The sequence below is a fragment of the Odocoileus virginianus genome, chromosome 2 (genome assembly GCF_023699985.2).
Source record: "Odocoileus virginianus isolate 20LAN1187 ecotype Illinois chromosome 2, Ovbor_1.2, whole genome shotgun sequence".
NCBI classification, from domain to species: domain Eukaryota; kingdom Metazoa; phylum Chordata; class Mammalia; order Artiodactyla; family Cervidae; genus Odocoileus; species Odocoileus virginianus.
Genome location: NC_069675.1, coordinates 59,693,558 through 59,807,677, shown reverse-complemented (window position 1 = coordinate 59,807,677; position 114,120 = coordinate 59,693,558). Strand labels below are relative to the sequence as shown.

The 114,120-nt window shown below is 40.3% G+C and overlaps 1 protein-coding gene across 4 annotated transcripts; it reads right to left on the bottom strand.

Annotated features, from left to right (window-relative positions):
• Positions 1 to 29,633: 29,633 nt before the first annotated feature.
• Positions 29,634 to 100,191, bottom strand: AFTPH (aftiphilin). 4 transcript variants are annotated; one of them, XM_020916207.2, is made up of 10 exons: positions 99,929 to 100,189; positions 66,161 to 68,121; positions 53,737 to 53,888; positions 51,764 to 51,890; positions 51,293 to 51,349; positions 48,314 to 48,436; positions 43,016 to 43,076; positions 41,410 to 41,493; positions 37,272 to 37,395; positions 29,634 to 30,112 (listed from the first exon to the last, which is right to left on the bottom strand). In XM_020916207.2, exons 2-10 carry the CDS (start codon positions 68,087 to 68,089, stop codon positions 29,965 to 29,967), a joined length of 2,805 nt encoding a protein of 934 aa, XP_020771866.2. In that variant the 5' UTR covers positions 68,090 to 68,121; positions 99,929 to 100,189; the 3' UTR covers positions 29,634 to 29,964. The 4 variants fall into 4 exon arrangements, with proteins under 4 accessions (XP_020771866.2, XP_070336275.1, XP_020771870.2 ...); XM_070480174.1 differs by lacking the exon at positions 99,929 to 100,189 and adding an exon at positions 70,832 to 70,893; XM_020916211.2 differs by lacking the exon at positions 41,410 to 41,493 and having other exon boundaries at positions 99,929 to 100,188.
• Positions 100,192 to 114,120: the final 13,929 nt, after the last annotated feature.

The window sequence follows — 114,120 nt, the reverse complement described above, 5'->3', positions numbered from 1 at the left end:
AGGTTGGCCTGAGCAGCTCTGACTGGCCTGAGTCCAGCTGGGCTGTGGGTGTGGAGGGAGTCTCTAGGCAGAGAGGAAGGGCTCCCTGAGCTGGCTGAGCTGGTAGGGTGTGGGGGCAGGGGGCTGGCAGAGGGGGGCTGTGAGGAAGGGGTTGGGGGCTGTGCCATCAGGGAGTGGGCAGTGGAAGAGGCTTGGGTCATTTTTCTAAGGGGCCCTCAAACCAACTGTGCAGCGTGGGCAGGGGCTGCTTGGGACCCTGTGTGGGGGGTCAACAGGTAGGGGGAAAAGCCTGCGCCCACAGGGAGATGGAGGTGGGGCTGCTTTCTTCTGTAAAACACCTTCTCTCTGCTGGCCACTGGACTAGGTCTTCTCTTGGCCACCCACTCACAAACTCGGGCAGGGAAACTGAGGCCCAGGAAAGTTAAGCAAGTTGTCCAAGGCAGCACAGTTGGTATTCATATTTGGGGTCTGCGTGTGCCTACAGGTCTCTGTTCAGTAAGACACGGACACGTCACACTGCCACCGGGGGCCTGGGCCAGGCTGTGGGTCACAGTGGAGACAGTGCCACGCAAAAGATTGTCCATGATCTCTAGCTGTCTTGGGGCTGGTTCAGAGGGGCATGATCTGTCTCCTAAATCCTAGCAGTCTGCATCCCCAGCCTGCCAGACCCCTCAGTTTGGCTACAGGGAAGAATCAAATGGGCAAGAGAGCCTTTGGAGGCCAGAAGAACTCTTGCTCACTGATATTGCTCCTTGTGGGTCATGGCAGATAGAGGAGAGAGCCCTTTCCACCTAGAAAGGTGATCTGCAAGCTTGTCTGATGGTGGAGGCTGCAGGAAGACAAGGCTGGGGCAATTGCAGGTTAGGGAGCCCTTGGGTTTTCATTCAATTTACCTTTGCCGCTGGTCCCTCGGTATCCCCATCACAGCAGATGGTGCCTGCATTCCTAACAAGCTTCCAGGAGATGCTGGTTCATGGACCACACATTGAGTAGCCAAGTGTGCAATTATGTCACTCTTGCACTCCGTCAACTTTCTTAGAATAAAATCCAAAGTTCTTATCATGACTTTTGTAGCCCCTGCTACTTCTCCAACCTTATATCTCCCCTCTCTCTGTTCACTTTGCTCCCATTGGCCTTCTGCTCCTACAGCATCTGAATAGTTAATCTGAACAGTTAATCAAGGGAGGAGCAGCCAAGAAACCACCTGAGACAAGATTACAGGGACCAGAGAGCTCATCAAGACTAGGGGGGACCATCTGAGACCATGCATATACCCTAATCTTGTCAGCACCCCACGCTTGAACTATTTGCTATAAAAATTCCTCAACAAATCCTCCCAGGTTGGCATACATACTTTTTCCAGGCAGAAATCTGCTGTGTCCCCCTCTGCCTGGCAAAGCCATAAGGCTATCTTTTCTGCTTCACCCAAAACTCTGTCTCTGAGATTTGATTCAGCACTGAGTTACAGAGAGGCTGAACTTCTGGCATCAATATATGATGTTTTGTGTATCCATTCACCTATTGAAGGACATCTTGGTTGCTTCTGGTTTCTGGTGGTTACGAATAAAGCTACTATAAACATTTGTGTGCAGCATTTTTGTGCGGGCATAATATTTGAATTTGTTTGGATAAATGTTGAGCATGATTGCTGGATCATGTGGAATCACCGACTCAATGGACATGAATTTCAGCAAACTGGGATATAGGGAAGGACAGAGGACTGGCGTGCTGCAGTCCGTGGGGTTGCTGAGTTGGAAACGACTTAGCGAATGAACGTGCATGCGTGCTAAGTCGCTTCAGTCAAGCCTGACTCTTTGCAACCCCATGGATTGTAGCCCACCAGGGTCCTCTGTCTACGGGGATTCTCCAGACAAGAATACTGGAGTGGGTTGCCATACCCTCCTCCGGGGGATCTTCCCAACCCAGGGGTCAAACCCAGGTCTCTTACGTCTCCTGCAGTGGTAGGCAGGTTCTTTACCACTAGCGCCACCTGACTGAACAACAACCAATTCTTAGTTTTGTAAGAAATTTCCACCCCTTCAAGCTCGTCTCCCTTCCCCTCTATTTCTTTTTTAATTTTATTTATTTCTTTGACTGTGCTGGGTTTTTGTTGCTGCAAGCGCTTTCTCTAGTTGTGGCGCATGGAGGCTATTCTCGTTGCAGTGGCAGCCTCTCTTGTTTCAGAGCACAGGCACTAGAGCGTTTGGGCTTCAGCAGCTGTGCCCCTGTTCAGTAGCTGTGGCTCCTGGGCTCTAGAGCTCTCTTGTTGTGGGGCACGGGCTTAGTGGTCCTTTGGCATGTGGGGTCTTCCCAGACCAGGGATTCAACCTGTGTCTCTTGCATTGCCAGTTGGATACTTTACCAGTGAGCCATCAGGGAAACCCTATCTTGGTATTTCATTGAATCCTAGGAAATGATTATTTTTTGTGAATTTTTTAAAAAAGTTAAAATCAGAGATCACACAGGATTCTACCTAATGTATTCTGTTCCCTCTCATCCTTCAAATCTCAGCTCAGATGCCACCTACTCAGAGTGACCTTCCCTGAGCACTCCACTCTCAAGCAGGCATATCACTCTCTTTTATTTTCTTCATAGCTTTTTATTATCATGTGAAGTTATCTGTTTGCTTCCCTCTTCTCCTCTTCTTCCTTCTTCTTTTTCTCTCCTATAACACACAAACCTCCTGACAATAGGGACCTGAAGACAGGTCAATATTGACCAAGAGGTCAATAAACTCCTCAGACACCAGATGGTCCGGGGACCCCAGATACTTGTACCACCCTGGGGAGGGGGACGCTCACCAGCAGCCCCTGAAACTTGACTGATGTCATGTTTCCAAGCAGCTCCCTGGTTGGGGACAGGACCTGATTGACCTGACAGAACAATAGAGAAATATGATATTTCCCCCTATGTGCTGAGGGCCAAGTTCACAGCCTCCCAGGTGGCATGGAACAGCAGTATGGGTTGTCAGAATAGGGATTCTATCGGAGGCAGAGAAAACTGGGGGGGAACCGGCTTTGCCTCAGTTTACCACCTCCTCCAACCTGGCCCCCCTCAAGAATAGAACAGCTTTCCTTACACTCACCGTTGCCCCTCAACTCCTACTCAGCTGCACAACATTAGTGGCTCCCTATTGCCATGAGGAAATACCTTAAAAACAAAACAAAACCCTTTTCAGGCTTTGCAGCCCTGCGTTCTCCCAGCCCACTGACTCTTCCCGGGACGCCCTCTTCCCCGCCCCCGCCAGGCCCCGCCCACCCTCCGGAGCTCCGCCCCCGCTCACCTCCTCTGGGAAACTTCCCTGACTGCCTGCGCGCACGGGCTCCTGTGGGCCTCCTGTCAGCCCCCGCCCCCGTTTAGTTGCTCAGCTCGCGGGGTTTTGGAGGATTGCTGGGGCCTGTTTCAGAGCTCGGACTCCAGAGGAACAGGGACCGAGTCCAGGGCCTGTGAGCGCCAGCTGGCTGTGGAGTGTGATTTGTTGGAAGGGGAAGGAGGGGAGACTGAGCCACCTTGGTGGGGCCTGACCCCTAAGAGTGCACCAGCTCAGAGAGGTGGGGTGCGGCGCCCTGGAGAGAGGTCCGTGCAGCCGACCCTCCTTCCCTCCGTCTCCCTCCCCCACTGCGGAGCCAGGCGAGTTGACTCAAGTGGCAGGAAAAATGCTCCCCCCACCCTTCCAAGCTGCTGCACATCTGTGCCCAGACAAAGCCAGCTATTAATCCTAGCTTTTGTGTGAGTGTTTGGGTGTTGAATTCCACTTGGATCTGCCAGCTTTTGGAAGGGGAGATTGGAGGGGATTTAATGACAACAAAAGGAACCCACTGAGGGGAATGGGAGGGGGCCGGGGGGCGGCGGGGGGTGGGGGGTGGGGGGGGAGCCAAGAAACCCAAGTGCATTCACTCTGAGCCTGGTGAGGGCTCCTGGGAGCTCAACTTCGGCCAGAGGCTAGCAGCCTAGCAGGGCTCCCAAATTCCCAGCGTTTGAGTCACAAAAAGAGGCCACGCCCCAGGAGAAAAACCCCAGCTTCACCAGCCTGCTATCTGCTCCAGATACTGCCTGACAGGGCCTGGGCACTGCCCCAGTACTGTCCCTTTCAGACCGGGGCAACCCCTTGCCCCTAGGGACCAAGCCCAGGTCAGGGAGAGCCTTCAAGGCACCAGGAGTCCCCAGCACAGTCCTGAGGGCAGAGGGCCTGAGCAGTGGGCTGCCCGATGGCCTCGACCCGCCTCTCCCGAGAATTCACTGAGCACCTGGTCCCGGCCAGAAGTTCCACTTCCAGGAAATCCAGTCCCCACCAACCCTAACTCAGCTGAGACGTTAGAATAGCCCAGGACACAGTCCCAGTGTGTGTGTGTATCTAAGAATGTTGGGTAATTCTGAGGCGGGAGGGCCTGCCGCCCCAGGCAGGTGTTATTTGTGTAGCAGAAGCTCTGCTCTCATTACTAGATTAATAAGCGGCCTGAGGTGTGAACTGAAACCCCCTGATCTGCCCCTGCCCCTCCTGCTTTGTTAATTTCACTTTTTAAATGCATTTCCCATCTGTGGCTGTTTGACTCCCAAAGCTGGCCGAGCTGTCAGGTCACACAGTGAAGTACAAGTGGTTTTAACTCTGTGTGGTGCGGACACAGACCCAGAGCTTCCTCCCCGTTTTTCTGCCTTAGCTGAGACGTCTGGTAATATTTATTCATTCATTCGATAGCTGACCAAAGTATTGCTCTGCAGGCCAAGTTCTGCTTTTAGCTGCTGGGCAGGAAACGCACAATGTGGCTGCCTGCTACAACTACGCTTCCGGGCTTAATGAACTGTTTTCTAGTGGCTGTTAGCACAACCACAGATGTTTTATTCTACCTTAATTAATTCTAGGGCTTCCTAGGTGGCGCTAGTGGTAAAAAACAAAAACCAAAAAACAAAAACCCACCTGCCAGTGCAGGAGATATAAGAGACATAGGTTCAATCCTTGGGTTGGGAAGATCCTCTAAAGAAGATCATGGCAACCCACTCTAGTATTCTTGCCTGGAGAATCCCATGGACAGGGATTGGGCTGGCTACAGTCCATAGGGTCACAAAAGAGTCAGACATGACTGAAGTGCCTTAGCATGGCACAATTAACTCTGGAAGTAAAAAAGTAAGCTTGAATCATTCATTCACTCATTCATCTCTTCACTCATTCAGGCCCACCAGGTCCTCTGTACTAAAAACCTGAAATGTTCTCCCAACACTTTTGTGCTGTTTGTGGAAGAGGAATGCATGGGTGCTATAAAGGCTCTCTCCTCCCAGCACTGTTTCCCTGGACCTGGTCTCTGACAGCCCACAACCCCAACTGCCCCGGAGGTGGGTGGAGAATAGGGGGGGCCACTTGCTGCCTCCATGATGATGGCTTCCTCTGTGTCAGGGAGGATGCACAACCCCTGCAACTCTCATACGGAAGCTCTGGAAATCATAAAGCCACTTTATTCCCGAGAGCATAGAGCCCATTTTGTCAGAGGGCACGTGCACCAGTTGTTGAGGAGCCTCAACAAACCCATTTTGTAGCTGTATACACTGAGACTTAGAGAAGTTAAGGGCCTGATGCCAGGTCACATGGCTAAATGGAGGTGAGGCAGGACTTCAAAACTTGGACGCTTCTCTACTCTGCTGGGGATCCCTCAGACCTCTGGATCTTTTTCTTTTTCCCCAGGGCCACCTCTCTCAGCCATTTTGCAGTCCAGCAATGTGGAAAAGGCCTGGAAGACAAGGAAAAATCCAATTTGAGCCTCGAGTTTGTCTTCTTGGTCAAAGGTGAGATGCAATGAAGAAGATGAGTGGTCAGAAGATTACCTGGAGGTTTTATTGCCCCATGATGTTGACCTTTCCCCTCTCATAATAAAACAGCTTAGCAAATTTTGCTCTAGAAAGTAAACTTCTAAAGTGAAAATAAGTTTTTGTTTTTTTTTCCTTTTGACAAAAACAAGTACGTCCTTTCTAGGGCAAAACTAGAAAATACAGAGACAAAAATAAAAATGTAAAATACTCCCTTTGTGTTACATAGAGGTGATGCCTGCTAAAACCTTGCAGATATTTTTGTCAATATGCAAATATTTTGTCAATATGCACTTTCTAAGTGCAGATACATACATGCACATACCCCTTTTCAGATTCCATTTTCCTAACAGAGCAAAAATTTTATTATTATTATTTGGAAACTGCATTTTTTTTTAACTCAATAATTTATCTAAACACCTTTCCAAGTAGGGACATATTTATTCACCTACTCTAATCGTATTCAACGGCTGTGTGGTATTCTGTTTTATGGCTGTACCATAATGATTCATAGAACTAATCTCCTAATGTTAAATAATTAGGAATTTCTACTTTTTGCTCCTCTTGTGATCAGCAACTCTAGTTAAAAATCTCCTTGCATCTTTATCTAGAATCTTGAAGTAAAACTAATGAATCAAAAGGTGCAAGTGTGTGTCCAGTAGCCCTCAGGAAAGATTGTAGGCAGGTATCCTCATAAACAGAGACTCCTGCTCCAGTCACACCACAACACACATACACACACACACACACAATTGCTATTCCTAGAATATTCTTTCATTAGAAAAAAAAAGGTTGACAATTTGATACATGAAACACTATCTCATTATTGTTTTATTTAGCATTTCTTTCATTATTAATTGGGGTCAACAGCTTTTCATGTGCCATTTTTATTTCCTCTCTCAATTGCCCGTTCATGTCCTTTATCTATTTTTCTATCGGATAATCTTTCTAACACGGTTATCTTCTTTAGGTGAGTAGTTCTCAACCCTGGCATGTTAGAATCACCCGGAAGACTTTTTAAACAAAGAAAGAATAAAAGTGAGGGAGGGAGGAGGGGGGGAGGAAGAATGACAAGGGAAGGAAGGAAGAAAGCAAAAAGGCTTCATCCCAGAGTAAACATTTGGTGGAGCCTGAGTTTCAATATTTTTTAAAGTGTCCTCGTGCTTCTAATTTGCAGTCATGGCTGAGAACCCTTGTTATAAATTAGATTTCTCCCACTGTCTGGCTCCAAATGCTTTCATCGCTGAATCTATTTTCATTTCTTTGACACTCAGTTTTCTCTGGTGAAAAATGGGCAGCAGAACTGGGAAGCAACACAGCACCCTGCTCCCAAATTCTATAAATCCCATCGAGGAGGCTGGAGTTTCAGGAAAGAGGGTGAGGCAGACGCTGTGGTCAGGCTCTCTGCCAGGTGGATTGGAAAAAATTAAAAACGCTCACTCAGGCAATTAGACTTTCCCTGAAGACAGCCTGAGCTCAAAGCGGAGGGGACGAGGCTGGGGTTTTTTGGAAACTTGTCTCTCTATTGCACCTACCTTCAGATGCACAGTAATCTTGCCCTTTCTGGGACTTCAGGGTTTAGAGTTGAAGGCTTATCTGAGACATTTCCTCTCCTTTCAGAGGTCAGCATGAGACAGGAGGGGTATAGCTAAGGTACCAGGAGGGCACCAACCCCCTGGCTTCCAGGCTTGCCCTGGGCATGGGAGGGCTCCCTGGGGCTGCCAGCACCACCTCTAATCCTCCTGAAGGGCTTATGGCAGTCTCCAAACAAAGTTGAGTACCGTTAAAACTCAAAGGCTCCATCCCTTTCCCCTACGAGAGTGCAGGCCATGCAGGTCCCACCTGGGGGACAGGATGAGATGAAAGGGTCTTTCTGGTGATTCAGGCCGGAAGGTCTCTGGAAAGCCCCAGGTTGGCTCAGAACCTCTCCAGGTCAGGCACATGCAGGACGGCAAACTCAGCCTTGCCACCAAACGTGGTAGAACAGGTTCCTCAGCTTGAACCCTGGCCCACTTGGTGCAAGTGTGTGAACCAGAACCTCAGTTTTTTCATGTGTGAAACGCTAATGTTCAGGCTGCTGAGAAGACTTTTAAAAAAGCAGTGTATGCACACTGCAGATCCCCAGAAGATGCCTGGGGCGCTCTGTGCCTGTCTTTCCCTACCCTCACGTGTCAGAGCTGAGGGCAATCTGAGTCCAGCCTGGGAATGGCCATCTCCCTTTCCATCCCCACGGCCCCCACTTATTCCATTTCTCAGGACACAGGAAGCAGCCCTGCCCACATGGTCTCCAGGCCCCGAGTGCTGAGTGGAACGGGGCCTCCAAAGCTGTGTCCCTGCACCCAACCTCCCTGCCTTCTCTCCTACCCTCTCCTCTCAAACCCAACAGCCTTTACGCTTTCCCACTCAGACTAAACTAAACCATGCATTTATACTGTAAACCTGATTTTTATCGAGCACTTTGCCCCAGGGACTAAGCTTCATTTCCAATACCTTATTGTTTACAGGAAGATTTTTGTTACCCCATCTTACAGATGAGTAAAGTCAGACTAGTTCTTCATAACTTGCCTAAACCCACAGGGCATTAAGGAGCAGAACTGGATTCTCACACTACCATGCTCTATGTTTGGTGTCTATGTTTGCCTGTCTGTGGGCTTGCCCATGTGTGGGTACTAAGTTGTTTCAGTCATGTCCGACACCCTGCAACTATGAACTGTATGAACTATGAACTGTAGCCTGCCAGACTTCTCTGTCCATAGAGTTCTCCAGATAAGAATAGGTTGTCATGCCCTCCACCCAGGGATCTTCCTGACCCAAAGATTGAACCTGTGTCTCCTGCATTGGGGGATTCCCTGGTGGCTCAGACGGTAGAGCATCTGCCCACCATGCGGGAGACCCGGGTTCGATCCCTGGGTTGGGAAGATCCCCTGGAGAGAAACGGCAACCCACTCCAGTATTCTCGCCTACAAAATTCCATGGATGGAGGAGCCTGGTGGGCTACAGTCCATGGGGTCGCAAAGAGTCGGACACGACTGAGCGACTTCACTTCACTCCCGCATTGGCAAGTGGGTTCTTTACCACTAGCACCACCTGGAAAGCCCTGTGCTTGTCGCAAGGAGCTAAAATTCCAGTAGGAGTTTTCTCTCCCGGACCTGGGCTCCCACTACATCTTGCTCAGCTCGCTCTTCACCATTGATCCCACCCTGCCCAGCATTGGTATTCTCTGGATACCTCTCATTTCCTTTGACCTTAGGGCAGAAAATGTGTCTTTGTATCTTCTTCATCTTTGAGTCTGGCAGGAAGCTTAGAGAACTGTAGGTTCTTAAATAATGTTTCTAATTCTAAAGTAATGTGTTCATTATAGGAAAAAAAGGAAAACACAAAAAGTAAGCAGAAAACAAATATCACCTATCATCCCACTACCCAGAGAAAACCATTGCTAATATCTAGGCAAATTTCTTTCCAGTCTCTCTCTATGTATATATAAGATTTGTAGATATATAGTTTTTATATTATATATATTGTATGTATCCTGGAGAAGGAAATGGCAAACCACTCCAGTATTCTTGCCTGGAAAATTCCATGGACAAAGAAAGGAACCTGGCAGGCTACAGTACATGGGTCGCAAAGATTTGGACATGACTAAGTGACTAAACACACACACACACACACACACATATTTTAACTTGGGCTTCTCTGGTAGCTCAGACAGTAAAGAATCTGACTGCAATGCAGGAGACCCAGGGTCGATCCCTGGGTAGGGAAGATCCCCTGGAGAAGGGCATGGCAACCTACTCCAGCATTCTTGCCTGGAGACAGGAGGAACCTGGCGGGCTACAGTCTGTGGGGTTGCAAAGAGTCAGACACAACTAAGCAACTAACACCTTCACTTTCATATTTTTACTCAAATAATACACATTTTGCATGAAGTGGACATCTTACAATACCATTTTCTATGCTGCTTTTTTTTTTTTTTACCTTATGAACAGTTCCCATGATGTTAGAAATTCTTTGAAAATGGCATTTTTGATGGCTGTAGATTGTTCTCGCATGTGATTGTGCCCTTCCTGTTTAAACCACTCCCGTATTGTTGTAATTAATTTATAGCCTATTTGATTGTTCCTATAGGAGAAATGCCTGAAATGGAATTGTTGGGACAAAGAGAAAGGATATTTCCAAGGCTCCTGACACATCACAGTTAGCTCTGAACAAACCCTTGCTCTATCAAACCCTCTCCCATCCCCACCCACCCAGATGTACTTAACTACCCCCTAAAGGGCCCAGTCCTCCAGGGTCCACCTTCTTAATTTCCACTCCCCTTGCTTTTTCAAATGGTCAGAAGCAGGGGGGAGGGTCCTGAGAGATGGGACCTGAGAGAACTGGCCAACCTATGCACAGGTTTCCCCCCATTCTTACCTGTACTCCATCATCAGAATTACTCCTTTGGGTTAAGGGCTCAAAAGTCGATGACTGCAAATGGATTTGTAGCTGGAGACAGTCCCACTAAGCCATGGCCACTAGGCTAAACTTCTTTGTCACTAGATTAACAGCTGAGACTTGGGCCTCAGGGATTGGGACATATTACAAAGGTATGCATGTTTTTAATTTTATTGAAGACATTATGTAAACATATTAAAGAATATTCTGGGGGGAACAGACAAAATATGGCTACAGCTTTTTCCTTTTTTCCACATTTTTCAAGGTCAGAAATTAGTCTCTCTTTATGAAATGAGACTCTTTAGATCAGTATCTTCAAAAGTGTCCCACAATTTCTTGGATGGATTTTCATTCAGTTTATAAATGACATTCATTAAGCAATGGTCCTGGTTCTCTAGCACAGGGCTGAATATATGAGCCTCCAGGGGCTGTGAGCGTCTCAGAGGCCGTGGACAATACAGTCAGAGTGCTTTTTCCACCTCCATTGTAAACAATTTGGGATTTAATCTAAAAAGACGCCAAGGGGATCAATTCTTTGAAGTAATTTGTTTCAATTTCCAAGTCACTCCGGGTCATCATCCAGGAAAGGCCATTTTTAGTACGGAAACCCAGGCCTGCCTATGGGAACAGGTCTCCCCCTCCCTCACCAGTCACTACTCAGCAGAGGCCGATGGCTGCGGGAAACAGCGGGCCACCTGAGGGCTCCGAGACCGGGAGACAGGATCCCTCCCTCCGCGCTGGACGGGGCGGTGTCCCTGCTCCAGAGCCGCGGGTCTCCGGCAGGGCCCATGAACACAGCGCGCGGGGTCCAGAGGCCAGTGCTGGCGCGGGAGTCTGCCCTTGCAAGTTCAAGCTCCGGGGGTGGGGGAAGCCGATGCTGCTGGTCCCGGGGCCACACTTAAAAGAGGACGGCCGCCCGGCAGCTCGGAGGGAGGGACTCAGGGGCGCGCCCCAGGGAGGCGGGCCAGGCTCACACCCCAGGGCCCCGGGGAAGGGAAGCGGCGGAGGAGGCCGGAACCGCGGGCGGCGGCGCGGCGACTTGGGCCGGGTGACACGGGGGCGGCGGGCGCCTCGGCGGCGGGAGGCCCCTCCGGCCACCCAGGGCGCAGCGGCCGGGCCTCCCTCCCCGGGCCCCGGGGCAGCTCCGGGGCGCCCCGCGCGGCTTCCCCGGCCTCCGCGCCCACCGCGCCTCAGGAAGACAAAGGCGCCACGGGGGGCGGAACTGGAGCGTCCCTCCTGACTGCCCAGACTGCCTGGGCCCCTGCCTCTCAAACCCGTCCACCTCCGTGGCTGCCTGTCACTCGTGCTGGGCTCCGCTCCAGCTCACGGAGGGAGGGAAAGAGAGACCGCTCCACGTCCTGCCCCCACGGCTCTCTTTCCCCGCCCTCGAGAACCGAGAACCGCAGTCTAAAGCCCCAGGTTCTAAAGCCGGAGCGCCTTCTCATAGCCATGCGGCCTTTAACAGCTCCCCTCACTTCCCCTGGTCCCAGTTTCTCCTTGTGTAAAGCAACTGGGTTGGAAGGGGTAGTTTTTGAACTTCCTTACCCCTCTAGAGAGCTACCTCGTCCACCTGTGAGTGGCAGGTGGTGGGCTGGGGTGGGTGTAGGGAGAAGAGGCTTGAGGCCCTGGGGAGCTAGGAGGTGGTGGAGGAGAGGAGGCCCAAGGGGGCCTCCTAGGAGCCTTCGGCCGGCTCTCCCACCCTCCACCCCCCACTCTTCCTGGCCTCCAAGAGTAGGCTGGCAGAGCCGGCGAATCCCCTGGCTCTCTGGGTGCTGGTTTGCAGCCACTGTTTGCCAGAGGATGAGGGAAGGAACAGGAAGGAACGTGCAGGCTGAACTGGAAAAGACAGCTGGGCCAGAGGCAGTCCTTGCTGTATCTCACACCTGAGGCTGAAGCTTTGCTTGGCCATGTCCCCTGCACCTGCCCTGCTGGACCATGGGGAGCCCTGGTCTGGGCACACCGCTGTCACCAGGCTGAGAGTTCTGGAGCAAAAAGTCGAGTAGCTTTTAGCTTTGAGGCTGCACACATATGCTCCTCAGACTGTGTGGAAATGACATTATTTTTGGCTTAAATCTATCTTCCTGTAGATTTACTCAGTGAGTTCAAAGATGCTAGTTCTTAATTTATAAGCTTGGAGGCAGCTTCCAGCACATTAACCCCAAGGCCTTCACGTCCTCCCCAACCCACTCCTGCTCCCCTCTGCAGGAAGGAAAGCTCCCACAAAATGTCCAGATGGTTCAGAGCAGTATATAAGACAGTCTGGTTTCAAGTGGCAGAAGTGCCTCTTAAAGATGTATGTACCTATGAAATATATATATCTAGACAGTATTTCATATGCATATTTTTCTTCAGTTCAGTTCAGTCACTCAGTCTTATCCAACTCTTTGCGACCCCATGGACTATAACATGCCAGGCATCCTTGTCCATCACCAATTCCTGGAGCTTGCTCAAACTCATGTCCATCAAGTCAGTGATGCCATCCAACCGTCCTATCCTCTGTCATCACCTTCTCCGCCTCCCTTCAGTCTTTCCCAGATCAGGGTCTTTTCTAATGAGTCATTTCTTCACATCAGGTGGCCAAAGTATTGGAGTTTCAGCTTCAGCATCAGTCCTTCCAATGAATATTCAGGACTGATTTCCTTTAGGCTACAGGGTCTAAATATTTGGCTTACAGAATCTAAATAAAGGTTAAAAACGAATAGGAAGGACAAGGATGTTGTTGGGCCCCCCAAGTGATAGGACTTTCTCATGACCACTTCCAAGCTTGATAACTTAAAGTCTCAGCTCGACTTGTCTTCAAAAATCTTGCGTGCACGCTAAGTCACTTGAGTCATGTTTGACTTTTTGCAACCCTATGGACTCCAGGCTCTTCTGTCCATGGGATTCTCCAGGCAAGAGTACTGCAGTGGGTTGCCATGCCCTCTTCCAGCGGATCTTCCCGACCCAGGGATCAAACCTACATCTCTTAGGTCTACCTGCATTGGCAGGTGGGTTCTTCACCACTAGTGTCACCCGGGAAGCAAGGGAATCTTTAGCAAACCTATTTGAGAAGGGTTCTGCTGCAGGCCCAGACTGCTTCACCAGTCTTTGGGTCTGGGAGAGGCTCCTTTGGATCTGAGTCTGTGCAGGACATGGGAAGTCTTATTTCCTGGTAATGGCTCCAGCATGCAAAGACTCCCACTGCCCAGGACTGATGAAGCCCACGTGATTCTCAGGCTGAGGCCCACCAAACAGTTCTGCCAGAGGGGTGGGGCCAATCTCCCTGAAGCGCTGGTGACCTGGGACTTTGACCTGCTCAGTGGAAGTGGTCACAGTTACCCTGTGCACTGGTGCGGGTTGTGTACCACAGCTCCAGAGGTGCTGTTTGTGCTGTTGACTCTGTGAAGGCACCCCCTGGAGTTGTGCAGTGCACAGTGCGTGTGGTCCTGGAAGCATTCCTGTCATTTAGGACAACCGGGTAATCTTTAGAAAGAGATTAGAAACTGAGCTTCCTGAGGTACCTCATAAAGAGATGCCACGCAGTGGTATGATGACTTGATTCCTCTGGGGGGGTCACACTGCATTCTCAGGGTGGGGTGCACTGGCCATGGTGGTAAACACAGATGGAAGCCTTCCTTTGAGCTCCTCCTGCCCTGTGAACCACCGGGGCCTGACTTGCAGCATCAGGGAACATCCCAAGAGTGTACCAAGCACCAGATTTGTAGTTAGAAGCCCCAGACGCATGTGACCTTGGTCAAGTGTCATTCTATGTAGTAGTTTCCTAGGACTGAGAAACAAATTACCACAAACTGAGGGGCTGAAAACAACAGAAATTTATCCCCTTACAGTTCTGGAGCTCAGGAGTCCAAATCAGGGAGTCAGCAAGGTTGGTTCCTTCTATAGTCTCGGGAGAAACCGTCCTGTGCCTTTCTCCTGGCCTCTGCTAGCGATCCTGCGTTCTTTGGCTTAAAGACACATCCCTGCGATCTCTGTCTCCATCTTCCCATCACCTTCTCCTCAGTGTCTCTTTTCCCATCCTCTTCACCCTCTTAAAAAAAATGAGTTAAATTTTTATTGTGGTAAAATATGCGTAGCATAAAATTGATCATTTTAACCATTTTAAAGTATATGTTTCAATAGCATTAAGTACTTTCACACCCATCCCTCTCTTACAAAGGCACTTTTCGTTAGACTTAGAACCTACCCTGATCCAGAATGTTTCGTTCTGAGATTCTTAATTATATCTGCAAAGACTATTTTTTCCAAATAAGATCATAGTCACAAATTTAGGGGAGACATCTCTTTTGAGGGGGCTGGCAGTCAATAGTGGAGCCTCCAAGCCTTGCTTTTCTCATCTGTGAAATAGGACTCCTCATGCTGCCATCTCCACCTCTTTGTAGGTTGGTTGTGGGCACTTAGGTGTTGTCTGTGCTGGGGGATCGGCAGGGGGAGGGGGAAGCAGTGGGCCTGTCCTCCCTTGTAGTTGCCCCATGTGTGGCCTTAATGAGCTAGTCTCCATGTGGCCTGAGCTTCGGCACCATGCAAGCTCCCCATGAGGTGGGGTGGGAGCTCTTCTGCAGAACTGCAAACAGGCATCTGGTCAAGATCCAAGGAGGTGGTTGGGGTAAGGGAGGGCTGGCCAGGTTGCTTCGTTCATCTCTCTCTACCCACAGAGCACACTCCATAGAGGGCCCCTGTGACTCTGATGCTGAGTGGAAAATGAGGGTGAATATTAACCTTGAGACCATCCCCTCCTCCAGAATCCATCTCTCCCGGCTGGGGCTCTAGAGGGAGGCAGACCGATGAGGGGCTGGGCCGCGATCTGGCTTGTTGGCCCCCAGAAGCTGAACCTCAAGAATACGTTTCTGAGCTGTGCAGCCTTCTGGATTTCCACTGCCCCGGCCCAGGGTGATCTCTTGCCCTTCTCGATTCCTCTGACTTCCTTGGCTCTGGCCTTCACTGCGGGACAACCTTGGCCCATTTGCCCAACATCAGTGTCCTCACCTGTGGAACAGTGGTAGCATAGGAGATCTTTCAAGGGCTGGTTGGGAGGCTCAAAGATGATGGCAGAGCTTGGAGGCGATACATGGACACATGGACGGGCAGCCAAATCCTCCGGGTGTAAATGTGGTTTGCTGTGTGCTTTGGGGCAACTTATTTAACCTCTCTGGGCCTAGGTTTTATCATGGTATGTGTAAGATGAGATGAGAATAGTGTATATTTCATAGGGCTCATAGAGAGATACCAGATATGCAACTCCAGAGGTACCATTTGTGCTGTTCACTCTGTGAGGGCACCCCCTGGAGTTGTGCAGTGCATAGCTAGGGGTTTCTGGATGAAAAAATTTTTTCCCCTGCTCTCTGCAGGAACCTTTCCTAGGGCACATAGGTCCTTCCTGGCTATGGCTTGAGGCCTTCCTGTCATGGCAACAGCACCTCCAGGGCTGTTTCTTTCTCATCCTTACCCCTCCCTACTGTACCTGTGCCTTGCAGAGCCCAAAAACTTCTGCTGAAAGCTGGATGAAGTTGGCAATATTTCAAGATATTGACCTTTAGGAAGTCTATTGCAATAGATGAAATGTTTGTATTCCCCTAAATTCATACGTTGAAATCTTTTTTTTTTTTTTTTTATACGTTGAAATCTTAACACCCAGTGTGATGGTATTAGAAGGTGGGCCCTTTGGGAAGTAAACAGATCATGAGGGTAGAGCCTTAATGAATGGGATTAGTGCCGTTAGAAGAGACACAGAGAGCTCCCTTCTCTTCTGCCATGTGTGTTGTCTATGAACCAGCAAGCAGGCTCTCACCAGGAGGAAATAATCAGATAAATCCAGAATGTGGGACATTCTACAACTGGCTTGGTCTCTTTAAAAAAAAAAAAAATCAATGCAATGAAAATAAAAGGATGGGAGAACTGTTCTAGGTCAAAAGGAACATACAGTCAAGTGCACGTGTACTCCATGAGCAGACTCTGACTTGAACAGATGAGCTACAAAAGATACTTTAGAAACCTTTGGGGGAATTTTAATAGACTGGGTTTCAGATGGCATTCAGAAATTATTACTAGTTTTCTTAGGTGTGATCTTGGTATTTGCAGTTAGGAGAATATTCCTTTATATTGGATATGCTGTTGGCATGTGGAGATGACGGGGGACAATGTCCATGATTTATTCTGAAATTCTTCACACAGTAAATGAGTAAATAAAATCTAAGCATTCTAAGGTTCAGGATGGCCCAAGGGAGGAGAGTGAGATGCCCCAGGGGACAGAACTCACCTTTCTGGGCTTGGCTGGGCCCCCAGTGCTTGACAAACCCAGGGGTGTGCACTTTCTGTGTGTTTGGAAGGAAATGTGCAACAGCACTTGGCGCACAGTAGGTGCTTAACCAAACTTGAATAAATGAAAGAATGGACAGACAGGCTTTGTGGGATTCACCTTCTGGGATGGGTTCTGGCTGAACAACCCCCAACCCTGTTTACATTCCACCTGTGCTCCAAACTCATCACAAGACAGTTAAAAACACTGGCACGGTATCAAGGGTCACCTTTGCGGGAAGTGCCGGGGAGGGTTCTCTGAGGTCTCACCGGATGATTCCAGACACCACCGCCATGGCCTCTCTCTAAGCCCCTTCAGCATCTCCGGGCGGCCCCCTCGTGGAGCTCAGCTACTTCTGCAGCCCCGCCATTCAGGTCGAGAGTCAATTGTTCGTAATCCTTCTGTCCTGAGCAGCTGGCCTGCTGGTCCTTATTCATTTCATTGAATCAGGTGTAGCGTCAGAAGCAGTCCTGTTCCCTGTAAGGCTCCCAAGTCAGGTGAGACACATTGTGGGTACCCACTAAGAACCTGGGGTCCTAAACAATAATAACAATGATAATGATTAATGAAAATAATAATATGTTACATCACTCAGTATTTACTGTTTCCGAGTTTGTGCGAATTTGTTTAACAAAAGTTCTTTCTTTAATTCTCCCAAGAGGACTGTTTTCATTGTTTTTTTCTTTTTTTTTTTTAACTTTAATGCTGATCCCCATTTGGCAGACTGGTTCCTAGTCTCTCAGTTAGGAAGTGGCATAGCAGGATTCAAACTCCAGTCGCCTCATTCCTGCTTCTTTCCCAGGAGCAGCGTCCAGGCCGCATTTCAGGGTTCCTTAGCCGTGGGGCTGGTGAGCGCCTGAGGACAGCTGAGAAGTCCTGGAGCTGCCAGGGCCCCAGAGCCCGTGGGGAGTTTTGTTCCCTACCAAGTTCCACGTTGAAATGATTATCCTTAGTAACGGCTCCTGCCCCTTCTTTCACAACCTTCAGAAGCACACCACAGGACGGTTTAAAGTCGAGCAGGCTGATGCGTCACCTTTGATGGAATTGCCTGGAAGGATCCTGTCCAAGAGGCCAGCCCGCGGAGCTAAGTAACCTGGTGGCGAACGCTCCCCTCCCGTCAGGAAGATGTTCAGGTTGTGTGGCTTTCTTGTCATCCCTTAGGGAAAGGGCTTCCTGGTCGGTCCCCACTAGCATCTGAGCTAGGCTGGATGTTTCTTATCTTTGTTCCTCTCTCAGGGCCGATAGCTCACCCAGCTTCCTGTCGGCAGAGGGTGATATTCAATAAAGACCAGTTGTCACTGGTGGGCTCTGCCCACATTTTCTACCCCGAATGCATCCTTTCAATAGGTATCTGGTGACATAGGGCCAGTGAGGTCCTGTCTGCCTCACAGATGTTAGGTTCCAGCCACAAGCCCCAGAATAAAACCTGGGAAAGAAGGGTCCAGTTTTCACTGAAAATGAAGCTTTCCAGGGCTGCTGACTAAGGAGTTTTCTTTCCAAACATCTGAGACAGCAAACAGATTGTAAATTACGAGGGAGTTACAAGATAGTAACTGAAGGGAAACCAAGCCACCCAGCTTTCTGGTTGTGGCTGGTGTGGCACTGATGGGACCCAGGCGGCCAAGAAAGGTGACTAAGCAGGCGGGTGAATGGGTGGGAGGGGACCAGGGTGCTGGGGACTGCATTCAGGCTTCTTCCTTGAGCCAAGGGGCACTGGTTTCTTCTGACAGGAGGTGGAACACTGGTCTATGTCTTCCTGTGAGCCAATGAATTAGTGATTCCCACCCAGATCAGTCTCCCAAGGCAACTCAGCAAAAATAAAGTGAAACAAATTCTCACCCACTCAAACCGGTCTTCCCATGACCAAGGCATTAAGCCTGGAGTTGGACGGGCCTTGAGTCACACTTCGCTACTCCTTCAGAGTAAAAATACTGGTTTCAGTCAAATGTCTCCATTCAGCTGAAGCTTGGATTTATTAATGGGAGGAGGGCCCCTGGCATAGTTGTCTCTGGCAGTCATCCTGTGGATTTGGGGTGCTGGGGCCGTGCTGGGGAGCCTGCCTCAGAACAGAAAAGTCAGGAGCAACTCCCTCTGCCATGAACACACCACCTCCAGCCCTAACTCAGAAGCCCTGCTTTGGAGACCAGAAGAGAAAGGAGGGGTGGATATTGGAAGCAGATAGCTGGCTGGGCAAGTTTCAACATGGGCATGCCTTCAGTTTTCCTTGTTGTGTCCCTGAGTTCAGTGACTGTCAGTGTGACCCTGTCGTTCAGGGATATCAGGCTCTGTCTGAGGACCCCCAAGCCCGAGCGCACCCAGGCCTTGCCCAGGAACTTACTGCCCATCACCACCCACTGAGGGCCCCTCTGGGGAAAGGTCAGGATTCCGGGTTTGGGAATCTCCTTACAGAGCCATGAGCTTTCCAAACAGGACCCGCCATGCAGTGTGGGCTATGGAGCCATGCCCCTGGAGCACCTGAAATCTCCCCATGTCCAGTCCCTAATTCCTGCTCAAGGCAGGAATTGAGGCCAAACCATCCCAAACAAATAGCTTTCGGCAAAACTGAAATCCCACGGGGTTAGTGTTGGTGTTAGTTTCAGAGTTTGGAGGCTTGAGTCAGTGATCAATCGAATAGGGTATCTGGAGAAAAATCAGACAGAATATGAGGCAAGGCTCTCATATTTGCAGGCCAAGGCACAGGACAGATGCTGGAAGGATCCCCCCGTTTCGCCAACAGGCTCAGTTCTAACTTGTTCAGGAAGCAAACAAGGTGAATGTCTGCCAGGGACCACAGGCCGATCAGAGCCAGACAGGGTCCCGCCCGCGAGGAGCTCACAGCCTGAGGGAGCGAGGAGCAGGGCCACAGGTGACTTGACAGCCCTCAGCATGCCGTGAAGCCTCTGGGATCAGACAGACCTGGCTTCTAGACTCTTCTGCTTCCTGGCTGAGTGATCTTGGGGACATTACACAGTGTTCCAAGTCGTGGTTTTATCCCCAGCAAACGGGTGAGTAGCGTTCAGGGACCTCTTAAGAGTTCCAGGGAGGATTCTGAGGGCGCGTGTGTGCAAAGCGCATGCCTGGCACCCAGTGGCACTGCTAGTAATGCAGGCTGGTTGGATGACAATAGTGTAAACCTCTTAGTATCAGAGAACTCTGCCAAGCACCCAGGGTGGCAGGAGACCAACCAGCTGGTTTGGGGGACAGATGGGGCAGGGGAGGGGCGTCCAGAAAGGCTTCCGGGGTGACACTGGCCCCCTGGTAAGGAAGAGCGGACCTGGGAGGGGGCGTTCGGGTCCTGGAGAGCAGCCAGCCATCCTGGCAGAGCCTGCCACATGTGGGTGCGGCCCCAGATGCTTTGTGATACGCCGAGGAGTTAAGACTTTGTCAGGAGGGCGAAGGAGCACCGGGAAGGCTTTCTGATAGGAGAAGAGCACTCTGCCCTCGGCCAAAGGTTAGATGGGAAGGGAGGCGAGGCGGGGTGAGTCAGCGTGGGCTGTCACCGTGGTCACGCAAGAGACTCGGGGGGCCTGAAGATGGAGGAGATGGGGGTGTAGGAAGCATCCCCGGTAGGAACTCCAGGACTGAGAGGATTAGGCATGAGGCAGGGGAGCAGGCCCTGAGCGAACGTGGGGTTTGGATGGTTAGTGGGGACGGGCCACCAGGGCCAGGGGTGAGGGTGTGCGGGCAGGGCAGAGTGTGGCTCTGTGGCGCACACACTGCGATGCAGGAGTCTGTGGGGTCCTGGGTGGGGGTGGCGGGTTTCAGAAGCCTGGGGCAGGGCTGGGGGAGGGGCAAGGATGAGGAGCTCCGTCAGGACCGTGTGTTACCTGTTTGGGCTGAGGAGCCATTGGGAAACACTCCGTCGGCAACCAGGGAGCACTTTTCCTGAGGCAGACATAGCACCCCCTGACCTTCGTGATTTTCTGTGACTCTAGTCGCTGACCCCCAGGAGAGAGATGACCACATGGGCAGAGGAGCATGAGCATGGTCCAAAGGTGAGTCAAAAGGTGGAAGCCGAAGGAGCCGATGTCGGCATTCACAGTCTTGGTCAGGGTGGCTAAGTTGTCTAGTCCTTAAATCCTAGTTTTGGAAAACTGAAGGAAGGGAGCAGTTCTTGAAAGTGGTAAATCTAAAACAAAATACGTGAAGTGATATGAATTCTATCTTCAGAGATAGTCCTGTTGAAAAGATGAGGTGACATGATGGACAACAGAAGCATTAGACATGGAGGTCATCCAGTGACTGTGGATGTGGGCAGACTTTCTGACCTATTGTCAGGAGGATGATGGTTGCTCCTGGCATCAGCCTTTTCTCTATATCATCAGTGATGGAGTGCTGACCTGGATGAAGGATATTAATACAAAATTATTTACTGAGTGCTTCTTATGTGCCACTGACTCTAAGGATTATCCTCATTTAATCTCCCATCCTGAGTAGATGTTTTTATCTCTTAACTTGTTTTATCACCCTTACACTTTGGGAGCACTAGGGCACAACATCAAGCTGAATGAGAGGTTGGAGATCATGTGTGGAAATGCTCAGGATGTCCATGAAGTGCCAGAGGCAGAGTGAGAGGTGATTTGGCAAAGTTTTGCCTGCTCTTAGGATCCGTGGGCAAGAAGGAGAAACCTGAGTGTCCCTGTGCTGGGAAGATATGTCCAAGTCTTCCTGGCGCTCTGCAAGGGGACTTGTGGGAATTTGTACAGCTCAATATCTGGGTAAGTGATTGGATCACACAGGTTATTTGTCAATCTGTGGATGACAAAGCTGAGGAAGGATGGGGAGACTACATGCTAGATGGTACTATTAAGATTTGATGAGATGGACAGGCTGAAATAGTCATCCAAAGCTCACAAAGTAATGTTGTAAAAGGACAAATGAAGAACTGTTTTTGGTTCTTAGAAATTCAAGGACTCAAGAAGATGATAGAGAAAATCTGGCTTGATGGCAATTATGGGGAAAAGACTGTTTACACAATCTAAAGAGACAACATTGTTGCCATAGACATTATGGCAACATTACAGTCAGTTCAGTTCAGTTCAGTCGCTCAGTCCTGTCAGACTCTTTGTGACCCCATGAACTGCAGCACCCCAGGCCTCCCTGTCCATCACCAACTGCCAGAGTCCACCCAAACCCATGTCCATTGTGTCGGTGATGCCATCCAACCATCTCATCCTCTGTCATCCCCTTCTCCTCCTGCCCTCAATCTTTCCCAGCATCAGGGTCTTTTCAAATGAGTCAGCTCTCCACATCAGGTGGCCAAAGTATTGGAGTTTCAGCTTCAACATCAGTCCCTCCAGTGAACACCCAGGAGTGATCTCCTTTAGGAGGGACTGGTTGGATCTCCTTGCCGTCCAAGGGACTCTCAAGAGTCTTCTCCAACACCACAGTTCAAAAGCATCAATTCTTCGGTGCTCAGCTTTCTTTATAGTGCAACTCTCACATCCATACATGACCACTGGAAAAACCATAGCCTTGACTAGACAGACCTTTGTTGGCAAAGTAATGTCTCTGCTTTTTAACATGCTGTCTAGGTCGGTCATAACTTTCCTTCCAAGGAGTAAGCGTCTTTTAATTTCATGGCTGCAATCATCATCTGCAGTGATTTTGCAGCCCAGAAAAGTAAAGTCAGCCACTGATTCCACTGTTTCCCCATCTATTTGCCATGAAGTGATGGGACCGGATGCCATGATCTTAGTTTTCTGAATGTTGAGCTTTAAGCCAACTTTTTCACTCTCCTCTTTCAGTTTCATCAAGAGGCTCTTTAGTTCTTCTTCACTTTCTGCCATAAGGGTGGTGTCATCTGCATATCTGAGGTTATTGATATCTCTCCCAGCAATCTTGATTCCAGCTTGTGCTTCCTCCAGCCCAGCGTTTCTCATGATGTACTCTGCATGTAAGTTAAATAAGCAGGGTGACAGTATACAGCCTTGACGTACTCCTTTCCCTATTTGGAATCAGTCTGTTGTTCCATGTCCAGTTCTAACTGTTGCTTCCTGACCTGCATACTGGTTTCTCAAGAGGCAGGTCAGGTGGTCTGGTATTCCTACCTCTTTCAGAATTTTCCACAGTTTGTTGTGAGCCACACAGTCAAAGGCTTTGGTAGAGTCAATAAAGCAGAAATAGATGTTTTTCTGGAACTCTCTTGCTTTTTCAGCGATCCAGCCGATGTTGGCAATCTGATCTCAGGTTCCTCTGCCTTTTCTAAAACCAGCTTGAACATCTGGTAGTTCATGGTTCACATATTGCTGAAGTCTGGCTTGGAGAATTTTGAGCATTACTTTACTAGCGTGTGGGATGAGTGCAATTGTGTGGTAGTTTGAGCATTCTTTGGCATTGCCTTTCTTTGGGATTGGAATGAAAACTGACCTTTTCCAGTCCTGTGGCCACTGCTGAGTTTTCCAGATGTGCTGGCATATTTTCTGTAGCACTTTCACAGCATCATCTTTTAGGATTTGAAATAGTTCAGCTGGAATTCCATCACCTCCACTAGCTTTGTTCGTAGTGATGCTTCCTAAGGCCCACCTGACTTCACATTCCAGGATGTCTGGCTCTAGGTGAGTGATCACACCTTCATGATTATCTGGGTTGTGAAGATCTTTTTTGTTTTGTTTTGTTTTGGGAAGATCTTTTTTGTACAGTTCTTCTGTGTATTCTTGCTACCTCTTCTTAATATCTTCTGCTTCTGTTAGGTCTGTACCATTTCTGTCCTTTATTGAGCCCATCTTTGCATGAAATGTTCCCTTGGTATCTCTAATTTTCTTGTAATTACATTACAATAATCTAATTGCAGGCTACATTTGAAAGAAGTGTCTTAAATGAAATAAATATGAGCCCTCGTGCCAGTGATGAAGCAACATCTGGTCCAGTCTCAGGAGCACATTTTAAAAAATTAATTTTATTTATTATTATTTATTTGGGGCTGTGCTGGGTCTTTGTTGCTGTACAGGCTTCTTCTCTAGTTGTGTCTAGTTGTGTCTACTCTCCAGTTGCGGTGGGCAGACTTATCGCGTGGCTTCTCTTGTTGATGAGCTCGGGCTCTAGGTGCATGGGATTCAATAGTTGTGGCCCATGGGCTTAGTTGCTCCAAGGCATGTGGAATCTTCCCGACCCAGGGATCAAACCTGTGTCTCTGGCTTTGAAGCCAGATTCTTTACCACTGAGCCACCAGGGAAGCCCTCGAGAGCACATTTTAAGAGGAATTATGGTAAACTGGAATAATATGCAGGAAAGGATGACATGTTTAGGAAAGACCTGGCAGCCGTGTTATCATGGGTGACCTGGTAGAAGGAGGGGACAGGGATCATGAGACTGGTCTTCAGTATTTACGGTAAAGGGATTAGGTTTCTCCCTTGAATCAACCTTAACCTGGTGCCCCTTCTACCTAACCGTCAGTTCTGGCCTGCAAAGCAGGTGCGTGTGGGGGGCATACAACCTGTGAAAGTCTGAGCTCACATGAGGGCCTGCAGTTGTTCAGGCAAAGGCTAAACTGGCTGCCTATTCAGAGGGGAGATGCAAGAGGATGCAAAGGAAAAGACCAAGAATTAGGAAACTGGATTCAGGTCTGGCCTCTGGTTATAGATGAGTAACGTTGTGAATGCCAATTTCCTTTTCCAGACTTCAATTTCTTCAGCTCTGGGAATGTAATCATCATTGGCTCCCAACGTTTGATAGCAATGGGACCCTTTGCTCCAATGAATCTTCTGCAAATCTCCCTGTTCCCTGTATAAGCCCAGTGCGTTACTATGGACACCCCCATCGCTGCAGGGCCCAGCCCTCCTGCAACACTGCTTCTGGGAGTGACTTGCAGAGCCCTGGGCCAGCTGAACTTTCAGCTCTAAAATTCTGATTCTCTAAGGTTTCTCCAAATTAGCTTTAAAAAAGTTTTTTTTTTTTTTTTAAATTTATGTTTTTTTCATTTGGCTGCTCAGGTCTTAGTTGTGGCACTTGGGATCTTCAATCTTTGTTGTGGTATATAGGAGCTTTGGTTATGGCATGTAGGATCTAGGGGGCTTCCCTGGTGGTTCGGTGGTAAGAACTAGCCGGTCAATGCAGAAGACAGGCTCGATCCATGGGTGAGGAAGATCCCCTGGAGTAGGAACTGGCAACCCTCTCCAGTATTCTTGCCTGGAGAATCCCATGGACAGAGGAGCCTGGCGGGCTATAATGCATGGGGTCGCAAAGAGTTGGAAGCGACTTAGTGACTGAGAACACACACAGGATCTAGTTCCCTACCAGGGATCAAACCCAGGCCCCTTGTATCGGGAATGCAGAACCTTACTCAATGGACACCAGGGAGGTCCTCCTACTTTAGCTTTTGATTCTGTAGATTCCGACCCCTCGTTTTATGCATCAAGTACCTGTGCCTTAGAAAGGGATTTATCAAAGATCTTAACAGCTGATTAGTGGCAGAGCTAAACTTAGAACACACAACTCCTAGCTTAATCCGGTGTCCCTTCTACCTCCCCAGACTGCTCCCTACTTCCACCTATGATTTATCTCAGCGTTTGTGTCTCTGAAAGGTGCTGGTAAACCTGAGCTACCCTCTATTGATCTTCCCCCCTTGGAAAAGCAACAGAAAGGTGACATAACCCATTTAAGGCATTGCTACAGCCTGAGACAATGATCCCAGAATTCATTTCTCTAGGTACTACTTTAGCTTCATGACATACTGTTTGTAAGGACCGAGAAGTGAAAAACAGGAGTGACTCAAACTTCTGGTTGTCCTACATCATCTGTTCTCTCTTTCCTCACTACTAGACTCCCTTTAAGTTGGCCCCCCAGGATAAAGGTATTTCCCAGTCTCTTTTGCAGTTAGATATGGCACTGTATGAATCACAACAGTGTGGAAAATTGTTAAAGAGATGGGAATCCCGGGCCACCTGACCTGCCTCCTGAGAAATCTGTATGCAGATCAAGAAGCAACACAACTGGACATGGGACAACAGACTGATTCCAAATCAGGAAAGGAGTATGTCAAGGCTGTATGTTATCACCCCCCTTATTTAACTTGTATGCAGAGGACATCATGAGACATGCTGGGCTGGATGAAGCACAAGCTGGAATCAAGATTGCCGGGAGAAATATCAATAACCTCAGATACGCAGATGACACCACTCTTATGGCAGAAAGTGAAGAGGAAGTGAAGAGCCTCTTGATGAAAGTGAAAGAGGAGAGTGAAAAAGCTGGCTTAAAACGCATCATTCAGAAAACTAAGATCATGGCATCTGGTCCTATCACTTCATGGCAAATAGATGCAGAAATAATGGAAACAGTGACAGACTTTATTTTTGGTGGCTCTAAAATCATTGCAGATGGTGACTGCAGCCATGAAATTAAAAGACGCTTACTTCTTGAAAGAAAAGCTATGATCAACTCAGAAAATATATTAAAAAGCAGAGACATTACTTTACCAACTAAAGTCCATCTAGTCAAAGCTATGGTTTTCCAGTAGTCATGTATGGATGTGAGAGTTGGACTATAAAGAAAGCTAAGTGCTGAAAAATTGATGCTTTTGAACTGTGGTACTGAAGACTCTTGAGAGTCCCTTGGACTGCAAGGAGATCCAACCAGTCCATCCTAAAGGAGATCAGTCCTGAATATTCATTGTAAGGACTGATGCTGAAGCTGAAACTCCAATACTTTGGCCACCATGTGAAGAAATGACTTGTTTGAAAAGACCCTGATTCTGGGAAAGATTGAAAGTAGGAGGAGAAGGGGACCAGAGGACAGGATGGTTGGATGGCATCACCGACCCGATGGACATGAGTCTGAATAAGCTCCGTGAGTTGGTGATGGACAGAGAAGCCTAGCGTGCTGCAGTCCATGGGGTCGCAGAGTCGGACACGACTGAGCAACTGACCTGAACTGATAGCACTGCAACTAAGTTCTGGTCAATGGGCTGGAATTAGAAATACTGTCTATACCTTATGGAAAGTGTCCTTAGCGGAAAGGAGTATGCCCTTCTCCCACAATGACTGGAATGCAGACTTGGCGGCTGAATCCCCAACAGAATACTTGGACCATAAGAGAGACCACGTGTTGAGAATCACAGGACAGGATGCTAAGTTTCCATTTCTGATGAGCTTATGAAGCCTCTTTACTAGCCCCAGACTGTTTTCTGATGTTTTACAGGCAAGAGAAATAAACTCCTAATGTTGAAGACATCATTACCATTTCCCACCAACTCTGTCATTGAATGTAAGACAGCATTATTTTATATATCACTAAGAAAAAGAAACTGCTGGCAATTAAACAGCTACCCCATTCAATTGTATGACACACTCCAATTTCAGAGAAGTTCAAATGTGACAAAAGTATGAGTCTTATTATATGTAGTATTTTTGGTTTTTGTTACTCACAGCCAAGTCTAATCCTGATTCAAGAAACATGAGGGAGCAAAAAGACAACAAGTTCTAAATAAAGAGCATGACAATCATGTAGAGGGAAGAACAAGTCTCTCTATAAAAGAATGACTCACAAAAACAGTAGTGACACATGACTCAATTTAGGGAAGTTTCTCCTATAACTTTGTAGTTTGACTTGAATTAACTGGGGGATTAGGTATGGCTATTTGGATTTGACCATCAAGTAAGATGAGATTCTAGGGCATAAGTGTGCTGGTTTTAAGATGTGGAAGACACAAAGTGTGTTAGTCACTCAGTCGTATCTGACTCTTTGTGACTCCACGATCTATAGCCTACCAGGTTCCTCTGGTAGCTATCTGTGGGATTTCCCAGGCAAGAACACTGGAGTGGGATGCCATTCCCTTCTCCAGGGGAATCTTCCTAATCCACAGATTGAAGCCAAGTCTCCTGCACTGCAGGCATCCGGATTCTTTACTGTCTAAGCCAAGGCTAAATCAAGTCTCCACTGTGTGTGACTTGGCTTTTAGGGTGTCTGACTTCTTGGTTTCTTCTCCCCACCTCTGCAGGGTCCTTCTGGCTGACTTTGAGAAGGACAAATGAGCAGCTGCTCCCAGAAGCAGCTGACGATCAGGACAAACTTGCAGCCAATAAGCTCTACCGTAGCTGAGATTCACATGGAGATGCGCAAGGCTTTTCCCGCACCAGCCCTACTATTTATTGCTTTCCAGTGTAATTCAAGCCTTGATCTGGTGCAAAGCTGAGCTGAAAAGCTGGAAAACAGAAAGCTGAAAGCAAGCTAAGACTTTTGGTCCTCAGGACTAGGCCCCTGACCTTAACCTATGACAACCAAGTGTTAATGTACCTGTTGTGACTAAAACATCAAAGGCCAATATGGCACACGAGAAGGAAATGTGGCTTATTGAAAAGTTGAGTTTAAGACTGATTATTTACTTCATGTGTCATTAAAGCAGGGGCACTTTCTTGAGAAATGTCCACTTGATCACTTTTAAATTACAGCACAGAAACTTAAGTGATCCTGTTTCCTGTGACTGCTTCTTGAATCTACTGGGACTCCAGGGGCCTTTATAGATTTTGTGAACTATGCGCTATCATTTATTGATGGTTTCCTCATGTGATAGATGTTTTACATTTATTATTTAATACATCAACCCCACAGGTAGGTGGTATCATTCCCATTTTTAAAGATAGTGGAACTGTGGCTCTGAGAAGTTGATTAACTTTCTCATGGTATCACAGCTAATCAATAGGCTCTGAACTTAGGCTGATGAAGGCTACCATTATACTTTAGTTGTAATGGACTGTACAAGCAGCCCTTCAGCTTCAGTTTACTGAAACAAGTAAAGGTCTGCTGAGGAATACGTTTATCTTTCCATTCAGAAGGTCCACTGGGCACTGATGACTTGTGATTATTCTGAAGGAAAGCTTTCTCTGAAAAAAAAAAAAAAAAAAGTTTGGGGAAATGGCAGGAGATGGACTGGATAAGCATTGTTGCTTCAGGCCTTACTTAAATTACACTCCAGCAACTGTTGCAATGGCCCGTGTAATAACCTGGCAACACAGGACTCTCTGTCAGTGAGAGGTACAGAAGAGCTCCAACAGAACATTCCCATAGCCGATGAGGTGGACTACTGTTGGGCTGATTGCCTGCTTCTAATGAAATGGGTCATGTGACTTTGCTAAAGCAACATCTAATCTAGTAACAATATTTTAAAAGTGCTTTTAATAAATTTTCTGCTCACCTTAGTTTCATGCATATATTTTCTTGGGAAGAAAAAAAATTCCCTATACATCCCTATTTGACGTCACCAATTCTGACAAAGATACATTATAATGAATCATGGAAATTTCTTGCATGATCTCATGTTCTACATAAAAACAGATCAGCTATTTAAAGGGTTGTTTCAAATTCTGATGGGTGAGAATCTAATTCTTCTTGGTTTTAATAAAGTGAAAGCCCTACCAAATGATTTTCTCTGGATTGAAACACATTAATATGAAATAAAACTTGATGTCCAAATTCATTACATTTTCCCTCAGATACCAAAGTACAGACACCAAACTAAATTTCTTTTAAATTATTTTATTTTTGTGTAAGCTAAAAGGAAATTTACACACTGAAATCTCAAAAGACCTTAGGCATGCATGTTAACCTTGTTAGAGGTTCTTCTACATGTCTTTCTTTTTTCCATAGGAATTTCCCCAAACATTTAAAACCCATAGTTTTTACTGTATATACAGCCTAAACCATAGCAATCTATGATTATGTCATTTTACACTGTGCAAAATCCTCAAAAAATAGTGGTACAATAGAACAAAAAGATCAGTAACAAGTAAATTTCATTGTAAGACATTCATATAATTTGGTCCTTCTCCAAACCAAACTGATTTAAAACAGACACAATCTCTTTAAACCCCTTCAATCAAGTTCTGACACTGATCCATACCCTATAACAAAAGACCAATCAATGCAAGTACCTTGCAAAAGGTCAAACAGCAATAGGCCAGACTGAAAAGATTAAAAAAGAGCACAAAGATGGTAACAAAAGCCAGACCTGAAACAAACCCACCACACATAAAATTAAAAAAAAAAAAAAAATTAAACAGGGACTTGGAGCTTATTTATGATAGCAAAAGTAATTAAATATACAATATGAAAAATTAATGGGACATTCAATGAAATCTGAAAAGAATGAAGGGGATTTCATAGACAGTGGAGATGTGAGTTTTTAATTTTCATTTTTTATTTCAAAAGTTGTGTAAGAAGGACACCACCAGTGTATTTCACAAAGACATAAATGTATACACCCCAGCAACACAAAAAGAATAAATCTTCAAAAATGTTCACCCCCGAGTATTTACATTTGTTTCTAATATAAATTTATGACTTCAGTATGTAAATAAATATACATTACTATGTATACCTTTCTAGTGCGGCTTACCAACGAATCAGCTGAACTTTTAAATTTTTTTTTTTAATTAGAGCAGGTATGCTTTTGATGGTAGGGAAGGGCTGGAAGGAAGGAAAAGCAATTGAAACTGTCCAATTCACATCAGTTATTCATCTGCCTTCTCTTGGGAGCTTGTGGAAGGTGTCAAGGTGGTCGGGAACATCAACACCTTGGCATGCATGAACGTTAGGTCAGGAAGGCTGGCGATCACCTTGATGGCTTCTTCACTCAGGTGCTCTTCTCTTTTTGGTTTCCTGTTGACAAATGAAAAAAAACAAGTGTCTTAAAGTGACTCTAGCTATAGGCCAAATGGGAGAAAATCCACTCTCAAAGCAGACAGCAACCTGTGGGGACCTGAGTACCTTTTCCTCTGCCAGTCCCTGAACCTTGTCATACCTTGGGGTTAAGTGCTTTCTGTGCCTGAGGTGAAATCTCTTCTGAAAACACACACCGAATTTATGTATGTTCATTACAGTTAGGCATGTCCATGGAGACATTCACATGTACCCGTGTACAGCTCACAGCTCTATTTAAGGTTAGAGGAATCTACCCAAGCGTACTTTTAAATTTTACTTAGGGACTTCCCTGGTGGCCCAGTGGTTAGGGACTCCAAGCGTCCACTGCGGGGGGTGGGGTGGGGGCCGGGCACAGGTTTGCTCCTGGCTGGGGAACTAATATCCTGCATGCTGTGCAGTGCAGCCAAAAAAAAAAAAAAAGTTACCAAGCAGAAATATAACGCTGAAGCCCTAGTAAAACTCTGCCAGCTTAGATTTCCCCCTCCCCGCCGAGAAACTACCAGTTACCTCAACATAAAGTATGTCTGGCACAAGCCCTCATTAAGTAATTTTCACCTTGGGCTTTCTTCAACCCCAAAGGGGAATTCCAGGACAGAAAGCCCTCAGCTCAAAAACACCCAGCCTCTGCCCCACTGGGATACAGATGGTTGGTCCAAAGCCTGCAGCAGTAGGACCAGTTGCTGAGGCCAAGAATGCACCCAGGCAGGAAGGACTCAGGGAGAGGGGAGTCTCGAAATCTGATGGGTCCTGCAGATGAAATGCCCCTAATATAAGAGATGAGCCCTGTGGAACCCAGGACAGAGAGGAAGAGCTCCTGCTGACCTGGGTCCCTCAGTGCACTACAGAAAATGCCAACCGAGTCTCAACTGTGGCTCACATTGAGCACAGGACTGTAATTCAACCTTAATATTTTCTAGGATGTTAAATACACTGAAAGAATAGCTGTAGTCATAGTGATATTAATTTTTGATCAAAGTTCATTTAAAACTGTTGACTCTACAAGGCTCAATTCTCTTTTATGGTACTCTACTAGGTGGGACACAAGTTATTTCTTCCACCTAAAATTTTTCTTTGTCCTTAGGATGAGGTGAAGGAAGTCAGGAGATGAAACAAGAAAGGAAGATAGATGCAGGCCTTTATTTAATACCTGGACTTTTCTGTTGTAATCACATTTGAGTTCAGGCTGAAATAAAAATAGTTTACAGAACTGAAAAAGCCAAACATCAGACTTTTAAGACTGAAGTCCTCCAATATAAAGGTCAGCTTAAGGCACACTGAAACCATCAGATCAATCTCAGTTCTAGGGTTTCTCAGAAGAAGAGAATCACACTCCAAAATTCTTCTGATTAAAGTCTACATTTTTAATGGCACTTAAATCACAGAAAAACTATGAGGTGGATGGGAAACTGACTATCTGCATTATTCCAAAATAAAACCAGAGAGTCTGGGGCACTTTTTAGTCTCAGAGTGAACAGCTGGAAGGCTCCACAGGAAAGGGCAGCCTCTCACCAGTAGTCAATCTCAGCATCACTCACGATGGGGTCAAAATGACATTGTGTCTTCTGATGTGACACAGCACCTATGATGTCTTCCAGCCAAAATGTTTTACCTGAATCCATCAAACCTTTAGATAGAATATTTAGCTGATAGGAAATAAGGGAAACGGAGAAACATTTGAAAACTACTTGAAGGAAGCAAATAGACAAATCCAGAGGTTGGGATGTTCTGTAGGACACATGGACTGACCTTTTCAACCAGCGAGTGTTGTTACACTGAGAAGCCAACAGAAGGGATGGAGGTAGATATACTAGGTTAAAAGTGACCTAGTCCTAACAGTTAAGTACAAATGTCCTAGACTAGATATTGATCTGGAGAAAGCAGAGATAAAGGACACTGTTGGGAATTTGAATACATACAGCCCTAGTGTTAGATGAAATGAAAATTTACTGAAATCGACAGATGGAGACCACTGACTACAAGAGTAGGCTCAATTTGCATAGACTATAAAATCTCATTTTTGGTTAAAACAACAACTATATGTGTATATTTGCAAAAATAAAGATCTCAAAGAATTGAACTAGGGAGTTACAGTGATCTGACTGGTAAGAATGTGATACTTTAATTAAAAACATTTTGTCTGTATTTTCTTTCTATTCTTACTGCTTTTGTAAAGATAAAAAGTTATTAAAAACAGTAACAAGTAAAATCCCACCTAAATGCACTTCCTCATTTGTGGAGTGCAGATGGGGTGTGGGGAAGGAGAGCAAAGAAGTCTTCACCCAAGGAATGGTTGGTAAAGACCATTCTAGAGTTTCTACCAACTGCCTTCTTTCAGAGGCACCACGTGAAGGCCACCTGAAGCTGAATTTAAACTGAGAGAAGCTTACATGGCTCGTATTTTGTGCACTTGGCCGTAGTCACTGAGGAGCTGATGGGCTCTAGTTTTCTTACGATGTGAGAAAGGAGAAAACGCTTGGGAATTTGAAAATAAAACGTTACATCATGGCCTTTCCCCAAGAGGCAAAGGCAATGACCTCTTTTTGATTTATACTCTCCCAAGTTAAGATTTATCTTTTTGGCCAATACAATACAATTAAGAGTCTAGAAATAAACCCATACAATTATGGTTAAACTGATTTTCAACAAGAGAGAAACTGGGAAAGAACAGTCTTTTCAACAACTATCACTGGTAGAACTGCATATCCATGTGCAAAAGAATGAAGTTGGATCCCTATCTTACATCATATTTAAAAATTAATTCAAAATGGATCAAAGAACTAAATTTAAGAGTTGAAATTATGAAACACTTATGAGAAAACTTAGTGCAACACTTCCTGACCTTGAGGTAGGCAATGGTTTCTTAGATATGGCATCTAAGGTATAAGCAATGAAACATACATATATGTATATATGTATGTATATAAATATATATATAGGGCTTCCTCAAATTAAGAAACTTTTGTGTTTCACAGGATACTAACCAAGGAAGTGAAAAAACAGCCTATGGAATGAGATAAAACATTTGCAAATCATATCTGATAAAGGTCAAGTATCCAGAAGAAATCTTACAACAAGAAAAATATTCTTAAAGAAGAGATACAACTATTCAACAAACACCTAAAAAAATTTCACTGGCCATCAGGGAAATGTGAATCAAAATGACAATGAGATGTCGCTTCATACCCACTGGCAGGGTTATAACCAAAAAGTCAGATAATAACAAGCCTTGTGAGAATGTAGAGACATTGGAACTCTCAGACATTATTAGTGGGAATGTAAAACGGGGCCACTGCTTTGGAAAACAGTTTGGTAGTTCTTCAAAAAATTAAGTGTAGCATAACCATGTAACACTGCAGTTCCACCCACAAGAAAACTGAAAGCATTTGTCCACACAAAAACTTGTACATGAATGTTCATGGCAGCACTACTTAAAATAATCGAAAAGTGGACACAATTCAAATGCACATTAATTGATTAATGGATAAGCAAAATGTGGTACAGCCACACAATGGACTACTAGGCAGCCATAAAAAGGAATGGAAAGTACCAAAACACGCAACAATATGGCTAGCTTGAAAATATTATGCTAACTGAAAGAAGTCACACACAAAAGGCTATATAATGTATTATTCCATTAGTATGAAATAACCAGAATATGAAAATCCATAGACATAGAAGGCATAATGCTGCCAGGAGCTAGAAAAAGTAGAATATAGGGAGTGACTGTTAATGGGGATGGGGTTTCTTTTAGGGATGATATACATGTTCTGGAATTAGATGGTGGTAATGGTTGCACAGTGACAGACTTAATTTTCTTGGGCTCCAGAATCACTGCAGATGGTGACTGGTCATGAAATTAAAAGATGCTTGCTCTTTGGAAGAAAAGCTATGACAAACCTAGACAATGTATTAAAAACCAGAGATATTACTATGCTGACCATCTGTCTAGTCAAAGCTACGGTTTTTCCAGGAGTCATGTATGGATGTGAGAGTTGGACCATAAAGAAGGCTGAGCACTGAAGAATTGATGCTTTTAAACTGTGGCACTGGAGAGGACTCTTAAGAGTCCCTTGGTCTACATACAAGGATATCAAACCAGTCAATCCGAATGGAAATCAACCCTGAATATTCACTGGAAGGACTGATACTGAGGCTGAAGCTGCAGTACTTTGGCCACCTGATGTGAAGAGCCGACTCACTGGAAAAGACCTTGATGCTGGGAAAGATTGACGTCGGAAGGAGAAGGGGATGATAGAGGACGGGATGGTTGGATGGCATCACTGACTCAATGGACACGAGTTTCAGCAAACTCCATGAGACAGTGAAGTATAGGAAAGCCTGGTGTATGCAGTCCATGGGGTTGCAAAGAGTTGGACATGATTGAGCGACTCAACAACAAAAATGGTTGCACAACGTTGCAAATACACTAAAAGCTACTGAATCGTATACTTGAGACGGGTGAATTTCATGGTATGTGAATATATGTCAATTAAAAGGTAAAAAAAAAAAAGAACAAAAAAACCACGTATGCCTTTTGAAAACTAGTCCTTTGGCTTATATAAGCTTCAGCTAAAAGTCTGTGGCTATTAACTAGCTGCTACACACTGATTAGGATTAGGAAGTAATTTTTCTCTGTATTAGAAAAGGTAAGCTAGAAGATGGAACTATTTTAAAACTGAGAACTTGCATTTCTTTAAAAACTAAGTCATTTTCACAATCTATGTCTAGAAAGAGAAGAGCACATGTATTTTCTCTTACATATGCAAAGGCATTTGGAAAAGAGTATGGAATGTTGTTTGCTATATGGCAAATTTCCTCTACCTAGACCACTGTTTCTTAACCCTTCCTCACACTACAGTTCCTCAATGCTTTTTCACTGTGTCTTCTGTGTACTGACAAAAGCCAAGATTTGGTTGGGGTGTACACTTCAAATTTTGTTTTAATCAAAAACAAAAAATGAAACAAAACCTAAAAATAACAAAGACACTTTAAAAATTCTGTTGAAACTATGTCACCACCCTCTCTCTTCCCTGTACAACTGAGATTCACTCATGGGGACATTTTACAGTATTAACTTCTAATTGTAAGACCTGTGAATATTTGCACTTCTCACCATTTTCGAATAGTTAATTCCTCAAAACAGAAAATTCAAAGGTGGCAACTTGTTTTCCTTCCATTTCATTGTGTTTTAAATGTGAAGCTGGACAGGTATTAGTGACCAATTCAGTTACAACACTAACCCCAAGATGCACACTACAGTTTCAGTTCATCCCATAACAGTACAGAATAAGAGAAAAAAATGAAAATAAGTTAAAAGTTATTTAAGTTGGAAGAGTGGAAGAGTGCCTCAGTGTACAGAATGTTTCAAGGGTGAGTTGCAAAGTTAGGAGAGCAAGCAAGTTAACTACGTGGCTTAGAGCTCCTCCTAATGGCAGAAACAATGAATTCTCACCACAGAGACTTGCAACATTCCTACAGTTCCCTCAGTGAGACTGCCCAGGGAAAAAGGTGAGGAAACACTAGGACTGCCCTTAGAAAAGGCTGTACAATAAACAGCAGGAGAAAGCCCAAATGATAAAAAAAAAAAAAAAAGCATCACTTTTTTGCTTGTTTTTAAAGTCATTAGCCTTTAGTTAACATATATAGAAAAAATGGATGAGAAATTTGAGTAAGAAGAACATTAAGTTGAAAATACAATTTATTTGGAAAGAGAAAAAATTAGAAAGCAAGCAAAAAATCTACACTAGCTTGATAGGAGGCTTAACTGTGCCAGGTAATATTACAACAAAGAAATGGGCGACGAGAATGAGGGAGAGAATCTGCGGCTAAGCAAGAATGGGCAGACTACAAACCCATTCCTGATTAGAGTTCAGGGCAGCCTTGCTTATAAAACATATAATAAGGGATTTTCTTAATTATGAACATTAAGTGTATTAATAATAATAGCTATTGAATGGATACTTCAGCACACAATACAGTTTAAAAGGCCATGTGAAAAATTCAAGCCAAAGTTTTAAGACAGGTAAGCATTTATTATTCACAAAGAAAAAAGTTAGTTTTTAAATGGATGTTTTTCTACAGAAGAATTGATTTAAAAGATAAATCTGAATTTGACATGTGAATGGAATGTATTTACCCAGGAGAAAGCGCTATAATATCTCTGCCTAACTGGGCAAAGGTCAGTATTTCCACTTTTTTTTCTTGGCCACACCATGCAGCATGTGGGATCTTAGATCCCCAAACAGGGACTGAACCCACACCCCACCCCCTCACCTTGGAAGTGTGGAGTCTCAATTACTGGACTGCAAGAAGAGTCAAAATATTTTCATTTTAAACTGCCAGTGAATCACAGATTTGGGACAGCAGAGTTGGTACCCCAGGCAACACTGGTATCTGCTCTCGAAGCAGAGGTTTCCTTCACAACGACCACCTTCTTATTAGAGACTGCCTTACTTTACGGCTAGCGCGTCAGAGCAGTGGGTTATTCCAGAGCTAATTATGTAAAACTAAAGGTTTTTTGAATCCTACACACAAGCCCACATGACATTCCTGGTATCTGAGAAAACTGCTTTTCTAAAGGTCATGAACCTAAGGGGATCCCAGAAGGCTTGTTAAAAACAAGGCTTCAGGACCTAAATAAAAGGTGCCACACATCAGCAAATATTCAGAAAACAAAACAGTGGCTGTGCCCATCTCTCTTAGCCTGGAGGTGAAAGGATTAGCTTACATGACTCTGGGATTGTCAAACTGGGACCCCAAAGATGATCACCTCAGTAGTCAGGAAGGAAAAGGGGGAGCATTTTTGCAGTGGTTTTATGATCTCAATTCTTTAATCAGACTCTTCTGTTACAAAGTTGGGTATAGGCGTAGGGAAAGAGAAAAAGACCACATGTCAGCCCTTTCCAGTCTCTCATGAAATAGCTCTGCTCCAGTAAATTCATAATTAAACATAACTTGATACTATTTTCTGGAATTGGGCATCCATTGCATTTATATAAATATAAAGTGAATTTTAGTACAATATATTGAAATACTACCAACTTACATGCTTTCCCATCTGGGCACTTTGTTCAAACGCAGAATTCAAAATTAGGGTGTAATGAACACTAGCTTTTACCTGGTAGATGTGCTTGTCTTCTCTACTGTGGACATGAGTCTCGCGAATGCATCAGTCACTTTGAGGCTTGAGGTGGAGACTTCCAGCTTAGAAGTTGTTAATTCATACAACTCTGGATCCACACCTTATAGTATAAAATGACAGTCAGTGACGGCGTGCTGCAATGGCTTACTCGATTAGCCACAATCCAAGATGCAAAAGGCAATTATTCTGTAAACATCTGAGTCTTTATAAGTAAACACATCTTTAGAACACTGTAACATTGTATTTACTTTTTAAATTATAAATTCCACTTTTCAGAGTTTTTATAAAGTAGGAAAATACTTTTTAAAATTCCACTTTGGTATAAATATAGCCTTAATTAATCTAACATTTATGTAGCAGATATCATTCAAATACTTATAAAAAAAAAACCTGCCTGCTATAGGAAACTCCCTAAACGCTGGATTTGTCTGTGATATGAAAGTTAACAATGTTTTACAAATAGAATGCACAATGATTTGTTACACAATATGACACCTCAATTTTTAAAGGGACTGATTTAACCTCAGTTTTTGAACCTCTATTTTCCCTTATCTCCATGACCATTTTTCCTCCGTATTTTCACTCATACCCCCAAATTTGGAAGTTAATGTAAAGTCTCACATACACTAAATGATTTGGTTAATTTAAATACATTCTGACTATCTGAGGACATGAAATATTATCCAAAAAATTAAATTATTATAAAGAAAAGTTATATACCACAATGTTCTTTAGTTAAGAAGTGGGGAGGTAAAATATTTTCAGAAAAAGTGAATAAAAGTGCTACTTTTGAACAAAATGAACATTGTCTCAAGGGTTAATTACACTCCTAGAGTTTCACGGCTGAATCTAGTGGCTAACAGTTCAAATATCTTCTTGGAAAAATTCAAAATGAAGCTGAGTTCATTAGGATTAGATTTATTGTAGAAGTCTAGTAAAATCCTTCCTGTCTGACTTCATTAAAATACACATACATATTTTTAAACTTCCTTGAATATTAATTTATATAAAATATGATGACTACAAAAAACAAGTAACAAGTATTTTCAACTTGTTAAAATTTTCAACTAGGAAAATAAAGACAATCAGACAAAAATTTTTTAATTCTACCCTTTCTTTGGTTTCAGCAAATTCAGTAGTTTTGAATAGAAAAGCAGATTTTAAGTACAAATGTCTTATAGTTCCATCAAATTCTACTTATCATTTTTTAAAAAAGTCTTTAAGATCAGCAGATAAAGTTATATATAAAAGAGTCATATATTGATGCTTACAAGTTATCTCCTTTTAGGGTATTTCAAGGTTAAGAAGAAAATCAGGAACTGCTTTCTATGAACCAACTTTGTAGCTGACTAGCAGATGTAAACACAGATCTCAGATGTTTACAGAAATTATACCAGCAAAAGCGGCTTTCACAGTTACCATGTCCAACAAGGCAGGAAGGCTATAGAAAATGTTGACTCTCCCAAGTTCTTAATAGTTCATTAAGGTACAGTTTCAAAATATAATTTAAAAGCCCCTTTCTATTTCTATAATAAGCATAAATATGCAGCTAAAATGCAAAAATTTACAGATGCTTGTAAAGCAGGACCAGATGAACCCAAAGCACCTCCTTCCTCTACTGTGAAAGGTTCTATTCCAAGTAACCACAAAATTTAGGTAGATGGTGAATGCATAATGCAGAATAAACAACTGCAATCTGACTGGCAACAGGAAAGTGCTAGTGAAAATTTAGTTGGGTTTGTAAAATACTGGCCACTTGGCTGTCAAACAGGAAAGTGGGAGATTGAAAACAACAACAACAACAACAACAAAACCCAAATCAACCTCCCCCAGCCCTCTAAAACCATTATCACCAAAAAAAAGTACTATGGCTTTATTTTATATTTTTCAAAACCAAGATAACTACTCTACACAAAAAACTGGAGAGTAAATTTTTTTTTAATGGAAAAGATTTTTTTTTTTTAAACAGAACCTTAATGAGGCATAGTTCAGTTACAGAAATAAAACTAGCCAACCAAGTTCTATGCCAACCTCCTAAGTCTCAAACACAAAATAAATAACTGCAAGCTAAGACAAAATGACTTTCCCAGAAACAAGTCAGAAAAAGTGCAAGCAAGTGGTGAAATGGAATACTCAGGGAAGTGTTTACACCTACAGCTTGATGGTAAGTTTTAACAAAACCCAGTAGCAATAAAGCAAGTCAAAGCATCTTTATAGTAATCAGGTTTACACAGAGGCTAGAGCATAATCATGAAAAAATGGAACAAAAATATTTAAGAGGTTCTGAAGTAAGGATCACAATCGACCATGCTAATTTCACTTCCATTATAGCTATAAACCTCAGAAACTGCTTGCTCTTCTCCAAGCTATGTATACTGAACCTGGTTATCAGGTCATTTCTGTACTTCTTTATTTGGTCAGATTATTTGTGCTCTTATGGATGACTTCTAACTGAGTTTGACATGTAACCAAAAGTTAAATTTAAACCAGGTTTTTAGGCATCCAAAAATAGTGACCTCATTTAAGTTACCATACAGTTCATGACAAAACAAAGCTGAGAGCAAATTAAAAATAGGAGCTTGGTTGGTGATGGACAGGGAGGCCTGGCATGCTGCGGTTCATGGGGTCACAAAGAGTCAGGACACGACTGAGCAACTGAACTGAACTGACCTCATTCTTGGGATTATAGTAATAAGGAAACCGATACATAAGTTTTTTGGTTCCCCCACCCCCCATTAAGTATTAAAAACTACTCATCCAGGTCATTCCATAGCTCACATGTATTTAGAAGTAATTTAAATAGTGAAATACCATATTGAAGTTAAAACCAGACACAGATTAGTTTCTTATATGCTTGTTAAATCTTGGAAACAATGAAAATGATAACCAAGGGATTAGATTTGAGGAATCCAGTCACTCTACAAAACGGCCTTGGAACGTCCTTATAATACAATCAGATTTCCATAAACCAGGCTTGGAGATGGGTATCCTGGGACCCAGCCTCACCCTTAGCTGATTATTCTCTTAGCCTCCCCCATTTTCCATTATAGCTCCTGAACTGCTAGAAGTGGGTGGCAGGGTTATCTAGTTGAATAGAATAAAACCAGCAAATTCTCAGGAACCAGGCTGGCTATCTACCTGATCCTAGTAGGGTCTGACAGGGACCGTGACTACGCATTCTGGGCATCAGCATCTACAGGGCACTGTAATAGCCATCTGGTGATCAAAAGGCGTGATTACCAGAGCACAAGCAGGGATGACAGAGAGTCATTAAAATTATATTAAATAAAATATAAACATAAAAATGCCATTATATTTTAATTTTTTATTCAGTTAGAAAATGACAAAGTACATTAGTCCTTGGGTCAATGAACTGAACTTTTGCCAGGCTGAACATTAACAGGCACTCCAATAAGTTTTAATTTCTAGCTTTTAGTATCTCACAGCAATTATTTTCTGCTATCACCTTTAACATTTTTTTTTCCCTCCATGAAAAACTAACAGTAAGCTTTCTATTCAAGAGCTACATAAAAACAGTAATAATTCTATGTGGGAATATATAACTAAGTGCTAGACTCTAACATTTTGGAACCTAATTATACATTTAGCAGCACTAATAAATAACTAATTGAACACTAGAATCTGTAAAGGTTCTATTATCACAGACACTATAATGTCACCGTGTACTAAAATATTCTTATATATCTAAATTTGCATTTTTTCAAATGGTTCTGTAGAATATGCTTTAAAAAAAAGCATATAAAAGATCACATTTTCTAAAAAAAAAACAAAAAAAATCACATTTTCTATTTACAGGGGGGGAAAAAACCCTGCCTTTAACTATGTAAAGGACATTAGGGCTGTTTTGTATCTAGAAACTACTTTCAGCTCTGACTATTACACTCTGACAAACCTTTCCTTAAAATACATTTTTCACATAAGTCACTTGTTATAGTCAGATACTAGAAAATAACAGTAGATAGAGGAAAGAAAAGTATTAGAAAGACACCACAGATAATATAATCTATTTGTTTCCTTGTTTATAGGAAAGTCAAGTGATGTGGTCATGCTTTTAGTAAATATACTAGAATTGTGGTTTTAACACTCTGCTGACCTGGGATTGTGGTGCTGCTGCTAGAGCTACTGTCATCCACGGGCCCAAAGAAATCAAGGTTCAGAAGAGTGGAACCTCCACTAGCTTGAAATTCAGTGACCGTGTTGGTAGGCAGCCACACAGAAGGTAAGCCAAGGGAGGAGGGGTTATGTGTAAAAAGGGGTAAGACACACACTTGAACATGCAGGTTATAATTAGTAGTCATTACACATTTTAAAATCAACATTAAAACAATGTGTACAGTATTAGTTTTTCATTGCTAAGGACATTTCTAAAGTAACAGTTTAATTTAATGTACATTTTCTCATGTACAATGTAAATAATTCAACACTTTGTAAGGTTTTAGTTAGGAGTTCAGTTTTTTCAATCGAAACTTGAAGCCATACCAGAAAGACCAAGGGGGAAAGTGTACCCGTTAAAGGGAAACAATACTTTAATCTCAACCCAATATTAAATCACTGTACATGCCCAAATCAATCTTTTATGTTAGTAGTGTTGGTTTCTAATGAATGATTTTAAAAGTGACAAAGTTGTCAGTTTCAGGACACGCACCAATACATTAACTTAGTTTAAAATAAAATAAGGTAATAGAAATGTCATAACTGCCCTACCCTGATGTGCAACCTCAAGCTGTACTGTTCCCCTTTAACTCTGAAACAGTAATCAGAAATAGTATACATTTTTAAAGAAGTTTTTTGTTAATAAAAAGCATGATGATTTGACTGAATAGGACACCAGACAACAGCAAAAGGTGCATCCAGGCTTTCCTTCAGCACTGTTATTCAATTGGATGCTTTCCAGGTACCCTAGGATCCCCCACTCTAAGGCAGAGCTGGTAAGAGTAACAGGTGTTTCAGACCATGGCTCAAACAACTTATGAAGTATAAGCAGTAAGAATAATTGTACTTTAGAGTCCGATTAAAACTTGTGATATCAACACACAGGAAACCTAGTATTTTGTGTTATTAAAAGACCCCACCTTATTAGAATAAGTTAATCCTTTCTCAGGATTTTCTTTTAAAGCCATAGGAGAAACCAATTATTTCTGGAACTACCTACTAGTATTTTGAGATAAGTTTTAGAAAAGGAGCATGAAAATCATTCATTTTTCATTTGCATACAAGTGCTCTATAAAATATTATTAAGTCTGAAAACTACTTTGAGTCAATAAATATGGATCTATTTGCACATTGTTTTTGGTTAAATAATTGTGCTTTGTGCTTTAAAGCAGCCTCTAGACACAAGACTTGGCATCCAAGAAAATTCCATAAACTAAAACTACAGAAAAAAATTTCAAATAAATTGGTCTACCTAAAATGTTATTTAAACTACCTAAATATTTGTGAGAAATAAAGAAGCTTATCTTTGACTTAAGAAGAAACTAAAGTTTTATTTGGTTACTACTACTTAGATATGGACATTAATACTGTTAATAATAGTAACAGCTGGTTTCATGAGCAATTACTATTCAGAAAGAAAGCCTGAATTTCCAAAGATAAGAAGTTATGTTCAAACAAAAATGGAAATCAGCAGAGAGAAGTCTGTCTGAACTTTGTAGCTTTCTTAACTCTAGCTCTGGCGCTAGAGGCTCTACGGAGAGACGTACCATCTAAAGGGTTAGTAAGGCCACTGCTACTCCAGTCAAACTGGACGGGTGGTAGAGACTCCTAGAGTTGAAAACCAAAAAATCAAAATTAATCAGTATAGGCTGTAGCAACATAAAGAATCCTTAAAAACAGAACAAAACACTATTATAGCAAGATCATTAGGCAATAAAATACCTAAAGACAAAGTTGGGATAATTTACAATTTCAGGAGGTTATCTACAAATATTAACACAAACTGAAATTGCAAAATTTATAAACAGTACAGCTTGTTGACATTAAAAATGGTGTATCTGAGAAATGGAATTCTCTTACATTTTCAAACAGAAGTTTATAGACTGATTCTATATCAAGATTTCAATCTATTGTCCATTCACAATTTAAACTACTGGCTTGAAAACCTCACTGATCTTTTTTCACTAAAGAGTGATCTATTTTATTTTAAATGATTAGCCACTTACAATTTCTTAATAGAGAATACAAGGCAAGAGAGAAGGCAGCATACTGAATTGGAGGCAAGCTGGGTTATTAAGGACTAAGAAACTAGCTGTATAAACATGGATGTTAATTTATTTGGTTTCCTTATATATATACATTTTTTTTAAAAAAACTTATAACCTTCTCTAATTTAGAAATTACTTATAATCAGTATTAGAATTTTTAAAATAATGTACTGAAAAGTATACTCAGAACTCATTTGAATATTCTATGTTTAAAAACTCTGTTAACTGCCAAACACATAAGGATAAAATAAGCAAATGATAAATATAAGATGGAAGGTAGTACAAAACATTTTGAAAATGATCCATGCTTTATTTTAAGAATATTCCTGACAGGGGGGAAAAAATACATTTTCTTCATTTTCTTCTTTTATTTTGGGAGTGGTGTTGGCAACACTTATTGAAATAACCTTTTACTAGACTCTTACTATCATCTTTTTTTTCTGTTTTGCTCACTGTAAGGTAGGCACTTATTAAAATTTTAATCATTTTTTCTCTGTAGACAAAGACACTGTTCCCTGTAGGAAAAGAACGTGAATTGGCTAATTTATTATAATACAACTGCTTTGATAACCAGTGATGGGCATGTTGCTATCAGCATTTGGTCTCCCCCATATCAAGTCAGGCCTGGAGATATAAACAAAATAAAATACCGCTAATAGTGGCAGCCAGGATTAGAGAGAGGTGGAATGGGGGGTTGGTGAGGGAGATGGAATGCTGTATCTTGACTGTGGTGGTGGTCACATGAAAAAATAGCACAGAACTATACACGCATATTGAGCAAATGTCATATTCTTGGTTTTGATATTATTCTGTAACTATGTAAAATGTGACTGTGGGGAAAATTGGTGAAGATACAAGGCACCTCTTCTGTATGATCTTTGCAATTTCCTGTAAATCTATAATTGTTTCAAATAAAAGTTCTAAAAATCCTGGTGAAAATCTAGTTCATAACCTACCTGCAAGACTGATAAATAATATTTATAAAAGATCTTCTTTAGCTGATCTCAAAAACAAACAAAAAGCTCTAGGTATTCCAACAGATTCAACTTGTTCTACTTCTCAATCAGGAAAACCTTTAGAACTAGGATGGATAAAACTCAGATATATGTAATAACAAAATTTCTGGGTAAAGCGAAGCAAAGCTCTTTCATTAACATGTTTTATCTAAATGATGTCAAGTACCTGGATGTTTTGAAATATTTCAATGATTTTCTGGAATTTTACTTTTCACAGACATGTATGGCATTTTGAAGACACAACCAATATTATAATAATGAGGTGCTAAATCATGAATCAAAATTTAGTGGAATTGAGACAGATGAAAAACAGATACCTAATTAATTACAGGTTAACTACTGGCACTGACAAGCAGGCAACTCAAAGAGAAACACTGGAATGGAACATTTAAAAACAACTTCATGTGGCATGAATGATTACCACAGAGACCAAAGGAGACAAGTTCATAATAAAAAGAGGGGGAAAGAAAAGGTTAGAGACAGGAGACTTTGGTTCTAGTCCTAAGTACAGCACTGACATGTGATTTTAGGTAAATTACTTAGTCTTTGGAAATAGGTTTTCTAATTGTAAAACGAGTACAGAGCTAGACTGCCATTTTTTTCTTTTTTCTAAGATTCTGATTCACAACTGAAATAGCAACATTAAGTAGCCTGAGAGAGGAAATTTGCTGGTGGTAACCAGGTGGATAACTGCTAGCCAGAGAGCTAACTCCACGTGGCAGTGAATAAAGCATGGTTAACATCCTAACCTTACCAAGAGGGAATCAGTATGGCACTGTGATTGGTGTGACCTTGAAATTCAGTGAAAAAAGATGTCAACAACAACAAAAAGTATCACTACCTGCTTTTTATCTGTAAACTGTTATTTTTTTTTCCAGGTAAAATTATCTTTTTTAAAAAAAACCCTTATTAACAGATATCAGTAAAATACTGAATTTCTAAACAAGAGTTATAATGGCAACAAGACTGATGAGTACAAACTCATTTGAAAGAAAAGATAAAAATTTAGTGGGTACCAAACTGAAATAGAAAAGAGAGATCAAAAAGCATGCAGTCATAGTCAGAATTATGCCACTATGCTAAGTTTGAAAGTCACTGTTCAAGGATGCCAAAACATAAAAGGAAGGTTTGCTTTTTTGGGAAAAAAATTCAGGTATTGAACAGGTCTTTGCTGACACATTTTGCTAAGCTTCTAGCACTAACGTTTATCGTTGTTTCACCTGAAAATTATCATTAGGAGGAAGACTGAACAGCCAAAATGTTATGTGAAAAATAATAAATACACTGTGTGCCAAGGAAGAGTGGTAAGAAATACACTTTATATGGAGAACCTTTAGAATGCATTTCAGGTGTTTGCTGAGTATTTTAACCTTAATCAAAAGTATGGAGCCAAGCAAAGATCATGCAATTTAGTGATGGAGGTCAGGCATCTTAGCACAAAATTCTGATATGCATGCTGAAATCTTCAGTTTGAATGTTAGAAAGCAGACCTACATAGGCTCAAGTCAATTCAGAAATAACTTTGAACTTCCATTGGGAAATACTGTTTTCATTGGTTTTCCAAAGCCTAAAAACTAAAGCCAATGAGGATCACAAAAATATCATAAAAAGTATAGAATAAACTTGTTAATTCAATATTGATATGTATTTTTAAAAAAGAGAAATGTGTATGTGAAACAGAATAAAAGGCAGTACTTGATTAAAAAGAGCTTTTAAAAAATATAAATAACAAGAGACCAAGTTCCATCTTCTAGCAAAAAAGTTAGATATGCTTCAATGTCGCTGAAAATTCCCATACTTGCCTATAACTAGGGAGACAGTCCTTTGATTACAAGTACATAGGGGTCTATATGTTTGTACAGAGATGGCAGCAGCTGAATCCTTGTGCAGCTACAACTAACCGCCATCAAATTAATACACGTTGATTTCTACTAAAAATGTTCCATTAAATTAACACACATGCTTTTTATTAGGTTATCAAGACTTTTAATCAAGTCTATAATTAAATTATATAGAGGTATGACTAGGCAAAAATGACAGGTGATAGCTAATTAATAAAATAAGTAATAGCTTATGGGGTTGTGATACATGGAAGTGGCTGGATGGAGGAGAAGAGGAGGAGGCAGCAAGGAAAAGTAACAAGTGGCTCAAATTAAGAACAGCTCCATTTCCAGAAAACATACCAGGCAGTACTCAAATTACTTTCCTAACACCTAGCACTGTAGGAATAAGAATGCTGACTGAGGCAGAAGTGAGAAGGTGCTGTAATTCTGGAATCTGCACAGACAAGGCAGGCCTCGAGAACAGCTGATAGCCAGAGGGCAATAAACATCCAATGAAAGGAAGAGAGCTAAGGACAGACTCGGCCTACTGAGACATTTTGCCCAAGGCACCTTGCCTGTTGCCCAATCAATAAGGCCAGGCATTTTATGCATTAGGTCTCCAAGCCCATGAATTCAGTGACAGTAATAAACTGGTTTCAGAGGGACAATGAAACTAAGCTCAAGTATAAACCACAGTGGTACACAGCAATAATATTACATGTTTCTTGAAACACACCTGAAAAGACAGGACCCTGCTTTACAAAATCATTTGCCAAAGTATGTTCTTCAAAACACTAGTTCTACAGGTGTTATAAATTCTTCTTCCCTGATCCCTACAGAAAAGGGTTCTATGGCCAAGTAAATTTGAGAAATGAAATAAAATTAAATAGGGTTATTCACTGCAGGATTTTTCAGAGTCCTTAATGTATGTGTTGTGAACCTCCAAGGGTTGTTTAGGGTTTGATATGAAATATTTCCCGAACTCACTTCACTATGGAACCCTTCTTTAGTGAAGAGTGTTCAGTGGAACACATGGTGGGAAAGGGTGTCCAAACATGCATTTTTGTGTTAGACATAATTAGTGATGATATTTAAGGTTAAGAAATGACAAAGACAGCAAGAATAGATTTTAGAGATGGTAATGTTCATTAAAAATATTAATATTTTAAAAAACAATTTTAACCTGCACTGAGTCAGTTGCTAACTTGATGTCAAAAAAGCAAGCAAACCAAAGTAGCTATGTTCTCCCAGGAAAAAAGTGAGAGGAAAGGCTTTAATATTAAATATATTTTTAATATTAAATATATTTGACTGAAATATGATTTGTGCTTAAATGTACCAGAGTAGCAAAGGATAAGAAGGGTAAGAAAGCCTTCTTTTTTTCTTAATCCATACAATATTTTGTTAAAGGCTGTATCATTTTCAACTTAACAGCTTTATTCAAACTCTTAAAACAATAGTTATTGATGTAATTACACACCTAAATTTTATAACTTTATAAAATTTTTGCAAGCTTCAGGAAAAACACATAATGGCAGACTTGAAGAGCTGGTATAAATGCTATGTTTTCTTTTTTTGAAAATTCAGCACTTACCAGATTTATGTGTCAGTAATAGTGATCACACAATGTACTAGCTGTAAGCAACTTTTTGCTGCTTCAGAGTTCTTATTCTATAGGTAAAAAGACTAAGGCTAGATGGGTTTAAAGGACTTACCCATAACTAGCCAGTTCTCAAACTGTCTTTTCTATTTTTTTAAAGAGAATTTTCTCATTGTATTTCAAAGGATGTTAATAAGAACTGAAATCACACCTATCATGAAACTAAATTTTTAAAATATTTTAAAAATGGAAAGTTACATATTAAGGGAAACAACAATGTGTGTGGACATATGTGTAGATATGCATATACATATGTACATATGCATAAATGTATCTATATACATCCAGATATTTTTACCTGGAATTGGTCAGATGTACATGTGTTCATTTCTGGTGACACAGTGGTGGTCTGACCGATGGAAGCGATTTTTTCTGCAGCAGATAGTGGTTTCAGTGGTTCCTTGGTGGGCTCTAACATACCCTGAAAAAGGCATATTAGCTATTAGTTGGGGGAAGGATTGGCCCATAAACTTCACAAGAAAGTTAAACTAGCAGAAAGCAGAAAGAAAACAGGTCATTTGGATAGTACTGAAGACAAAAAGCAACTAGTCTTAAATTTTGTTTAGTGAAAATCCTACAGCACTCTAATGGGAAATAATTCATAATACCTTTATAATCCAAACTTTTTGAACAAGACCTTGTAATTTAAACTGGATTTGCTTTAGAGTGCCTGGTTATCACTGTCACAAAAATGCACAAACACGTGGAATGGTGGGGGGGGGGAAGTGGCAAGCAAAACAGCCTATTACATCCATGTCCTGAGAATCCAATACTGTTCTGATGTTTCAGACGCAGAACTGCAGGAAGGGCACTCTTCATACACATTACACCATGGTGGTACTTGGAGAGGTGGGAGTGGATTCTAAAATACACCACATAGTGTGATGACATCCATAAGCTACAACGTGAATTTAGTGTCTGATCCTTGCTCACTACAGGATGGGAGCCTTAGTTCTTTGGATTGGCAAAGCAAAGGCACAGTCATTTCAGAGGGGAAAACATCTTATATGTTCCACTAGGCATGTTAAGAATCTAACACACTCCTTCAGTAAGAGAGAAAGACACTCAAGATGGGTGCAGAAACAAAGAAGAAAAAATAATCAGCACTTTATATCTGTTGTTCTACCAAACACTAAAAACAATGTGTTATTTTCATGCCAGGTTACTGGCATGAAAGAAGGCCCAAGCTTTTACACATTTTAGAATAATAACTTGACAAGCTCTTGAATTATCAACCAGATAAAAGTCTCCTTTTATAGGGGGTGGGGGGGTGGGGCAGGGCAGGGAAGCTGCTAAGTCTAACAATCTTATAGTTAGAATCTATACATTTGCTTTCAGGAGAATCCCCCTACTTTCATAAAATTGAGCATACGCTAAAATAAATAACTTACATATATATCAATAGTTCTTAACAACAGTACACGTGAAAGGCTTTAATCGAGCATCTTGAAAAATGAAAATAAATTCATGGTCCAATTCAATGTCATATGCATTATAAAGGCATGTGCCCTTCTAGAAACACTCCATGCGTGTGGTAAACCATTACTAGTCTTAGCCAACTTTTCTAATGTGAACTCTCCCTAAAACCAGTGGTTCTCAAAGTGGTCCCCATCAGTAGCTCCTCTATCATCTGGGAACTTCTCCTACCCCAGACCTACTGAATAAGAAACTATGGGGGTGGGGCCCAGCACTCTGCATTTTAAACAAGTCTTTCAAGCAATTCTAATGCACATCAAAGTCTCAGAACCAGTGACTCAGCTGACTGCTTCAGGTACTACTCCTCCAGATGAGATCAAAAGATACAGAACATCTCATGTGTGTAAAGCACTATGGAAAAAATCCAGGTATCTTTAAAGTTTGAAATCAGAAAAACCAGATATGAAAAAGAATGCTTCTAAATGTAAGGCATCAAAAAGAGGGAGGAGGAGATGATATATTCACTAAAACAACTTTGGTATTAAAAAGCTTACAAAAATGGTAAAACTACATTACTAATAAAAGGTTGTAATTAAGAGAGGGAAAAAAAGCACAGATATGAGTCTTTAGCTCTTCATAAAACTTTAAAAATTGGCTAATGTGTTGAGTCTAACACAGAAGCATTAAATAGGTTACTGTCCCCAACATGCAGAACGAAAGTGCCCACAAATTAAATTCCTACTTCCTATTCAGAATATGACAATAACACCATCAACAATCTCTAGAAAGCTACTTCTTGAGAAAAGAGATCCAAATAACCAGAAAGTTAAAGAAACATTATGGACTATATTTACCTACAACATAAAAGAAAGTAGGGATGATCAAGGTGTTTTGAAAATACAAGATAACCATTCACAAAGGAGCAGAATTTGACTTTTAAAAAAAGCTCAGAGAAGCTTTTTGTCCAACCTCACAAAACAAACAAAAACAAAACAAAGCAAAATTTCAATTCAGTAACAATAATTAGAGCTTATTCATAGAGAAGTTTGCAGATTAAAATAAGGTCCAGTTCCATAGCAAATTCATTTTCACATGCACATAAAGGGTTTTTAAATTTAAATTCCATACCATGTGTTCCTTAGTTTGGTTTTTTTTCTTTCTTAAACATAGTATTTTTTCCCTTATTTTCAAGTTATTGGTGAAAAAATATTTTAAATACTTTTAGTTTAATAGACAGGACATTTTTATGCACCAATAACTTAAAGACATGCCAAAAACCACAAACGCATCAAACTTTCAAATGTGACCGAGTCCTGATAAGGCACAGAATGAAAATGCCTCAGTTCTCCTGGACTACCTGGCATATCTGAAAAAACAAAATTTAACACGTTTAAAACATTAAAGGAAAAACTAAGGACCAATTATGGGTCCTGGCTCATTTTCATTTGTTATATAATTTGCTGTCTCCAACCTTTTGTATATATCCATGGCTTCAACATTGCATTATTTAAAAATAATCAGAAATGCATTTAAACAAATGATAGATATCTAAGGCTTCAGATACTTCAGTTTCTTCTTTTTAAAAACAAATTAAAAGAGAGAGACTTCCAAAGGTGAATTTTACAGAAGTTATAAACACTAATAATACTAAAAGTGTCTATAATAAATAAAATACAGAAAAATGTCCTCAGATCAAGACTTGAAGGGATTTATGATATCAAAAAAGGATATTATTGTATTTATTCTCTTAATGGTCCCATACCATACCTTAAAATACACTTTCCATGTCATGCTATGTAAGATGACTTTACAGAATGAACGTAACAATAATAACTACATGCAAAAGCATCAGTGTACTTACCAACCCTGCTGCATACATGGGCACTATAACAGGTTGCTTCTTATTACCCGTGAAGAGCTACACATGTATGTTAGAAAGAAAGAATATGTATTTAGAGAATGATTTGTCATACAATGAAACAGTTTCCAAAATACTCTTGTAATGCTTTATTATATACACTGTGAGTGAAAAATTGAAGAAATTGTTAAACTGCCCTTATGGGTTCTAGTTTTGATCTCCTAGCCCAATTCCTTCATCTCATACTTAAGGAAAAACACTAAAACATCTTTTTCTAAAGATAAGAAATTTCAGAGAAAAATCTAGATAGATTTACACTTAGAAGTTGGCATATTTAAAATAAATGAACATTTAAACAAATGAATATCTATTTTTCTGAGAAACTAGTTTATCATAATTTGTACAGAGGTGTGAAAGAATTTAAAAACATCGGTAAGTTGATTAAAGGATTTTCTAAGATACTAATAAACTTACAATGTTTCGGGTGTCTATTCCCAGGGAGCATAAAAGTTTCTTGTTGCTATGGGAGCCACCCCACTGATATCTCAAGCCATGTGCATCATGGACATCCTGTAGTTCAGTCCACACATCCAGCAGTTCCCTGCAACGGTCACAACACAATGAAGCCACCAACAATGGGTTACTCAGTGGCTTTTACCATGAACTCTACTTTTAAAGTGACTATAAAATATTATACATCCCAATTAATATTGTGTCTGACATGAGTGTATATATATACCTATTACCTGAATGAAATCAAGAGCCAAGAGTCATTAGGAAAGTAACTAAGTTAAACTTGTCTGAAACAATCAAGCAAAAATTTAGCCTGTATGTTATTCTTATTTAATTTTAAAACAAAAGCATTTAAAAGGAGGATAGAAATCACTGAGCACTTCACCATCTTAATAGAGCTATTTAATGTTTTCTGCTTGAGTCTTGACCCATACACACACAGTTGCAATTAGAGCATACAAAAAATTCTGTATTCTTTTTTCAGACTTTAAGCATTTCCTTATCTACATATGTACCTTTTTCAATGGTTTATTATGTTCTATTAGACAGATGCATCATCACTTATTTAGCCACAATCCTGCAGTTTTAATTAAGTTGTTTTTACTGTTGGCTCCTATTGCTAGTAAGGCAAATATCTTCCTGTATTTTACAGTGTGTTACTGCAGAATTCTGTTATTTCCTTAGAATGAATCTCTTGGGTCTAAGAGTATGAACTGTCTGTACAGCTAGTATATTTAAAAGAAAATATCTAAATGGTTTAAAGATGGCAAAACATCAATCTTTTTATCTCCTTTTATTCTCAGAAATCACCCCAAAACAAAAGTCAAGAAACACAATAATATTCATCTTAAATGAAATTAAGAAATACTGCCTCCAGAGGTGGTGAGTAATGAAATGTAAGAGAAGCATCTAGGAATAACTTTGAAATTAAAATTAGAAAGTCAATCTAGACCCTGTAACATCTAAAAATTAACAGCAATTCTGGAAAGAAAACAGAGGCATTGGAGGGAAGGTAGCTGGCATTGTAAGACAAGTGCTCAGTGCTGAGGAACAGAAGCTTCCTGACTGAAAAGCTGTGCCTAGTACTCAGTCAGATGAATGAAAAAAGACCCACACCAAGATACTTCACAGTAAAGCATCAAAACACCAGCAATGAAAGACTCTAAATTATAAGTGTGAAGTGGGGGTAGAATAAAGTAAAATTTTACTTCCTGGGAACCTTTTCTTCCCCTCCCTCCCCCCACCTACCCCCAAAGGGGCTATTAGAGGATATGCTTCATCAAAATGGGATTTAACTGAAGGGAAGTCCCAAGACAACATGCAATAGGAGGCCTAGACTGATCTATTCCAGATTGGAAGGAATTGGAAGATGGAAGACTCCAGGTAAAAAATGGATTGACCCAGTTTGATAGGTCTTATCACAAGTAAAATTGTATTAACAGGCTATTGGAGGGTAGGGACAGATTTAGTGAGTTTAAAAAAAAAAAAGAAGAAATAATTAAATCCAGGAAAAAAGTGTACTATAAAAGAAATAGTGGCTTAGCTTTGAACACTATTTACATGATCATTATATGAAAATATCAAATAACAATTTAACCAAAAACTATGACATAAGTGTATTGGGAAGATGAAGGGAGGAAAACAGCAGATGTAAGATCTAAATTCTCATCTATCATACTAGGAATCAAAAAAATAATATATAAAAATTTGACTGAACAGAATAATGCTTTAGAAAATTTTTTTTAAAAAAGCTCAAAAGTGGAGAGGTAGAGAGATTTTTTAATTACATCTTTAGGCACAATATGATTTTTTAAACCTAAACAAGTTAATGTTTTAGAACCTTAACAGTTTAAGATAACCTTAGATAACCTTATAAACTAGAACAGTCAAACTAACAAATATACAAGTTGACGTAAAAAGTGTCTACTACTTACCCACTTTCAGCTAAGGCCTCTCTTGTTTTTATTGGCAAGGTACTTGTTTCCAGCAAGTGCTTCAGGGAAGTAACTTCTTCTTCAGTATCAGGGACAAATATGGAAGGAAAACATGCTTCGAAAATTCGTTCCAGGCGGTTTAGTAAAGCTGTCTGCATCAAAACATCCCCCAAAGGTTAATTTTCACTTTCATAATTTTAAAATGTCGCAGATTTATCATTAATACAGACACACACACCCCCACAGACCGATATTCTGTCCACTGCTAAGGGGTGGAGGAACTACTAGACAGATACAGGAAGCACTAAGGGAAATAAGCTAACTACTCGTAAAGAAAGAAAGTGAAGTCACTCAGTTGTGTCAGACTCTTTGCGACCCCATGGACTGAAGCCTGCCAGGCTTCTCCATCCATGGGATTTTCCAGGCAAGAGTATTGGAGTGGTTTCCATTTCCTTCTCTAGGGTATCCTCCCGACCAGGGGAGTGAACTCGGGTCTACCTGCACTGTAGGCAAACGCTTTACCGTCTGAGCCACCAGGGACGATAACTACTCATAGAACACTTTAAAATAATTGTGGTGATACAATGGTGACAAATAAATGTAGTTACACACCAAGCATTATGTCTGTCATTTTACAAACATTACCTTACTTGACTACAAAATTCTACAAAGAAGAAATTATTACCCCATTATACACTGAGAAAGCAATCAAAGTTTGAACTATCTTTCCAAAGCAAAAACAAAACCAAAAAACCCAGACAACATTCATACTCTTTCTACTAAACTAGGGTGTTTCTTACTACCACTCACATACTCTCTATTTAGAACAATAAGACTGGATGCTGGGAAGAAGTGTTATGCTGTTATATAATAGTTGAACAGAACCTAAACATGAACACTTGAATTTTGGAAATATTTTTAATTTTTAAAATAAATTTTTTTTTACTGAAGTATAGTTGATTTATCAGTTCAGTTCAGTTCAGTCGCTCAGTCATATCTGACTCTTTGCGACCCCATGAACTGCAGCATGCCAGGCCTCCCTGTCCATCACCAACTCCTGGAGTCCACCCAAACCCACGTCCAATGAGTCGGTAATGCCATCCAACCATCTCATCCTCTGTCATCCCCTTCTCCTCCTGCCCTCAATCTTTCCCAGCATCAGGGTCTTTTCAAATGAGTCAGTTCTCCACATCAGGTGGCCAAAGTACTGGAGTTTCAGCTTCAACATCAGTCCTTCCAGTGAACACCTAGGACTGATCTCCTTTAGGATGGACTGGTTGGATCTCCTTGCCGTCCAAGGGACTCTCAAGAGTCTCTCCAACACCACAGTCCAAAAGCATCAATTTTTCAGCGTTCAGCTTTCTTTATAGTGCAACTTTCACATCCATACATGACTACTGGAAAAACCATAGCCTTGACTAGACGGACCTTTGTTGGCAAAGTAATGTCTCTGCTTTTTAATATGCTGTCTAGGTGGGTCATAACTTTCCTTCCAAGGAGTAAGTATCTTTTAATTTCAAGGCTGCAATCACCATCTGCAGTGATTTTGGAGCCCCCCAAAAAAGTCTGACACTGTTTCCACTGTTTCCCCATCTATTTGCCACAAAGTGATGGGACCGGATACCATGATCTCAAGTTTTCTGAATGTTGAGCTTTAAGTGAACTTTTTCACTCTCCTCTTTCACTTTCATCAAGAGGCTCTTTAGTTCTTCACTTTCTGCCATAAGGGTGGTGTCATCTGCATATCTGACGTTATTGGTATTTCTCCCGGCAATCTAGATTCCACCTTGTGCTAGTTGATTTATATGTTATGTTAATTTCTTCTGTACAGCAAAGTGACTCAGTTATACATACATATTATATACACACACACATATATATTCTTTTCCATATTCTTTTCTATTATGGTTTGTCACAGAATATTGAATATAGTCCCCAGTGCTATACAGTAGACCTTGTTGTGAAAACTTTTCAGAAATACCTCTGCTGCTAAGGAGGAAAGAATGTCTTTTATGACTAAGAAATTTAACAGTTCATTTGTCATTTTGATGATCTGTGTTATCTTTCAGATATTCCATTTCTCTACTCTTCTATGGTATGTATATTTGGGGTTTTGAATAGTATACTACCTTTCCTCCAAGCAAAGCTTGCATACTCCCTAGAGTATTTTCTCTGAGAACATTGGCATTTTGGAGTATTTTTATTGATTGAAACTGTTGGATTTAGACTAACTCAGATTTCGGGGGTACTAGTAGGTTTTGTCTACATGTGCAACCTACAAGAACATTTATTCCCACTTATTATTCCCATTTATTCCTAACTTTATTTCAGATACATGTAAAATATTTTCAACTTTGCTCACCTTACTACTTAAAACACCAACCAGGAATACAAAATGTTAGGTTAAAGTTTACTGCAAGATTAAATATACCACTGAAAAGCCACCCACTGTACAAGAAAAATGCCACAAAATGAAGGTACTTTCTGCCAGCTAACAAAAACAAGTCAATGTTTGATTTCTGTTGTTTAGTCAGCAAACAGGAAGATAAAAAACAAAAGGAAAAACTTTCATACACCCATTTTCCAAAACATTTTCTCTTTTGAAAACTGTTACCAGAGCAAAAAACTTAATGCTGCATAATTAGTCTCAGGGTACTCTTTTGCTATCTCTACAAAAGTTAGTCTAACACCTTCATTATATTCATGTGTGTGATATGGGAAAAGGTTCTCAGTATCAATTATGAAACCTACAGTAAAGAGTAGACTCAAGATCCCAAGGCTTGTGAAACTCGAGTGCGTCAAGGGGACCCACACTTACTTGCTTCAACAGAGGGAATGGACAGACATTACTTTTAAAGGGATCAGATAACCATCTAATTGGAAACATAATAAGCACTGGCTCCTCCTGGGTAGGGAAGGTAAACAAAAACTCATACATGACCAAATTTTATTTCTTTGTAAATTAAAACAGAATCTTCTTGTATCCTCTTTGTTATCCGTTTAATGGGATAGAAAAAATATATATCTCTCTAGGGATGAAAGAAAGGATTTCAAAGCATATTTAATCATTTTGATTAAACATTAAATGTAACTACCAGGTCTTACGTAGCAAAGTGTTAGTCATTCAGTCGTGTCTGACTTTATGATCCCATGGACTGTCCATGGAAATCTCCAGGTAAGAATACTGGAGTGGGTAGCCATTCCCTTCTCCAGGGGATCCTGCTGACACAGGGATCAAAGCCAGGTCTCCTGCACTGCAGGCAGATTCTTTACCATCTGAGCCACCAGGGTCTTAGGTATACTAGTGAGCAAATCCTCACGTCAGTGCAATGTATTGAAGAAATAGAATGTTATTTAAACCTAACCACTTTTAAACTTTGCTTTAAACTTCTTCCCCAACCTTTTTTCATAAAGAATAAAATTACACGGAAATTTTAAAGGAAAGTTCCATATGACTTTAGGATTAGATATGACAAGTCAATTGCTTCAAATCTTTTTGCTGAATGAGGTAGAGCAGGAGTTGGCAGATTTTTTTCTCTGTAGAGCCAGATAGTGAATATATTTTGTATTGCAGGCCATCCATAAACATATAAGTGTGGGTGTGTTGCAATGAAACTTTATTTACTAAAACAGGCAGCAGGACAGATTTGTTTCCTAGGCCATAGTTTGCTGATCCCTGAGGTAGAGCCAAAAATTTTAAATGAAGATTCAAATAACCAGAATCCACTAACTGAACAGTACCACCCACCATAAGGAGGAACTCTTTAACAGTTCAACAAGAAAGCAGCTAATAGAATTAACAAAGATTTTGATTAAAATTAAATTTCCTAACATTTTACTTTTTTAAATTAAAAAAATTATGTTAAAGTACAGTTGATTTACAATGTTGTGCCAATCTGACTTACAACAAAGTGACTCAGGTATACACATATATGCACTTTAAAAAAATATTTTTTTCCATTATGGTTTATCACAGGATGTTGAATATAGTTCCCTGTACTATACATTAGGACCTTGTTGTTTATCCATTTTAAAGGTAAATCGTTTGCATCTACCAACCCCAGACTCACAGTCCATCCCTCTCCCTCCCTCCCTCCTGGCAGCCAGAAGTCTGTTCTCTCTGAGTCTGTTTCTGTTCTGTAGATAGGTTCTCTGGTATCATGTTCTAGATTCCACATATAAATAATATCATTTTTAAAAAGTATATTGTTTTAACTATCCACAAGACCATTTGATGCTAAAAGGGCTACACCTTGTTCACGGTAATAAATAATGCCAAATTTCACTTACTACCAGTTAATTCCAGTAAGTAAACGGCTGATGTAATTATAAAACTTCAGTAGAGGACTGTGGACCCATGGGGCTGAGACTCAGTTTCAGAGCTTATAAACGGAAGCTCTCAGGGCCTACCTCACAGGGTGAAGAATGAATTAGAGGAGCGAATGCCTGACACTCAGTGTGTGCTCAAGAAGTGATAGCTTTTATGACTACTGTTGTTATACAGTTGACACATACAGACAAAATGACAAGCCAGGGAATAAAATAAATGTCAAAACTAGGTTCAAATCTCACTAAGGCTATTTCTCTACCACTATTTAACATTCTATATCATGATTAAAATACTTCTCTCAATTTATATCAATTTCTACCATATTGTAACAAGAAATTAAATAATCAAATATTTTGCATCCTCCTGAAGTTCTTCCTATCAAGTTATGAGACGAGTATCTAAGTAAAAATATCTGTCATTAAGAGCTGCTTATACAAACAGAACCTGTTACTGCTACTTCTTGGGGATTTTAAATTTTGAAAATTGGTGAACATTTTGGTTGATAGTTGGCATTTGTGACTTAAATCTTGATTATATCATAAAATACAAAGAGTGTAAACCACACGTTAGGTGTGTTAAGTGCTTTACTTCCCAAGAAGCACAATAAAGTTCAAAGATGTGATGGAACATAGTCCAAATAACTTAGAAAGTAGAAGAGGTATAAGAATATAACATTAATGCCAGAAGAAGAGCAACTAACCTACCACAAAAACAGCTTCTCCTGTGATCAGGCAGATAACCTTCTTAAAACAAAACAAACAGATTTTCTGAAACACTGTAATCAGACACTAAATTTTTAAAAACTCACTGCTATTTTGAGCAAGACTGATACTGCTAAAGGTTTCAGGTTTTTGTCTTAAAGATTACTAAATAATTTTAATTATTTTTAAATATTTGCAATTTTTCCCTCAACACTGCCGGTCAAGGTAATTTAATACGTGCAACAGCCTTAAAGTCAATAAAGTGAAATATTTTTTAAACTTTGATTTAGCCTACTATACATGAGCAAATTATTCATCTAACACTACAATTTAGTTTCTAACAAAGTAAACTGGAAATTTTTACCAGAGTCAGTGTTGCACTCCTAATCAATGTGATGGTAATAAAAAAAGGTACACACACATTTAGCATACTAAATATTTAGCTGAGGTTATAACAGTAACTAAATAACAACTAAATAAAAAACTACCTACTCCAGTTACTTGAATTTCAAATGCCTTCAACTTCAAAGAGGAAAAATAACTATCAGTTCTCTCTTGAATTTAGATTTAGGAAACTGGTGACTGAGCCATGTTCATCAGTTCAAATATATATCAAATTCCAAACAGCAGCACATCTGGCCATTAAACCTTCAAAGAAACTTGGGCTCTGGCAAATGTGGGGTTGAAAGTCAAATGCTCTTCTAAGGCAAGTACCAGGCTCCCTTTTTATTTTCTCTGTTGTGTCCAGTGCTAGGAAGCCAAGGGAGAAAGTCTGCTACTTACAGAGAAGTGCACTTGTGCTCAGAAGAATTCCTACTTGTCAAAACTATTCTGGGAAGGGAAACTAGCCAGAAGCAGCAGTTTCACTCTCAAGACAGTCTGACAGATGAGTATGTAGGCCACCCAGGGGTACCCTACACAGATTCTCATGTGCCTATGACCTTTGGTTATTCACCAAAACAGCTGGCAACACTGTTTCTTGCACCTTTAAAGGCCATTTTAAGAAATGCATTTCTGAGATTATTCACTAACAGCTAACATTTATTGAACTCTTATTATGTGCAAGACATTGTGCTAAGCACCTTCACATAGACAATTTCATTTTATCTTTATAGTGAGAGTTTTGAAGTAAGTCCTATTACTGTTCCCTACATCTCAGTTTCAGGGAAGTAGCTAATGCAAGTCAGTGCTGAACCTGGATCTGAATCTAGGAGGGTGACTCCAGAGCCTTGATTTTTATGTATCAATAATGTATTTCACATCATGGCAAATAGACTGGGAAACAATGGAAACACTGACAGACTTTATTTTCTTGGGCTCCAAAATCACTGCAGATGGTGACTGCAGCCATGAAATTAAAATAACACTTGCTCCTTGGAAGAAAAGCTATGACTGACCTAGACAGCATATTAAAAAGCAGAGACATTACTTTACTGACAAATCTGTATAGTCAAAGCAATGGTATTTCCAGTAGTTACGTATGTGAGAGTTGGGACTATAAAGAAAGCTGAGTGCCGAAGAATTGATGCTTTTGAAATGTAGTGTTGGAGAAGAGTCTTGAGAGTCCCTTGGACTGCAAAGAGATCAAACCAGTCAATCCTAAAGGAAATGAGTCCTGAATATTCATTGGAAGGACTGATGAAGCTGAAACTCCTGATGCAAAGAACTGACTCATTAGAAAAGACCTTGATGCTGGGAAAGATTAAAGGCAGGAGGAGAAGGGGAGGACAGAAGATGAGATGGTTGAATGGCATCACTGATTTGATGAACATGAGTTTGAGGAAGCTCCAGGAATTGGTGATGGACAGGGAAGCCTGGCGTGCTGCAGTCCATGGGGTCACAAAGAGTCGGACATGACTGAGTGTCTGAACTGAACTGTATTATAACCAGGACCAACTTCTGCAGTAGGCACAAGGCCTGGGGTCCACAATAATTTTAAGGGTTCATAAGAACATTTTAATAGTTAATATTAGCATACTCATTTTTATAGCAAGTTATAAAACAGAATTTAAGGGGAAGGGGCTCACAAAAATCATATGTGGTCATGGCTATACTACTTTTCAAAGGTTCACTGGCTTTTGTAGGATTTCTCTATCTTTCTCAATTTTCTCATTTTTCATATATTTGTTTTCCTATTAGGAAAGACCTATTAGGGTCTTTATTACCTTGAATGCGTCTATATTTTATTTTCTTCAACCCATACAGGATTTATGGGAAAGCAAAAATGATTACCAGATGTTTTAATTCATCAATGAGGGCAAAGCACTAAGCCTGAATTATACTCATTCCCAGTTCTGTCCTATCTCCATGTCTGGGTTTGGAGGAAAAAAGCCCTCGGGTATACAAGCAATCATTTCACTTTATTCACTGATGCAAGTAAGTCATACTATCTAATACAGAGCTTCTCAGCTGATATGGCTCAGTTACAAACATGTTACAGGTCTTCCAAAAACCCTGAAAGCTATATATGGACATATGGTATTCCCTCTTGTGACAGCTAATTTTATGCCTCAACTTGACAGGGCCAAGAGGTGCCCAGACATTTGGTCAAACATTATTCTAGACATATCTGTGAGGGTGTTGCTGGATGAGATTGACATTTGAATTGGTAGACTAAGTAAAGCAGATTGTCTTCCTTAATACGGATGGCCTTCAATCAATTGAAGACAGTTTGTGGACTGTAGATCTTAGGATGTCCATGGTCACCTCTGTAACTGCATGAGTCAATTCCTTATAAAAAACTGGTCAGTCTGTCTCTCCATGCATGCATGCATCTATCCATCCAACCTCCTGGTTCTATTTCTCTGGAGAACCTTTGACTAATACACCTTTGTTTTGTATAAATGACTACACTGGGGTATAAAGAGACTGTATTGAAACTCTCATTCAAAGTTCCAAAGGAGTGTATAATGCCAGCACCAAAGATCCTAGAATCTGGCTCTTAGGCCAGACAAAGGCACACCTCCTCTAAAGTATCTTTAATTTTTTAAGGTAATTTCTAAAATTCCTTCAACATATTTCTAGTTAAGTTTTCCTTTCTTCCTTACAAACAGTAGTCGGTCATGTCAACAGTTTTAATATTGATAGCATTAGGTCTTGTTCTTAAGTGGAAGTTTAGAAGAAACATAAAATCCACTGGGCAATTTAATCTTCCATTTAAGAGGATATCTTATGTCTTACCATCATGAAATATTAAGTAAGATATCAAGTACAATCTACAATTGTATACTTATCAATCCCTAACTTCAAGTTATATAAGAAGAGTAAGCAATTCCCTATGCTCTAAAAAGATGGTTTGCTGCTTTTGCATAATTTCTGGATAAATCTAATAAAGTATTTCTATTCTGGAATTAAAGACCAGAATTTCAAATTTTCTGAAGGAAATAAAACAAAAGTAATTGCTGTCCAAATACTTCAAGCAAGCAACGAGCTATAAGGCCTAAAATATCAATTTCTTTCTTTTCAAATTGACATATTATTGACTTATAATATTATTTTCATATGAATAGTTCAATATATGTATGTATTACAAAATGACCACCATAGTCACATTTTTTTTTTTTTTTGTGAGGAGAACTTTTAAGAACTACTCTCTTAGCAACTTTCAAATACAAAAGGCTGTATTACTAACTGATCACCATGCTATACACTGTATCTCTAGGACTGATTTATTTTGTAACTGGAAGGTTGTACCTTGTGACTACTTAATTTATTTTGTTGCTTACTTATGTTTTCAGTCATAAGTTCAAGTGTTTACCGACAAAAAGGAAAACCTGCACAAATCTCAGGCAGGTGATTAAATAAACGAAGGTGAATATGTCATATGTCAGTATGAGAATGCTGACTCTGCTGAGCAAACCAATAACTGAATCTCTAAATAACATAAGCCAAAGTATTACTGATTCTCTTCTTTTTCCTTTTTGTGACACTCAATTTTTAAAACTCTCAAGATAAATCTTCTAATAACATTTTCCCAGCAGTGTTATCAATTAGATGGCTAATAAAAGAAAATGATTCATAGCTTCCTTTTCTACAGCCAGTCAATATAAAGAGATTACTTACCCCAATTACCTAAAATCTCAAGTAACACCCAGGGCAACATTTTAAAACGTTTACAAAAGCTCAGGGTTTAATGCAATATTCATGACATTACTGCCTTTACCATATATCTAGGAAAAAGCATCTTGACTATTTCAATCAACGTTCCTTTCTAGAATGTTAACAGATTAAAAAAAATAAAACTGTTAAAATAATACACATAATGGTCTTTTGAAAAAACACTGCTTTCAAAGTAAGGAGATTTTTATTATTGTCATTTTATTTTGTTCAAATCTTAGCCACAAAAGTGAAAAATAGTTTTGATCTTTTCCCAGTTCGTACAATAGAGGCATCACTAATTTGCTTTTCTCTACAATTTACAAGAATGTTAACATAAAAATGAAATAATCTGAACTCCGGGTTCTCAGAAAAAAAAATATTCACTGAGGGGGAAGAATATTTCTCAATAAATGGTCATTATGGTTTTTACATCAAGGCCTGAACCCTCTGAGGCTTGCTGGAATCACAGCTGAGAATTGGGTTGACTAGGAACATTTTAGAAATTTGAAAGGGTTTTTTCTAGACTCTTCCCTAAGTAATAAATTATTGCAATAAGGTTGCAATAATTCATTGTCGCAATCTAGGGAAGATATATTTTATTAAAATGTTAAGATATCCCTTTGGTAGACTGAAAAAAGGAAAGTACTAAAAATAAGGACCTAGACAATGTCACATACATAGTGAGAAGTCAAAGAAATTTGAAATAACAACTATACCATTTGTCTGACTTCACAAACAATGAACTACTCCTTGTGTTTGCTTAACTGCATTAACTGAGCTCTGAATTCTAAAAGACTCTCACAACATTCTGTCAAAGTACAATTTGATGGCACTCTGTTCAGGACAGAATTGCTGTATCTTGGTAAGATTCAATCTACAATCAAAGTTTTACAGCTTACAAAAAAAAAACCTAATGTTTACATTAATACGTGAGGATTTCTGTGCTGTCCCTCAACATGCTGTCCCCCATTACACGGCAGCAGCTAGGATAAAGATTTTAAGATAAATATTAGTGTAACTATTCCTCTCTAAGAGAACTAGATTAAAGTGCATTTCCAGCAGATTCTGAAAAAGGAAGAAACTATAGGTCACAAGCATTCACAACAGCAGGATAAGGATGAAAGTCACTTTCCATTTCCCCACCTCAATTCCTTTCCAAATTCCTCTTCTGGCCCCACTTTCAGCAGTTTCTCCTTTCCAACATCTATCTCCAAGTTCTGCTCATTTTGCATAACCCATTCAGCAAAAAGAAAAGCCTGAGGATGGAACCAGACAATCTTGGGAAGTCAATGCATCCTGCTGTATCTATACCATTTGTGTTTTATTTTTACAAAACAGAATCATACTACAAGATTCTTATTTTTCCCAGTATTTCCCAGAGTATTTTTTTCACTCATTAAAAGTTTTACTGTCCTTTTATCTTCACAAAAGTCTGCAGCAATAGATATTATCTCCTTTTTACAGACAACTGAGTTCAGAAGCAGTTTGTCCAAAATCATAATGCTATACAACACTGAATCAAGATGTGAACTCAGATCTGTAAGATTCCATAAAGCCCATGTACTTTATTTCCTCCTAGTATATCCAGTTATCAAATTACACATAAATAACTTTAATCAGCTCATAGGTTGCAAAAAATCCTTTTTAAAGTGGTTGTACTTTAAAATTTCATTATATAATGACGATGTTTAAAGTTCTAAGGCTATAAATTAAAGACCATCCAATACCAGTGTCACTCTATACTCCAGTAAGATGAAAGTAAACAGGGAAAGGATTAGGTCAAAAACCAATAGTCTTTGCTTTGCATTATATAGTTAATTCAGTCTTTGTTTAAAATTGTAAGCTTCTGCCTCAATAATGAATTCAATAATGAATTACTCAACAGGAATAATACACATTAGCCAAACCATGTAATAACTGAATTAGCAAATTAAGCTATTCAGGCACTCAATGTCAGATGAAAAGTGATTCGTTGTGCACTCCAATGGGTGGTACCATAATTTCTATAATATCTTAATGTATTAGAGATATTTAACTAGACTTCAGAAAAATTTTAAATTGAAAATGGTTTGCTTAGCAAAAGATAAGTGAAGAATCAGAGTTTGTTGATTCTGTTTCTCAGTATCTTTAAAATAGGCCTGTGGACCAAGTTAATACTAGGCAATAATACACCTATATCAATAAAAAGCAGTGATTTTCAAGGAGATGCTCTTTTCTATGCTCCTAGGGCTGAGGAAAGGTTAAATGTAGCACAGGGTACAACTCAGGACTGCGGAACAATCTGAATAACATACTGCACCGTTAGGGGCTACTTTAGGTCAAAGTAAACCCTGATGAATCTTCTCTGAAAGTCTGGACCAGAAAAAGATAAAGGACAAGGGCTAAAAATATTCTCCCTGACAAGGCTAATTCCTAAGAAAAGTAAACATAAACATGCATTTGCAAGAAATTATAAGCAAATAAACAGTCACATGAAGTCAAGGTATGGCTGTATCTTTTCCTAGGTCTAACCCTCAGTCGTGTCCTACTCTTTGCGACCCCATGGACTGTAGCCCACTAGGCACCTCAGTCCATGGGATTTCCCAGGCAAGAATACTGGAGTGGGTTGCCATTCCCTTCTCCAGGGGAATCTTCCCAACCCAGGGATCCCACACCAGTCTCCTGCATTGCAGGTAGATTTGTTACCATCTGAGCAACCAGGGAAGCCCTCTTGTTCTAGGTCTAACCCTTAATCTATCTCACAGCCTCACCCCAGGTCTTTTATTAGCTGTTAAACCGAGGCCCAAATCTGCTTTTTTCAAATCCTTTTTCTAACCTTCAAGTCCCTATAGCCTTCATCACAGACTAAGGTTTCAAATTCTGCTTGCTCTCGTCTACAATCAAAAGTCTTTCCTAAACAAAATTAAGAGATTATTTTCTGAAGCTTAGATCTTAGTTTAACCTTGTAAAATCACTCTTAAGGTAGAAACTGAAGGATTTGCTGGAATAGTTCATTAGCTAATTAATGAATTTTTTCATAAGTGGTATTTATATCTACCAAAAAACTAAGTTGATGAATTTCTATAAATATTAAAGAAACAGGTAAAGAAAAATCTTACCAAGCATTATTATAGGAATGTCTCTTTAAAGTTAACCAAGTGATTATGAAACATGTAACTAATCTACAAATCTGGCAAACACTATGTATCATAAAGAGACTCCTTAACAGGTACCCAATTAAAAAATGCTTTTTGAAAAGCTGAATTAGAGACCTCCATAGCATTGTTATACAAAATAGAGAAAAATCAGTAAATACCTGAACTGAAGTGGTTGTTTCGTGTAAATGACCACCAGCAACTGCTCCTTTGGAAACTGCTAAGGAGAAACTGTGCACTTTGGGGGTTCCCGGAGTATCAATCTTTTCATCTGTCCTATGTGACTGCCAGGCTTCCTTTCGATGATGAGATTCAGTGGCTTGCTGGTCTCCAAAAGCAGCCCAGGAACAGCTATCTTTCTGTCCATCCTCAAAAGCATTCCAATCTACAACCTGGCTAGGACCAGCTGAACTGAAGTCCGCAAAATCATCAGAGTCTTGAAAAGCACTGCAGTCATCTTGAATATTTGGCACAGAATCAAAGTCTCCAAACTCACCTTCTTGCCCAATTTCCAGTTTTGAAACAGGTTCAATGCCTGTCCCAGTAGGTTTTCTTGCCAAACTGCATCCCTCTGATAAACTATCAGAAGTCTGTTTTAGGTCTGACTCAGTAAATATAATTTCCTCTTGGCAAGAGACAGTATTTGATTCCCCGAATTCTCCGAAGTCATCACCTGGTTCACTCAAATGTGGAAAGTGCTCTGAGGACTCTTCAAAAGTGACATCACTCATTGAATCTTGTGTACCAGCAGTAACAAAAGGTGGAGTTGTGCCACTGGCTGTGCCAAAGTCACCAAAATCATCCTCAATGGTATCGTTGCAAGTCACAAAGTCATTACTACTATCACCATTTTTTACACTCACAGAATCATCCAAAACATTTTCTTCTGTAGGATCAAAGCTGAGGCTCTGGGAGTCAGTAAACCCTCTAATTTCTTCTTTAGAAGAACTAATTTCATCGTCTGCATCCAAAGTTTTAGTAGAAACCATGCATAGGTCAGCACATTTAGAAGTGAATAAATCAAGATTTTCCTCAGCTTTACATTGTTCTCTCCTACTGGCTTCTGAATTTTCAGCTGGGTCTGCCAAACTCCAAGCCTCTGACTGAACACTTGAATTGAAAAATTCATCTTGTTGCAATGTGGGAAGGCCTTGTTTTCCCCTAGTGAAACCCCTGTCACTCACTATGCTTATTTCTGAAACACAAACCTGATCCTTTCTAGCAGTGTCTCCTTCATCATCAAAGCTTCTATCCAAAGACACTTCTTTTATGGAATTCAGTTCATTGACTCTATTAATTTTATTGTTTTCCCTGGTTAGTGCTTCATCATTTAAAACTGCACATCCTATTTCTTCTAGTTGTATCCTTTCTTTTTTGGAAAATGTGGCAAAATCTGCAAATTCCTCAGCAGGACTAGGTGCATAGTCTAAATTATACTCAGTACTATGAGTGTTAAGAGGCTTTAGTCCTTTTGAATCAGCTACAGTGTCCAGATCATCTGTTCCCTGAGGATTTACAGTTTCCAACACTGCAAACCCATTTGTTAGAATCTCCAGACAAGGCGGCTTTTCACCATTGCAGCTCTCTAACTGCTTGTTCTGATGAATAACATTCAGATCAGTTCTAAAATCTCCTGGAGAGAAACCTTCAGGTGTTCCAACATTCTGTCTCTGCTCCACTTCTTTATTTAAATCTTGTGGACTTTCTATGCCATCAATGGAAGTATCTAAAGTTTTAGATGAAATTATTTCTTTGCTGGTGGTAGAAAGTAAAACATCAGACTGACCTTTCACAGGAGAAGAAAGTTCAGCAGTGATGTCCTTATCATTACTATTTTTAATGGACTTAAAGCTTGTAAGGCTATCTACATTTTCTGAGAAATCATGAATTGGCATAAAATGGTTTGAAGGTACAAACTCTTCCTTGGGACGAGTATAATCTGGTGTATCAAAATCAACAAACCCTACACCAGAAGGGCTAACTTCAGAAAACCCACCAAATTCCCCAAATTCATCGTCATCATCATCCTCAGCTCCATTGTCTAGTGGTGGTGGGGATGAAGAGTACATTCGAATGATGTCTGGCTCCATTGTTCAATTGCTTTCAAATACTTAATTTACACCTGGAAAAAAAAAAGAAAGATTTCTTTTTAGGGAACAGATTACATACAACAAAGTCATTCAGAATTCTCTCAAAGAAACTCCAAAATGGTGTAAATTTACAGTGCTCTGCTTTTTATTTTTTAAACTATTTTTCTGTAAAGCAATTATCCTTCAATTAAAAAATAAATTTTTTAAAAAACCTAAAAAAAAAACCCAACTATTTTTATCTTAGGTAAGATTACACAGCTATAATATAATGGGGAAAAAAACAAAACACCTTTTACAGTGTATGTTTCCAATGGCATTGGCAGCACATTACTGAATCTGAGGATTCCAGAAAATTTCAAATAAACACTTACAAAAGTACATCTATAAGAGTCTCTCTTGGGCACTTGCTTGTTCTCTTAGACTCTCCTTCTAGTTCACTGGGGACTCAGCTTGCCTTGTGGATTTGTAAAAGTTCTTTATAAATAAAATGAAAATTCTGTCTCTAATAATGGCTGCAAATATTTTCCTCAATTTGCTTTTCAATGTTTATTTCTGACTCAAGTTAATTTTTTTCTGTTTTTAAAGACTTTATTTTTTCAGAGAAGCTTTAGGTTCACAGGAGAATTGAGCAGAAGATATAGAAACTTTCTATACGGATCCTACCCCCATTAATTTGCATAGTCTCCTCTGTTACAAACATCTTCTACCAGAGTGGTATATTTGTTACAACTGATGAACCTACACTGACACATCATTATTACCCAAAGTCCATAGTTCATATTAGGGTTCATTCTTGGTGCTATACATTCTGAGTTTGGACAAATACATAAAGACATGCATCCACCATTACAGTATCACACAGAATAGTTTTACTGTCCCCCAAATCCTGTGTTCCACCTACTCTATTCATCTGTCCCTCTCCCCTACCCTGGCAACCACTGATTTTCTGTCTCCATAGTTCTACTTTTTCTAGAATGTTATATAATTAGAATTACAGAGTATGTAGCTTGTATATACTGTATGACTGGCTTCTTTCACCTAGTAACATGTATTGAAGGTTCTGCCTCCATGTCTTTTCATGGCTTGAAAACTTTATTTTCTTAAAGTATTGAATAATATTCCATTACCTGACTATATCATAGTTTAATATTTTATAACTTTCCATTTTGAAATTGCTTAGGACTCACAAGAAGTTGTCAAAATAGTACAGAGAGTTCTCACATATGCTCTTACCCAGTTTCCTTCAGTAAGAATACGGTAAACAACAATAGTACATGATCAAACCCTGAAACTGACATCCATATAACCTATTAAACAGCTACAGACCTTGTTTAGATTTCATCACTTTTCCTTTCTTAGGGTGTCTGCACAGTTTTATGAAACTGATCACACAGGCAGATTAGATTTCACTGTCACTATAATTGGGGTTAAAATTGTTGCAAAAATAGTTCAATAATACCAATCAGTATAAAGTCCTTTGTGTAATCCCTAAATAGTCATGCCCTTCCATAAACCTGAACTGTTGGCAACCACTAATCTATTCTGCATCATTATAATTTTGCTATGTCAAGAGTGTTATCTAAATGGAATTATGTAATATGTAACCCTGTAAACTTGGCTTTTTCACTCAGCTTAATGCCCTCAAGATCCATCCATGTTGTTGTATGTGTCCACAGTTCATTCCTTTTTATTGCTAAGTAGTATTCCACTACACAGATGTCACCAGTTTGTTTTTCCGTTTACACCATGTAAGACATCTAGGTTATTTTCAGTATTTTTACAACTACAAGTAAAGCTGCTATGAACATTTGTGTACAGACTGTTATGTGAACGTGAGTTCTCATTTTTCTAAGATGAATACTCAGGAGTGCGAAGGCTGTGTCACATGGTAAGTGTGTAATTAACATTATAAGCCAAACTGTTTTCCCAAGTTAATCTTTAAGGGGTCAAATTGATTTTCCATTAGTAGTTTTCTTCATTATTTTGCTGTCATAAAAGCTTAAATTTTAAATTTAATAAATATTCACTTTTATTTTCTTCTACTTTACAGGGTTTTTTGTTTTTTTTTTTTTTACACTTAATACAGTTACAATTTATTTTGGCATATGGTCTAAAGCAAAGGTCTAAGTGAATTTTTTCCTAACTAGCAATTATCACAGTCACATTTCTTGAATAATTCTTCCCAGGCCTGTGAGTTTATGATATCTCCTTTTTTTTTTTAACATTCAATTCTTAAATGGAATCTGTGTATGAATTATTATTTTCCTCTGTACTAAACAGTCAAAAGTGTCACAAGACAGAAATTATCAGTAAAAGGAAAGGGAAGATTAATACCAAAGTCCTAGAATAAAAACAGCCCATAAACAATAAACTGATCCTCACAGTTGTCAAGTTAGACACAAGAGGAAAATGTTTACTGCAAAATTCAACCAGTTTTGCAAGATAACAACAATAAATTAAAAAAAAAAAAAAACCAATAAATTCTTTCAACTCTCAGGATAAAATTTCTTAAGATCTTCCCGTTTTAAAGAGAAGGTACCTTATAAACCACATAATTTAATTCAGAGAGGAGGAAAATGAGGTAACTGATGAGCAGCTTTACTGAGTCATATAGCTGGTTAGCAGAAAACGGCTTCAGAATACAAAAAGATCTTTAGGTTAAAGACTGGTCAGCGCTGAGAGAAATAAGCAAGTCAGAAGAAGAAAGATCCCACTGGAATATATTTACTTTAAATTGTTTACCTTACGAAATCAGCATTATAAAGAAGGAAATAACTGCTTTAGTTCCAAGATACTTTTTTTCCCTGCAGATTTAAAGAGAAAATCATACACACAGTAAAAGATACAGATAAATTCTATTTTATTCCCTTGTTGAGCTTCTTGATAACCCCTTCTAATGCCGAGTATACAAGGTCATTTGGCCTCTAACAGTTTCCCTATAATTATGAAGTTCCTAGTGTTTAAAAATACTCTCCAATTGTTAATGAAGGTGTGGAGAAAGGGACACTTGCACACACATACAGAAGGCAATTTGGCTATACTATATGAACTCCATTTTTTTTTTCATTAAACAAAATGCTCCAGAAGGATTACTTAAGCAAATTATGCCATATCATTACAATAGGATCCATCTGAATCCTTTTAATATAATTCCTTTTTAAAATTTAAACGCATTCATAATGATGCAGACATGTCAAAAGGACACAAAAACCAGCTTGAAGGGGTTACTACTGTTTAAATCAGGGACAACTTCAGGATCAAAATAAAGATGATGATGGATTATAATTCACTGAATAAAATAATACACTATCAGCCCTCATGGATATAAACATGTAAATGAATAAATTGAAAGTTAGATTAGGAACAAGATATTGCACAGCTTCAAAATACCTCCCCACAACATACTCAATTACAAAGGGAACAAGGGTGGCTTCCCTTGGTGAAGACTGACACTTAATCAAGTAACCAAAGTCAGTACCACTAGAAGCGGGGATACAGAAATCATGCATCACCTGATAAGATGCAATGAGGACACAGACTCCTTTCTGGAATTCCTGCCAAAAATACACAGTTTGACTGGATTCATGAGGAAACTTCAGACAAATGCAAATTAAGAGATAATCTACAAAACAACTGGTCTATAATAATCTTGAAAAGTATCAATGCCATGAAAGTAACAGAAAAATTGGAAAACTGTTTCAGATTGAACTTGACTAAAGAGCTGTGGCAAGTAAATACTACACTTGATTCTCAACTGGCTCCCCTTTTTATAAAAGTCATGATTGGATGACTGTGAGACTTGAATAGAGCCCAAGCATTAGCAGCAATGCACTGATGCTTTCTTGATTTTGATGGTAGTACTGCGGTATGTAAGAGAAGTCCTCAGTCTACACACTGAAATATTTGGAAGAGATGGGGGCAACAGTCTCAAACTGTTCTGGGGGAAAAAAAAATCTTATTTGTACTAAACCTGCAACTTTTTATAAGTTTCTGATCACCGCAAGATGGAAAATTTAAAAAGTTAAAAGCATTCCAGGAGATTTATGCTTGCATTTAAATATGCCTATTTTATAATAAAATGTGTTACTTACACAAGAATAATGCTTTATTAAAAATTACAGTAGATATGCATAAAATTTACCAAATTTAAACCACTTTTAAGTGTACAGTTCAGTGGCTTTAGGTGTATCGACACTGTTGTACAACCATCACCAGCATCAATCTCTGGAACTTTTTATCCTCCAAAACATCAAAGTGTCTTTGTACTTACTAAATGACAACTCCCCATTCCCCATCCCCACCCCCTAGCTCCTGCAGCCACCATTCCACTTTCTATCTCTAGGAATTTTGACTACTCTAGGTGCCTCCTGTAAGTAGAATCATGCAGTATTTGTTCTTCTGTGACTGGTTTACTTCACTTTGCATGATGTCCTCAAGGTTTATACATACTGCAGCATGGTGTCAGAATTGCATTCTTTGTAAGGTTGAATATGATCCTACTGTATGTAATACTATCATCTGTTGATGGACAGATGGGTTGGTTCCACATTTTGGCTACTGTGAATCATGCTTCCGTGAACGTGAGTGTATAACATACCTTATTTTTAAAAATGTTTTACTTTGAAAGAATAATAGATGAATGAAGTTGCAAAAATGGTAAAGTCCTGTGCACCCTTCACCCAGTTCCTTCTAATGGTGACATCTCAGACAGTTCTAGTATAATAGCAAAACCAGAAACATGGTATTACTATCAACTGAACTACAGACCTTTGTTTTCACCATTTAAAAAAAAGAAACAAAAAAAAAAGCTTGCCCTCTTTTGTGTTTGTGTGTAGTTCAATTTTATCCCACGTTCAGATCTATGTAACCACCACTATCAAGATACAGACCTGTCCCCACTCTTCCAACCCATTCCTGTCCCTGTTGAGATTGTTCAGTTGCTCAGTTGTGTCCAACTCTTTGCGACCCCATGGACTGCAGCACGCCAAGCTTCCCTGTCCTTCACTATCTCCTGGAGTTTGTTCAAACAAATGTCCATTGAGTCTGTGATGCCACCCAACCATCTCATTCCCCTTTTCCTCCTGTCCTCAATTTTTGTCAGCATCAGGATCTCTTCCAATGAGTTGGCTCTTTGTATCACGTGGACAAAGTGTTGGAGCTTCAGCTTCAGAATCAGTCCTTCCAATATTCTGGGCTGATTTCCTTTAGGATTGACTGGTTTGATCTTCTTGCAGTCCAAGGGAGTCTCAAGAGTCCCTTGAACACAGTTCAAAAGCATCAATTTTTTGTCACTCAGCTTTCTTTATGGTCCGACTCTCACATTTATACATAACTACTGGAAAAACCATAGCTTTGATATATGGACCTTTGATGGCAAAGTGATGTCTCTGCTTTTTAATACACTGTTACTGGGCAACCACTAATCTAGTCTACATCTCCATTAATTTTATGAAGTGTTATGTAAACAGAATCATACAGCATGTAACCTTTTGAGGTTGACTTTTTTCATTCAGTATAAGCACTTAAGGTCTGGGCTGGATGAAACACAATCTAGAATCAAGACTGCTGGGAAAAATATCAATAACCTCAGATATGCAGATGACACCACCCTTATGGCAGAAAGCAAAGAAGAACTAAAGAGCCTCTTGATGAAAGTGAAAGAGGAGTGAAAAAGCTGGCTTAAAACTCAACATTCAGAAAACTAAGATCATGGCATCCGGTCCCATCACTTCGTGGGAAATAGATGGGGAAACAATGGAAACAGTGACAGACTTTATTTCTTGGGCTCCAAAAATCACTGCAGATGGTGACGGCAGCCATGAAATTAAAAGACGCTTGCTCCTTGGAAGAAAAGTTATGACCTACCTAGACAGCATATTAAAAAGCAGAGACATTACTTTGCTGACAAAGGTCCATCTAGTCAAAGCTATGGTTTTTCCAGTGGTCATGTATGGATGTGAGAGTTGGACTATAAAGAAAGCTGAGTGCTGAAGAACTGATGCTCTTGAACTGTGGTGTTGAAGACTCTTGAGAGTCCCTTGGGGTTGTGGTAAGGACTGCCTGAGTAGATGCATATTGGAGTGGGTTCAGTTCAGTTGCTCAGTCGTGTCCGACTCTTTGCAACCCCATGGGCTGCAGCACACCAGGCTTCCCTGTCCATCATCAACTCATTAATAATACATACACTAATAGTATGTTTAAATAGTATTTATAATAAAGATGCTAAAGAAATTTACATACACAGGTTCTTATTTCTCTGGGATAAATGAGCAAGCACAGGATCACTGATCTTATGTTAGTGCATGTTTAGTTTGGTAAAAAACTGCCAAACTATTTTTGAGAGTGCTGTATCATTTTACATTCTTATAACATTTTATTTGTAAAGGACCATCTGTGATGTTTAAGTAGAATCTGTTCATGGTTAATCTACTGCCTTTTCTATTGTTTGAAAAATGAAACATTTTATTGTTTCAAGGCTTACTTCAAACTGGGATGTTAAGGCAAATACAAAGATCTGAATCAGGAACTTTGTAACCAATAACAGAAAGTAGTTTTTCTTCTTGTCCCACTTTAGCAAGGTATTCTCTCTCTCCTCCTTAGGTGAGACAGGCTTTATGAGACCGCCGGACTATGAACGTTTCCACATTCCTTAAAACTGTGTCATCTATTGATGAGAAGAACATGGGCTGCACATTTGTTTCAGCAAGTCTTGGCTCTGATCCAGCTCACCCTTCAGAAGCCTGAGAGTGCCAATGCTCCGAGGTTTCAGCCACAAATGCCAACCGGCTAGTGTGGAGAAGGCCTGAAATTTCCAGAAAATTCTTCCGTGCCCAGGCCAAATCAGTAAAATTTGTTAACTAAAGTATATTTGTTCATTTTAGCTGAAGTGTAATGAATTTAATTGTGTAATGAATTTAAATATTAAGTCTGACTTAAACAAATCTACTATTTTTTTTAACCACAGGAAAATATGGATTTTTAAGTAGTCTTTCTACCAAACAGAAGCAGCATAGATGAGCTGACATTAATACTGTGCCTGGCACAGAGCCACCTCAATAAATGTTTCTTCATCCTTAATGAACTACTTCACACACAAGGAGTCCTATCTATTATCCAATTCCTTTACAACCTGAACAAGCGCTTGTGTGTGTGTGCATGTATGTTTTGCAGGGAACGGCGGTATGCTCAACTTGCCTTTTTCCTGTCTGCTTATTCCAAGACCTGTTAGAGGACAGTAAACAAGTAATGGGGATATCCAGGAAAGACTGAAGTCACAGTTTACAAAAGGCTCTCATGACTGAGTAGTCATGGTAGTCCTGAAGATAGTCAAAGCAACCCTGTGTCAGAGTGGCAGCCAGGAAGACAGGGGATACAATGAGTGAAGGTGATTCAGAATTCATCTTTCTCAAGAGGAAGAGCCACATTTGCTTAACGAGCTCTAGCCGCAAGTCTGAAATGGTCTTGGGAAAAAAAAAAGACGGTGAGTCTCCAGGTTGAAAGCTCTGGGCTCAAGTGGCAAGATGGACTTGGGAAGGCAAAGGAATAAAAAGAGGGATGGGGCTGATATCACTTAAGACTATCGACCCATTTCAAAATAGTTCCTCAAGAAGCACAAAGTTGGAGGACTTAACCTATCAGATACCAAGCCTTTGTTTAAAGCTATATGGCCATGTGATAACAAAGATGCCAATGCAGAGTGGTGGGGGAAAAGAACAGGCTTTCAACAAATGGTGCTAGATCATTAACTGGGAGAAAAAAACCTTTTATCCTACCTAACATCTTACTCAAAAGTTAGTACCATACAGAGTGTAGGCCTAAATGTGAAAGATAAAATAATCAGCCTTCTAGGAGGTAATTTAAGAGATTATTTTCATGACTTCAGGGAAGGTAAGGTGCTTTAAACAAGTAATAGAAAGCAGCAATCATAAAAGAAAAAATTGATAAATTGGACTCAAGATTAAAAACTTCTGTCAGGAGAACATTAAGAGACTGAAAAGGCAAGCCACTGCCTGAAAGAAGATACTTGCAATACATGTAACTGTCAAAAGAACTCACACCCAGAATACGCAAAAAATTCCTACAAATTGATATGAGATGACCTAAAAGAAAAATGGCCAAAATATTTATACAAAAGAGTATTTCACAAAGGAGGATGTCCAAAAAGCAAATAAGCATATGAAAAGTCATCAGGGAAATGCATATTAAAACCACAACAAGACACAACAACATACCCACTAGGATGGCTAAAATTAGAACAATTCAAACTATAGCCACTGATGGCAAAGACTGGAGCAACTGGGATTTTCATTCTTTAATGGCGGGAGTGTAAACTGGTATTGCCCACTTGGAGAACTGCTCGGAAGTATTTATTACAACTATACCAGGTTTATATCCCACAAAAGTGACTATTTACATGTGCTAAAAGACATGCACAAGACCGTTCTTGACAACTTTAATCTTAACTGAAAATAACCTAAATGTACATCAACAGAATGGTTAAAATAAACCATAGTATAAGCAGACATGGCAATGAAATGAATTATTGCTATATGCGACAACGGGGATGAGTATCGCAGACATAATGTATAAAAGAAACCAGATAACTATATATAAAATAAACACTGCATGATTCCAATTCTATGTGGTTCCAAAGACACAAAGTGATCTATGATGGTAACTCAGAATAGTGGTTACCTGATGCTGGGAAAGACTGAAGGCAGGAGGAGAAGGGGACATCAGAGGATGAGCTGACTGGATAGCATTACCTACTCGATGGACACGAGTATGAGCAAGCTCTGGGAGTTGGTGATGGACAGCGAAGCCTGGTATGCTGCGGTCCATGGGGTCACAAAGAGTCGGACACAACTGAGCGACTGAACTGAGCTGATAGGGAGGGGTAGAGTACTGACTGAAGGGCGGCACTGAAGAGCCTGCTGGATACTAACAGAGATAACGCTATTATCTCTCCACTGGGTAGTATTTATACTGGCACATTCTTTTGTAAAAATTCATCCTGTTGTACACTTACGGTTTGTGTGCTTTGCTGTGCGTATGCTATGTGTCAAAAAGTGTTTCTCAGAAAATCAACATATTTAGATTACAGTGAATTAATATATGACCATAGTTAAAAATATACACTCTAGAAAAAAATTTTTTTGCTTATTAATACCTTGCCTTATTCTGGGATATAAATGTAAGGCTATATTTATATAGATATAATATGTCTCAAGAGGTAGTATGGTATGAGGGCAAGATCTTGGATCTGGAGTTAGACAGGGCCCAGGTTTAGGTTCTGGTTTCCCTGTTTACTAACTATGTGAGTTTGTCCTCTCTGAGCCTCCAGTTTCCTATCTATAAAAAGCGGCTAGCAGTCCCTACTCTACAATGCTGTTATGAGGATTTTAGATAACAGACCTTAAGTACCTGGCACATTCTGTGCACTTGGTAAGTTATCAACTATCATCACATTTAAACTTATACCCAAATCTGTGGCTCAAATCACATTCTAGCCTTCACAAGCTCTAAGCCAGTGCCTGCTCACTTGGCACAGACATTCACACGACTCTGCATGTACTTTTAAAAGGTCACTGAGGGACTGCCTCGGTGGTCCAGTGGTTTAGACTCTGCGCTTCCAATGTGGGGGGCGGGTTGGGTTCAATCCCTGATTAGGGAACTAAGATCCCACATGCTACATGGTGCAGTCAAAAAATTTAAAAATAAAACAGAATCACACAGCTTAAAAGGTCACTGAAAGAATAAATCGTTTAAGAAGCTCTGCCCAAACAGTCCGTGGATGGAAAAGCACCACTTGCCACTGGAGAGGAGGAGGATGAAGTTCCAGATCTTGTGGAGAATGTTGACGAGGCTCCCAAGAACGAAGCACACGGAACTGAGTTAACTTCCGAAGAAGATGAATCTTGAGGAAGTTACTGGGAGCTGCTATTTTATATTGTGACTGCTTTTTAAAATTTTGTTTATGGATCTGATAAAAATCTAGATCTCTAATATTTTTAAGCCTAAGCCCCTGGACACTGCAGCTCTTTTCACTTTTTGCTTACATACAATTCATTCTTTGCAGCTAATGAAGCTGAAGAAGCCTAAGAATAAAGTTTGAGACAAAGATAAACAAAAAAAAAAAAAAAAAGAAAAGAAAACTATTAGTAACCACATTAAAGATATAGGAAGTTGACTTTACTTCTAATTTCTATAACCAATCCCAAGAAAATATGAAACAATGCCCAAGGTTAAAGGACTGAGACCATAACCTCTGAACTAATTCAAGGGACCAGTAGTAGTTTGTTAAAAGATAGAGGCTTTGAAATAGAACAGGACAGTGTAACCCAAAAGTTCTCACTAGTAGTACCTTGAAGGATACTGGCTATAGACACTTCCAAGTTAGAGGAAAGACCACAAGGGGAAAAGCTTCTAAGCAGATGCTTAGAATGATTCTGCATACTTCTCTAAGAGAGAGAGAATCCTTGACCAAACCTCTGCCCTTCATCATCCACACAAAGTATCCCCTACCCCGAAGAACCTTGAGCACACATTTGGTGGTAATGGTGGGGTCTCTGAGGCCCTCTAGGGAATCCAGAATCAACCATTGAGACTTCCTTCTGGACAAGCTGAAAACTCACCAAAGAGAAATCCCCATCTTTTACAACAGCAGCAGGGACCGGTTTCATGGAAGACAGTTTTTCCACAGTGGGGGAAGGGCGTAGTGCAGGAGGTAATGTGAGAGAGATGGAGAGCAGCAGACGAAGCTTCCACTCACCTGTTGCTCACCTCCTGCTGTGTAGCCCAGTTCCCAACAGGCCAAGGCCTGACACTGATTAGGGAACAGGTCCAAGGTCTGGGGATTGGGGATCCCTGTTTTATAGGACACCAGCCCAGCTTAATCAACGTATACATCAACTTTCAAGGCCAGACAGCACTTCCAGATGACGTAATCCAGCTTTACCAAGGACCCTTCAACCCAGACACATTTTTATAGGTACTGAGTTGGAAGTGGATGGTTGTGGTGAAGAACACAAGCAGAAATTTAGTGGTAAGAAAAGGGAAAAGACAACTGTATCTGAACTTATGCTACTGACTTAAATAGTACAAACAACACCAGCAAGCCTTATTTAATGGAACACAGACACACACACTCACTACCTTTTTACCACAATATATTTGAGGTTTATAATTAACCACTTGTTTAAAAAAAAAATCTGTATTTTCTTCAGAAAAATGAAAGAAAATATTATATAAACAATTAACATCGATTTGCATTACAAATGTTGCCTGTTATTTCAGTAGTCCAAATTATTCAAATCTTTACTGTAACATCCTCATGGGAGTTTTCAGATACTGCCACTATCAAAATGCACTGTCAATGAATCCTCCCAGCCTACATTCCTGCTTAGAAGTCATCTTGTCAGAAAAAAAAAAAAAAGAAAAAGCTTTTCTTCTGAGCCATATGAAGATTTAAATTTAGTTAACTCTTTGTTTTCAATACATCTAGAGATGCCTGGGCCATGATGTCACAAAAGTTTTTATGCTTCTAAAATTTAAAACCTATAAAATGATAATTTTCTTTTCTCTTTTTGAGTGGTTTATTCTTAGTGTATTAAATTAAACTGTTCAGTCGCTAAGTGGTGTCTGACTTTTTGCAACCCCATAGACAGTCAGGCTTCCCTGTCTTTCACTATCTCCAAGAGATTGCTCAAACTCATGTCCATTGAGTTAGTGATGTCATAGTACTCAACGGTGGCTAGCAAAACATGGTGTTCAATGGTGGCTAACAAAACAAAGAGAGCTCCTAAAAATAAAATATTTTTAGTAAAGACCTGAGAAAGGTGATGGTGTTTGTTTCATTTTAGGATTATCATCCTCCCTTCAACATAGGGTGCAAACTTAAAGACTACTTAATAAAACTCCCACAATTCCAAAGCTGAGTATTTTTCATGGACCTCAGAATTTCTCTGAACTTGCCCTTTGAAAAACAAAAATTCAAGACACTACTGGCATCAACTGTATCAATAATACACAATATTATTTAAAATATCTGTCAAATAAATAGTATATTCCACATACTTTCATTTCCTGCTTCCATCAATAACAATATTAATATTACTTTGGCACTATATATCAATACTTATGTGAGAAGCACTCATGAACTGTCCCATTCAGTCCTCAAACTATGGTATGAGATATGAACGATTATATTCATTTTACAGATAAAGTTTCCTGAAACATCCACAACTTGGAAGAGGAAAAAAAGATGCTTATAAGGTAAGATGAAGAAAGTATAACCAACAAAAATGCCGAGAAGTGAATCTCTTATTTCAATATTAATGTACATAGTGGCAAAAATGTGGCAAATAATTAAAATAAGCAGCAAAATATCTTTATATCTAAGTTGTGCATGTGTGCTCAGTTACGTCTGACTCTTTGTGACACCACGGACCTTAGCCTGCCAGGTTTCTCTGTCCATAGAATTTTCCAGGCAAGAATACTGGAGTGGGTTACCATTTTCTACTCAAGGGGACCTTCCTGACCCAGGGATCAAACCCAAGTGTCCCGTGTCTCCAGCACTGGCAGGCAGATTCTTCAAAAGACAAGACTGCCAAAAGCGACAACTCAATTATTTGTCTTCCTGGTTTTGATGTAAGGACGAGTCACAAAAGTACAAATATTCTATATGTAAGGTAAATGACACCCAGAGCAGCAAAACACGTTTATTTTTCAATGAAGGTAGCTGCTGCTGCTGCTAAGTTGCGTCAGTCGTGTCTGACTCTGTGCGACCCCATAGATGGCAGCCCACCAGGCTCCCCCATCCCTGGGATTCTCCAGGCAAGAACAATGGAGTGGGCTGCCATTTCCTTCTTCCAATACATGAAAGTGAAAAGTGACAGTGAAGTCGCTCAGTCATGTCCAACTCTACCAGGCTCCTCCGTCCATGGGATTTTCCAGGTAAGAGTACTGGAGTGGGTCGCCAGTGCCTTCTCCGAATGAAGGTAGCTAAACAGCAGTAAGAGTTATTATGGAAGCTAGTTTTCAAAAATTCCTAAGAAAGAGCTTTTTCTTTCATTGTATACTTTAACCTTCTATGCAAATCCATAAAGTACTGTACTTATTTGTATGGTTTTACAGCAAAAATTAAAACATTAGAAACTTGTTTAACTTGTTTTATCAACAAACCATATTTAAGAGTTTATTAGCCATTTTTCCCAGAAGGTTCAGTTCAGTTGATCAGTCGTTTCCGACGCTTTGCAACCCCATAGACTACAGCACGCCAGGCTTCCCTGTCCATCACCAACTCCCAGAGCTTACTCAAATTCATGTCCATTGAGTTGGTGGTGCCATCCAACCATCTCATCCTCTGTCGTCCCCTTCTCCTCTCACCTTCAATCTTTCCCAGCATCAGGGTCTCTTCAAATAAATCAGTTCTCCGCATCAGGTGGTCAAAGTATTGGAGTTTCAGCTTCTGCATCAGTCCTTCCAATGAATATTCAGGGCTGATTTCCTTGAGGATGGACTGGTTGGACTCTCAAGAGCCTTCTCCAACACCACAGCTCAAAAGCATCAATTCTTCAGTGCTCAGCCTTCTTTAGAGTCCAACTCTCACATCCATACATGATTACTGGAAAAGCCATAGCTTTGACTAGACAGACATTTGTTGGCAAAGTAATGTCTCTGCTTTAATATACTGTCTAGGTTGGTTTTAACTTTTCTTCCAAGCAGCAAGTGTCTTTTAATTTCCCAGAAAGTACTTCAACTTAAAATTGAATAAATGACACTGGATAACTGCTGATAACAAAGGCAATGGAAGAGAAGCAGCAGTGAAGGCAGATGCATTAGCTCTCAGAAAGTCATTTTTCCCCTAGTACCCTCTACTCTTATATAGTTGCAGAATAAATTAAACACTCTAATTTTCCACCCTAATATCCCTGAGATGTTACACTGAAAGTAGAATCTAAAAACAGAAACTATTTCAATTTCACGCCCCATCACTAAAATCTTGCTTATATTCACAGTATTGTGTACAGATAAGCCCTGGACCTTCTGTTTTCTTTCTCAGCTGCTTGCTCAGGGGGCTCTTTTGAAATTCTCCATTAATACTGTTGCTTTCAGCCAGTAAATGTTCCAGACTCTTCCATCCTCAAACAAATCAGAGCGAAACAAAACAAACCCCTCCCTTCTGTGCCCTTTTAACTTTCCTCCTCCTCCTCCTCACCACCAAGCTGCTTGAAAGGACCCTGTCTATTCACTGTCTCTACTTCCTAACCTCCCACTCACTCCTCAACCCAGCACAATCTGGCTTCCACCCTATCACTCCACTGAAATTGCTCTGTCAAGAGTGACTTTATTTGAGTGGAAAAGACTAAGAAGACAGTTCAGGCACAGGCCTATGTTGCTGACCACTGCATTCTCAGGGCCTGGCTCACACTACTTCTGTTCCTTCTGGGGCACTGCATTCTCAGGGCCTGGCTCACACTACTTCTGTTCCTTCTGGGGCACTTTTGTTTTGAAAGCCCACAAAGTACAGTTTTCGGATTTGTTTCTCAGCACAAGGGGAGGTGTCAGCCGGAGTATCACCAGAGCGTAATACTACTCTGGCTGTTGCTGTTTAGTTGCTGAGTCGTGTCTAACTCTTTGTGACCCCATGGACTATAACCAGCCAGGCTTCTCTGTCCATGGAATTCTCCCGGCAAGAATACTGGAGTGGGTTGCCACTTCCTTCTCCAGGGGATCTTTCCAACCCAGGGGCTGAACTCCGGTCTCCTACTTGGCAAGCGGATTCTGTACTGCTAAGCCACCTGGGAAGTCCGATACTACTCAGGGCAGAAAGGTGCTGGGAGCAGAGAGCAGGAGCAAGGGAAATTAGCTGACTGAAACTACTCTGGGCAGTCAGCTAATTTCCTTTGCTCCTGTTCTCTGCTCCCAGCAACTTTCTTTAGTACTTCATGTAAATTTTCCACAGATTTGCCATCAGCTGACAATAGCTGACACTGGTTGAAAGAAATTTCTCACTGTCAAGTTTTAAATTAGCATTCTGGTCAAGACTAGCAAGAGTTCAACCTCCAGAGACCAGGGTATTCTGGGAAAAACAAACAAACAAATCCCAAAAGTGTACTTCGTAGGCTTTCAAAACGAAAGACCCCCTTTTATCCAGTAACTAAAATATGTACACCTTGTAAAGCTCTTGGCAGCTGCCCTTTCCCTAACAGTGTTGTTACTGTCTATATCATGAATACCTGCTATGAAAGCAACTCATCTTTTGGATGAAAAAACATCTAGCAAAAGTTATAAAACTGCAACCAAATGCAGTTAAAATTCAATGATCTGAACTAATGAGAAAGAAAGCAATGTCCAAGATAACCTAAAACTCACAAATTTGGCCTTAACATATGACCTATGGAACAGAAGATTTACCTCACAAATGATGTCTTTCCCAAGTACTATTAGTTTTAATTTGTTCCCTGACCACCCATCAATTGAGAAGATGACCTAGAGACATGTGAGGTAACAGAAGGAAACCAGACAATAAACCAGGCTTAGAAATAGCCATAAATTATCCAAAGACAATAACACATAATGGCTCTCTTGGGACAGATTATCATAGAACAAAAGTTTTGTATATCTGAAAAAGTCAAATGTAAACACATTCCAAAACAGTGCTCATGACTGTGTGTGTATACAGGTAATAACCATAGGTGGATCTACCTGCACCAATAACTTTCATGGAAACTACAGAAGGAATTCCCATGACAAACAAGTTTCTAGCTAGCTGACCTTTTAATGTTGTTATGGTTTAAAGTTTTGCTTTCTTCTGAGAGGTAAAAAGACTAAAGGGTAAAAAGGAAAAACAAACAAACCCAGACAACATTTATTATTTGCAATGTATTATTATACTTTTGATTAGAAATGACTTGAGAATTAGCCTATTGGATAAAGCCAAATTTTTCAAAAATTTCCCCTCTGTAATTTACAGAAGAAATGTTTACAAATTTCACCAAACAGTATTTACTCTTATTCTCTGTGTACTTTTGATATTTTTAGTTTTATTTCATTTTTTCTTAAAATCTGGTCATGATCCCCTATAAATGATTTTATAAACCATAAACAAGTCATAACCCAGAAAGCACTGACTCTCCTGTGATCAGCTTTCTAAGAATAACTCATTTTACAGTCTTGGGGCCATGGCTGAAAGTTTATATAAGAAGCGGAAAAAAAAAAAAATCAAAATATCTCTGTACATAATCTTAGCACAGAATCTGTGTTATGTCATTATGTCTCCAACTGCATCCATTAATTCTGTTCAAGTTTAATTCACGTCACAATAATATTATCATCCTCCTTCCTTCTGATCCACTTCCTCTAAATCCAATTATTGACTCCAACATATAAGAAGAGGAAAAAGAGCTTCTTTTAAAACAAAGAACTCCTTGATTGGTACTTACAAGGACAAAATGCATTCTTAAATAATATTATTTGAATGAACCAAGTAATCTGATAAAGTGTTCCCTTTCTCTTTATAGAAATTTGCATAAAAGTAATAAATAAAAAATATTCATTTTTCAAGTTCATACTACCCTCAGTCTAGGAAGCAAGCCACTTTAAAGATAAATTTAAAGATACCACCAGTGGGAGTATATGTCGGTTCACATATTCCAAGCAAATCAGTAATATATCAAAAATTTTATAAGGCATATTCTTTTGATTAAGCAATTTTATCCGCAAGAATGTATTCCACAGATGCAGTCATATAAGTATGCAAAGATATTTCCACAAAATGTTAATTCCTGCCTTGTTTGTTTTTAAAGAAGCAACTGAAAACTTAAAGGGTAAATAGAAACTGTAGCTTTTTTTTTTTTTTTAAGACAAAGCTATATCGCCCATAGGGAAAGGTGTTTAAACACATTTTTAAGTGAAAAAGCCTTACTGAAGAGGCATTCTCTCTTGATTCTCCTATCATATATATCCTTTCTTTCTCTAGTGGATCTGCTTCTTCTGCTTGCCTCATAAACGTCCATGTTCCCTAGGCTCTGGCTTCCTTATATTTTTATCCCTGAGAGATCTCTTCCCCATTTTGTTTGACAGTATATGCCTGCAATGCCCAAACCTCTATTTGTGGCTGCCCAACCTCTGTACACCCAACTACCTTTCTGAATCTCTTGACATGGATTTCCCACATAGATCTCATACTCTTCAATTTCAAAACTGAAGTCAACCTCTAGTCAAAGAACAAACAGAAACTACTTGTTCTTACACAATATTCTGAATTCTAAATTCAGAAATCTGAGTGTTACTTCTGTCTGTTCCCTCTGCCATCTTCTTCCATCTTCCTCCCTCAAATTAAATCAACCACAAATTAAGTCCTTAACATCTCTTACTGTATTTAACATCCCACAACCAGTATCAGATTTCAGGGCCTCATTATTTTCGGCCAAAATTCCTGTAGTCACTTGAAACTCCTTACCTTACCCAGCATGGCTAAGATACTCCCTCTTTCCTCCAGCCAGACAAAACTACCTTCTGGCTCCTCTACTGGCTCCACACTACATCTCAGTTGTCCTATATGCCACTTCTACCAATTTACTACTCTTATAGTTCCAGAGAAGTCATTTGCTAAGCTTCCAGAAGCCTATTCAGGCACAGTGCTTTCTGTGAAGCAGTATCACCAATATTTATCAAGTTATTATGTGATAGGAACTGGGCAAGATATTTATTCATACACTATCCAACTTAATCTCAACCATCCATTTTTAGAAGAAATAGGCTCAGAGAGGTCAAGAAAATCTGCTCAAGGTCCCATAAGGAGTTATGTTCAGAAAACAGGGCTCTAACGTTAAAAAAATCAGAGCTCTTTTCATTACGTCAGGTTGCCCGTCTGAAATAATTCTTTATATCTATTTTATTTAACAAAGTGAATCAAATTTATTTCCATGTTTTTTTCCTCTAGTAGGCAATAAACCAATGCTTCTCAAGCTTAACTTTTTTTTTTTCAAGCTTAACTTTCAATAAAGGATCTTTTTACAGAATATGGCCTGAATATCTGCATTAAAAAAAAAGTTTCAAAGGTAATTCTGATGGCCAAGTGAAGGTTAAGAACCACTGTGTTAAGTTTCCAGAGAATATTAATATTACTGGAATTTATTATTCTTGGGGATACCATCAGTTCAGTTCAGTTGCTCAGTCGTGTCTGACTCTTTGTGACCCCACAAATCACAGCATGTCAGGCCTCCCTGTCCATCACCAACTCCCGGAGTTTACGAGTTTACTCAAACTCATGTCCATCGAGTATGGGATACCATAAACGTCTCTAAACTCCACTGCTGAACTCAGTAATATAGGTAAATCAGTGAAATAGTATTTTTTCTTAAAAAACATTTTCCCTTACTTAGAATGATTTGATTATACAAATATTTCTTAAAGTTCTGTCAGATAACAAGAGAAAATCACTATTAAATTTAACTTTCTTAAGATTTCAAAAACAAGAAGTTTAGGATAAATCTTCAATACTTTTCTTAAAAATTAAAATAAAAAATTTTCCTTTAACGATCAAACTTAAATTACTATACTAATCCTTGAAACAGTTATAATTATGTATATAATTTAAATCTTATAGAAATCTTGGGAAAACCCCCACATTTTAAAAAATTAATTACAATTTCACTTGCAGTTGAACACTAAGAAATAAATATGTGAACAGCAGTGACAGAAACTTTTCTTCACTTGCAGAAACCAAGGTCACTGGTAATCTGATTAAAATCTGTATTTTTTATTCAGGTAGTTAACACTTGCACTGTGCTTCAAGTAAATTTCTGAAACCTAATGAGACAGAAAGCTGTCATCTACTGGCTCATTATGATACAGAGGAATAAGTCCTAAATACGGAAAGAAGTAAGAAGACATGGTGATTTAAGTACAAGTAAAAAGTAATGAATAATCAAACATTCTGTTTTGGCTTCAGCTAAGAGAAAATTTGAATTTGGTACCTGAATCTTATAGAGTTTTTTTTAAGGAACAAAGGTGCTACTAAAAATATCCAGTGTAAAAAGTCAGGGAGCTGCCTGGTGGTCTACTGGTTAGGATTTCATGCTTTCACTGCCACTGCCCAGGTTCCACCCCAGTCAGGGAACTGAGATTCTGCAAGCTGTGCAGCACAGCCAAAAAAAAAAGAAAGAGTCAAATTATTTCTTAATAATAGGCTCATTATTATTTAAAAATAGCTACTAAAAACAAAAGCCTTAAGAAAATTAATTACTGCTTCAGATTTTGAGTGCTGCTGTAGCAGAAGTGTTTATCTGCAAATATTCCACATTAACATTTCTGCATCCATACAATAAACAATTACTGATGCTGAAGCTCTGATACTTTGGCCACCTAATGCCAAATGCTGGCTCTTTGGAAAAGACCCTGATGCTGGGAAAGATGGAGGGCAAGAGGAGAAAGGGGCGGCAGAAGATGAGATGGTTAGATAAAATCACTGACTCAATGGACATGAGTTCGAGCAAACTCGGAAATAGTGAAGGACAGGGAAGCCTGGCATGCTACAGTCCCTGGGGTCGCAAAGAATTGGACACAACTTAGCAACTGAACAACAACATGTAAGATGATAAACTGCAGCAAAACAAAAAATACTACAAAACACAAGCAATGATCAAGAAGACAACAACAAAATGCCCATTTGGAGACTGGGTGAAGCAGAAATGTTATTCACTGCATCCATTTAAAAAATTGTGGTCACATTAAGATGTAAGATCTTGGTGTACGATTAAAGATCCTACTCCTTAAAGTTTTGTTTTGAAAAGTATCATTTAAAGGAAGCATTTAAAGAATAAGAACAAGTGACTCAGGATGACTTCTATCATCTGAACACAGAATTGTTAATAAAACTGAAGTAGCAATGTAGGGTTTTTTAATTTATTATTAAGTTTATTGTTAAGTATTTTACCTTTTTTTTTTTTTTTTCCCTTCTGCTCACTTATCTCTGTGAGATTGTGAAGAACAGAGGAGCCTGGCTTGCTGCAGTCCATGGGGTTGCAGGGAGTCTTGGACACAACTTAGCAACAACAACACACCTATCTTATGGTCTAATTGCAGAGTGCTGTTTATAAAACCAAACTGTGTACCATCACATCATAAACAGACTGGGGTAGTTTGCCTTTTCCTTTCCAATTCTCACCTCTCTTGTTTTTCCTCATTGATTGTGATGGCTACTGCCTCCAAAACGAGATCTAATAATAGTGGTGAGAGTCGGCATCTAGTATTTCCCCTTAATTAAGATACTGGTTTTTGGTCTGAGGTAAATATGCTTGATCATATTACAGAATTTTCTAATAATTCTTAAAGTTGTTTAAAAAAATCAGAAAAGGGGCTTTTAAAAATGTCTTTTCAGTATTTATGAAGCTAATTACACAATTTTTCCTCAGATTTACTAATGTAGCAAAAACACCAATATATATTCATAAATCCTGGAATGTGAAGTCAAGTGGGCCTTAGAAAGCATCACTACGAACAAAGCTAGTGGATGTGATGGAATTCTAGTTGAGCTATTTCAAATCCTGAAAGATGATGCTGTGAAAGTGCTAGACTCAATACGCCAGCAAATTTGAAAACTCAACAGTGGCCACAGTACTGGAAAAGGTCAGCTGTCATTCCATCCCAAAGAAAGGCAATCCCGAAGAATGTTCAAACTACCGCACAATTGCACTTATCTCACACACTAGTAAAGTAATGCTCAAAATTCTCCAAGCCAGGCTTCAGCAATACGTGAACCGAGAACTTCCAGATGTTCAAGCTGGTTTTAGAAAAGGCAGAGGAACCAGAGATCAAATTGCCAATATCTGCTGGATTACTGAAAAAGCAAGAGAGTTCCAGAAAAACATCTACTTCTTCTTTACTGACTATGCCAAAGCCTTCGACTGTGTGGATCACAAAAAACTGTGGAAAATTCTGAAAGAGATGGGCATACCAGACCACCTGACCTGCCTCTTGAGAAACATGTATGCAGGTCAGGAAGCAACAGTTAGAACTGGACATGGAACAACAGACTGGTTCCAAATAGGAAAAGGAGGACGTCAAGGCTGTATATTGTCACCCTGCTTATTTAACTTATATGCAGAATACAACATGAGAAACGCTGGGCTGGATGAAGCACAAGTTGGAATCAAGATTGCCGGGAGAAATATCAATAACCTCAGATATGCAGATGACACCACCCTTATGGCAGAGAGTGAAGAGGAACTAAAAAGCTTCTTGAGGAAAGTGAAAGAGGAGAGTGAAAAAGTTGGCTTAAAGCTTAACATTCAGAAAACTAAGATCATGGCATCTGGTCCCATCACCTCATGGGAAATAGATGGGGAGACAGTGGAAACAGTGTCAGACTTTATTTTTTGGGGCTCCAAAATCACTGCGGATGGTGACTGCAGCCATGAAATTACAAGACGCCTACTCCTTGGAAGGAAAGTTATGACCAACCTAGACAGCATATTAAAAAGCAGAGACATTACTTTGCCAACAAAAGTCCATCTAGTCAAGGCTTATGGTTTTTCCAGTGGTCATGTATGGTTGTGAGAGTTGGACTGTGAAGAAAGCTGAGCACCAAAAAATTGATGCTTTTGAACTGTGGTGTTGGAGAAGACTCTTGAGAGTCCCTTGGACTGCAAGGAGATCCAACCAGTCCATCCTAAAGGAGATCAGTCCTGGGTATTCATTGGAAGGACTGATGCTGAAGCTGAAACTCCAGTACTTTGGCCACCTCATGTGAAGAGTTGACTCACTGGAAAAGACCCTGATGCTGGGAGGGATTGGGGGCAGGAGGAGGAGGGGACGACAGAGGATGAGATGGCTGGATGGCATCACCAACTCAATGGGCATGAGTTTGAGTCAACTCTGGGAGTTGGTGATGGACAGGGAGGCCTGGAGTGCTGTGATTCATGGGGTCGCAAAGAGTCGGACATGACTGAACTGAACTGAACTGATATTCATAAATATTCTCAGCCTGTTTGCTATTAGGGAAGCCCAGTTTGTTTTCTATTGCAGGAAAAAGGTATGTTTCCAAACAATCAAATAAGAAAGGTGTCAGATTATCTACTCAAATAAAAATTATCTACTCAAAGAGATTATCTACTCAAAGTCAAAAAGGAATATTTAACTTATTTGATATGGTATGAACCCAACAGAAACAGAAGATACTAAGAAGAGGTGACAAAGAGTACACAGAACTATACAGAAAAGGTCTTCACGACCCAGATAATCACGATGCTATGATCCCTCACCTAGAGCCAGACATCCTGGAGCATGAAGTCAAGTGGGCCTTGAAGCAACACTACAAACAAAGCTAGTGGAAGTGACAGAATTCCAGTTGAACTATTTCAAATCCTAAAAGATGATGCTGTGAAAGTGCTGCAGAAAATATGCCAGCACATCTGGAAAACTCAGCAGTGGCCACAGGGCTGGAAAAGGTCAGTTTTCATTCCAATCCCAAAGAAAGGCAATGCCAAAGAATGTTCAAACTACCACACAACTGCACTCATCTCACACGCTAGCCAAGTAATGCTCAAAATTCTCCAAGCCAGGTTTCAACAGTACGTGAACCATGAACTTCCAGATGTTCAAACTAATTTTAGAAAAGGCAGAGGAACCAGAGATCAAATTGCCAACATCCGCTGGATCACAGAAAAGCAAGAGAGTTTCAGAAAAACATCTACTTCTTCTTTATTGAGTATGCCAAAGTCTTTGACTGTATGAATCACAACAAACTGTGGAAAATTCTCAAAGAGACGGGACTACCAGACCATCTGACCTGCCTCTTGAGAAAACGGTATGTAGGTCAAGTAGCAAGAGTTAGAACTGGACATGGAACAGACTGGTTCCAAATAGGGAAAGGAGTACATCAAGGCTGTATATTGTCACCGTGCTTATTTAACTTATATGCAGAGTACATCATGAGAAAAGCTGGGCTGGATGAAGTACAAGCTGGAATCAAGATTGACAGAAGTATCAATAACCTCAAATATGTAGATGACACCACCCTTACGGCAGAAAGCGAAGAACTAAAGAGCCTCTTGATGAAAGTGAAGGAGGAGAGTGAAAAAGTTGGCTTAAAGCTCAACATTCAGAAACCTAAGATCAAAAACATCTGGTCCCATCATTTCATGGCAAATAGATGGGGAAACAGTGGAAACAGTGACAGACTTTATTTTCTGGGGCTCCAAAATCACTGCAGATGGTGACTGCAGCCATGAAATTAAAAGATGCTCCTTGGAAGAAAAGTTATGACCAACCTAGACAGCGTATTAAAAAGCAGAGACATTACTTTGCCAACAAAGGTCCGTCTAGTTAAGGCTATGGTTTTTCCAGTGGTCATGTATGGATGTGAAAGTTGGACTATAAAGAAAGCTGTGTGCCAAAGAATTGGTACTTTTGAACTGTGGTGTTGGAGAAGACTCTTGAGAGTCCCCTGGACTGCAAGGAGATCCATCCAGTCCATCCTAAAGGAAATTAGTCCTAAATATTCATTGGAAGGACTGATGTTGAAGTTGAAACTCCAATACTTTGGCCACCTGATGCGAAGAGCTGACTCATCTGAAAAGACCCTGATGCTGGGAAAGACTGAAGGCAGAGAAGGGGACGACAGAGGATGAGATGGTTGGATGGCATCACCGACTCAATGGACATGAGTTTGAGTAAACTCTGGGAGTTGGTGATGGACAAGGAGGCCTGGAGTGCTGCAGTCCATGGGGTCACAAAAAGTAGGACACAACTTGAGCGACTGAATTGACTTTATTTGATCCAACTTACTCCTTACTTTAACACTTATGAGTAGGCTTCAAAACAAACTAATATTTTCTGCTAAGTACTGAACATACTCAAATTAGTAGCAGAAGTTCCCTCAGGTTTCATCCACGGTCTATTCTTACTCAACTCTCCCTCAATCAATCTCAGCCACCTAAGTCTTAATTAGTACATTCCAGGACTTCTGATTTTCCCCTGCAGCCGAGCCCTCAAACCTGAACTCTAGTCCAGACAAATCACTTCTCCTCAGTCCTCTCCATTTGAGCTCCTCAAAGACCTGGAACTTAATAAGAACAGAACCCAAGTTTTTCTTTCTCAAATCTGGTCCTTATTCACAACTCTTTCACCCCAAGCAGATGGCCCCAACACCCACCCAGTTTCTAAGTCAGAAACTCCAGAGCCTTTCTTGACAAAGCTCCCCTCCCTTTGCTATCTCTAAAGAACAGTTTTAATCTCATGAATCCCTCGATTATGGTATACCTGTACCTCTTTCCAATTCCCCTGACTCCATTCTGATGTAAGGTGTCATTATCTAATCTCCCCCATTAGTACTTAATCATGCCCAACCCAAGTAATCTTTTACTTATTTATTTCTTTGACTCCTGCCCCCACCCCAGGCTGTGGTATGCAGGATCCTGACTAGGGATGCTAAGAATTGACTCATTGGAAAAGACCCTGATGCTGGGAAAGACTGAGGGCAGGAGGAGAAGGGGACTGCAGAGGATGAGATGGTTGGATGGCATCACCAACTCGATGGACACAAGTCTGAGCAAGCTCTGAGAGTTGGTGAAGGACAGGGAAGCCTGGTGTGCTGCAGTCCATGGGGTGGCAAAGAGTCAGACATGACTGAGTGACTGAACTGATTAGGGATCAAACCCAGGCCCACTGCAGTGGAAGCCTGGAGTCTTAACTAGTGGATCTCCAAGAAGTTCCCCAGGTAACCTTTTAAAAAGTTAACCTGATCACATCAATCCCCTGCTTCTGATAAACACTTTTAAAAGGTCTTTAATACAGTCTAAGCCATTCCAGGCTGAGATCTCTCCAGTCACAGATTCCCTCTCCCTTCCCCCAAGATTTTATGCTTTCGAACAGTGGTGCTGGAAAGACTTGAGTGTTCTTTGAACAACAAGGAGATCCAACCAGTCCATCCTAAAGGAAATCAGTCCTCAATATTCATTGGAAGGATTGATGCTGAAGCTTCAATACTTTGGCCACCTGATATGAAGAGCCTACTCACTGGAAAAGATTCTGATGCTGGGAAAGATTGAGGGCAGGAGGAGAAAGGGGTGACAGAGGATGAGATGGTTGGATGGCATCACTGACCGACTCAATGGACATGAGTTTGAGCAAATTCCTGGAGATACTGAAGGAGAGGGAAGCCTGGCGTGCTGCAGTCCATGGGGTCACTAAGAGTTGGATCCGACTCAGCAACTCAACAATGACAACAAGGCCTTCTTTCAATTTTTGAAAGTCAGACAATAACATTCTTTTATGCCAAGGGCTTTTACATCTGCTGTCTATTGCACAAAACATGCCCACAAATGCTTAAATTCTTAAAAGAGTAACCAATTCCTCAAGTAAGTTTCCTAACACCCTCCCCCAACTCCTACTACACTATTTCTTTCAGAACATTAAGAAGTGCAGTAAGTTATAACCTGTAAAAAGAAACATAATTTCAAAAATCACTGTGAAAACTGAGTATACTAGGGAAAACGCAGATAGGCTTAAACGTAGCAGGTAATTTTAAGAAACCTGTTAAGTACTGCCTAAAACAATAAGTTACCTGGTATTTCCCTCCACAGGTAAAAATGTCACGCTCTAGAGCAGCACTATCCAACAGAAACACAGTAAAGCCATATATGCAATTTAAAATATTCTGCAGTTGATTAAAAAAGAAACAGGTGAAATTTAATATATTTTACTTAACTCAAGTATCCAAATATTATCTTAACATGTAATAATGTAAAATCTGTATTTTACATTAGTTTTTGAAATCTGGTGTGCATTTTACACTTAATAAAACACATCTTACTTTGGACTAGCTTTATCTCAAATGCCATATGTGGCCATTGGCTTCTCCTTTGTACAACATAGTCCTAGAAGATAATATTCTATTTCTTATAACTAAAGTGAAAGCGAAAGTTGCTCAGTTGTATCTGACTCTTTGCGACCCCATGGGCTATAAAGTCCATGGAATTCTCCAGGATAGAATACTGGAGTGGGTAACTTTTCCCTTCTCCAGGGATCTTCCCAACCCAGGGCTAGAATTCAGGACTCCCACTTTGCAGGCGGATTCTCTACCAGTTGAGCCACAAGGGATGCCCAAGAATACTGGAGTGGGTACTGTGTGCTTAGTCACTTAGTCGTGTCCGACTCTTGCCAGCCCATAGACTGTAGCCTGCCAGGCTCCTCTATTCATGGGCTTCTCCGGGCAAGAATACTGGAGTAGGTAGCCTACCCCTTCTCTAGGTGATCTTCCTGACCCAGGAAATTGAACCGGGGTCTCCTGCATTGCAGGTGTATTCTTTTACCAACTGAGCTATCACGGAAGACCAAATAGCATGCTAACAGAATCAGAGTTATTTTTAAGAGAGCATGACATTAAACAGTTAACCTCTATCAACAAGGATACGTCTCACATTTAAATCCTTCAAAAAAATTTAAATTATGCAAACATCCTATGCTGCTGAAAAGCCTAAATTCAAAATAAAAATTCAGGTAAACAATTTTAAGACTGTATATTTATTGACCATTTGAGCAGATTATGGGAAGAGCAGTGTTCTCAACCACTGCTGATAGAAGTGACTTTATCACGACCTCTTGGAAAGTCATTGGCTTTCCCTTTGATTTAGTAACTCCACTTCTAAGACTTAGTCATATGGGAATAACCAAAGACAAAGATTTACCTACAAATTGTTCACTGAGATATGATATGACTCATACATACACACAGTGCGTATGACACTCATATGTCCTTAGGGAAAAAAATAAAACTAAGTGTAAAACACCAAAATGCTTCCAGTTCTTTTTTGTGGTGTGATGACTAGTAATATTATTTTTACTATAATTCCTTTAAATATATATAATGAGTGCTACTCTGTCCCAGGTGGATGCTGTTTTGGGCAAGTCAGCTATAAAGGAACATTTTTGGGTCAAAGAGAGGGAGAATTTGAATATGGCCTTGAATATTAATTTTTTGAAGTGGTATACGAGTCTAACTGAATAAAACTAAACAACCTACAAAACAGTCTGCATGATAAGATTCCATTCTGGTAAAAAGTATACATATATATGTATGGAATAATAGGCACTAAACTGTTAACAGTGGGATTTCTGGGTAATGTGAATGTAAATTGTTTTATTATTTTCTACAATGCTTTATATGCTTCTATAACAAGACTTTAGAAAATTAAACTATATATACACCTTACTGAGCATCTACTACATATGATACTGCTAGGTTCTATAAGGGGTAGAATTGAGTAAATGGAGTCACAAGCTTAAAGAAACTTTAATTAGGAGGAGCAATATAAGAAAACAGTACAAGTAATTAATGCAAGGCCGAATATAAACATCAAGTAAAGTAAAATGTGGTTATAAGGAGTCTAAGAAAAAGACCTCACTTGATTGGGAAGAGTAGTGAATGAAAATGAGAAAAAACTTTATGAAAGAGAATTTGAAATAAGGATTTTAACTTACAGAGGAAATGGCAGGCACAAAAGATAAAGCATGGAGTGATTGTCAAAGAGAGCAGAAAGTCACATTATAGAGTTTGGCTGAAATGTAGGATATATGAAGGGAATAGGCAGTGTAATGGGAAAGTAGGCTATGAGGGCCTTGACGTCTCAGAAGGGATCAAGTACCTCTAAGTTTTTTGAGTTTAGCAACGGGCAAATTTGTTGAGGTTCTAGTTCAAGAAACTGTCCTACCACTTCTCATCATCTTGATTCCATTTTGCTATCATCTTGGTTCAAGGCACTATCATCTATTCATTTTTAATTTCTGCAATAGTATACAGTGTACTACATTTAGAGCTGACATCTGTATTCCTTATGAAATGATCATATGATGATGTTTAGCTGTATCAGTCAACAATTTCTAATCAAATCTTCTGGCTGCCACTCTTGTACTCCTGTAATCTACTTTCTCTACAGCAGCCAGACAGATCCTTTTAAAAGATAGTCACATCGCTACTTAAAAACCCTGCAACAGCTTCCCATCTCACACATCAGAAAACCAAAGTCATGAGAATTTCCACAAAGCTCTAGATAGAGCACTGTCCTCTCACCCTCTAAATCACTGAGTCCCGTACACAAACACAAACGTTCATGTGCACACACATATACAAAAACGCCAAGACACTGAAGCTCTATGAGGGCTACTATTTTTGTTTAAATTTGATAATTTCAGTGTTTCCAGCACCTACCTAGAACAAGGCCTGACATATAGTGAGTGCTCAATATGTATTTGCTGTATGAATGGAAGGAAGAGACTATCATGAGATTAGTAGATATTTAGTTGGAAAGGTTTGTGGCATGCTATAAATATTTATATAAATAGAACATGCAATGAATTTATTCTAATTTACAACTTAATTTTCCTCTGGGAACTACTCACCAAAATAGTGCTTGTAAATTAAGTTTTAAGCATACAGACAACCTTTAATTTATTAGCAATTTATCTTCACAAGATTTATTTAAGTTAGTTATTTGGAACAGGAGTGGTGGTGACTGAAAAATAACAGGATGGGGCCTTAAATTACCTATTTTTCCTCTTTTTTCACTTTTCCCAAACTCCTTACTTCCCTGCGTCCCCCTTCTCCTCCATATAGTTTCAGACCTTTCCCCTTCCCGGGGAACAGGTCTAATCCTGATCCCTAAGCCCTACCCTTGGCTGAGGCCAGAAATAGAAACTGGAAGTGTGATACAGGGCTGTTGAGATGGCTGGCAGCTAGTAAAGGAGAGCCCCAGCAAGGGAAGTTACTGCAAAGGAAGCTCAGGAGGCCAACAATTCTTCATTCAAATATTTTCAAACTAAAACTTCTTATAATTTAAAAGGAAATCAACACAAAATAACACTAACTCCTTCCTGTCCTCTTTTTAAATATACACTGTTGAAAGACAGAGTGATACTTTGTTTTTTAAGGAAAAACCTGAACTTTGTATTTTACTATGATTTCAAGGGTACAACCAAGTTTAGAAAAATACATATGATGAACAAAGTACACACCACCCGGCTGTGTTAAATCTTAATCTTTACCAAATCTGCCTCAGATTTAAAAGTTAAAGTTGAAAAGCCACGGGCTCTTCCTAGATCCTTTATTCCTCTCCAGTTCTCCAGAAGTAACTTTCACTTTGATTTGGAGTTTATTATTGCAATGCATGTTTTCATACTTCTGTTACATATCATTTGTTGTCATTCAGCCGTTAAAAGTTTGACTTTTTGCGACCCCACGGACTGCAGCATGTCAGGCTCCCGTCCTTCACCATCTCCCGGAGTTTCCTCAAATTCATGTCCATTGAGATGGTGATGCTATACGATTAGTATAAAACATACTGTATTGGCATGCTTTAAAAACTATATAAATATGATAAATAAACCTATTAAATCCTGGCTCTGTCACCAGTTGCTTGACCTCAGGCAAGTTACTTAACATCTCTGTGCCTAAGTTTCCTTTCTGAAAAGTGGGGATAATACCATCTCCTAGTTTACAGGACTGTTGTTGAGTATTAAGTGAGTTAAATGAGTGTATATAAATCACTCAGAAAAGAATCTTGCTGGGAGTTCCCTGGCAAACCAGTAATTAGGACTTGCCACTTTCACTGCCAAGGGCATGGGTTCAATTCGGGCTGGGGGAACTAAGATTCAGCAAGTTGCAAGGGCTAAAAATAAATATCTAGCTCATAGGAAGTAGCCTGTATTGGTTTAGTAACATCATATGAAGTTGCAAAGGAATCTGTGACGTGTGTGTCATGTTATGTACATGTGTGCATATACACTGAGAAAAGATTAATTATCAAAGTGATATGTATATATAATCCATATAACACCATATATTTTCAAAATTGTGTAAAAACTAGAAATACTTATGCATTTCAGGCTAGCCTACTTAAAGAGGAATTGAAAGTACTAAGCATAGAGAGAAAAGGGTATTTTTTAACTCATAAATTCTAGATAAAATTAAATACGAATATAAACATTTAATTTAAATAATGTGTGATAGCTTAAAAATACCTAAAAATTTAATGTCCTCCTTTTATGAGTTTTTGGGGGTAGGCTAGGGAGATGAAGGGGTAATCCCTCAATGAGATGCTAATCAAAGATTTATTAGACTGTTAAGGGAGGCACTTTAGAATTTCACACAAAACAAAACACTGTTTGATAAATTTCACTATTTCTCTGAACCAGTTTTTTTTCTAAGTAGGAAGAAATTAAAATTTAAAATGATCTATTTTAAAATAGGATTCACCTAGATTACAAGATTTTCATAGGCAATTGGATTCTGTAAAATTGATCGATGCAATTGTGGATGTATTTTCTTTGAGTACAAGATTACTTTTATAATAGTCTCTAGATCAAAAGATCAAAAAATAACAAAACCTAAATGTCCCACATACTATGTGGATTCTAGTGAATTTCTTTCAAGCACTTCAAAAAGATTTATCTATGTTTTTAATAGATATCTATAAAAAGGTATCTATGCCTTGAAGATTAATATATCTAAAGATACTAAATGGAAGAATTCGATCTAATGAGCACTTAATAAAGGTTAACATTTACTGGGCTAGATGTTTTACACAGGATCTGTTTTTTAATCCATGTGAGATGTCTTCATGAACAAAATTTTGAAGACTACCATAAATTCTTCAAATATTTCTGCAAAGAATTAAAAATGACTACTTCAAAGGCCAATACTGACAAAGTCGGCAAAGCACATAAAATGTAGAGTAACTGTGTAGATTGTATCAACACAACAGCGTTGAAACAGCTGTTTCCCTTAGAGTTTTGGCATACACTAACGTCTAAAAGGTTAATGGAAAGCAATAGTTAAATGCAACCCCAAAGATTAAACTATCTCCCCGTCCCATTCAACCAAAGACTAAAACGTAGCTGGTGAAAGGGAAGATTAAAGTTCAAGAGTTTTACTTCTCCTAAAGTGAGAACTTTGAAACGGAACTACCGATTTTGTTTCATTTGCTCCCCAGTAAAATATTTCCATGTCTGAGTTAGTCCTTCCCTTGGCCCCAACGGAAGATTCAGTGCGAAATCAAGGTGAACTAACCAGCAAGAGTAAAACCTAAGCATTCTCAGTACTTTCCCACTGGTGAAAGGATCCTATCACCGTTTACCTTATACTATGTCCCCTGCCCAAGCAAGATGTAGCACCTGCCAAACTGGGCACTTCAAGAATAATGGTCCAACTTTTCGCACGCAGTCTGGGAAGGGGACGCAGGCGATTTCTTGAGCAGTGTAAGAAGGGAGCAGAAAAGGTCCTCTCAGGAAAGGATGAATGAGCTTTGGTGCCGTCTCCTCTGCCTGCTGGAGGATTCAAAAGCTGTTTGCTTCAGAGACCCTAGGAAGCAGCACACTCTGGTCGCCGCTGGCCTGGGGCCTGGGCGAAGCAGGCAGTGTTTACACCTGTCACGAGGGAGGGGGAGGGAGAACGAGGAAGCCGGAGCAAAGCCCCAAACTTCTCAACAAGCTCCCGAGAGGGAGCGGCCGGTGCAGAGCCGAGGGCAGGTGGAAGCGGAGGGGCAGGGCGAGCCGGCGGTGGCCAGGGACGTGGGAAAAGCTCTCACTTCGCCGGCCGGTGCCCGGGAGGACGAGGAGGGGCCGTGCGCCTCAGACGCCACCGCCGTCGGCGTCCCCACACCCGCTTTAGAAGAGGACAGAGCCGGGAGCCCGCAGGCCCGCAGAGCCGGCAACGTCCCCGCAGCCCCCGGCTCCGCAGCGGGCAGGTGTCCCCGGCCCAGGCAAGGATCCGGCCGGTGGGCCGGGCCAAGTCTCCTAACCTCTTTTCCCCGCGCGGCTGGGAAAGCTGGTGAAGCTTACCTGGCTCGTCCGGGGCGGCCGCGATGGGCATGGCTCAGGGGCCCGGGGAGGAACTGGCTCCCCGGGGAAGGACCGGCTATTCGGACGCGGCGCTGGTGAGAGCGGAAGGCAGGCTGCTCACAGCCCTGTCAGCGAAACAGCGCCATGGCCGCCCACCCGGAGTTTCAGTGCTGCCGCGAGACCCCCATCCCATTACCCTCCGCCCTCTTCCGCCGCCGCCGCCGTCGCCGCCGCCGCCTCCACCTCCTCCTCCGCGGAGACCCCCCGCCCACTCCACACACTCTCCCATCATGCAGCGGGGGAACCGCTGCCGCTGACACGTCACTTCCGGGCGCAGGTGGCTGGGTCGGGGCCCGGCGCTGGTGGGTGCCGAAGGGGTGGGGTGGGGGAGGACACACAGGGGGAATTAGTGTCACAGAATGCTTACCCCTGCGCAGGCGCCATCGTACAGAGCGCCGGCAGCCATTTTGGGTGCGGGCAAGCTGCCCCTTTTCCTGACTTCCTAGCGATTCACCGAGCTGTGGGGTGGGGGAAAGGACGTTCTCCCGCACTCCGCCGCTCCTGAGGCAGCGCTCCGGGCAAGGGGCAGGTGCTCCTCAGCCCGCTAAGATTAACATTCAGCTCGAGACCGTCTTAACTCTCTTGCTCTCCAAGTAAAATTTGCAAAGGTTTTGAGGTACGGAACTGTATCTTCACCAGAAGCCTACTGGAGAGCATTTATTAGCTTGCCCTTTTCGCCACGAAAAACGACTTTTTCGTTCACAGTCTAAGTCCCTTCCTCTTTTTAATTTACGCTGACAGAAGAGGAAGTTGATATGTAAGATGAGTTAAATCAAATTTAAAATGGGAAGCAAGAGGGAAAGCACCCGCCGAACTGAAAACCGTCTTTGAGACCAACAACAACAAAAATTGGGGGGATTTTGCTAACAGATTGAGACGGTGGTCGTTTATTCACATATGCTGCGTAAGACTATTCGATTAAAGTAAAGAAATAAAATTAACTTCCGCGTTTCTATAACAGCGGTCATAACATTTTTCTATCGTCAACCTTGACCGTTTGCGTTCTTAGAACCTTTCCCCTTCCTTTGTAATGAATGTCTGTTAGAACGCTAGCCACTGTAAAAACCAGACTGCAAGACTGCGGGGATTATTGTTATCGTCTGGGATGATGAACCTGGGATCCTATCCGGCAATCGTGAGCGCTACCGGCTGCTCCTTCTTATTTGCACAGGCAATTTGAATAATTTAAAATAGTTCCAAAACAGCAAAGCTCAGCAGCTACGCAAAGAAACAAGGATGGAAAACAACCCCCCTCCCCAGCCACAGAGAAGTGTCCACCCTTTTGAGTGGAGGAATTACACAAATCAGGGGAAAGATAAGGACAAAAGCAGTTCATCACGGTTTATCCCGCCTCTGCAATGTTCTAGACGACTTAACTTGGAGCGCTAAAATAGACCCGCATCTCTTTACAACTCAATAGCTGTAAGATGTGCAGAGACTGAATCACTTTAAGTTGGAGTATCAATTGTTTTGCGGCGGTGGTGCTGGATTTTTGTTATTGCTAAGTCGCTAAAGCAAGAAAAATCTATGCAGCTTGTCAAATTTATCCCTATTGTATTTCGCCCCCTGCTGGTATGGGAGCCTGTTTGTGCTCACTCTCTCAGCAGAGTCCGACTCTTTGCGACCCCATGTACTATATAGCCCGCCAGATTCCTCTGTCCATTTCCCAGGCAAGAATACTGGAGCAGGTTGACATTTGCTTCGCCAGGGGATCCTCCCTATCCAGGGATTGAACCCGTGTCTCCTGCATTGGCAGGCCGGTTCTTTACCACTGAGCCGCCAGGGAAGCCATGTATGTATATATGTATATGTATTTCACCATAAATGTTTATTGACCGGGAAGGAAAGAAACGAAAATATTTGCATTTGTGTGTATGTGTTTAGAGACTGGAAATGAATTGATTTTAGATGTATTCATGGCTGTTCCAATTTGATAGCTCAACCAAACAGAAATAGCAGAACGTAGGACAAAAAGCAGACCCATCATCAAGAAAATGTTTAAAACGAAATAATAAATTTAAGCATCAAAACTTTAAAAAGAAAACTCTGCTTTCAGAAAAATCTTCCTAAGTTCATACATGAAATATTATAAAATGATTTTTGTGAGGTAACTGCAGAAGCCAGTTCTATTCAGTTAAGGACAGCAATAGAGAAATCAGTGTCCAACATTGTGTAGAGCTGTTGAGTCCCTGTTTGGCCAGCTAACTTGAGAGCAATCAACCAACTTGTATTTGGTAATGTTACACATAATTTTGGAGGCAGCATTCCAATGCTTATGAAATTGTATTACAAAAAAATCTCAATTTTTTAAGCTGAATGGGGGAGGAAGAATTATTAAAAACCATTGCATTTGGATCCAGTGATCGTTTTTATTTACTTTTTAAAAGTTATGGCCATAATTACTTAAGATTTTGCATCAAGAAACATTGAATGACTAGTTACCATTTGTTGTAGTTACTTCTAATTTTTTCTCTTGTGCTCTTTACAAAATTGTCATCATCATGTAAACCAATTTTGTATCCCTTTTCTCACTTAATATTATGTTGTAAGTATTTCATCCTGTTACTTAACATTTTATAAAACTTTGATTTTAATTACCTACATAGTATTCAATGGAGTGCACATACCATGACTTATCCATTATCCTGTTTGTGAATATTTTCCAATATTACAAATGATACTGTATTGATCTTGTGCTTGTGGCTTTGTCCAGTTTTAGAAATTTTTTTCTCAATATGAAAACAATTAAGCCAAAAGGCTCAATGTTTTATTGGCACTTCATCATCTTATATTATTTACCAAAAGACTCTGTTGATTTACAACACCACCAGTAATACAGGAGTATACCAATTTTACCACCTTCTCACCAGCAGTGAATAATAGTTAGTAATAATTAAAAGAGAAAAAAGATTGAATTTTACTTTGTAGACTAACAGTTGAAAGAAATTTAACTCATATTGTATGAGAAATCAAGAAACAAGCAAGCACAAAACCCCACCCATGTGATGTATTGAAAAAGCAATAGGTAGACCTGAGTCTGCCAACAGGCTCTATTGTCACTTTGATTTTGTGTGAATTGCTTAACCTCTCTGGAGCTCAGTCTTATATATCAAATGAGAGGATGGAACTAGACCACATGTTCTCAACTCTGTTAGGACATTACTAAGACATAACTATTTAGCACATTTATCCCTTTGAGAATATGGTGAAAGCTTTGGTTCTTTCTGCAGAAAATGCTCATTCCACAAATGCTCAAAATTTCTTAGATCTTGTAAATCTCATTTTTGGAAGAGATTCTATGAACTCAGCTTAAGAAACCCTGTACAAGATGATCTCCAAGGTCCTTTCCATACCTACACAGATCCTGTGATTTCATTTCATAATCCAGTGAATGCTGTCTAAAAAATACTTTTAGTAGATAAACAGATTGTGGTATGTTCATAAATGGATTACCATTACCAGCACTCAAACTAGAACTATCAGTGTGATCAGATTATGAAAAAAAAAAGTGAATGAAGTTCAAACTGAGTATATATATGAATTTTACAATATATGTGACTTAAACCAATACCTTATTATTTACAGATATACTGTTTTTCTACTTTACATATTTTAAATTGGAATATAATTGCATTACAGGCTTCCCATGTGGCATTAGTGGTAAAGAACCCACCTGCAGGGCAGGTGACATGAGATGTTGGTTGGATCCCTGGGTTAGGAAGATTCCCTGGAGGAAGCATGGAAACCCCTTCCAGTATCCTTGCCTGGAAAATTCCATGGACAGAGGAGCCAGCCAGGCTACAAAGTGTCAGTCATGACTGAAGCAACTACTCAGGCATCCATAATTGGTTTAAGTGTTGTGTTAGTTTCTTCTGTACAACAAAGTGAATTTCCCTGTGCTATAAAAAGTAAGCTCCCTATGCTAAAGAGCTCAGGTTTTTGCTAGCTAGCTATTTTACACATGGTAATGTGTATCTGTCAATCCTAATCTCCCAATTTGTCTCACCTTCCCCTTCCCTACCCTGTGTCCACACATCTGTTCTCTACATCTGCTTCTCTATTTCTGCCCTGCAAATAGGTTCATGTGTACCATTTTTCTGGATTTCACATATATACATTACTATGTAACACAATATTTTTTTTCTCTTTCTGACTCACTTTACTCTGTATGACAGGCTCCAGGTCCATCTCTACAAATGACCCAATATACATTTTCATAATAAAGTATAAAAATATGGACTGGGATGATATACACAACATTCATAAGGGGTTAGGATGGAATGGCTCAGATGGTAAAGAAACTGCGTGCAATACAGGGACCTGGCTTTGATACCTGGGTCGGGAGGATCCCCTGGAGAACGGAATGGTAACCCACTCCAGTATTCTTGCCTGGAGAATCCCATGGACAGAGAAGCCTGGAGGGCTACAGTCCATGGGGGTCTCAAAGAGTCGGATACAACTGAGTGACTAATACTTTCCCTTTTTTTACATAGAGCGGGTCAGAAAGCACTAAAGGGGATTTTATATGTTATTTCAAAGTTTTATATCTTAAAAAATTTTGAAGCAAATTTGAAAAACCATGTACATTTTTGTTTCCAGTTTTATTGAGATATAATTACAAAAAATTAAATAGATTTAAGGTGTGCAACCTGATGTTTTAATCAAACTATTTACATTAAATTCCAGGTAGGGGTTACATGAGTATTTGTTACATATTTCTCTGATATATTTTACATTCATTTTTTTATGGTTAAAAATAACTCTTCCCGAACCAGTTAGTTTAAAACCATGAATTGTGAACAGTATCCTAGAGATAGTTCCTAATGTACTTTGCTAATGCTAATATCTTAAATTTGTACAACTTTTCAAAGTGCTTTTAAATATATTAGCTCTTCTGACTCTCACATAGACACTCTTAGAGCCAATTAATGTCATTGTATAGAAGATGTGATGACAGATTTAAGGATTTTACAAAATTTAAAAAGTTAGGGCTGGATTTAAGACTAGAACCATGATTTCCTGATTCACAAGTCTTTCCCCCGAAACCCTCTGGCTTTTTCACTTTATAGAAGACTGCTTCCTCAGTTTCCTCATAGCAAAGACATTTTCATCATTTGAAGCCTTTCCGCATTTTCCTCATGTTTGAATTGCTTTCAAATGGAGTTTTTTTTTCCATTTATTTTTATTAGTTGGAGGCTAATTACTTTACATCATTACAGTAGATTTTGTCATACATTGAAATGAATCAGCCATGGATTTACATGTATTCCCCATTTCTTCTCACAAAAAGTGTTGGTTAGTGAATGGAACATTACTTCCTTATAAAAATATTCTGTATATAGAATTTGGGCCATTGAAAACTCTCCTGAAAAAGTTTCAGGAATTTGAGAGATCATCTAGTCCAAAAGTAGTCTCATTCCCACTTACTCTTCCAGTTTTATAGGTTAGATCAATAATGTCCTAAGAGATTAAATGACAGCAATGTCCTCAGTCATCCCACTGATTTGTAGAGAACTAGGTATTAGAAACTAAAAGCCAGATTCCTAATCCAGTAACCTCCATTTATTCTCCACATTATTTCTTGTTTGTTATTATTTTCTCTTTTATCAAAATACATGAGAAACCAAAAGTATTTGGGACCCTCATGAGCTTATTTTCTATGCGCTTAGCTGGCTATGGTCATAATATGCACTGAAGATAAATATTCATGTTAGATACAAATTGCATTAATCATGTGGAATAAAAGCATAAAAAGAAACTTGTTTCATAGTGGGAATACAATTAAATTTTGTTGCTGGTTTGATGAGGATTTTACCATTTTATACTTTGTAAAAATGTGATGAGCATCAGAGATATTGTTTCTTATTCCCACTGGTCCTTCTTGAACTTGCTTATCAAGTTTATTGCAAAAATAATGAGAATTATAATTTAATGCTGTGGTACTTTCTGGACTACTGGATAACTAGACCATTCTGGAAAAATATTCAGTATGTCTGGGCAATATAGACCTTTCCAAGGATGAAGTTTTGAAAGATAGGCTCCTGGGAGTAGGGATTCACATTAATATATCACATTTAAATTAAGGACTCCAAAGACATTTCCAGGGTGTAGGGGATATAATGCCTAAACTTAACTCCTGTTTAGTTAACTTTATTAACACATTGATATAACCATCATAAGGGGCTTCCAAGGTGGCGCTAGTGGTAAAGAACCCTCCTGCCAATGCAAGAGACACGGGAGATGCAGGTTTGATCCCTAGATTGGGCAGATCCCCTGGAGAAGAGAATGGCAACCCACTTCAATATTCTTGTCTGGAGAATCCCATGGACAGAGGAGCCTGGTGAGCTACAGTCCATGGGGGTCTCACAGAGTCAGGCACAACTGAAGTGACTTGGCACACATAACTATCATAGACGTGATAGGCTAATCAAATAAGCTACTTAAAAATGACTAGCTCTACATTATCCAATATGGTAGCCACTAGCCACCTGTGTGTACTCTGTATTGAGATGTGCTGTTATATGATACACACACAGGATTTTGAAGACCTAGTACAAAAAATAATGTAAATGATCTCATCAGTAAAAATATTGATTATATGTGGAAATAATATGTTAGATATATTTGATTAAACAAAATCTTTTGAAATTAATTTCACCTATTTCTTTGTACTTTTTAAAAAGTGTAGCTACTGGAATTTTTTACATTACATATGTAGTTAAAATTATATTTCCATTAGATAATGCTGAACTAAAGATTTACCTTTGTGAAAAGCTCATGTGTGTCTTTAACTTTGTGTGGTAGCAGGATCCAGGGAAATATGACAGAGATAATTTCATGTGGCTTATACTTGCACGAGGGCAGAGATTTCTATCTCACTTCTATATTTCCAAGTTCAAGAACATCGATGACAATATATACTTGTTGAACAAATGACATTCTCTTGAAGCAGTGGAATGTTTCTAGAAAAAAAAATTGAAAAATACTTGTTACTAGCTTTCTTTTTCGAACCTTTGCTGTTTACCACACTCTTCAGTGATTTTATAGTTACCCTATCCTTGATTATTTTTGTAATTTGTCTTTTAAAATCAATTAACAATTTACTGAGCACCTTTATGCACTCAGCATTTGCTGAGGGACTATCAAGAAACAGATCTTGGTTCTTGACCATAAACAAAAGAATTTACAGTCCGGTTAGGAAGACAAAACCAACACACTTGAAACAAGTGCCACCTGAAAACTGACTCTCTCAAACGGAGAACAATAAAACTCTGAGGACTGCAAAGTACTGACAAAAATAACTGGAATTCAGAGAAGAGAAAGATCTGCTAGAGTGGTTGGAAAAGGCTTCATTTCAGGTATGTGCTTGCCTCAGTGTATCCCATAGGTTCTACTGGGGGCTGGGTACTTCTCCAGACTCCTTAGGACTCAGTGCATCAAGCCCTGCCCCGCCTTCCTTACTAGGGTATCTGCTGAATTGCTTTCAACTCCACTGTTTCCGTGGAGGTGCAGTCTGTCCAGGTACTGTTCTCATGCTGCAACTCCTGAATTATCTCAGGCTTCTTTGGAGCCAGGATCTTATACATTACTTAAAGAACTTAAGGATAATCTCATTATTTCTCAGGGACCCACCACGTTTCCCTTCCATATTTTAACATGTTCCATGTTCTCCCAACCCTCAAGCCAGGTCTCTGCGACCCTCTTGGCTGTCCCTTCCTCCTGTCTGTGGCAGGCCAAGTAGCAGCAGCCGCGTGAAGACCACCAGGGGAAACTTCCCTGTGCCCTTGAACAACCAAATTACTGACGCTGAGCTGGAAGCTACTCCCCGCCCTGAGCTAAAAAAGCTCCTTCAAGACTGTCCCTCATACTCCTCACCTGCTTTGAAGTTCAGTGCCAGAAACCAGGCTAGATGCTGGTGTTATGGCAGCGGCTCCCTGCTGCCAGAGAGAGAGGCAGCTGGGCATATAGACACACAATTAGATTATAATTTTATTTATTTATTTATTTTTGGCTGTGCTGGGTCTTCACTGCTGTGAGGGCTCTTCTTTAGTTGCGCTGAGTGGAGACTACTCCCTAGTTTTGGTGCATGAGCTTCTCACTGCGGTGGCCTCTCCCGTTGTGGAGTACGGGCTCTGGGGCACTTGGGCCTCAGTAGCTGTGGCTCACGGGCTTAGTTTCCTCACGGCCTGTGGGATCCTCCTGGATCAGGGATAGGACCCGTGTCTCCTGCATTGGCAGGTGGGTTCTTTACCACTGAACCACCAGGGAAGACCAATAATTAGATTTAAAGTGGGCTAGACCCTGGACAGAACCTTAGCCACATCATAGAACCTTGCTGAGAACTTTTCTCTGCTTAAAATTCGAGACAGTACCCGTACCTCACAGAGCTGCTGTCTAATTGAGATGCACTAATGTATGTAACTCCTTGGAAGGAAAGTTATGACCAACCTAGACAGCATATTAAAAAGCAGGGGCATTACTTTGCCAACAAAGGTCCACCTGGTCAAGGCTATGGTTTTTCCAGTGGTCAGATATGGATGTGAGAGTTGGACTATAAAGAAAGCTGAGCACTGAAGAATTGATGCTTTTGGACTGTGGTGTTGGAGAAGACTCTTGAGAGTCCCTTGGACTGCAAGGAGATCCAACCAGTCCATCCTAAAGGAGATCAGTTCTGGGTGTTCATTGGAAGAACTAATGTTGAAGCTGAAACTCCAATACTTTGGCTACCTGATGCGAAGAACTGATTCATTTGAAGAGACCCTGATGCTGGGAAAGATTGAGGGCAGGAGGAAAAGGGGACGACAGAGGATGAGATGGTTGGATGGCATCATTGACTCGATGGACATGGGTCTGGGTGGACTCTGGGAGTTGATGATGGACAGGGAGGCCTGGCGTGCTGTGATTCATGGGGTCGCAAAGCGTCGGACACGACTGAGCGACTAAACTGAACTGAACTGAACTGAACTGAATGTATGTAAGAGGTTTCAGTATACAGCCTGGTGTTAGTCCCTTGGTGGAAAACCCTACTGCTACTTAACTGACCCTTCCTTTGGACCAGTGATTCAAAACAAGGGACAGTTTTACCTCACTGCCCCTGCCTGGGCCATTTGGCAATGTCTCGAGAAACTGTTCATTGTCACAGCTAGGGTTGGGGTGCAGTTGGCATCTAGTGGGTAGAGGCCAGGGCTGTCACGAAACATCCTGCCATGCAGAGGATGGGCTCCACAATAAAGAATTATTCAGCCTCAACTGTCAGTATTGGCTAGGTTGAGAAATCCTGCTCTAGACCACCTTGAGGGTGCCAGTTGTTACTGTATTGCCTTGGCTAATTCTGTCCACTGGGGCTGCTAATCCTGGGTCCTTAAGTGCCTGTTACTGCACCTACAAACTTGAAAGCACTCCAGGAGCCACACTTCCTCACCAGCTTTCCAGAGGATTTCTTAATGCCATTTTGGGGCTTCTACTGGTGTGTTAGAGCTGACAGTGACACTAATTCCAGTGTTCGGCCTCTGGGCCCATGTAAGTACACCAGACCCTAAATTCTCACAGCTCTGTAGCTCCCAAGAAATAAATGTTGATGTACTGCTTTCCTTGTTAGAAAATCAGGCTAGTCTTCTCCTAGGACAGGGCGAGAAAGACTTGTTCAGGGGCTAGGCTGAGATCTTCCTCTCCTCTGAGCTAGAGAGGAGGACCTATCTTCAGACTGCAGCCAGCATCTTTGCCCTCCTTCATTAATACTGTCAAGATGAGTGTCTCTTGGAACTTTCCTGGTGGTCCAGCAGTTAGGATTTTGCCTTCCAGTGCAGGGGTTGTGGGTTTGATCCCTAACTGGAGAGCTAAGATCCCCATACCTCTTGTTCAAAAAACCAAAACATAAGCAATATTGTTACAAATTCGATAAAGACTTAAAAGTAGAAAGAAAAAAAAAAGATGAGTGTCTCTTGTCTCAGGTGAGCAAGTCAGCCTGAAGCTTAGTGCTTAGAAGCTGACAGCACCCCGGTCATGGGCTGGTTACCTCTTCTCTCCACACCTTTAGTCCTGCTATGACCCTGTCTTAGACTGTTTTGCCTCATAACCCTGATGTGATTTATTTTTGCTGTCTCCTCCCCAAACTAAAAGACAAAGACAACTGACCACCACGAGCTTCCTGATATAATTCAGTGTATATTTCATTGTACTCAATGTATTGAATTGTAATCAATGTATACAGTTCATTCAATTGTATATTTTCATCACAGATGAAATATACAGAGCACAGAAGTACAGGGTATTCTTGCCAAATATATTTAACCTGAATCTAAATAAGCCTGTAAATATACATTTCGTTTTACAGGAAATACTGGAAGAACCAGTTGAACAGGGCTACAAAGAAACAGTCATACCAATCCAGGACCCAGATTATAGGACAAAACAAATAACTTGGTCTCTTCAAAAGGGAAATTCTAGATTAAAAGAGACTTAAGGGAAATAACAACCAAATGTAGTGTATGGTTCTTAATAGGACCTTTATTTGAATGAATCAGTTATAGAAGACGTTTTGGGGATAACTGAGGAAATCTGAATGTGCGCTGGTGTGAAATCCCCTTGAGGAATTACTATTAACTTTTTTTTAGATATAATAATGAAATTATGGACATGTAGGAGAATGTCCTTACTTTTTGGAGGTGACTAAAATATCATGTCATATGTAATTTATTTTAAAATGGCTCAGAAAAAAAGGCTATGTACATAGAGATAAAGAAAATATGGCAGAATGCTAGCAGTTACTGAATTGAATCAAGATGGTGAATATCTTGGTGTTAATTGTACTTTTCTTTCGACTTTTCCCATTTTGAATATTTTCATAATTAAAGAACTATTCAAAATACCCGAGCATATAATGAGGTTTGAATTTCCCTTACATTTATTTCCAGATTACTGCGCACCTTAGGCGATCATTGTCAAACACGCATTTCTGATTCAGGAGCAGATCTTGTAAACAGTGATCTTGTAAAGTGTTTTAAAGATGTAGAAAGGAGAAAACAAGCAAGGATTGCAACTCCCAAATCAATTGTAATTAAGTTAAACTCTCTAATACATACAAATGCAGTAGAATTACAACTTTGCTCAACAAAGAGCAGTTCTAATGCAGTGTTAGCAAGAATTAAGCTGTCATGAGTAGTACACTATTTAAGTGGCAGGATCAGCTGAAGCCCTGTCTGACTTTCCAATACTGTTCACTCTGCATGGAATGCCTTTCTTCCTGCTTCTTACAGTGGACAATAGTCTTTTTTTTTTTTTTTGAGAGTTCAGCATCTGAACCCTTTTTTATACCTTTGAGAAAATCTCTAACTTAGCCTAGGTGGAAGGCAAAGCCTTCCTCCACATATTAATATAAGAGCTGAAAGTGCCAGTGTGGGGACTTTAAGACTGCTGCAGGGGTTTTGCCCCTCTTTGTATTTTGAGATCTATTACTTGAGGGTGTGCTAACCGGAGGCTTGACTCAACTAACAGAACTGGTGGAGGTGGTGCTGTGTAACTTTTCAGGCCGAACATTAGGAGATCTGAAGCTTCTGACTTTGCTGCTTGGCATGTCCCCACTTGGAAGAAAGATATCACGTGAAATGTACAATTTTTCCAAGAGCACCAAGCTGTGGGGAAGCCCAGTCTACGTGAAGAGACCCATTGAGGAGAATTTGACCTGCTACAGTTCTACCTCTTCCTCAGTCTTGTTTTTTCCTCAATTAAGTAATGTTCAACCAATCAAATTGGCTGATTAAGTAGAAAATAACTTTATTAAAATAATATTAGGTGACTGGCTGAGTTCCCAGCCAACAGCCAGCCGTGTGAGTCATCTTGGATGGCTTTAGACCCAGAAGACACCACTTGGAGCACAGCTGTCCAGCTAAGCCCAGTCAACCTACAAAATCTTGAGATATAATAATGGTTGTTGATGTTTGAAGCCATCAAGTTTTGGAGCGGTTCGTCATGCATGCTAAGTTGCTTCAGTAGTGTCTGATTCTTTGCAACCCCATGGACTGTAGCCCTCCAGGCTGCTCTGTCCATGGGATTCTCCAGGCAAGAATACTGGAGTGGGTAAAGAAAACAGGCAGCTGTTGGCTTTCCTTGCTTTCTTTGCAGCTAGAGATAGCATGTGACCTAGGTTTTGCTGACCAGACTTTCAGTTAGGAGCTAATGATACACAAAAGCAGGAGTTCAGAGAATTTTTGCCGATGGTGATGGTAGCAGCTGGAGCAAGACTGAACTTCAAGGCAGCAGGGGCTAGTTGCTGTTGAGTGTCCAGGGCCAGTGGCACCGACAAGACCAACTTCAGCTGCATCCTTACTGGACTAGATCTCTGGCATAATTTGGGGAAATGTTTCTGGCTGCATGGACTCTGAGCATAGTTGTTGGGTCATTCATGAAATTCTGTGAGCTATCTGCTATCATTTAAGTAAATTTCTTTTCTCCTTAATCAGACTATCTCAAGTTCTGTTGCTTGTGACTAGGATCTCTAAACAATACTCCTTTAAACCAGTTGACTTCTCTTTTTTTCCTTAAGATAAAATTCAGAGCTCAAGAATTACTTCTTCTGGAAGACTTCACTGATATCTTCTCTGTACTTGCCCCCTCCCCCATCTAAATATTTTGCCCCTCTTCTAAGCCCCTGCAGTGCTTTTTGGTGTATCCATAATGTTGCTCTTATATCAATTGTAATTTCAACTTCCTTAATTGTCTGCTCCATTAAACACACAACTTTAAAGGAATGGACTGTACTTTCATTTCTGTATCTCTAGCATCTACTGTAGGGTTCATCTAACATCTGTTGGATGGGTGAATAAGATAATATGAAATTGATGGTATGAAATATAGTTTGTTAAAGCAGCTCTGAAACCTCTTCTCACTTGATTCCCTCTGCCTTTCTTGGTTACTTGGTTACTGACCAAGAGTCCTTCAAGACTTGCTCAGACATCAACTTCTTTGGGACCGTGTTCTGACCCACTCATCTGAGAATGCCCGGTTTCTAATACCCCCAAAACACACTGGTGGTGCATCATAGGCACAGAAATAGTTAAGCTTCTTGAAAGCAAATAAACATAGGATTAGGGAATCTAAGTTACTGAGGTTAACACAATCAAAATTAACCACACCTGCTGGGAAGGCCCAGGGAACATTCTGTCTACTTACACCAGCATTGCTCAGACTTTAATGGGAGAAAGATCTTATTAACCTTCAGAACCAGATTCAGTTTGTCTGGCTTGAGACATGTAATTCTGCATTTCTAACAAGTACCCAGGTGATACCTATGATGCTAGTTTGAGTTACATATTTGAGTAGCAAGGAGGTTATACTATGTAAAGGGCACCCTCCTGATGGCTGGGAATTGTGAGGTACCTCCTGACAAGTGGTTCATGAACTAGTTGAGGAGCTAGGATATATATGTAAAAAGACTAACAAGGGTGATATACCATAAAATTCAGTTTCTCCTTTTGAGGTGCAAAGAGTTATTATCACTCACTTTACTGTCACTTTCATCTTACTAGAAGGTTAACATGCCTCAAGGCAGGAGTCCCCAACCTCCTAGTGCCTGATGATCTTGAGGCAGAGTGAATGAGTAAAGTCACTCAGTCCTACCCAACTCTTTGCAACCCCACGGACTGTAGCCTACCAGGCTCCTCCGTCCATGGGATTTTCCAGGCAAGAGTACTGGAGTGGGTTGCCACTGTCTTCTCCAGGGAATCTTCCCGACCCAGGGATCAAACCTGGATCTTCCGCATTACAGGCAGACGCTTTACTGTCTGAGCCACGAGGGGAGTCTGAGGTGGAGCTGATGTGATAATAATAGAAATAAACTGCCCAATAAACACAATGCATTTGATCATCCTGAAACTATCCACCCCCAACCTGGTCCACAGAAAAATTGACTTCCACAAAACAGATGTCTGGTGCCAAAAAGGTTGGGGACCACTGACCTAAGGGTTCAAACCATATATATCCAGAACCACTTGAGATCGCACATATTCATAGAATGATAGATATGTTCCATGAATAATAATTTTATTTTTATTTTAATAAACAAAATATTCACTTAAATGCTTTAGAGTTCATTCTGAAGGAATTCAGAAACTATGTATGCCAGTAACTCCCATGAA

What these genes read in the sequence shown, in the direction of transcription:
- AFTPH (XM_020916207.2), bottom strand. Translation starts at nt 68,089, where the DNA reads ATGGAGCCAGACATCATTCGAATGTACTCTTCATCCCCACCACCACTA. An exon ending in GTACATCTGACCAATTCCAG is followed by an intron (nt 43,077 to 48,313) that starts GTAAAAATATCT and finishes TTTCAACTCTAG; the next exon opens with GAGTCTCTACCACCCGTCCA. An exon ending in CCTTACTAACCCTTTAGATG is followed by an intron (nt 41,494 to 43,015) that starts GTACGTCTCTCC and finishes CTGAATTTCAAG; the next exon opens with CTAGTGGAGGTTCCACTCTT.